Source organism: Gadus morhua, chromosome 15, assembly GCF_902167405.1.
Source record: "Gadus morhua chromosome 15, gadMor3.0, whole genome shotgun sequence".
Classification (NCBI taxonomy): domain Eukaryota; kingdom Metazoa; phylum Chordata; class Actinopteri; order Gadiformes; family Gadidae; genus Gadus; species Gadus morhua.
This window is the reverse complement of record NC_044062.1, coordinates 10,035,157-10,169,204: the sequence shown is the minus strand read 5'-3', so window position 1 is coordinate 10,169,204 and position 134,048 is coordinate 10,035,157. Positions and strand designations below refer to the sequence as shown.

At 49.8% G+C, this 134,048-nt stretch overlaps 12 protein-coding genes across 30 annotated transcripts in view; 7 read left to right on the top strand and 5 right to left on the bottom strand.

Moving 5' to 3' along the window:
* Window positions 1-1,970: 1,970 nt before the first annotated feature.
* pkdcca (protein kinase domain containing, cytoplasmic a) lies at window positions 1,971-8,609 on the top strand. The gene is made up of 7 exons (XM_030378713.1): window positions 1,971-2,859; window positions 5,433-5,555; window positions 6,032-6,309; window positions 6,549-6,628; window positions 6,972-7,076; window positions 7,583-7,756; window positions 7,999-8,609. Exons 1-7 carry the CDS (start codon window positions 2,107-2,109, stop codon window positions 8,082-8,084), a joined length of 1,599 nt encoding a protein of 532 aa, XP_030234573.1. The 5' UTR covers window positions 1,971-2,106; the 3' UTR covers window positions 8,085-8,609.
* Window positions 8,610-13,656: 5,047 nt separating this feature from the next.
* On the top strand, window positions 13,657-35,140 carry eml4 (EMAP like 4). Of its 2 annotated transcripts, XM_030378675.1 has the most exons (24): window positions 13,657-14,049; window positions 20,854-21,036; window positions 21,265-21,403; window positions 22,729-22,944; window positions 24,280-24,420; window positions 24,774-24,799; window positions 25,196-25,231; window positions 25,947-26,070; window positions 26,433-26,582; window positions 26,818-26,887; window positions 26,981-27,091; window positions 27,294-27,389; window positions 27,764-27,898; window positions 28,076-28,211; window positions 28,830-28,978; window positions 29,238-29,363; window positions 30,804-30,935; window positions 31,077-31,144; window positions 31,281-31,369; window positions 31,828-31,925; window positions 32,060-32,147; window positions 32,454-32,552; window positions 32,830-32,960; window positions 33,178-35,140. In XM_030378675.1, exons 1-24 carry the CDS (start codon window positions 14,025-14,027, stop codon window positions 33,604-33,606), a joined length of 2,997 nt encoding a protein of 998 aa, XP_030234535.1. In that variant the 5' UTR covers window positions 13,657-14,024; the 3' UTR covers window positions 33,607-35,140. The 2 variants fall into 2 exon arrangements, with proteins under 2 accessions (XP_030234535.1, XP_030234536.1); XM_030378676.1 differs by lacking the exon at window positions 22,729-22,944 and having other exon boundaries at window positions 13,658-14,049.
* Window positions 35,141-35,636: 496 nt separating this feature from the next.
* On the bottom strand, window positions 35,637-37,049 carry LOC115559734 (uncharacterized). The gene is made up of 3 exons (XM_075074224.1): window positions 36,911-37,049; window positions 36,155-36,253; window positions 35,637-36,022 (listed from the first exon to the last, which is right to left on the bottom strand). The coding sequence occupies exons 1-3, from the start codon at window positions 36,954-36,956 to the stop codon at window positions 35,937-35,939; spliced, it is 231 nt and encodes a 76-aa protein (XP_074930325.1). The 5' UTR covers window positions 36,957-37,049; the 3' UTR covers window positions 35,637-35,936.
* A 7,724-nt stretch (window positions 37,050-44,773) lies between these two features.
* Window positions 44,774-46,108, bottom strand: LOC115559733 (cytochrome c oxidase subunit 7A-related protein, mitochondrial). Its single transcript, XM_030378794.1, has 3 exons — window positions 45,827-46,108; window positions 45,370-45,504; window positions 44,774-45,224 (listed from the first exon to the last, which is right to left on the bottom strand). Exons 1-3 carry the CDS (start codon window positions 45,893-45,895, stop codon window positions 45,087-45,089), a joined length of 342 nt encoding a protein of 113 aa, XP_030234654.1. The 5' UTR covers window positions 45,896-46,108; the 3' UTR covers window positions 44,774-45,086.
* Window positions 46,109-46,489: 381 nt separating this feature from the next.
* Window positions 46,490-51,228, bottom strand: LOC115559691 (potassium voltage-gated channel subfamily G member 3-like). The gene is made up of 2 exons (XM_030378732.1): window positions 50,428-51,228; window positions 46,490-48,172 (listed from the first exon to the last, which is right to left on the bottom strand). The coding sequence occupies exons 1-2, from the start codon at window positions 51,051-51,053 to the stop codon at window positions 47,533-47,535; spliced, it is 1,266 nt and encodes a 421-aa protein (XP_030234592.1). The 5' UTR covers window positions 51,054-51,228; the 3' UTR covers window positions 46,490-47,532.
* A 1,785-nt stretch (window positions 51,229-53,013) lies between these two features.
* tspan14 (tetraspanin 14) lies at window positions 53,014-59,134 on the top strand. The gene is made up of 9 exons (XM_030378757.1): window positions 53,014-53,165; window positions 54,468-54,554; window positions 55,437-55,487; window positions 55,835-55,981; window positions 56,097-56,267; window positions 56,480-56,605; window positions 56,822-56,866; window positions 57,058-57,174; window positions 57,784-59,134. The coding sequence occupies exons 2-9, from the start codon at window positions 54,474-54,476 to the stop codon at window positions 57,850-57,852; spliced, it is 807 nt and encodes a 268-aa protein (XP_030234617.1). The 5' UTR covers window positions 53,014-53,165; window positions 54,468-54,473; the 3' UTR covers window positions 57,853-59,134.
* Window positions 59,135-59,390: 256 nt separating this feature from the next.
* On the top strand, window positions 59,391-64,290 carry thumpd2 (THUMP domain containing 2). 2 transcript variants are annotated; one of them, XM_030378705.1, is made up of 11 exons: window positions 59,391-59,806; window positions 60,301-60,439; window positions 60,662-61,224; window positions 61,367-61,444; window positions 61,568-61,620; window positions 61,742-61,829; window positions 62,719-62,790; window positions 62,884-62,998; window positions 63,172-63,292; window positions 63,447-63,707; window positions 64,130-64,290. In XM_030378705.1, exons 1-11 carry the CDS (start codon window positions 59,450-59,452, stop codon window positions 64,152-64,154), a joined length of 1,872 nt encoding a protein of 623 aa, XP_030234565.1. In that variant the 5' UTR covers window positions 59,391-59,449; the 3' UTR covers window positions 64,155-64,290. The 2 variants fall into 2 exon arrangements, with proteins under 2 accessions (XP_030234565.1, XP_030234564.1); XM_030378704.1 differs by having other exon boundaries at window positions 59,422-59,806; window positions 63,447-64,290.
* A 432-nt stretch (window positions 64,291-64,722) lies between these two features.
* On the top strand, window positions 64,723-94,767 carry LOC115559654 (mitogen-activated protein kinase kinase kinase kinase 3). Of its 14 annotated transcripts, XM_030378661.1 has the most exons (35): window positions 64,725-64,960; window positions 67,910-67,967; window positions 68,768-68,858; window positions 69,054-69,118; window positions 69,313-69,368; window positions 69,608-69,655; window positions 69,739-69,781; window positions 69,941-70,013; window positions 70,118-70,249; window positions 70,545-70,607; window positions 70,780-70,861; window positions 71,039-71,155; window positions 74,624-74,702; window positions 76,230-76,288; window positions 77,621-77,683; window positions 79,385-79,437; window positions 79,935-79,973; window positions 80,949-81,023; window positions 82,779-82,830; window positions 83,579-83,948; window positions 85,196-85,302; window positions 86,817-86,858; window positions 87,129-87,213; window positions 87,309-87,388; window positions 87,681-87,741; window positions 88,457-88,574; window positions 88,849-88,907; window positions 89,017-89,120; window positions 89,457-89,628; window positions 90,043-90,111; window positions 90,273-90,365; window positions 91,440-91,510; window positions 91,584-91,639; window positions 91,909-91,959; window positions 92,568-94,767. In XM_030378661.1, the coding sequence occupies exons 1-35, from the start codon at window positions 64,865-64,867 to the stop codon at window positions 92,653-92,655; spliced, it is 2,970 nt and encodes a 989-aa protein (XP_030234521.1). In that variant the 5' UTR covers window positions 64,725-64,864; the 3' UTR covers window positions 92,656-94,767. The 14 variants fall into 14 exon arrangements, with proteins under 14 accessions (XP_030234523.1, XP_030234522.1, XP_030234517.1 ...); XM_030378666.1 differs by lacking the exon at window positions 91,909-91,959 and having other exon boundaries at window positions 83,579-83,777; XM_030378664.1 differs by lacking the exon at window positions 91,909-91,959.
* Window positions 94,768-94,848: 81 nt separating this feature from the next.
* On the bottom strand, window positions 94,849-106,072 carry arhgef33 (Rho guanine nucleotide exchange factor (GEF) 33). 4 transcript variants are annotated; one of them, XM_030378688.1, is made up of 17 exons: window positions 105,891-106,072; window positions 103,788-103,861; window positions 102,421-102,585; window positions 101,982-102,085; window positions 101,606-101,739; window positions 100,956-101,036; window positions 99,832-99,958; window positions 99,263-99,395; window positions 98,411-98,515; window positions 98,045-98,131; window positions 97,693-97,805; window positions 97,270-97,332; window positions 96,867-97,060; window positions 96,362-96,780; window positions 95,758-95,946; window positions 95,533-95,675; window positions 94,849-95,299 (listed from the first exon to the last, which is right to left on the bottom strand). In XM_030378688.1, exons 1-17 carry the CDS (start codon window positions 105,988-105,990, stop codon window positions 95,209-95,211), a joined length of 2,322 nt encoding a protein of 773 aa, XP_030234548.1. In that variant the 5' UTR covers window positions 105,991-106,072; the 3' UTR covers window positions 94,849-95,208. The 4 variants fall into 4 exon arrangements, with proteins under 4 accessions (XP_030234548.1, XP_030234549.1, XP_030234550.1 ...); XM_030378689.1 differs by having other exon boundaries at window positions 94,849-95,296; XM_030378690.1 differs by having other exon boundaries at window positions 102,421-102,579.
* A 3,212-nt stretch (window positions 106,073-109,284) lies between these two features.
* On the top strand, window positions 109,285-118,014 carry slc17a5 (solute carrier family 17 member 5). Its single transcript, XM_030378722.1, has 11 exons — window positions 109,285-109,497; window positions 110,520-110,704; window positions 111,511-111,744; window positions 112,179-112,266; window positions 112,635-112,721; window positions 113,016-113,134; window positions 113,584-113,745; window positions 114,088-114,220; window positions 114,579-114,726; window positions 115,938-116,028; window positions 116,167-118,014. The coding sequence occupies exons 1-11, from the start codon at window positions 109,410-109,412 to the stop codon at window positions 116,302-116,304; spliced, it is 1,473 nt and encodes a 490-aa protein (XP_030234582.1). The 5' UTR covers window positions 109,285-109,409; the 3' UTR covers window positions 116,305-118,014.
* A 155-nt stretch (window positions 118,015-118,169) lies between these two features.
* LOC115559686 (elongation factor 1-alpha, somatic form) lies at window positions 118,170-125,114 on the top strand. Its single transcript, XM_030378724.1, has 8 exons — window positions 118,170-118,270; window positions 119,707-119,886; window positions 120,027-120,206; window positions 121,352-121,648; window positions 122,530-122,680; window positions 122,858-123,114; window positions 123,750-123,984; window positions 124,104-125,114. The coding sequence occupies exons 2-8, from the start codon at window positions 119,743-119,745 to the stop codon at window positions 124,226-124,228; spliced, it is 1,389 nt and encodes a 462-aa protein (XP_030234584.1). The 5' UTR covers window positions 118,170-118,270; window positions 119,707-119,742; the 3' UTR covers window positions 124,229-125,114.
* A 275-nt stretch (window positions 125,115-125,389) lies between these two features.
* The window catches only part of ddx43 (DEAD (Asp-Glu-Ala-Asp) box polypeptide 43), a 15,130-nt gene continuing 6,471 nt past the window's right edge, over window positions 125,390-134,048 (bottom strand). The window contains exons 7-16 of the mRNA XM_030378796.1: window positions 133,819-133,937; window positions 133,598-133,708; window positions 132,529-132,670; window positions 131,226-131,326; window positions 131,064-131,151; window positions 130,585-130,712; window positions 130,142-130,390; window positions 129,707-129,794; window positions 129,266-129,469; window positions 125,390-125,713 (exon numbers count right to left, since the gene is read on the bottom strand). Coding sequence (XP_030234656.1) covers window positions 129,275-129,469; window positions 129,707-129,794; window positions 130,142-130,390; window positions 130,585-130,712; window positions 131,064-131,151; window positions 131,226-131,326; window positions 132,529-132,670; window positions 133,598-133,708; window positions 133,819-133,937 — 1,221 coding nt within the window. The 3' untranslated portion in view covers window positions 125,390-125,713; window positions 129,266-129,274. The remainder of the gene's footprint in view (window positions 125,714-129,265; window positions 129,470-129,706; window positions 129,795-130,141; window positions 130,391-130,584; window positions 130,713-131,063; window positions 131,152-131,225; window positions 131,327-132,528; window positions 132,671-133,597; window positions 133,709-133,818; window positions 133,938-134,048) is intronic.

Below are 134,048 nucleotides of genomic sequence, written 5' to 3'. Positions count from 1 at the left end.
CACGGCCGCTAACACACACAAACACACACACACACACACATACACACACAGGGCCGTAGCACCAAATTCTGGGCCCTGTATACAAGAGGTACTGATGGGCCCCCCCCTCGAATTCCCCTACCAGCCCCGCGCGGATTTGTTTGTTCGGGGGGGGGGGGAACAATTGTTGAAGGGTGGGGGGGGGGGGGGGGGGGGGGGGGGGGGGAAGGAAGACTGTTGACGGGGTGGGGGGGGGGGTGGAGGAAGACTGTTGACGGGGTGGGGGGGGGTGGCTCATACCACTAGGGGGTGGTAGATAATTCGAAAGAAATAGTTTATTTTTTATTTTATTCCCATGGGCCCCCCTCTGCTTTGGGCCCCCCCCAAGCCTGTCCACTTTACACCCGCAGTCCGTCGGCCCTGCACACACACACGCACACACACACTCATTCACAGATGAAGGACAGAGGAGACATATTTATCCACAATATCACCCAATCAATTCAATACACAAACTAATAATAGTAATACTCTCTCTCTCTCTCTCGCGCTCAGTCTCTAGTCTCTCTCTCTCTCTCTCTCTTGCTCAGTCTCTCTCTCTTTTTATCTCATCTCTCTCTGTGGGTGGACGTGATGCTTATTGCAACTGGTCAAAGTGCATACACAGACACACAAAGGCACACACACACACTTCACAGTTTATAGTGTGTTAAAAGAAGAATCCCAGTTTTTTATTGTGTGTGTGTGGGTGTCTGTGGTTGATACATTCCTGTTGTTAAATTGACCTTTGTTTTTTGGAATCTCTGGAGAAAAAAAATAGGGAGAGAGGGAGAGAGAGAGAGAGAGAGAGAGAGAGAGAGAGAGAGAGAGAGAGAGAGAGAGAGAGAGAGAGAGAGAGAGAGAGAGAGAGAGAGAGAGAGAGAGAGAGAGAGAGAGAGAGAGAGACAAAGGCTCTCACTGGGGGTCATACATTCCTGCCGCTAATCCGTCAGCCAATTGTGATGCAGAGCGTCTTAATTAAGGGAGCCGTTTGAGGGGACGTCGGTCCGTTCTCCTTATCTTAGAGCAGAGGATTAGTCCTCCTCCCCACCGCAGCGGCTCTCCGGCGGGAAACTCAAAGAAGAACCAAAGTTACGCAGGATGATGTTCCCGAACACACACACACACACACACACACACACACACACAACACCCGTGACCCACCACACACACGCACACGCACACGAACACACACGATCACGCACGCTCACACTTGAATCACACACAAACATAAACACACACACACGCACGCAAACGCACCCCATGGCCTGCGGTCGGTAATGAGGGTCCGCGGGGGTCCGTCCAGCGGTAATCCGCTGAACGATGACGTCATAACGGCAGGTTCACGAGGACCGCCGGTCGGTCCGGAGGAGTCCGCCTCGCGCACCGGAGCCACCAACGCGGTCCGGTGGCTGTTCACCACTTTCCCTTTCCGGTTCTCCCATAACATCTGCTCGGGATCCGCAGCCCGGAGCGTAATGACGTAATGATGTAATGCCCTCAGCCCGCCCCGGGGCCGGAGACGACTGGTCCTTACCCCGGTTACCCCGCTTACCCCGGTTAACCATTACATTATCATATAATAACCAGTACATTATCATATAAACAGTATATTATTAACCAGTACATTATTAACCAGTACATTATCATACAACAAGTCCACAGGTGCACTCTGGGTAATGTGGTCCGAAGCTCTCTTTAACTCCGTGTCCTCGGGGTGGAAAGACGCCCACAGAACCGTCAGCTGTCACTCACCCTGCGTCACCGTGTGTGTGTGTGTGTGTGTGTGTGTGTGTGTGTGTGTGTGTGTGTGTGTGTGTGTGTGTGTGTGTGTGTGTGTGTGTGTGTGTGTGTGTGCGTGCGTGCGTGCGTGCATGTGCGCGCGCGCGCTTCTGTGGGATTGAGTGTGAGAGAGGGAGGGAGTGAGACAGGGAGGCGGGGGGGGGGGGGGGGGTAATGACTCGTGCTGCTCGAGCCTCGCCGTCTGCGGACCACAACCCGGCGAGCAGCCGTTAGTGGGGCATCGAACCCGCGCTCAGCATGAGGACGGCAGCACACGAGACTTGGACCGCGTCGTAGACGCGCTCCATGTTCCCGCTCGAGGAGCTGATGAAGAGGAGGAGGAGGCTCGTGGTGGTGGCGGGCTTGTGTCTCTCCTTCTTCCTCGCGACGTGGATGAGTCTCCTCCCCGCGCCCCCCGGGCTCGAGCCCCGGGCTGCTGGCGGGGGCACCGCCCGGTTCTACCGGGAGAAACACGCGCGCCCTGCCGGCGACATGGGAGACTCGCGCCTCCACGTCGGCGAGACTGCAGATCCGGCCGGTGAGCCCGGGACCCCCGTGGAACCCGCGGGGAGCCTCCGCGAGCTGGAGCTCCAGATCCGCGAGCGCTACGATGAAGTGTTACGGTACCGACGCCAACTCCAGGCGCGGCGGCCGGGGCACGCAGACCCTGGCCGTCCGCTCGAGAGGAGGAGGCTGATGGACTCAGAACCGGGAGACGGCGGGGACCCGGCCCGGGCCCAGGAAAGACCCACCGGTGGACCCAACGGGACCAGCGGGAGTCCCGGTTTGTCAAGCGGGGGTAACGCGCTTGGCTGCGGCAGCCTGGCCGCCGTGACTGACGTGCGGTACCTGGGCTCCGGCTACACCAAGGCGGTGCACCGGGCGGCTCTGAACCACAGCCTCTCCGTGGCGCTCAAATCGGTGGACCTCGCGGGACACGACATGGAGACCTGCGCGAGGCGCTACGGGGACACCGGGGCCTGCTACCGGCTTTCCTCCTTCAAGATCATCAAGGAGATGGTCCTGATGGAGACCCTGCAGCACCCCAACGTGCTCAAGGTACGAGACAGCGACTTAAACATCTAGTTCACTAATCTAATGTAACATCTAGTAGGCCTATCCAGATATAACATCTAACGTCGTCAAGGTACGAGACAGCGACCTCAACATCTAGTACACCATTATATTTAACATCTAGTACGTATCAGATATAGCATCTAATATATGTTACATCTAATATATACCCGGTATAACATCTTACGTCCTCAAAGTAGGAGACAGCGTCCCACAACATCGAATACACTAATATCGTTTGTACATCACTAACGTCTAAATTATATCACTAATACAACATCTAGTCCACTAATGTATACGATATATATAGACAACATCTAATAGGCCTACATCTAATATAATACTAATATAACATCTAATACAGTAATAAAACATCCAATATATAACATATAATACACTAATACAACATCTAATACACTAATATGACATCTAATATCATATATAGCATCTAGTACACTAATATACTAGATATAACAGGGCTTTGTTGCAGCATTTCATTTCATTGAGGAGGTCATTGGGTATCTAAGTGAATGATATATATTATATTCTATATGTCATATTATACATGTACAGAGGATATTCAATTTTGATACTCATAAATAGAAAGTCATCTTCAAATTGTCAAAGGATAAGAGAGCAATAATCTGTTCTGGATTAAATGAAGCCCTGAGGTTCTAGGATTTTAATCTCAGATTAAATCTGAACATTGTGACCATTTGACTGGTGTAAAATAACAGTATGAGTAAAAAATATTAATTTGGTCGAGGAGTCTGTACCTTTCTCCAGAGCTAGGAGTTTGTACCATTCTCTAGAGTTAGGATTATGTACCTTTCTCTAGAGCTAGGAGTCTGTTCCTTTCTCTAGAGCTAGGAGTCTGTACCTTTCTCTAGAGCTAGGAGTCTGGACCTTTCTCTAGAGCTAGGAGTTTGAACCATTCTCTAGAATTAGGATTATGTACCTTTCTCTAGAGCTAGGAGTCTGTACCTTTCAATAGAGCGAGTAGTCTGAACCTCTCTCTAGAGTTAGGAGTCAGTACCTTTCGCTATAGCTAGGAGTCTGTACCTTTCACTCGAGCTAGGAGTCTGTACCTTTCACTCAAGCTAGGAGTCTGTACCTTTCACCCGAGCTAGGAGTCTGTACCTTTCTCTAGAGTTGTCGGTACCTAGAGTTAGGAGACCTTTCTCTAGAGCAAGGAGTCTGTACCTTCCTCTAGAGTTAGGAGTCTGTACCTGAAGTGTGAATGTGTCAGTGTTTGTGAATGTTTGTGTATGTGTGTGTGTGTGTGTGTGTGTGTGTATGTCTGTGTGTATGTGTTTGTGTATCTGTGTTTGATAATGTTTGTGCCTGTGTATATGAGTGTGTCTATTTTTGTGTGTGTGTGTGTGTGTGTGTGTGTGTGTGTGTGTGTGTGTGTGTGTGTGTGTGTGTGTGTGTGTGTGTGTGTGTTCATGCAAATGTGTGTTTGTGTGTGTGTGTGTGTGTGTGTGTGTGTGTGTGTGTGTGTGTGTGTGTGTGTGTGTGTGTGTGTGTGTGTTTGTGTGTGTGTGTGTGTGTGTGTGTGTGTGTGTGTGTGTGTGTGTGTGTGTGTGTGTGTGTGTGTGTCTGTGTGTGTGTGTGTGTGTGTGTGTGTGTGTGTGTGCGCGTGTGTGTGTGTGTGCATGTGTGTGTGTTTGTGTGTGTCAAAGCCAGTCTAGCTGATAGTAATGAGGCAGGGATTAACTTTTTAACCTTTCACCAGAAACATTCTCAGACCTCTCTCTCTCTCTCCCTCTCCCTCTCCCTCTCCCTCTGTCTCTCTCTCTCTCTCTCCTCCTCTTCCTGTTCAGCTTCTGCTCTACATCACGTGTCAGTGGCCCCTCACACACACACACACGCACACGCAAACGCACACGCACACGCACACACACACGCACACACACACAAACTCACACAATATGGTGCCTCCCTCCCTGGTATCATAATGTATGTATGGATATCCATATGTACACTAGGGCTCAAATAGAGAGGGAGCGAGAAGGAAGGGGAGAGGGTGAGAGAAAGAGAGAGGGAGAGAGGCAGAGGGAGAGAGGGAGCGAGGGAGCGAGAAGGAAGGGAGGGAGAGAGGGAGAGAGAGGGGGGGGGAGACAGGGGGAGATGGAGAGAGATAAATGGAATGTGTTATTATGAAATGAGAACCAGGCTGGGATGTGTAATCCTTGTGCAGCAGACGGCAAACCTCCATGTTGAGATAACCCCAGACAGTCCTGATCCGTCTATCTGTTTTCCTGTCCGTCTGTCTGTTCTATCTGTCTGTCTGTCTGTCTGTCTGTCTGTCTGTCTGTCTGTCTGTCTGTCTGTCTGTCTGTCTGTCTGTCTGTCTGTCTGTCTGTCTGCCTGTAACTGAGCACTTGTCTACACTATATTTGATAAACACTAACTAAAGTTGTGTGTGTGTGTGTGTGTGTGTGTGTGTGTGTGTGTGTGTGTGTGTGTGTGTGTGTGTGTGTGTGTGTGTGTGTGTGTGTGTGTGTGTGTGTGTGTGTGTCTGTGCATGTGTCTGTGCGTGTGGTTGTGGTCAGCTGTATGGTTACTGTTACCAGGACAACGGTGGTATCCAGGAGACGGTGACGGCCATCACTGAGCTGGGCAGCCCTCTGGAGATGATCAGCCTGCTGCAGACGCCTTGGGAACAGAGGCTCAGGGTACACACACACACACACACACACACACATACACACACACACACACACACACACACACACACACATACACGCACACACAGGTACACGCACACGCAGGGACACACCACACGCAAACAGGTACACACAAACACACGCAGACACAAACACACAGGCACGCACACACACACACATGCATGGTCTCATGGTCAGGTTGCTGTTAAGACGCTAGTAGTTCAGTAGCTGTTCGTTGCTATGACGACAGAGGGAGTCTCCAGCCTCACTGGTCCTGATCCTTATCGCCATGGGGATGCGCTTCAATTACTGCCTCCCACTTCCTGTGATCCCCAGACCTCATCTGTGTTTGTGTGTGTGTGTGTGTGTTTGTGTGTGTGCGTGCGTGTGTGTGTCTCTGCGTGTGTTTGTGTGTGTGTGTGTGTGTGTGTGTGTGTGTGTGTGTGTGTGTGTGTGTGTGTGTGTGTGTGTGTGTGTGTGTGTAGATCTGTCTGAGTCTGGTCCGGCTGCTCTCCTTCCTGTCCCGCTCCCCTCTGGGCTCGCTGGCCCTGCTGGATTTCCGGCCGCGTCAGTTTGTCCTGGTGGGGGGGCAGCTGAAGGTGACGGACCTGGATGACGCCAGCCCCCTGGAGGCGGCCTGCAGCCCCCGCTCCGCCCCCCAAGCCTGCACCCTGCAGTTCCCTGCACGCAACTTCACCCTCCCCTGCAGCGGGGGGCGCTGTGAGGACATCAACGAGAAGAGGAACCTCTACAACGCCTACAGGTGGGACAGCTCCACCTGCACCTCCTTACAGCACCTAACACCACCCGTTAAGTTTGACGATTTCACCTACACCCCCCTACACCACCTGTAGAGGTGGGACAGCTCCACCTACACCACATGTGGAGTGGAGATTAGGACCAGTTTCAACCGATTTAGACCAGTTTCGACCAGTTTCGACCGGTTTGGACTGGTTTAGACCGTTTTGGACCGGTTTAGAGATGATCTGTGTCTGTTTGCAGGTTCTTCTTCACCTACCTGTTACCCCACAGTGCTCCCAGCGCCCTGCGCCCCCTGCTGGACAACATCGTCAACGCCACCGGTCAGTTCGCCAGCAGACAAGAAATCCCACTGTGTTCTCTCTCCGCTTTCTCTCTCTCTCTCTATCTGGTGGTTAATCAGTGATGGTATGTCAACAAGCAGGACACAACAAGCCAAGCTGTAAAGGCTGATGTTGCGGTCTTTTCCTTCCCCTCTCTCTCTCTCTCTCTCTCTCTCTCTCTCTCTCTCTCTCTCTCTCTCTCTCTCTCTCTTTCCCTCTCTCTCATGCATTCAGTTATATTAAAACAGGATCTGTAGAGTACCAAGGATATACTATATGTTGGATGTTATATCAGAGCAGTTGCTATGACTACGGTGGTTGATGGTACTGTGATGTTTCCTAGGAGATCTGCGCTGGGGCGTGGAGAAGACTCTGTCCAAGATGGAGGAGGTTCTCCATCTCTACCGTACAGGAAGCTACCTGCACAGCCTCAACCACAGCACCACAGGTAGCCACGCCCACAGAGCCAAAGGTAGCCACGCCCACAGAGCCACAGGTAGCCACGCCCACAGAGCCACAGGTAGCCACGCCCACAGAGCCACAGGTAGCCACGCCCACAAAGCCACAGGTAGCCACGCCCACAGAGCCACAGGTAGCCACGCCCACAGAGCCAAAGGTAGCCACGCCCACAGAGCCAAAGGTAGCCACGCCCACCGATAGCCACGCCGACAGTACCACAGGTAGCCACGCCCACAGAGCCACAGGTAGCCAAGCCCACAGAGCCACAGGTAGCCATGCCCACAGTACCACAGGTAGCCACGCCCACAGGTTGCCACCCCCACAGTACCACAGGAAGCCACACCCACAGGTAGCCCCGCCCAGGTGGCTGTACCTGTAGCGGCAAGCCTGTTGATGAGATATGATTCAGCAGCTGTTGTGTATGTATAACAGTTGGGTATCTAAGGCTGCTGTTTATTCCCCTCTGACTGGATTAACCTCCACCTCCTCCTCCAGGCTATAAGGAGGTGCTGGACTCCTCCATCCCGGGGCAGGAGGTGCGCTGCTGGCCGTCCTACCAGCAGGACGCCTGCCTGCTGGCCGTCTTTGATCTGGGGGAGGCACTGAGCCTGTGTGAAGACCACGCCCACTGCCACGCCCTCGTTTTCACGAACCAGACCACATGGACAGGTGCTGCCTCCACTGCAGACCTAGCACTATGCTAATATAGTGCTACGCTAACCTGGTGCTTCGGTAACCTGGTGCTATGCTAACCTAGCGCTATGCTAACACTGCGCAATGCTAACTAGGTGCTATGCTAACCTTGTCTATGGTAACCTGATGATGCATATTAGCTCTAATTAGTGCGGAAAAGTGGAAGATTATGTACCAATTTACAAGTTCTCTCTCTCTCTTTCCCTCCCTCCCTCCAGGCCACCAACTGGTGTATTTAAAGTCTGGTTGGTCTGGTCTGAGACGCGCCATTGGACAGCTAACCTTCATCCGATTGGCCAGCTGATCCAAACAAACATTCTGAGTGGATCGATTGATGGTCTGTGGGCGGGTCCCCGGCAAACCGCGAGACACCTGATTGGTGTGTAGGGAGTGGAGGAGGCGTGATTGGTCCAGGGTGGTTCTGCTGTTCCTCAGGGGCAGTGATCTCTGACCTCTATCAGGGTCAAAGGTCACCACGCCTCCAAAAACAAAACCGACCAAAGCAAATATTAGTGATGATTGTAATAATTATGACAATAAGAAAAAACCCTTTATATTGTAATGTGATGTAATGTGGTGGCATGTGATGTCATGTGACGCACTGACGCCCAGTGATTTCCTGTCATGTAACGTCACATGATGATCTCTTCCTCTACTTATGGCCCAGTGGAGCAGGCAGAGGGAAGTTGTGGGTGTGATTCTGATTTCCAATGGAAATGCCCGGTGCCTTCGAGCAAGTTCAGGGGGGGTGCTTTCAGTGAAAGTTGACCAGGTCTCAGGGTATTATGGGATGTCCTGGTTGGATAATAAAACACTACCTGCTGCTCTTTGTGGACTTCATGTGTTCATGTGTTCGTGTTCTGCTTATTGTCTACACTGATTTATTATTGGATGATAGTTATTCAACCATAATCGCCTCATTAGTACACACACACACACACACACACTCACTCCTTGTTCATTGAATTTAGTTTTGCTTCGCTAATCTTAAATAGCAGGAGAGAGGGAGAGTGAGGTGATATCTGACCCTACACCTCCCCCACATCTAACCCCTCAAATTAGCCCCCCACATACACCTTCCCTCTCACACTCATACACAAATACACACACTCATGCACAGCAGACACAAAATTGTGCACACACACACACACACAGGAGCAGGCTGGTCTAACTGCTAACACCTGGGCTACGCTAATCAGGGCTAGAATAATATGAAACAATGCTTACTCTGGTACTATGCTACCCCTGGAGCTAAGTTAACCCTGGTGCTATGCTAAACCTTGGGCTAAGCTAACCCCGGGGCTAATAGTGTGTTTCAGATGCCTCATACACCAGCCTTACGAGTTACTCTTGTGACGTAATTCCCTGTCTCGTAGCACTTATAGCGTTCCCGTTCGTCTTTGTGATTGTGTCATGTCATTGGCTAGTCATTGTTACTGTAAGCTACATTAGCCTCTTCAGCAAACCAGCTCGAAAACAAACAACACAACTTTACATTCTATTGCACGCACAGCATGACCGTGCAATGCATAAATTGAGGTAAAATACATTACATTAAAGTAGCAATGTAATCAAGTGTGTAAGAGCCTTTAAAATCAACATTAAATGACAATGTGGTACAAATACAAAGAAAATAAATCTCTTTAAGTGTGCGGCCATTTTTGTTGTCGAGTTGCCTCACTGAACTCGGTCTACTCTCAGAATTCCGAGTGCGGCCGACAAAAACATACCTAATCTAATTCCACACACATGCAACTCGTAAGGCTGATGGCCGAGGCATCTGGAACACACCATAAGCTAGCCCTGGGGCTAAGTTACACCTGGTGCTATGCTAACCCTGGGGCTAAGCTAACCCTGGGTTTACGCTAACCCTGGGGCTAAGCAAACACATAGGCTATGCCACCCCCGGGGCTAAGCTCACCTTGCCGCTTTCACACCAAAAAGAACCGAGAGCCAGTTCCGGGCTGGTGCTAGGGCCAGTTCCAAACTGGTTCCAGCCTTACCCCAGTTAAGAACCGGTTGGTTTCACACCGGCCAGAGCCAGCCATGGAGCCGGCGTGAGCAACGTCATGACGTCACTGCAAACGTCTCCGCTAGTGAGCTTGGACAGAAGCATACGGCCGACATCTTTCTTTATTCTGGGTGGAAATAGTAACATAGTTACGCCAAAAAATGCGTTTATGGAAACATTTTTAGCGAGAAATGGGCATTTTACTTTCATAATGTTCGCTCGGTGAATGTGAAGGATGTTTGGTTTGATAGTTATGACGAAGAGGGAACGCTCCGTTCACTTGCATGGACATGGACTCATCTAGCTGCGTTGGCGCGTTGACGCGTTGAACCACCACACAATGATCAAGCGTCAGGTTAGGCGCGCAGAAGAACCCTCGCGCCAGTTTCAAACACAACAACAACAATTTCGTCTTCGATTCAATCCGTGTATGGTTCGTTCTTTGAATATTCCGATTTAAAACAAAATCAGAAAAAAAAAGAACCATACACGGATTCACGTCCATTGTTTACTTCGGTGTTTTAAAAAATGCCGGTCTTCGTTGGTCTTCCTGTTTATGAAGGTACGGATAACTCCGCCCCCTGCCCCCGGCGTAAAAGCGGTTCTAGTTCTAGCCCAGCTCTAAAGTGGGGCCAGAGTTGAACCGGTTTTTAGGGGCCGGAGCCGGTTCTTTGGCGGTGTGAAACCAAAGCCCTGGCCCTAGCTCCGAACTGGCCCGGAACCGGCCCCGATTTTGCGGCGGTGTGAAAGGGGCACTAGAGGCTAAGCTAACCCTTGGGCTTAGCGAACCCTTGGCTAAGCTTACCCTTGGCTAAACCAGAGCCCGTCTACGGAAAGCCTTGGCACTCTCTTTTGAGCCCCATTGTATCGAACTTGGTTGCAGTTCCATTATAATTCCACTGGGGGTGATCGCGGGCGAGTGCAGATTGAATTGGGGTATATGGGGCTAGACGGCTAAATGTATCTCTTTCACCTGCTTGTCGTTGAAATATCGCAGATTTTATTTATAAATATTCTATATCTACAATAAAGTTCAATATAGATTATAGTTCAAAAGTCGAATGAATGAGTGCTTATGTCCTTTTGATTTCCTACAGTTTGGGCCGTTGTTGGCCGTACAAGCTAGCATTCTGCAAATGAATGCTGATTGGTCAGGGACGGACTTGTGACTGATAACTAGAGACCCCGGTTGTTGGCATCTGAAGCTAAAGCACCATCAGAAACGTTATCTTAAGGAGGAGTTTCCGTCAAAGTTAATTGTTATCTATTATATATTATGTATTTATATATTATGTGTGTGGAAGTGCCAAAGTTACTTGCCGTAAAGCAGGACCTCTGGCATTATGAAAATATGTGACGTCATCATCTTTTTGAACGGATTTTTAGAACAGATAAGTGAACTTAAAAAATCAATTTTCAGCTGAGTATTATCTTAGTCAAGTCTTTCTCAAAAAACTTTCAAATTACTTGACAAATAATTACAACCTGGAAAAGGGGAATTTGAGGGTGAAACCCAAACACCGGACTCCGCCAGATGGATTGATTCGCATTTGCTCAGCATATCCATCTGGGAACCTTCCGTTGCAGAACTTAGCTAAGCTAATGGTGCTATCCATTTGTATAGAACGGCGGTACGTTTTACTCCTATGGTGTAAGGCCCCATTTACACGAGGACGCTTGTGGGCAAAAACGACAAAATATTTGATCGGATGTGCCTTTTGTTTAGATGGTGACGGCGTTTTGGGGGCTTAAAAAGGCAAAAATCTGAAACCACCCTTCAGAGTGGAAAACTTGAATACGCTCCGCCGTAGCGTTTCCGTCTACACTGCCAAGACGCAAAACTCTGCTCAGATATGCTCAAGTTGCGTACGTGTTTACGTCAAATACATGCGCCAGTACAGGGAAATAAACAAACATGTTGGATTATTTCCATGAGCTGGACCGTCAAGCTGCTCTGGCAGCTCTAATAAACCTACAGGAGTCTTTCAACGAAATGTACAGGATATGTACAGATAGTATAACTGAACGGAGAAGGATCTGTAATTGTGTTTTGGTTTTTCGCGGCGCAGATAAGAGAAGAAGGAAAATTGTACGCATTGCGCTCAGACATGAGCGCAATGCGTACAATGTTCCCCGGTCGCGTCCTATGTTCCCCGGTCGGGGAACATAGGACCCTTTTTAAAAAAAAAAGGTTCTATGTTCCCCGTTTTTCCCAAAAAGGGTCCTATGTTCCCCTGTAGCAATACATACCAAGGAGCATAGGACCCTCTTTCTGAAAAAGGGTCCTATGCTCCCCACTGTTGCGGGGAACATAGGACCCTTATCTGGGAAAACGGTCCTATGTTCCCGGCAATCAATCAATCTGAAAAAGTAACAGACCGGGGAACATAGGACCCTTTTTTAGAAAAAGGGTCCTATGTTCCCCGGTCTGTTACTTTTTCAGATTGATTGATTGCGGGGAACATAGGACCGTTTTCCCAGATAAGGGTCCTTCTAAAAAAGGGTCCTATGTTCCCCGGTCACATACATATCGGGGAACATAGGACCCTTTTTTAAAAAGGGTCCTATGTTCCCCATGCAGTCTCATACAAAGAGGGAGACATAGGACCCGGGGAACATAGACACGCTCCCGGGCTAAGCTAGCAGAGTTTTGCTGTGGCTCTGTGAGGGGGCAGGCTGGGGGGGAGGTTGTGTGTTTTGAGGGAGGTCAGAGGTCGGGGGGGGGGGGGTCTGTCGGGGACCCGGCCCCTGTTGGGTTCTGTTTATTTTCTCGGAGAACCAGGGAACAGTCCGGCTCTGTTACCGTTGAGACTGCTCCAGAGTAAGAGAAAGACTTGATGACGAACGAGGTGTTTCTGAGTCCTGGCAGTATGTTGGGCTGAGGACATATGGAGGCAAAACTAGTTTGGTGTGTGTGTGTGTGTGTGTGTGTGTGTGTGTGTGTGTGTGTGTGTGTGTGTGTGTGTGTGTGTGTGTGTGTGTGTGTGTGTGTGTGTGTGTGTGTTGCCAGTCTTGGATGTGTGTTGGTTTTGCATTGCGTGTGTGTGTTTGTCTATATTTAAGCGTGTGTGTATCAACACGTGTTCAAGGTCGGCTGACGGCTCTCTGCCTCCCTCTGGTGGTGAACACCTGATGGTACGTCAACAGACCGCTGGATGGATCCGAGGTGGAGAGTCTCCTGCTCCCTAAACTCTGTAAAACTCTGGCCCAAAGCGCCTAGGCTTCCTGAGCCTCAATAACATTGGCCTGTTTGCCAAACCCTGACCCAGCAATACAGGTCTCCTCCAAGAGCTTCCTCCAAGAACCTCCTCCAGGAGCCTCCTCATGGCCCTGAACACCAGATCCTATGGAGGAACACCAGGCCCTCTGAAGGAACACCAGGCCCTCTGAAGGAACACCAGGCCCTATGGAGGAACACCAGGCCCTATGGAGGAACACCAGGCCCTATGGAGGAACACCAGGCCATCTGGAGGAACACCAGACCCTCTGAAGGAACCCCAGGCCCTGTGGAGGAACACCAGGCCCTGTGGAGGAACACCAGACCCTCTAGTCTAGAGGAACACCAGACCCTCTAGTCTAGAGGAACACCAGACCCTCTAGTCTAGAGGAACACCGGACCCTCTGGAGGAACACCAGACCCTCTGGAGGAACTACTGCAGTATACTGCCAGTGTGTTCCTCATGGGCCTGCTGCGGTATATTATAGTAGATATGGTGGTAGTATCCTGCAACAGCGCTATTGATGGTTCTAATGTATTATTCCAGATTAGTTTCCGCCCGACTGGACGCACGGTGGCGCTGCCTCCCCAGCGGCCTCCCAGAGGATGTCTCCCCGGCCTAGACGCTCTGCAGGCGGCAGGACTCGGCAGCCGGTCCGCTGGCGGGGGAAGCGCTCTCTGCCAAAGCAGGCGGAGTCGGAAACGCGAAAGCCAGAGAGTCGCCCTCCCCCAGACCGAAGGAAGGCATTGGTGTGCGAGTGTGTGGTAGTGGAGTCAAGCGAAAATAACGTGATCAACAGGCCCCCCCCGGGAGCCAGCAGCGTGTCTCGGACTGAGATTTCACCGCGACTGGCCGGTAAACACCGAGAGGTCGGGTCTCTGCGAGGAGCCGAGCTACCGTCCACCGTCTCCGCGTGAAGAGCCCGGGCCGAGGCCGACGGTCCGCCGAACCTCCGCGGATACCGATAAAGGAGATCCGCCAGAGAGCCGTCGTAGCCGGGGGGAATCTCTGACCGATGGACGGGCTCACCGGGAGTCTGGGTGAGTACGAGGGGTGAAGCGGGTCGGTACTGCAGCGGGATGGCGGGTTGTGTTTGTGGCGTACGGCGGTGGAATGCGTGCCATCCGCCGCGCCGCGACAGACACGTGTCACTGCTGTGTACATGCACGGGGAACCCCGCCGCTCTGTTGATCAGCCCGCAGCACTGACGCTACTGCGTCGGCTCTGCGTCAGTAGACTGGTCCGGTGAGACCCCTCCAGACCCCCAGGGCTAGTCCCCTCTAGACCCAAGGGGCTCGAACCCTACAGACCCGCAGGGCTGGACCGCAGCCTCGCGCCTGCAGCCTTGGGCTGCGAACAATGCAGGGAATTATGACGTTTTTCAAGTGCTCATGACGTCAGGCAGGTCTGTGATCCGGTTCTGGCAGACAAAGACCCAGGAAACGATTTATTCAGCGCGTCTGGTTGTGCGTGCGTGTGCGTGAGTTTGCGCGCCTGCTTGCTTGTGTGTGCGTGTCTGTGTGTATGTATGTCATTATAACACGTTGTAAATTGATGCGCGTGGAGATTCCTCCGTCATTTGACACAATAACTCCTCTATCTAGCGGCCTGGTGTAGTCACAGTCCAACAGACTCACTGGTCTGACAGACTCACTGGTCTCAGAGACTCACTTTTCTGAGACACTCAATTGTCTGATAGACTGACTGGTCTGAAGACTTACTGGCCATGCTCTCTGAAACATCTGATATACAGGAGATAATATGACAATATAGAATGCAAATCATGTCAAATGAAACCGAAGAGTGTGTGTGTGTGTGTGTGTGTGTGTGTGTGTGTGTGTGTGTGTGTGTGTGTGTGTGTGTGTGTGTGTGTGTGTGTGTGCGCGCGCGCGCAATGTGTGTGTGTGTAATCCAGATCAAGCTTAATCAGTTGGCACCCTCCCATAACCCTAATCTGTAATTATAATCCAATAATAATCTCTAATTCTAACCTCTCTCTCGCTCTCTCCTTACAATGCTCCTTGACCTCGAAGGAGGATCTGACAAGGATCTAGGCCGTGTCGCAGCCTAGCGTAGCTAGGCCAGATGTCATGTTGAACGTTGGTTTTACTGAACTGCCAAATAATGCATTGGTGCAAGGCATTGTGGCCCTTGGGACGGCACCGTCTCCATGGTAAAGGACGGTCCAGCCTCCTGGAGGAGAGGAAGAGCACTGAAGCACCTTCAGCATCAGTACAGCTCGGATCAAGATATCCATCTGGGTCAAGACCGACCTGAGTCTCTCTCTCTCTCGCTCTCGCTCTCGGCCTCGCTCTCGGCCTCGCTCTCTCTCATAATGAACAGGAATTCTAAGATTATATAATTAAATTTCTCGTAAACCAGACCACTGAATGTGATTGGTGGAAGGCTGATGATTCTAACCAATCGTGGTCCACCAGGAATATTATGCAGTGTTTTGATGAAGCTCCTCAGACCAATGCCATCGGCTTGGGGTCACCCATTTGATGTGCAGTCCACCAATCAGATATTCGAGGGCAGATGTTTTTATAATGGCTCTTGTAGGGTGTTTTACCACCAAAGACGCCCTACTGGGCGTGTTGACCCCCCCCCCTCCTCCCAGAGCAACCAATCACAGACACTCTGACTTTTAACTGTCAATAGACTAAAAATAGACTGGTCCGAAGCCAGGTGCCACACACTCATAAACATAAACATATACACATACACTCTGCAGGCTCATGATGTGTGTGGCCGCCAGAGGCGCCACTGTGTTGGAGCTAACGCAAGCTAATGCTAAGGCCTTACTGTAACATGGTCTCTAGTGTAGGATTATTATCAGAGCGACCTGAGGGATTTTATTGACTTGAAGTCAATAAAGTATCCCACGATGCATTGCAATATCGGCTGAGCATGCTGGCTATAAAAGGTGAAATCAAGCATCATGCTTCGAGATATCAGCTACATGGTGGACGTGTGTCAACACACACACACACACACACACACACACAACCACACACACCTGCCTCCTTTTTTTCTCTTCCTCATTTTGCAGACAGATGGACATTTGAGCAGAATATCTGAACGCTGCCTTTTGAACTGTAGTTAATGAGTGGTGAGGTGTCGTGCGTGCGTGCGGGTCTCTCTGATTGGCTGAGAGGTTTCTCTCCAGCTGTATACTGCAGGCTGGTAGGGTAGGGTCAGATCCCGTGCTGAACCAGGTCACCCCTGACCTCTGACCCCCACCGGCCCCTCAGATCTCTGTCTCCTTGATGCTCCTTTAGATTCAGGATCCGTGCAAAGGTTTTCGTTGATTGACAGCACTTTCTGCATGTTGATTCGTTGGTGGCATCTGTCACTCAACATAATCCAAACCATGTGGCATTCTATTGGTCAAATCCTGACTTTCCATCGCCAAGAACCAATAGAGAATGAGAGGGAGGGGTTAGGCTAGGCTAGGCTATCTGCTGCCAACTGGCTCATGACCCCTGACCTCTGATCACTGCTACATTGATCTGCTTGGGGAGGTTGGGGGGGGGGGGGTATTTTTAGCTGTCTGTCACCAACAAATCAGTAATGTGCTGTGGGCTGCATTCCCACACACACACACGGTAGTACTTTGGTACTATGTAAGTACTGAGGGACGACGGTAGTATTCTGTTAGTACTGTAGTATTATGTATATAGTACGTGGGTACTACCATGGTACAGTGTAGAGAGAGAGAGAGCGAGAGAGAGAACACACTGTGAATGTGCAACATAGTAAGTGACAGGCTGACACTTGTCTAAAACACACACACACACACACACACACACACACACACACACACACACACACACACACACACTATCCTATATTAACTGGCATGTAGACACATGCAACCGTTTCAAAGTAACATTTCTATACGTCTGTCTCCTGCAATGTAAACAATGATGCATTAATCATTAGCCTATCTTGTCTCTCTATCTCACACACACACACACACACACACACATAGACACACACACGCGTGCTGACATGGTTTTGATATGAATGGACTTGTATCTGTGAAGACCGTGTGTGTGTGTGTGTGGATTTATGGTGAGGCGTGCACGTACACACACACAGGTCTTCCTGTGTGTGTGTGTGTGTGTGTGTGTGAGATAGAGAGACAAGATAGGCTAATGATTAATGCATCAGGTCTTCCTGTGTGGAGCAATAAACCCAACGAGGAACAAAGCCTTCATCTGTCCTCCCCTGACCGCTCTTTGGCTCATCACTCACTCCTCCACCACTGTGTCACCCATAACTGTGTCACCCCTCACTGAGTCCCCCCTCACTGAGTCACTGTGTCACCCCTCACTGAGTCACCCCTCACTGTCACCCTTTCACTGTGTCACCCCTCACTGTGTCACCCCTCATTGAGTCACTGTGTCACCCCTCACTGTGTCACCCCTCATTGAGTCAATGTGTCACCCCTCATTGAGTCACTGTGTCACCCCTCATTCACCCCTGACTGTGTCGCCCTTCACTGAGTCACTGAGTCACCACTCATTCACTCATTCAACCATCAGTCTTTAGCCATCATGTTCCGAACCCCAGATGGGATTTAGTTCAGCTTTGTGTAAAAACCCTGAACTGAATCTGGTAGGACAGGAAGTCCATGTGCAGCACTTTGAATCCGTTTCCTGCAGAGTTGAAAGGAGGTGTGAAAAGGAAGCGCAGCTTGTAAACTTTATAGGTCGTCATTGACGGGAGCAACAGCAACCGCAGAAAAGACGCTCCTTCCAGCGCATCAACCAAAAGCCTGTCCTCCCTCTAAAACCTACTGACCTCAGCGGTCTGGAGGATGTCCTGCCTAAAGACTACTGAGAGTTGGGAGACAAGATGTAAAGATGTTATGATGAGACCAAGTCCACTCTCCTGCTGAATGAGCATCAGCCTGCTTTCCAGGTAACGATGGGCCTTCCCCTAAGCTGCTTGTCCATTAAGGGAGTGGAGGGTGTGGACGCCAGAAAAACAATAGAAAAACACCACTGCGGTGGAGAACACCAGCACTGGGCTATGGGGACACAGAACACCACCACTATGAGGACAGAACACCACCACTATGAGGACAGAACACCACCACTATGAGGACAGAACACCACCACTATGAGGACAGAACACCACCACTATGAGGACAGAACACCACCACTATGAGGACAGAACACCACCACTATGAGGACAGAACACCACCACTATGAGGACAGAACACCACCACTATGAGGACAGAACACCACCACTGGGCAACACATCACACTCTCTGGGAAAACATCACAGCTGAATAGGTTTGATGGATCACAACTATTTGGGAAATAATAAGCCATAATATATTGGCTGAACAATATTTAGAATTTATTTGTTTCCAATGATCTATACCTTTTTATATTATTGTGAATCTTTATTTGAAGAATACAATCCAACCTGCATGGGAAGAGGGGGAGGGAGAGAGGGAGAGAGAGAGAGAGGGGGGGGGGGGGGGGGGGTAGGAGAGGGAGAAAGACAGAGGGGGAGAGAGGGAGAGATAATTGGAACCAGATCTGGGTGGAATGTGGGGTGGCAACAATACTCACTCACACACGTAAATGCAAACTTAAATATGAGCCTGTATGGGCTGGTTGTACAGGCTGGTTGCAGGCTGGTTGTAGAGGCTGGTTGTAGTTTGGTTGTAGAGGCTGGTTGTACAGGCTGGTTGCAGGCTGGTTGTACAGGCTGGTTGTAGGCTGGCTGCAGGGTGGTTGTAGAGGCTGGTTGTACAGGCTGGTTGTAGAGGCTGGTTGTACAGGCTGGTTGTACAGGCTGGTTGTACAGGATGGTTGTAGTTTGGTTGTAGAGGCTGGTTGTACAGGCTGGTTGCAGGCTGATTGCTGCAGGTCCTCGCTTACCACAAACTGTCATGCGTGTGTGTGTGTGTGTGTGTGTGTGTGTGTGTGTGTGTGTGTGTGTGTGTGTGTGTGTGTGTGTGTGTGTGTGTGTGTGTGTGTGTGTGTGTGTGTGTGTATCTGCCCCAACTGGTCTTGTAGAAATCATTAGTAACTTCAAAGACTACTGGAGACACACCCGAGAGTCTATATATATATATATATATACATATAATCTGATGACATCTCCAGATGGGGTCCCGTGGCAAATAGAATAAAGTAACCTACACATTAATTTATATTTAGACATCTGCCAGAGGATTTTATAAAAATTGACTGTTGGCTTCATGCTGGCTATATGTAGCTTCATGCTATCTGTGTTTGGCTATGTTTTACCCTCATGCTAGCTGGGTCTGGCTATGTGTTAGCATTGTGCTAGCAGGGGTTGGCTTTGTGTTAGCTTTCTGCTAGCTGGGTCTGGCTATGTGTTAGCTTCGTGCTAGTTGGCTCTGATGGTGTGTAAGCTCCTTGCACGGTGGCATAACAACACAGGAAGTCAAAATGCTCACTTCCTGGTCATAAATTATTGAACTATTGGCTGAGATGGTGTGACCTAATTTCCTGTCTGTAGAACTTCTTATCGAAAACATTATTTTCCGTTTGTTTTACTTGGCAGCTCTGTGTGTGTGTGTGTGTGTGTGTGTGTGTGTGTGTGTGTGTGTGTGTGTGTGTGTGTGTGTGTGTGTGTGTGTGTGTGTGTGTGTGTGTGTGTGTGTGTGTGTGTGCGTGTGTGTGTGTGTTCTCTGTACTTGTCATATCTCACAGTGGTCTGTAACATTCCTCATTCCTCAGCTCACACACACACACACACACACACACACACACACACACACACACACACACACACACACACACACACACACACACACACACACCACTGCAGAAACAGTGTGTCGTCATAGATCATCATCATCGTTTCATCACATCATGGATCCTTGTGACATCATAAATCCTCCTTGCTTCATCATGACATCATACGTCCTGGTTGTGTCATTATGACATCCCCACTGATACTTTTATCTTAACTGTTGTTACTCCTACTATAGAGGAGTATCTGTTGTTACTCTTACTATATAGCAGGGGTCAGCAACCTTTTCAACATGCAGTGCCAGTTTGACATTTTAGCGTTAATGAGTGTGCCTTAAGCAACAATATATATTAAAAATTAAGCTGCATAATGACACAGCGACCAAAAGCATTTCCAGAAGACATGGATTTGTACTATTTCCATGTAGTCCACAATCATGCATCAATAAAAAAAAAAACATATTTGCAATGTGAGAAATGTAAAAAATTAGAATGTTGGAACCATCCACATCAATATCTTTAAGACATGTACAGATTTGCAAAACCATGTGAAGGCGATGCATACAGGCCACTTGCAACATTACTTTTTATATTTTCTTCTCTATTACTTATTATTATATTACTTCTCTATTACTTATTATTATTATTAATTGATCCCATTTCAGAACACTGCTTTCTGTAACTAATTTAAACATTTGCACTGGGAGGAATAGCCCAAAACAGAATAAAGTGCCAAAAAAAATCGCTAGTAATGATTATTCTGCCGCATTGTGCTGTGAAATCTTGTATTAATAATAATAATAAAAAAATATATAAATATTTTTTTGTTGTTGTTGTGTGGCAATGATTATGCTGCCCTGTGCCAGTGGTGGCACGCGTGCCGTTGCCGACCCCTGCTATATCTGTACTGCTACTACACTCTGAGGAGTATCTGGGGTGTCTTAGGAGGTGGTGTGGTGCCCGGAAGGATGCTGGTGCGAGGACGTACATACAGTAGTACTTATAGAACATACAGTAGTACTGCATCACCTGGCAGTGTGTTTTTGTGTCGGTCACAACGGTGACACCCCGGTGCTGACGCTGTGCCCCCTCCCCCAGACGACAGCATGTCGGGCCACAGCGCGTCGGACGTGACGGAGCGTCTGGCGGCGCTGGAGCTGCGCGTGCAGCAGCAGGAGGACGAGCTGATGGTGCTGAAGGCGGCGCTGGCCGACGTGCTGCGACGCCTGGCCGCCACCGAGGAGGCCAAGACCCCCGCCTCCGCCAAGAAACCGGGGAAAGGTGGGTGTGCCTCCCTGTGCTAACCTCCTGGTGCTAGCTAACCTCCCGGTGCTAACGCCACTGTGCTAGCCCCACTGTTTTAACCCCCTGGTGCTAACGCCACGGTGCTAACCTCCTGGTGCTAACGCCACGGTGCTAGCCCCTGTGGTCCCCTGTGATGCTACCCACTGAGGCTAGCCCCATGTGCTAACCCCACGTTGGTAACCCCCTGTGCCCCCCTTCCCCCAGGCGGGACCCCCCTGCGCGAGGCCTACTCCCTGTCCTCCATCTCCAACGGGGGGCCGGCAGGACGCCCCGCCCACCGGCCCCGGGACTCCTCCTCCGTATCCGTCACACGCAAGGACACACTGTCCTCCGCCGCCAAGAGGTACACACACACACACACACACACACACACACACACACACACACACACACACACACACACACACACACACACACACACACACACACACACACACACACACACACACACACTACATGGAGTTCTATATTATATGAAGATGCTACACGATTTTACCAGGATGTCCCCGGCCTTCCGGGTCATGGTCCTTTCCCAGGACCTCCTAGGACCTTCAGGACCCTCCCCTGGTCTCTCTGGTTCCTCTGGTGGTTCTTCTGGTGGTTCCTCTCTGGTTCCTCTGGTGGTTCCTATGGTGGTTCCTATGGTGGTTCCTCTGGTGGTACCTCTGGTGGTTCCTCTGGTTCCTCTGCTGGTTCCTCTGGTGGTTCCTCTGGTGGTTCCTCTGGTTCCTCTGGTGGTTCCTCTGGTGGTTCCTCTGGTGGTTCCTCCGGTGGTTTCTCCGGTGGTTCCTCTGGTGGTTCCTCTCTGGTTCCTCTGGTGGTTCCTCTGGTTCCTCTGGTGGTTCCTCTCTGGTTCCTCTGGTGGTTCCTCTGGTACCTCTGGTGGTTCCTCTCTGGTTCCTCTGGTGGTGCCTCTGGTGGTGCCTCTGGTGGTTCCTCTGGTGGTTCCTCTGGTGGTGCCTCTGGTGGTTCCTCTGGTGGTTCCTCTGGTGGTTCCTCTGGTTCCTCTGGTGGTTCCTCTGGTGGTTCCTGTCTCCAGACTCTGGATGTCGATCTGTGACCTCATATTAATCATGTTTCAGTCTTCAGACAGTGTTCTGGACCGGGCGCACGTTGTGTTGTGGATGTTGTGTTGTTGTTTGTGTTAAGTTGTTGTTGATGTTGATGTTGTGTTGTTGTTGTTGATGTTGTGACCCTTACACTCCTCTGATCGCAGCCATTTAGCTCTTAGCCACCTAGCTCCTAGCCACTTAGCTGTTAGCCACTTAGCTGTTAGCCACTTGGCTACTAGCCACATAGCTCCTAGCCACTTAGCTCTTAGCCCCTTAGCTCCTAGCCACTTAGCTCCTAACCACATAGCTCCTAGAAACTTAGCTCTTAGCCACTTAGCTCCTAACCACAAAGCTCCTAGCCATTTAGTACCTAGCCACATAACGCCTATCCGCTTCTAGCCAAATAGCCCATAGCCATGACGCTTGTAGCCATTAGCTCATAGCCACTTGAGGACACGTCTCCTCTTCCCCATGTCTCCTCCTCATCCCCTTGTCTCCTCCTCCCAATGTCTCCTCCTCTCGTCTCCTCATCCCCATGTCCCCTCCACCTCTAGTCTCCTCCTCCTCTAGTCTCCTGCTCCTCCTCATGCTAACACCTCTTGGTTCTCCTCCACAGCGGAGTTGAGGAGAGGAGGAAGGAGGCGGGCCGGCCCCAGATGGAGGGCATCCAGGAGAACCAGGAGGCCTCTCCCGCCGCTGCCTCCTCCTCCTCCGCCGCCTCCCCCGCCCCCTCCCCCTCCCCAAGCCACCCCTCCTCCCCCCACCCCCCCCAGATCCAGCGGGCCGCCGGCCAATCAGCGGACTCTATCAAAGGCCCCTCCCCCCTCAAAAGGTTTCACCTAGCATCACCTAGCATCGTCTCGACGCTAACTGATCTTCTCCTGCTACGCTGCAGCTAACATTGTCTCGACGCTAACTGTTCTTCTCCTGCAACGCTAAAGCTAGCATCGTCTTGACGCTAACAGTTTTTATCCTGCTAAGCTACAGCTAGCATCGTTTTGACGCTAACTGTTCTTCTCCTGCTACTCTACAGCTAGCTTCATCATGACGCTAACTGTTCTTCTCCTGCTACTCTACAGCTAGCCTTATTTACTGACCCTCTTCAGGCTCACAGGACTAACAACAAGCTACCTCCAACCATCACTACTAATGAACCGCTATCTCTCTCGCTCTCGCTCTCTCTCTGTCACTCACTCCCAACTGATGGTTAGATGTTCTGAGCTGAACGCTCTCTCTCTTGGCTCTCTCTCTCTTCCTGCTAAGCTAACTAGCAGCTAATTAGCGGTGTGATTACCAGCCCTGACCTCCTGGTTGCTCCTCTAATGTTCTCTCTCTCTAGCTAACGGCTGCTGCATGCTAACTGTTTCCCCTGTGAGACGTCCTCTCTGACTGTTAGCATGATTAGCTCTCTGCTAACACCTAGCGCTTGGTACACTTAGCGCTCTGCTTACTCCTAGTGCTAGTAACACCTAGCGCTAGCTACTCTACGCTCTCTGAGGGATGCTCTGGCGTCATGTGACACAAGTGAGAATATTTAAATGAAGAAAAAAAGATCTCTGTTTCGTCACTCTAGATAGTGACCTCACTCTAGATAGTGACCTCACTCTAGTGACCTCACTCTAGGTAGTGACCTCACTCTAGTGACCTCACTCTAGATAGTGACCTCACTCTAGAGGGTGACCTCACTCTAGAGGGTGACCTCACTCTAGATAGTGACCTCACTCTAGTGACCTCACTCTAGAGGATGACCTCACTCTAGATAGTGACCTCACTCTAGATGGTGACCTCACTCTAGAGGGTGACCTCACTCTAGAGGGTGACCTCACTCTAGTGACCTCACTCTAGGTAGTGACCTCACTCTAGTGACCTCACTCTAGATGGTGACCTCACTCTAGTGACCTCACTCTAGAGGATGACCTCACTCTAGATAGTGACCTCACTCTAGTGACCTCACTGTCCAATCCAATCTCACTAAGACGTGTCACCATGACAACCCAGGGCATCTTCCTCCTCTGCCTCTCCCACATCTCCCTACAGTATCTCTACTGCCCTACTTACTCTCTCTGTGTGTGTGTGTGTGTGTGTGTGTGTGTGTGTGTGTGTGTGTGTGTGTGTGTGTGTGTGTGTGTGTGTGTGTGTGTGTGTGTGTGTGTGTGTGTGTGTGCAGGGGTTCCAGTGCTAAGCGCTCCTCTGGGATGGAGCGCTCTCAGAGCAGCACCTGGGACGGGGGGGAGGAGGGGCGGAGCAAGCTGGTGAAGGCGGCCTCCACCTCCAGGCTGCTGGCCAAGGTGGTGAAGAACAGCGACAGGTACCGCACATGTTATACATACATGTTACACACATGTTACACACATGTTATACACACATGTTATACATACATGTTACACAGACATGTTTTATACACATGTTATACACACACATGTTACACACAAGCTATACGCACCCCTAATGCACATGTTACACACACATGTAATACACACGTTATGCACATGCGTAACATTACTAATACATATAAAACACATACGCATGTGACTCCTTTAGCACCTGCATATGATCCGAAACAAAATATCCCAACGGTGGTCATGTAATAATTATCTATAATAAATAGAATTAATATTGCAGAGTGAATAACTTTTTCTAACGTGATATCATTTCCCCCAGACACAAAGATCCTGTGGTGAACCAAGGTAACTATGTCCTTCCTCGTACCATCGTCTTCATTGTATGATGACTTAGAGTTAATCCAAACACCAGGTCAATGATCTGGTGTTTGTTCCTCTGGTGGTTCCTCTGAATGAATGAAGGGTTCGCCCTGTGTATATATGTCATAGACAGCAGTGTCGTTAGCATTAGTAACTATATGTCTGAGTGTCGTTAGCATTAGCATTAGTAACTATATGTCTGAGTGTCGTTAGCATTAGCATTAGTAACAATATGTCTGAGTTTCGTTAGCATTAGTAACTATATGTCGTTAGCATTAGCTACTGTATATATGTGTGTGCTGGTAGCAACAGCATTGAGAGCACATGAGCTCTTAGCTGCCGTATGTGTCAGTGAAACTGTCTCTGTCTGGATCCCTAAAGCTAAAATGTCCACGCGTGAGAAGAACAGCCAAGCAGGTGAGTGTGGCAGCAGCAGCAAGCTAACTCAAGCTAACTCAACAGCAAGTGGCAAATGCTTGATGCTAACATAACAGCAGGCTACCGGATTAGCAGCCTAGCAAGGCTGAGGCTACCGGACTATCGGCCTAGCAAGGCTAAGGCTACCGGACTAGCAGCCTATAGAGGCCAAGGCTTTTGAATGATTGCTTGAACTTCCCCACCTCTGGTTTCTTTAAACTTTCAAACCCGACCGCAACTTTTAACTTATACTTCGATCAGGCAAACCTTTTCATTCTATCTCTAAAAACTTTTCACTTTTCTCTTGCAGCCGTTGCAAGCTTACCGCTGTCCGAGCTTGAGCGCTAACCGAGCTAGGCTGCTATACAAGCTAACTGCTATCCAAGCTTCACCTCAGTTCAGGCATGAGAGACCAAATCTACCTTGAAACCGTTGATTTAAACCCAGCTTCATCTGAATGGCATCTTCCTTCTTCTGTTGGTTTGAAGCTATTTTTAACCCCTTGTGCTGCCTGCTGCCTGTCTGCCTGTCTGTCTGTCTGTCTGTCTGTCTGTCTGTCTGTCTGTCTGTCTGTCTCTCTGTCTTAACTCAATGAATCCATAGACATAGACCTCTCCTTCTAACTGTGTGTGTGTGTGTGTGTGTGTGTGTGTGTGTGTGTGTGTGTGTGTGTGTGTGTGTGTGTGTGTGTGTGTGTGTGTGTGTGTGTGTGCAGAGGGGAACCACATCAAAATGTTCATGCGCGGCCGGCCAATCACCATGTTCTTCCCGGCGGAGGTGGAGAACTACGACGACGTGAAGGCGGAGCTTCCCCCAGAGAGGCTGAGGCTGGAGTGGGTGTATCCTTACCTTAACTACCACCACTCACCCTTAACTAACCTCCACTTACCCTTAACTTACCTAAACGTACCCTTAACTAACCTCCACTTACCCTTAACTGACTTCAACTTACCCTTAACTTCCCTCCAGTAACCTTAACTAACCTCCACTTACCCTTAACTAACCTCCACTTACCCTTAACTGACCTCCAGTAACCCTTAACTGACCTCCACGTACCCTTAACTGACCTCCACTTAACACTTAGAGTAGTTTACATGGTTCTGAACACGGCCCCCTCGTCTGCCTTCTCTGGCTCCTCTCTGATTGGCCGGTCCAGAAGTGTTTCCTGTGTGGCAGGAAGTGGTTCCTTAGCACGGCTCAGGTACGGCTACCGGGGGCGGGACTGCCGGGCCAACGTGTGCCTGCTGCCCACCGGGGAGGTGGTGTACTTCATCGCTTCCGTGGTGGTGCTGTTCAACCATGAGGAGCGCACCCAGCGCCACTACCTGGGCCACACCGACTGTGTCAAGTGGTGAGCGGCTAACGCTAGTGGGGCTAGCGGCTAACGCTAACGGACTAGTGGCTAAAACTAGCGGGCTAGCACCCAGCTCACCCTGCCATGGATACACTAAACATAAAGTAGAATATCTAGAATAGATTCAATTAATAAAATCTCTCTCTCTCTCTCTCTCTCTCTCTCTCTCTCTCTCTCTCTCTCTCTCTCTCTCTCTCTCTCTCTCTCTCTCTCCCTCTCTCTCTCGCCCCAGTCTTGCCGTCCATCCAGATAAGATCCGTATCGCTACAGGACAGATCGCCGGCGTGGACAAGGATGGCCGCGTAAGCCCCGCCCCACCATCTCTGGAATTATTGATCAATGGGTCGTGGTTACATGGCCGTGATAACTGACGAGGTGTGTGTGTGTGTGTGCAGGCCGTGCAGCCCCACGTCCGTGTGTGGGACAGCGTCAGTCTGTCCACGCTACAGATCCTGGGTCTGGGGACCTTCGAGAGGGGGGTGGGCTCGCTAGCCTTCTCCAAGGCGGTGAGTATCCAGCGCTAACGGCTGGGCTAACGGCTGGGCTAACGCCTGGGCTAACGGCTGGGCTCTGCCAGTCACTTCCTTTGGGTCAAGGCTTGCTTCCTAAACTAGCTTAGCGTATAGCCAGTCATAGCCGTTAGCCCAGCACAGCCGCTCAAGGTTTGACTCTTTAGTATTCTAACTGTGTGGGTGTGTGTGTGCGCAGGACTCCGGCCACCACCTCAGTGTTATTGATGACTGTAACGACCACATGCTGACCGTCTGGGACTGGCAGAAGAAGAGCAAGGTCGCAGAGATCAAAGTAAATACACAATGAGACCGACTATTGGAAGCTGTTATCAACTGTTCTAAACTTCTATGAAATGTTATCAACTATTCTGAACTGTCATCAACTGTCATCAACTGTTATCAATTAACTGTCATCAATTGTTATCAGCTATCCCCTGAACTCTTATAAACATCTAGCGATTGGTCAGATAAATCTATATTTCTGCTATATTTCTGTATTGCTGTTTTAATATATTAGTCTTTTCTGATTGGCTCATATTGGTGCAATGATATCAGCTGGTCCCGTTGTCAACCAATCAGAGGCAATTGACCGCCCAGCCATTGAGTTTGTGACAGAACGTGTTTTGTGGTGAGGGGCGTGGCCTGACGGTGTGTTGTGATTGGCAGACGACCAATGAGGTGGTGCTGTGGGTGGAGTTCCACCCCACCGACCCCCACACGCTGGTCACCTGCGGGAAGTCCCACATCTTCTTCTGGCTGTGGGGGGGCAGCTCGCTCGCCCGCAAGCAGGGCATTTTCGGGGTGAGTCACATGACCGGGTCACATGACCGCATCACATGGCGCTACACCACGCTCACCTCTGGTTGGTTCTTGATTTAGATGTGACCCTCGTTTAAAAAAGCTGTTTTACAAATGTGAGTTATTTTCAATATGAGGCAAATTGAGATTGTATCTTTTTTTTTTAATCTTTTTTTTTAGAAGTACGACAAGCCTAAGTTCGTGCAGTGCCTGGCGTTCCTGAGCTCGGGGGACATCCTGACCGGAGACTCTGGGGGGATCCTGCTGGTCTGGACCCGCAGCGCTACCGAGCCGCCCTCAGGGAAGGGCCCCAAAGGTACCAGACCCCCCGTGTGTGTGTGTGGGGGGGGTGGACGGTGGACGGATGGTAATCAGTACGCATCTTCCCTCAGTGGAGAGGAGATGTCAGGAACAAAAACAATTAGTCTGCAGAGGTTCCTGCCATTTGGGCTCTTACCATGTCTCTGTCTCTCTCTCTGTCTATGTCTGTCTGTCTGTCTGTCTGTCTGTCTGTCTGTCTGTCTGTCGTGCGTTCCTGTATATATCTATTGAGTTGTAGTTTGCTGCCCCCTATTGGCTAAGTGAGGAACTATCACAACAAGACTCAGAAGTGAATGCTAGTTCACCCTTCAACATGTGTGTGTGTGTGTGTAGTGCTCATAGGGTCTGTTTACATTAAAGTGTGTGTAACGCTTGTTGCTAGGATACCACCATCAGCACCGCTCTGTGATGTCGTCTGCCTCCTGAACAATCACTCAATGATGACAGGAGCTTTCTGAGTGGGTCGACTCTGATCACCATTAAAGCTTGTATCTTGTGTGTGTGTGTGTGTGTGTGTGTGTGTGTGTGTGTGTGTGTGTGTGTGTGTGTGTGTGTGTGTGTGTGTGTGTGTGTGTGTGTGTGTGTGTGTGTGTGTGTGTGTGTGCGTGTGCAGCCTACCAGATTGTGCGTCAGGTCAAGGCCCACGAGGGCAGTGTGTTCACGTTGTGTCAGATGAGGAACGGCACCCTGCTGACCGGCGGTGGGAAGGACCGCAAGATCATCCTCTGGGACCACGACCTGCACCCCGAGAGGGAGATAGAGGTACACACGCAGGCACACACACACACACACAGGCTCACACAGGCTCACACGCACACACATTCAAACATGCAGACACACACACACACACATGCACACACACACACTCATGCAGACACACACGCACACACACACACACACACACACACACACTCATGCAGACACACACACACAGACACACACACATGAACACACCCAGGACCCCTCCCTCCGACCTGAGGGGGGTACCCTCCCCCGGTCCTCAATGTGTTGTGCGCCCCAGGTCCCGGAGCAGTACGGGACCATCCGGGCCGTGGCCGAGGGGCGCGGGGAGGAGTTCCTGGTCGGCACCTCCAGGAACTTCCTGCTGAGAGGAACCTTCAACGACGGCTTCCAGGTGGAGGTCCAGGTGAGAACCTTGACCCAGGACCTAGTGGGTACCCGGACCTAGGACCAGGTGGTTAACGAGGTCCTGCATGTGGACCAGGTGGTTAACGAGGTGCTGTGTGTGGACCAGGTGGTTAACGAGGTGCTGTGTGTGGACCAGGTGGTTAACGATGGGGTTAACGAGGTGGTGGGTGTGAACCAGGTGGTTAACAAGGTCCTGCTTGGGGACCAGGTGGTTAACCAGGTCTGCGTGTGGACCAGGTGGTTAACGACGTCCTGCTTGTGGACCAGGTGGATAACGAGGTGGTGAGTGTGGACCAGGTTGTTAACGGGGTGCTAGGTGTGGACCAGGTGGTTAACGAGGTGGTTAACGAGATGCTGTGCGTTGAACAGGTGGTTAACGAGGTAGTTAACGAGTTGCTAGGTGTGGTCCAGGTGTTTAACGAGGTAGTTAACGAGGGGGCTGGGTGTTGACCAGGTGGTTAAAGAGGTGCTTAACAAGGTGGTGTGTGTGGACCCAGGTGGTTAACGAGGTGGTGGGTTTGGACCAGGTGGTTAACGAGGTAGTTAACGAGTTGCCAGGTGTGGACCAGGTGTTAAACGAGTAGGGTTGAGCACGAAAATCGGTTCCAGTAGGGAACCGGTTCCGACGTAAACGGTTGCACGTAATTTATCTTTGTTGTATATTCATAAAAATCGAATAAGAATGCACATTTTCGGTGCCTCATAACGGTGACTGACTTTTTTTAACGCCCCCTTCCCCGCCCATATGGTGTTGCGGCGTCAACTTGTGTTAGTGCTGGGCGGTATACCAGGTCACACCGAATAACGGTGTGTATTTTCGTTACGATATGATTTTTTTATATACCGCCATACCGGGTAGAACGCTGCGCTGCGTGACACTCTTTCAGACGGGACCCTTTTCAATGTTGCCTAAACACGCATGGTACGACTGCGACCTGCGTTATGTAGCCTACTTAACATGACTTTGGCAGTAGCACAATGTTGCGCCATGCACGCAAGTGTACACACTAGCAGCATAGCTGCGTACCTGCCTGCTTTCAACGAGTAATTATTATTTGTAATTATTTGTATTTAAAAAATCAGTCACAGCACTCACAGCAGCAATTTAATGCCAACCGTAAATCTTGCATATCAAGTAGGCTAGCAAACACCTCTGCCATTCAACTCAGTGTCCGCTCACTTTCTGCTGTGAAACAGCAGAAAGTCAGACGTGTGTGCGGTTTAGTTTTTTTAAGTACCGGTTCGAGAACCGTTTTAGCACGATGTGCTACGTCTGGACCAGGTGGTTAACGAGGTGATTAACGAGGTGGTTAACGAGGTGCTGCGTGTGGACCAGGTGGTTAACGATGCGCTACGTGTGGACCAGGTGGTTAACGAGGTGGTTAACGAGGTGCTACGTGTGGACCATAGGATGAACAACGTGCTGTTTGTGTTTCAGGGCCACACAGACGAGCTGTGGGGGCTGGCCTCCCACCCCTTCAAGGACCTGTTCCTCACCTGTGCTCAGGACCGCCAGGTGTGCATGTGGAACTCGGCGGACCACTCCCTGGAGTGGACCCGCCTGGTGGAGGTGAGGCAGACCAAACGCTACACTCAAGCACTGCAAAGATTCGCAATTGAAAATCAGATTTCACGGTAACTATTGAGGGTTGAGTTACCGTGGGACCCATGATGAGGGGTGAGTTACCGTGGTACCCGTCCTTTGTTTCAGGAGCACGGCCACTGTGCAGACTTCCATCCCAGTGGCGCAGTCGTTGCCATAGGAACCCATTCTGGAAAGTAAGTAGTGCTCTAGAGCGGCCATCATGGCTCTGACCCTCATACAACCCTCACAGCCTTCGCCGCTGAGCCCCGGGCCAACGGTAGCCCCGGCTAGGACAGCCCAGGGCTTAATGACCCCCCTGTCTCCCCCCAGGTGGTACGTTCTGGACGCTGAGACCACCGACCTGGTGGCGATCCACACCGACGGCAACGAGCAGCTGTCCGTCATGCGCTACTCTGTAGGTGGGTGGAGCCAAAACGCTTAGTACTTCCTGTCTGGAGCGCCATGGCAACCAAGCCATGGTCAGACCATGTGGACCACGTGTGACCCCGGGTGACCCCCGGGTTACGCTGGGTGCCCCCCGTGTGACCCGGTGTAAACCCCGGGTGACTCCTTGCGACCCCGGGTTGGGGAGCAGGAGGCAGCAGGACTTCCTGTAGGATCAGCTGAGAGGCCGTCAGAGGGCCCGCAGGGGTCAGACCTGACGAGGGGGGTCAGACCTGACGAGGGGGGGGGGTCAGACCTAATGAGGGGGGGGTCAGACCTACCGAGGGGGGGGGCAGACCTAACAAAGGGGGGGGTCAGACCTAACGAGGGGGGGGTCAGACCTAACGAAGGGGGGGTCTTACCGCTCCGGGGTTCCATTGAAACTGACCACGCCGCCTTAAGGACTTCCTGTGTATGGCTCCGCCCCCTGTAGACGGAGCGCTGCTGGCCGTCGGTTCCCATGACAACTTCATTTACCTCTACAACGTGACGGACAAGGGCCGCAAGTACACCCGCTACGGGAAGTGCACTGTGAGTCTGTCTGCCTGTCTGTCACTGTGTGTGTGTGTGTGTGTGTGTGTGTGTGTGTGTGTGTGTGTGTGTGTGTGTGTGTGTGTGTGTGTGTGTGTGTGTGTTCATATCCCTGCCTGATTATCTGTTCTCAGGGACATTCCAGCTACATCACCCACCTTGACTGGTCTCCTGACAACAACTTCATCATGTCCAACTCCGGGGACTACGAGATCCTCTACTGTGAGTACCTAGAGCAAGGGGTCCTGCAGGCAGCTGGAGGGACACCTAGAGCCGGGTGTCCTGCAGGCAGCTGGAGGGACACCAAGAACCAGAGGTCCTGCAGACAGCTCGAGGGACACAATGTCAGATGTGTACTAGATTTGTTAGCCTGCTGGATGTGTAGCGTTCTAGATGTGTTAGCGTGTTAGATGTGTTGGCGTTCTAGAAGTGCTAGCGTGTTAGATGTGTAGAGTACTAGGTGTTTTAGCGTACTAGGTGTGTTAGCGTGCTAGGTATGTTAGCCTGCTAACTGTGTTTTCTCCATAGGGGACGTTCCTAACGGCTGTAAACTGATCAGGAACCGCTCCGAGTGCAAAGACATCGACTGGGCGACCTACACCTGCGTGCTCGGGTTCCACGTGTTCGGTGTGTGCGTGTGTGGGTGTGGGTTTGCGCATGTTTGTCTGAGTGTTTGGTGACATGGGTCAGTGTGGAACGTATTCTTGGGTTTGTGTGTTGTCCAAGCTCAAAAATATAATATCATTTCTAGGAGTGTGGTCTTACATGTTAATAATGACCTCCTGTTTAGGGGTGTGGCCTCCCATGTTAATAATGAGATACTGTGAGGGGTGTGGCCTCCCATGTTAGTAACGTCCTGTGAAGGGGTGTGGCCTCCCAATGTTAACAATAACATCCTCTTTAGGGGTGTGGCCGGAGGGATCTGATGGGACGGACATCAACGCTCTGATTCGCTCTCACAGCAGGAGGGTGATCGCCCTCGCTGACGACTTCTGTAAAGTTCACCTGTTCGCCTACCCCTGTTCCAGGGCAAAGGTAGACCTGTCTGTCTGTCTGTCTGTCTGTCTGTCTGTCTCTCTACTATTCAGATTCCTAGTGTGACTGTCTGTCTCTCTACTAGTGTGTCCCTCTGCCTGTTATTGATTGTTTTGTCTTTATAGATATACATATAGATAGATATAGATAGATAGATATATAAGATATAGTTGGCTGACGGGTTCATTTCCTGTTTCCTGTTTCCTGTTTCCTGCAGGCGCCCAGCCATAAGTACAGCGCCCACAGCAGTCATGTGACCAACGTGAGCTTCCTGCACGACGACCGCCACCTGGTGTCCACCGGCGGGAAGGACACCAGCGTCATGCAGTGGAGGCTGGTGGAGAAGAGCTCCTCCCTGGGGGAGGGGCCCCGCAGGGCCGACCCCGCCCCCCGCCCTCTCAGCCCCGCCCTCGTCCAGGAGCCCGAGGAAGAGGAGGAGGAGGAGCCCGCCGAAGAGGTCGTGGCCAATGGGATGAAGGAGAGCTTACCCGAAACCCCGCCCCACTCCGAGTCGACTCCGCCCCCCTCCGACAGCACAGCCAGTCCCAAGGACAGCCTGGACCCCAGTGAGGACACGCCCACTCCCAGTGAGGACACGCCCACTCCCAGCGATGAAGCCCTGCCCCCTTTCACACCACCCTCCTAGAGAGAGAGAGAGAGAGAGAGAGAGCGATAGAGAGAGAGAGACATAGAGGGTAGGGGGGAGAGAAATGGAGAAGGAAGAGTGAGAGAGAGAGAGAGAGACAGGGAATGAGAGAGAGAGAGAGGCCTGTTGGTCTCAGCGTTTATTATGCGTATTACGCCCCCCCCCCGCCCTCGCCACCAGGCCTCTGCCAGAATAGCCTCTGCTTCTTTTGTAAGCTGTCAGCATCTGGAGGTGTGTGTGGTGTGTGTGTGTGTGTGTGTGTGTGTGTGTGTGTGTGTGTGTCTGAAAACCCTTCCTTGTATCTCTGGTAAATGCATGTCTGTCTTTAAATGATCAGACACACTGACAGACGCACACATACATACATGCACACATACACATGTACACACGAACGTATACTCACACATACGCATTCAACAAATACAAATACACGAGTAACAGAGATACACCCTGGTTGCTTTGGGGGTGTCGGCAGGCAATGGTTTGGGCGGGGTTAGGAGATGTTAAGGTGCGGGGTTAGGAGATGTTTAAGGGCGGGGTTAGGAGATGTTAAGGTGCAGGGTTAGGAGATGTTAAGGGGCGGGGTTAGGAGATGTTAAGGGGCGGGGTTAGGAGTTGTTTAGGGGTGGGGTTAGGAGATGTTTAGGGGTGGGGTTAGGGTTTTCTTGGGGGTAGGACTGGGGTGTAGTTAGGGGTGGGGCTAAACAGTGATTAGGGGCGGGGTTAGGAGAGTGATGGGGCGGGGCTAGCGAACCAGAGCAATGCTGTGAGTTAATGAGTAGGACTCCGGGTGCTGACAGGAAGTGACATCACAGGGCGTAGAGGGGTGGTTCCTGGGGGAGGTCCGCCCCCGAGGGCAGCTGTTTATTTTCCTCCTTTGAGCCATATGTTTCTTTAGGTGTTATTGTTACTGTACTGTAGGTCAGTGAGTGGGGCGGGGCCAGCTCTCTCTCTCCACCCCCTGTCAGCGGTGTGTATATAATGGGTTTCCTCTTGTGTATATTTCTGCTGTCACTCGTCATGTGTCCGCTCCACCACTAGGGGGAGACTGTCGCTGCTCCTCATCCGTCAGCATCTGGTCACATGATGTGTTTTAGCCAATGGGGAGGGGTGGTTGTCCCTGCCACTCAGAGCTGTGTACCTATCCTGGATGTGGGATTGGAGAAGGGGGGGCTCCGTTCATAGTGTAGTATAATCTATCCATCTATATCTATCTCTCTGGCCATATTTCTACATGCCTATCTATCTTATGTCGTTATATTTCTAGCGCTCTACTTCTATCTAACGATCTCATTATACTTCTGTCTCATCGTCTCTGCTTTCTGACGTTTTGTTTTTTAATGGAAGGGTTTGAAGAGATCAGCTTCAAGACTCAAGTGAAACGGGGGAGGGGGGGGGGGGGAGGTTGCTGATAAGAGATTTAACTTGATCATGTGATGTGTTTTGAGCCAATCGTATCTCTCATGCATTCCTGTCAGAAGACAGAAACCGTACTGAAGATTTCAACCATAAGTAAATAAACATTTTAAACCAAGGCCCGTGTATTTCCCTTTGTTCCCTCGCTTCGCCTCCAAGACCTTGAGAGTCCTCCGCCACCTCCTCTCCTCTCCTCACCTCATATGTCCTCTCCTCTCCTCTCCTGGACAGGTGTGAGCGTGGTACTGCTGTTTTAAGGTTCAGCTACTGAGGTTAGAGGTCAGAGGTCGGGTCAGAGGAGAGCAGTAGCCTTACCTCTGCTCCTTCAGAGGGATTTGAAATGCGGAACGTTTAGCTTTTCAACTCTGATTTTTCTAATTATATTGTTTGTTAGACCCTCTATCATCTCAGTTCTAAGTGGTTGTAGTTGGAATGAGAGCTGACCCCAATGTTTGATCTGATTTCAGTCAAAGGGTTTGCAGACTGGTTGTGTTTGAGTTCAGACTGAATCAACAGACTCAACAGACCCTGAACCCTCGTGACCCGCTCAACGTCCGCTGTCTGATAGTGTTGACACAGTGTGTTGTTGTGTGCTTCAGAGTCGACGACATGGACACACTTTCATCAGTTTATTTCACTCGTATACATCAGAATAAAGGTTTGCTTGAATCTAGTAAGCTAAGCACTAATTAGCTGGGTGCTGGTTAGCTGAGCGCTAGTAAGCTCAGCTCTAGTCAGCTGAGCTCTAGTTAGCTGAGCTTCTTGTCCGATAAGATGAAGGCAGACAGAACAGACATCAGGTCCAGGTGAATTGAGGAGAAGGACCAGAAGAGCCGACCAGAGGAGCCGACCAGAAGAGCCGACCAGAGGAGCTGACCAGAGGAGCCGACCAGAGGAGCAGCCCTGCGATGCGTTCAGGCGTTGCAGAGGCTGGTGAAGCAGCACTTCCAGCCCTGACGCTCACACAGGTCCAGACGAGCACAGCCCTTCTCTCCGGTCACTGCACACACACACACACACACACACACACACACACACACACACACACACACACACATACACACACGCAGGTGTTGTCAGAGGCGGTGGAGGAGTTGATTGTTATTGGAGGTGGTGGAGGAGGTGTGCATACCCCGGGTGTAGCAGGCTTGCTGGGTTCTGCTGCTGCAGCTCAGGACCTGGTTCCGGACCATCAGGTGGTCTTCTCCATAGCACTGGATCGTGAAGTCAGCTGAGTAGCACATCAGTAACACTATGAACTACACACACAGAGCTGCACACATAGCGCTGCACACAACGACACAACTACACATGGAGCTACACACACAACTACAAGTGGTCGTAGAGCTACACACACAACTGCACACAAAGAGCTACACACACACAACTACAGACTTAGAGCTATCACACAACTGCACACAGAGCTACACACACAAATACAGACATAGAGCTATCACACAACTGCACACAGAGCTACACACACAACTACAGACATAGAGCTACACACTACTACACAACTACACATAGAGCTAGCACACAACTATACACAGAGCTACACACGACTCCACGCATAGAGCTTAAACACATAAATACACACACAACTACACAAATAGAGCTTCACACATCGAACTACGCACACAACTACACAAACAGACACACACATTTAAATACACGTACACAACGACAATTAATTCCATTAATGCAACTGCACACACATAAGCGCACAAGCTACACATACAACTACCCACATCACATAACTCCACACATATCTACTCACAAAGTGTGTGTGTGTGTGTGTGTGTGTGTGTGTGTGTGTGTGTGTGTGTGTGTGTGTGTGTGTGTGTGTGTGTGTGTGTGTGTGTGTGTGTGTGTGTGTGTGTGTGTGTACCCAGGCAGACCGGGAGCAGGAGCAGTAACAGCAGGTAGGCCTTCATGTTGGTTCAGAGGTGAATGAGACTTGAGAGCAGCAGCGGCATTTTATAGGCTGCTGTACACACACACACACACACACCCACACACACACACACCAACAAACAAACACACACACACACACATGCACAGACACACACACACACCCACAAACCGACATACACACATGCACAGACACACACACGCACCCACAAACCGACATACACACACACATACACACAGACACACATGCACAGACATACACACGCACACACACGCACGGAGAGAAATACACAGGCACACACAAACCCAGACACACACACACACACATGCACAGACAGAAACACACAGACACACACACTCCCAGACACACACACACACACATGCACAGACACACACACACACACACAAACGCACGGACAGAAACACGGACACACACACACACACACGCACAAACACACGCACACGCACACACAGGCACACAAACACACGCACACACTGTTGCACAACGTGTGTCCCAACCCGTACGTTGGGTGATGGGGCAGAAGTCATGGTCCTGAGCAGCAGATGCAGTGTTGCCGTGACGATGCGGTTTGTACAGGATATGGTTTGTACAGTGACAGCGCAGTGTTGCCGTGGCGAAGCAGCGATCCTCCTTCAAAGCGCACCGTCGTCAACGGTAATGTATAGAGCCTAGAGACATGTGACCTAATGCTGAGCTCATCACTGCTGTCCAAATGAGAGGAGGACCCAACACACACCGGATGAGGAACTTTACTGTCTTTATCAACAGTATCTCAAGAGTATCTCAAGAGTATCTCAATAGTATCAACAGTATCAATATAATCAATAGTATGTATCTCAATAGCATCAATAATATCAATAATATTAACAGTATCAATAGAATCAATAGTATCTCAATAGTGTCAATAGTAACTCAATAGTATCTCAATAGTATCGCAATATTATCAATAGTATCTCAATAGTCCTCATCCTCATCCTCATCGTCATCGTCATCGTCATCCGCTTATCCGGGGTCGGGTTGCGGGGGGAGCAGCTCAAGCAGGGGGCCCCAGACTTCCCTTTCCAATAGTATGTATCTCAATATCTCAATAGTATTCAATAGTATTTCAATAGTATCAATAGTATCTCAACAGTATCTTAAGAGTATCTGAATAGTATCTAATTCTCCTCCATATTGAAGGCAGGAGGTTGCTGTGCACTGAACACTGGAGGTGAGTTGGTGCTACGTGTGTCAGACCCAGGACAAGGACCAAGACTAGGACCAAGACCAGGACCTAGACCTGGACCAGGACCAGGCCCAGGACCAGGACCAGGACCAGGACCAGGATCAGAACCAGGACCTGGACCAGGCCCAGGACCTGGACCAGGCCCAGGACCTGGACCAGGCCCAGGACCAGGACCTGGACCAGGGCCAGGACCAAGGCCCAGGCAAAGGACCAGGACTGGACCAGGACCAGACCAGTGCCAGGACCAGGACCAGACCAGGATCAGACCAGGACCACCAGGCAGCTGGTAGAGGTTAGAAGGTCCTGAACAGAGGCTGCATTGTATTTGGTCTCTACTGCACCTCCTCGCCCAGGAGAGCGAGTTGTCATTATTGATCGCCCAGAGAGAGAGAGGACAGACAGAATGTTCTGGACAGAGTTAACCCTGGAGCGTGTTGACCAATCATTTACCGGTATTTCTGCTGAGTCAATGCGGCCAATGATTGGCTCGGAGGCAGACTGTGAACTTTCGTCTCGTTGTGACTTAGCAGAACGATCGGTCAGAGCTGGCCTTGAGGGGCTGCATTGTGGGTAAACTGGGCAGTTGGACGACAACAGCAGACAATGTGGTTCCTGCCTGGCCTGGTTGTCATGGTTCCCCTGCCGCCTCCACCCGCAGACCAGCAAAGGGCCGCACATTATGCTAAAGGTCTCTCTCTCTCTCTCTCTCTCTCTCTCTCTCTCTCTCTCTCTCTCTCTCTCTCTCTCTCTCTCTCTCTCTCCCTCGCTCTCTCTCTCGCTCTCTCTCTCTCTCTCTCTCTCGCTCTCTCTCTGTTTCTCTGTATTTTACCACTAGAGGGCCCTAGACCCCTCCTCTTCCTGTTGGTCTGTATGCTGGTCCGTTTCTATGCCGACCAGAGGCTCCATCCCAGTACTCCCGTCTCCTGGCCCAGTGTAGGGGGGCCTGGGTTACGTTAGCACACTGTCGGGGTGCAGAATTAAGGAATGTGTTTAGGATTTATTTCTCTCGCTATCTTAGTATGTTAGCATCCACGCGTCTGTATAAGGCCTACTGCCTGTCTCTCTGTCTCTGTGTCTCCCTGTCTAACCGATCACATGTCTGTCTCTCAGCCTCCCTCTCTAACTAATCCACCCATCTGTCTCTCTGTCTCCCTGTCTAACTGATACACCTGTCTGTCTCTCTGTCTCTCCGTCTCCCTCTCTAACTGATACACCCATCTGTCTCTCTGTCTCCCTGTCTAACTGTTACACCTGTCTGTCTCTCTGTCTCTCTGTCTCCCTGTCTAACTGATACACCTGTCTGTCTCTCTGTCTCTCTGTCTCCCTGTCTAACTGATACACCTGTCTGTCTCTCTGTCTCTCCGTCTCCCTCTCTAACTGATACACCCGTCTGTCTCTCTATCTCCCTCTCTAGCATGCTAACGTCTTAGCATCTCATGTGACATTACGGCCATCAGCTTGTCAGCGTTGTCACGGTAGCGGCTCCAGACCATAATTGAGGCCACGGCCTCTACAATAATAACAACGGCCAGCTGCTTCCATTAGGGCAATAGGACACCACCAGCTAGGAGGCATCCTAGCATCCTAGCTAGGAAACAGGATGCGTCCTAGCTGGTCATATCGATTGGCTTCCTAGCTAAGACGCGTCCTATATCCTCGCACCCTTTCATGATCGAATCCTCGTATCCTAGGGAGTAAGCCTGGTCAGAGAGATGGATGGATGATAGGTGATGGCTTATGGAAGGAAGGAGGATCCGGGTGTCACCTGCTCAGGGTGAATGGTCAGGGCTGGGGTGTTGACGGAGGTGTGACCTTACGCCTTCGCACCAGGAGGGTTTCCATGACAACACCCATCACCTTGTGCGGGGGTCTCAGCTTCCGGCTGCCTCCTCTTTCTCCTTTGGTTGAAGCCGGGCTAAGGCCTATAGCTCCGCCGCTAATGAGCTAGCCCGCTAATTAGCCAACCCACTGTAGACGGTAATCAGCAGCCTGGCTCCTGTCTGCTCTCGTCCGGTCATTAGCACGGAGACGGTAGTGCTAATGAGCCGGGCGGGGGGGGGGGAGGTGTCTCCTCCTCATCACTCTTTAGAGACATCAGAGACACTCATCCTCTTCTACCTTCAGCTATCAGCGACCTACAACCACCGCCTAAAGACACCTCCTCCTCCCTCCACCTGGGCCTACCTTCTACACCTGGTTAGCTACACCTGGTTAACTACACCTGGTTAACTATCTTCTCCTCCCCCCCCCCCTCCCCTGTCTCTGCCTCCTGTCTGTGTTGATGCAGACTTCTCTTCTCAGGCGCTGAACCCAAATACTGGAATGAGATTGATGTCATCTTGTGGTGTGTTTGTGTGTGTGTTTGTGTGTGTGTGTGTGTGTGTGTGTGTGTGTGTGTGTGTGTGTGTGTGTGTGTGTGTGTGTGTGTGTGTGTGTGTGTGTGTTTGTGTGTGTGTGTGTCCGTGTGTGTGTCCATGTGTGTCTTTCTGTGTGTGTTTGTTTGTGTGTGTGTGTGTGTGTGTGTGTGTGTGTGTGTGTGTGTGTGTGTGTGTGTGTGTGTGTGTGTGTGTGTGTGTGTGTGTGTGTGTGTGTGTGTGTGTCTCAGATTCAACACGTTTGGTTTCTCCTCTTCCAAAACGAGGAAGGGAGAGATGATGATGTCACAGGTTGAAAGAAAAAAAAATGTGTTGTTGAATAATTCAGATCTGATTAAATAATTCAGATAATGTGAATCAGCCTTTGATTGGTTCCGCTTTCAGTGCAGCATTGATTGTGATCCACTCTAAATCAGGGCACATCAGTAGAACAAAGATGCCTTACTTATTGAGAAGTAGATGATGATGATATTAATGACATGATATATAGTTATAGTCATAACCTTTAGTATAGTAAAACGTACAGATTGACTGGCCTCATCACCATGGAGGTGTGAGAGAGATCACTACTGGTCCTTCAGACAATGTCCTGGTGTCTGAACCAGGATGAAACCATGGCAACGGCCCCATCCCACCTGGTCCTGGTTCAGACCCCCTCCCCCAGACCCCCTTTTCTCTCTCTATCTCTCTCTCAATTAAATTGTATTAAATTTAAAAAAGCTTAATTGAGATGAGAAATAAACATTTGCATTGCCAAAGCAAGTGAATAATAAAGAAGTCAAAGTATAAAACGTGAAACACAAAATATGTATACCTGATATTATACTACGTACTCAATATCTAAAAAATAAAATGTGGGATATTATCAAAATTACAATTAGTATCTCCTTTAAACAGATAATTAAAGATACACCCGAAATAAACAGTATTTACAATATGGAAGAAGTGTGCAATAGTGCAATCATTGTGGAAAGAGTGAGTCTGGGGTTTGAGGTCCTTCTTTCATCACAACAGTTGAGCAATCTGGCTGCTGTGATCGCACATCGTTGTATTCTTGTATTCTCTCTCTCTCTCTCTCTCTCTCTCTCTCCCTCCTTAGTTTGTGTCGTGCTGTGTACTAGTTGTGTGTCCTAATGCATATTAATGATGGAATATATAATAGAGGCCTGATATTAAATATTTGATTGACAGGTGAGTGTCATGGCAAATGTGGGTTGCCAATGTGTTGGCCCCTCCTCCCTGTGTCTCTGCAAGATACAGGATGAGGAACGCCTCGCCTCATTAGTGCTGTGACCCCCAACCTGACCCTTAACATGACCCAGACCCAGACCTCCACCCAGACCCCCACCTGGACCTCCACCCAGACCTCCCCCTTGACTCCCCCAGACCCCCACCCAAACCTCCATTGGTTAGAGGATCTTGTCGTTAACTTTGAGTCGATAAAGTTTTGGTTTAGAAGCAGATGGCTGTGATGTTTACGCCCCGCCGTCCCAGGGGTCGGCTTCCTGTCAGGGAGGTGTCTGATTGGTCGATAGAGAGATGTCCTCATCCTGATTGGTCCCTGGGGGTGTTTACAACTGCTGCACTTCATCACCCTCTCTCTCTCTGAGGGAGGGGGGGGGGGGGGGGGGGGGGAGGGAGGATTTATAGTCTCAGGATAGACATGTTATGTTTGGATGAATAAACACAAGATATTTATTTAATAAATTAATATCAAACATAAAATTATCTTAAAGGCCACAGCTTGGCTGGTTCACAGCAGTCAGTAAGTCTGTCTCCCTGTCCCCGTTTCCTCTCTCTCTCTCTCTTTCTCTCTCTTTCGTGGAGTCAGCCCATAGAGGAGGAGGAGTAGTAGGAGGATGAAAAGCATTCAGCCAAACATAGCAGGAGCCACCATCCGCTCCTCTCCCTGTCTACCTCCAAACACATACGCACACACACACTCAGGCACACACACACAGAAACAGACACACACACAGACACACAGGTCATGGTTGTTATGACAATCAATAGATGATCTCAGAGCGGTTCTCTGCATGGTGACAGAATCAGGCTAGCTCTACGTTAGCTAAGCATAGCCTCCCTGACAGCCTCCTCACGAGCTCCCGTCGGCATCCGCGCTCAAACTCTCTGTGGGTGGAGGAGAGAGGTGGAGGAGGAGGGGGAGGGCGGGGGAGGAGAGAGGTGGAGGAGAGGGAGGTGGAGGAGAGGAGGAGAGAGGTGGAGGAGGAGAGGGAGGGCGGGGGAGGAGAGAGGTGGAGGAGAGGAGGAGGAGAGGGAGGTGGAGGAGAGGAGGAGAGAGGAGGAGGAGGAGAGGGAGGGAGGTGGAGGAGAGAGGTGGAGGAGAGGAGGAAGAGGGAGGTGGAGGAGGAGATAGAGGGAGGTGGAGGAGAGGAGCGGAGAGAGGAGGACCTTGGACTCTAGGAAGTGCTAAGTGAATGATCTACCAGCTCCTGCTGTAACCACAGCAACCACATCAATACAATGGTGTGTGTGTGTGTGTGTGTGTGTGTGTGTGTGTGTGTGTGTGTGTGTGTGTGTGTGTGTGTGTGTGTGTGTTTGTGTAATATGTCAGCTTATCCGTCTTGGCCCCGCAGGTGGATGCTTTAATAACATGGATTACTCTCGCCCCCACACACACACACACTCTACCCCTCTCTGGTTCTGTTTAGCCTCCCGTCAAGACACCTGGAGGCGGCTATGTGGGGAGTGATGCAAGTCTCCAGTACAGCACCACGCTGCCAACTCTACTAACCAGTATAACCACAATGCCCACCATACTAACCAGTATAACCACACTGCCCACTATACTAACCAATATAACCATTCTGCCCGCTATACTAACCAGTATAACCACACCACCCACTATACTAACCAGTATAACATTATGCTAACAATTACATTATACTAACCACTATAACAATACTTACTATTATACTAACCACTATAACAATACTTACTATACTAACCACTATTATCATATTAAGTGATACGATAATCAACACATGGATCAAAGAAGCTTTAATATATGTAAATTATGTATATTATATGCATATAGTATGTATATTATGTACAGACTCGCATGTCGTGATGACTTGATACTGGTCATCAGTATTGATTGATACAGGTCATCAGTATTGATTGATACAGGTCAGTATTGATTGATACAGGTCAGTATTGATAGATATTGGTAAGTATTGATAGATTGATACAGGTCAGTACTAATTTATACTGGTCAGTATGTTGTGAGTTATTTGGTTCTGATGATTGTCGGTCCATTCATTCGTTTTTTAAAAGGCGAACAGATGGTTTGCGTTACGTTCAATATGAGACTCCATCAGTCAGGAGTACTGATGGAGTCTCAGTCCTCTGGTCTGATGAGTCTCAGTCCCTCTGGTCTGATGGAGTCTCCTCTGGTCTGATGAGTCTCAGTCCCTCTGGTCTGATGAGTCTCAGTCCCTCTGGTCTGATGAGTCTCAGTCCTCTGGTCTGATGGAATCTCAGTCCCTCTGGTCTGATGGAGTCTCCTCTGGTCTGATGAGTCTCAGTCCCTCTGGTCTGATGAGTCTCAGTCCCTCTGGTCTGATGGAGTCTCCTCTGGTCTGATGAGTCTCAGTCCCTCTGGTCTGATGGAGTCTCCTCTGGTCTGATGGAGTCTCAGTCCCTCTGGTCTGATGAGTCTCAGTCCCTCTGGTCTGATGAGTCTCCGTCCCTCTGGTATGATGAGTCTCAGTCCCTCTGGTATAATGAGTCTCAGTCCCTCTGGTCTGATGGAGTCTCAGTCCCTCTGGTCTGATGGAGTCTCAGTCCCTCTGGTCTGATGAGTCTCAGTCCCTCTGGTCTGATGAGTCTCAGTCCCTCTGGTCTGATGAGTCTCAGTCCCTCTGGTCTGATGAGTCTCAGTCCCTCTGGTCTGATGAGTCTCAGTCCCTCTGGTCTGATGAGTCTCAGTCCCTCTGGTCTGATGGAGTCTCAGTCCCTCTGGTCTGATGGAGTCTCAGTCCCTCTGGTCTGATGAGTCTCAGTCCCTCTGGTATGATGAGTCTCAGTCCCTCTGGTATGATGAGTCTCAGTCCCTCTGGTCTGAGGTCTGCTTTCCCCTAGCAACACTCCATCTCACCAAGGAGGGATCCCTCCCCTCGCTCCTCCGTTGTCATGGTGACGAGGTGTCGGCCTCAACCTCAACCTCTGATTTGCATTTTAAGGAAGACAAAATAATTAATTTCACAAAATAAACTTTATTGTTCTCAGAGGAATGACAATGACTGTTGTAAAGGACGTACGAACATAGAACTCTGTTGGCAAATTAATCTTCTGGATCAGCGTAGCCAGCGGACACAGGACCGCTGAGGGGGTTCAGACCCCCGCCTCCCCCCGCCCTGACCCTGGACCAGCCCCCCCCCCCTGCAGGTTAGAATCAGCAGCGGAGACGGAGGACGACAACAAGCGAGTGAATAAATAGCAAGCGTTTCCGTGACGATGGTCAGTGCGTGAGGAGGTGAGGTAGCCGCCCTCGCTGTGAGTGGACAGGTCACTTCCTGGGCTGCGCGGCGATGTAGAGCGCCATGACGCAGTAGAGAGCCCCCCCGATGGTCAGACCCATGGTGGTCCGGTACAGCATCTTGTCCATCACCCCTCTCTTCAGGTGGACTGGGATGCCATCAGCCTTCTGCACACCGACACAGACACAGACGCACTTTAACAACCCTGTTGACCTCCCACCTTTAAGGGTTATGCCCTCAAACGATTAGTTAACACGGTTTTCATGGGAGCGGGATTCGTCCTGCTGTACCCGAGGGTCAGTGGTCAGGTACCTGGAACATTTTCTGCAGGGCGGGGACCCTGTTGGCGCCCAGGTACTCGGCTTGACTAGCCGCCTCGGAGACGAGCTTAGTCGGCGACGCGAAGATCAACGGCGACGGCTCGGCGGGCAGCCCGGGCTTCAGGCCCTGACGGCAGAGCAAACAATCATCACACGGTGATCACAATAACCGACGAGCTCCTCATGGCCTACGGTTCATCGGAGATCTGGGAGGGGGCTGATCGATGTGATTATTGTTTGCTCCATCTTAATAAGCCCTATCTGATCGATTCAGGTGGTCCTCCGTAGGACGCTAACTAGCCTGTAAGATCCAGAAGGTCACCATGGTGGAGGTGTTCCGTTCATCTAAGATAACTTTGTGTGATCACCTCAACCGAGCGGATTGCTGCTGGACGATCTGTTATCAGACCCAATGAATCTGATCGAAGGTCACCGGGTCGGCGGTTTACCTGCGGGACGTAGGCGGAGGTGGGGGCTCCGGTCAGCCGCTGCGTCACTCCGTTGAGGCGGTAGTACATGATTCAATGTTTTAATGTTTTAATGTTAGAGTTTGAGTTAGAAGGTGTAATCTATGGAGAAATAACAACCACTGCTCGTCCGCAGAGAGGAGGGGGTCCTTGCAACCCTTGCTGGCGGACCGGGACGACGTCACCAACCATAAAAGGGCCTCCTCATAGCTGTCCGCGTCTCGCCATGTTCAAAATAATACAGCAGAACAATTCTTTACCCGTAACAGAGTCAAACATGTTTATTAATACCAATACCAATACCAATGTTTTTCAACGATCTATGCAAAAAACAAGAGCAAAATTAAAGCATGTAATTTAGCCTACTTTTAAATTCAAAAACATATCCAAATAATATAAACTTTGCGTATTGCCGATAGCCTACATTATTCCAATTATAAATCTGGTTTCTGAGCAGTCTTAGGTTTTAAAGAAACATTGCTTTACATGCAAACAGCCCACAGAGAGCACAGTAAAGTCTTAAAGAATTAATATTTGCTTTATGAACATTCAAGGCCTCTACTTTTTGGAATGTATTCCACAGATTCACATATATTAAAAAATACGCACTTCAGTTCTGACAAGAGCGATGACATTATGACCATAACGAGTCAAGTATTGCTTTATTTATGCACGAGGTTCTAAAAACGGTGGATTCTGCAATATAATCATATAAACCTGAAGAAAACGTGTATAAAATAGAACAAATGTGGGTAATCTAGTCGAGTCTATAATTGAGTTGAAATGATTTAGTTAATTGCGTAATTTAGCAAGGGCAAATACAACTGCAGGCAATCGGTAGAAGATTTCAAACAATACAGTACGATACAAACAATACTATACAAACCATCAGAAACAACAATAGCAAAATGTCCAAACAATACATCACATATAAAACATCATAGAGAATATCCACCTCATAGCCTCCTGTTTTAAAACTGTTGTTTCAAGGGTGAGATCAGAGATGACAGGTTGGTCTTTCTTCAGCAGGTTTAATGTTGTGTTAATATACCGACGCCTCTGATGAGGGGAGGGGGGGGAGCACCATGGGTCTGCTGCTCGGACTGAAAACCCTGATCCATGTTCTACCAGAACGTCTCGTCTGGTTCTACCAGAACATCTCGTCTCTCCTGGTTCTACCAGAACGTCTCGTCTGGTTCTACCAGAACATCTCGTCTCTCCTGGTTCTACCAGAACATCTCGTCTCTCCTGGTTTATAGTCTTAAGAAGCAGGTTCTCCAGGTTCTTCAGATTAGTCAGTCCCCAGCCTCCCTCCACCCCTGGCCCCCTGGGTTGGGGCCTGGGGCTGTCCCATGGGTATGACCCGTGACATCACTCCCGCTGAAGCTGCGTCTTCTCCTCCTGAAACTACGCACGGTTGAGTCCCCGTCCAGCGAGGCCAGTGCCCCCGGCGGTGATGAAGCACCATGCAGCGACTCGTTTGCTCACAAAGCTGCCATTTTGTCAGCGTGAACACGGCAATGCCGATGTGGTTGTAAGTAGCCCATGTCTCCCCCCTCATGCCAATGTCTCCCCTCTGGAGCACATGTCTCCCCCCGGAGCACATGTCTCCCCCAAAAGCCCATGTCTCCCCCCCCCCGCTCCTGAGGGTCCGCCCCCCTCAGGTCCTGAGGCCCCGCCCCTCCCGGTCAGGCTCCGCCCTCATGGGCCAGGCTCCGCCCACAGCGGGCGTGGCGGACCTTGAGCTCCTGGTAGCACTGGACGAAGCTGTGGTAGATGAAGGTGATGGGCAGGGCCAGCAGCACGATGCCGCTCACCACGCACAAGCCCCCAAGCACACGGCCCGCCACCGAGACCGGGTACATGTCGCCATAGCCCACCGTCGTCATGGAGATGATCACCCACCAGGAGGCGGCGGGGATGCTGGCGAAGGCCGGGTTTCCCCGGTCCAGCCCGTGCTCCAGCAGCTGGGCCAGGGCGCTGAAGATCGCCATGGCGACGCAGACGAAGATCAGCAGCATCACCATCTCGCGGTAGCATCGCCGCAGCGTGAGCCCCAGCGTCTGCAGCCCCAGGAAGTGGCGGGCCAGCTTGATGAGCCAGAACACCCTCATGATGCGCAGCACTCGCAACGTCACGCCGGCCCGCTGCAGCTGGGAGTCCGCCCCCGTCAGCGACGTCACGGCGACCGACACGTAGTAGGGCGTGACGGACAGCAGGTCAATCAGGTTCAGTGGCCGCCGGGCAAACTCACACTTGTCCTGGGAGACGACGAAGCGGATGATGACCTCGGCGGTGAACCAACCGATGCACACCGCCTCCATCACCCTGCAGACAGCCAATCACAGTTAGGCTCAATACACAGCCAATCAAAGTGAGGCTCCACACACAGCCAATCACAGTGAGGCTCCGTACACAGACAGTCAATGCAGTGTGATGTAAAGCTTTACATATTGTATTGCAATGGTTTACAAATTGTTTTGTATGATTTACATATTGTAATGCTTTACGTAATGTAATATAATGCTTTACATAATGTAATATAATGCTTTACATAATGTATTGTTATGCTTTATATTGCAATGTGTTACATATATACTTGACATAATGTATTGCATTAAATATTGTAATTTAAGGCTTTACATAATGTTATTCATTAAATATTGTAATTTAAGCATTTATATAATGTATTGTAAGGGTTTACGTTATGTAATGCTTTACATATTGTAATGTAATGCTTTAGATAATGAAATGTAATAATTTCCATAATGTAATGCTCTCCATAATGTAATGATTTACATCTTATAATTGAATGCTATACATAATGTAATGTAAGGCTTTACATATTGTAATTGAATGCTTTACACAATGTTATGTAATGCCTTACATAATGTAATGCTTTACATATTGTAATGTAATATCTTACATAATTGAATGCTTTACTCTTTTTTTACCAAATATAATACTCGACATGATGTGATGCTTTAGATAATGTAATTTAATGCTTTACATAATGTAATAATTTACATATTGTAATGTAATGCTTTACATATTTTAATACTTTACATAATGTAATGGTCTTAGTGGCGCCGGAATGATTTCAGTGATGGGGGGGGGGGGGGGGGGGGGGGGGGGGGGGGCAAATGAGTGTGCATGTGTCGAACAGCGCGTGACACCTCATCAGCCTATGATGGGGGTGTCCGTATCCCGGGCCTAATTAATAGCAAACATGTGCACCTGTGGGCATTCCAAGAGGGAATTCCCTGACGTAAGTGCCGGTGGTTCCAGCTGTGAGAAAGTTTTGTCGGGCGTAGCGTACCGACACAAATATATAATGCCAGTTCTTTCAGTCAATTAGTTTGCGCAAACTAAAGGGGGGTTGGACTGGAGTTAAGTGAAAGAGATCAACCTATTCTGTTATTGATGCTTGTGATTTTCTCAGTCCATAGGCTACTAAAACCTAAAAAAATAATCAGATGATTAGGCAAGCTGCTCCTCAAAATATAGGATAAAGGGTAGAATTTATGCACTTTATACATCTTGAAATCTCCTATCTGAGCTGACAGCTGAAGCTGCGGTTGGTCGGAGTCTCCAACACGTTTTTTAATTGAATTACCTCTAGTCTGAATTATTATGAATTACTCTATAATAAAAGTAACTTGTTACCAGGGAAAGTAACTATTTAAAAAAAAAAAAAAAAAGAGAAAGTTGCTATATGTCAAGGAATTTGGATTTTTCTGAGCAGTTTTCACTCGGCCTTAATGTGTTAAATGGTTGAACTGCCCATTCAAGGCCCTGCTATAAATGCCAACTCTCATCAGATTGCGCCGGACTCGCCATTTCTGCTGCTTAATCGAATCTGTGTGATGTGTGCGTGTGTGTGGCGCGCGTGTCCTGGCTTGTGTGTAAAAACACTGGCTCCGATTGGCTACCATGAAACATGACTGCCATAGCCAATCATAATCGCTTATATTTCTTTACCCACCCGGTCTACTCACTAGCAGTTTGTGTTTGGAGCCAGGGATACGTTGGGATTACGCAGTTTATTCAATCAATTCATAGTAACGCACCGCATTTAACGTACAGTAACGGTAACGGCGTTGTAACGACGGAAACAGTACTTAGTTAGATTACTCCGTTACTGAAAAAAGAACTGCGTTAGGTAACGCCGTTATTTTTTTATTACAAACACTTGACTAGTGTCACAAATTACTATTGAATTCTTTAGTTCATCTTATGAGTCAAGTTATGGTCCTATGTGCTCTGAAGGTTTCTACTAGTCTGTGGCCGAATTATTGCTTTCTGTGTTGCTTCTTTTCTGTGTTGAGCTTGATTGTTTTGTAGGGGGCGAAATAAGTGTACCTAAATAAAGTAACCTTCAACCAAAAGATAAATCCTATGAACTCATATCAAAAACCGACCGATTCACACGTGAAGCTGGCACTATTGAGGGTTATGTTAGATAGATAGATAAAATGATCTGGCTCCATTCCAGTTCTCAGTGAGTGATTCTGTTGGACCTGAATCCAAACAACACCGTAAAGTACGGTAACTAACAGGACCGTGAGTCTCGCGCGTCGGACCTGTTCTCCCCCACCACCTTGCCCTCCTCTGTGCGCCAGTCCGGGAGCGTGCTCGCGCAGAGCATCACCATGGAGACCAAGACGAACAGCATGGAAACCGAGGCGAGGACCTGGGCCGCGAGAGACGAGGTAGGCTCCTCGAAGGTCCTCCTCGTGCTCTCCAGCCACCGAGCGAGTCGGGAGGCGGGCTCGGTGGCTGGAGAGCACGAGGGCCCTCCTGGGAGCCCCTGTGGCCCCCGGAGGTCCCCCTCCTCCGGGAGGGCGGTGAAGGTGTCCGTCAGGCGGTCGTCCAGCCGCCGCTGGCAGCAGGGCTCCAGGTCGGGGGTCTCGAGCCCCCAGTAGCGCATCTCGTGGTAGAAGGACAGCTCGCACATCTGCGGCGCGAAACGCAGAGCGCCGCGGCGCACGTACAGCAGGATGAAGCCGAATGCCTCCGCGTGCCGGTCGAAGAAGAACTCGTTAGTCTCGCGGTCGTAGTCGTCGCACACCTCGAGCACCTCGCGCTCCGACGCGCACCTGTGCAGGCGGCTCACGCGGCTCAGCGGGAAGTCCCGGATCACGTCCCCGGAGAAGACGTACCGCGCGCCGCCGACGTTCAGGACGCACACTGTCTTCCCGAACTTCATCCTGGTGCGTGATGATGTCCCCGTGCTTGTGGGGCTCGTCACTTCTCTGTCCCCGTGCTCGTGGCGCGTGTCACTCCTCTGTACGGTTAGAACTTGGAGTCGGTCTGAACTTCCCCGCAACAGCCTCTGCGTCCGCACGTAGTGAAGACTGGCGGAGCGGCCGTAGCGCGCTGAGTGTAGGAGACCGGAGCGTGACGTCAGCGCTACGTCATCCGGGAAGGAGAAAACCGCAGGTGTGTCCTCTTTAGCTTCCGCGTAAAACAGATCACCTGTGATCACTGAAGACCAGATCTGAGTAACTAGACGAGACTAGACTGAATACACTCACTACACTTACTCACTATCTAGATAGATTAGAGGAAGGCGTGATACATGATGTGTAGCTCTGGTCTCAGCTCAACCTGCAGAGAGTTAATCATCATTCCCTAGTTCCTCGGATTGTTCTCTAGGTGTTCCAGCTTGTTTACGGTTCATTCCAGTGAACTGAAGCGGTGTGGCGCTCTGCCATCCCTCTTCTGTCCATCCCAGAGAAAAACGAACCCCCTTCTTCTCTGATGAATGTATAGATATACACAGGATATATATGCTATACTGTATACATACAGTAAATCTATACACAGTATATATAGGCTACGGTATATAATGCAGGATGTACATTTACAGTATATATGCCATACTGTGTATATATACAGTATATATATACAGTATATATATATTTATTGTGTATATATATAAATAATCAAACACTCTCATTCTCTGGTTCTTTGTTTTTACAAGATAGTGTTAATTGCATGATACAATTCGACAAGAAATTCAATGAAATTCATTCAAACTGTGAAGAAACCATGATACTATTATATATTGAATTATTGTTCTTGACTTGTACAACTTCTGATCTGATTACAAAGGCAAAGACTTTTTAAACAGCCGGTCTTCATGAACTCACAACCAAAGTGTCATTATCCTCTAGCTTAGCTTAGCATCAGTCCTGTTAAAACCACTCCTCTGAATTATTATATCCACAAGAGGAGCCTGTCTGCATCAACAAGTGTTTCATAAATCAGTTCTGTAGCCTTCAGATTCAGACAGAGGATACTCCCTAACCCAGTCGGCTGGAGTAGACGCCTGTATGAGGGGTTTTCTACTGACTGGGTGTTTCCTAAAGGGTTATCTAGTGTTTAAAAAAGGCTGGATATAGAGCTATCTATTATAAGGGATATTAAAGGAGGCATATTATGGTGTTTTCCCAACAAGTAAAAATAGTATTTGAGTTCCAGAAAACATGTGTTGAAGCTGTTTGCTGGATATAGCTTCTAGGAAAAAACAATCTCGCCTAATCCCCTCTGTTTCAGTCACTTCAGAATGCGCTGTTTCTGGTGTCTGTAGCTTTAATGCAAATGAGCTGCTGCCCATTGACCAATGAGTTGTCAGACTGAACCACAGCATGAAGTAGAAGGGATTGTTGCCGTTTGCGGACTCCTGGAGCTCTATATTTATATAATATAATATAATAATAATAATATTATATATGGGTATTTATATAATATTATATCTAATATCACGGCCAAAAGCTAGGTGCGCCTCGAATGATATTATGAATCATAAAGACTGCGTCTGACGTCTCTGGTACTTCCACAACAAGTAAAGACTCGTAGTGGGGGATATATCGGCCATGGTTGAGAAGAATTGGGGGAAAGGAACTTTGGCCTTGACTCTCTGAAGTCCATGAACCGCGACATCGTTTGTAACTGTAGGCGGGGTACTTTCAGAAATGCCTATCTCGCTCAAAAAATCCTGTACGGACTGTTTTCAAAGTTTGTATGCGTGTTGGAGCACCAGAAACCCAAAACAACACCCCAAATCCCAGGAAAAGTGTTGTTTTCATAATATGTCCCCTTTAAACCTGGGGCTGCAGTTCCCCCTCCAGCCCCTCGGTGACGGTACTGTAGCGGCGCTGTTTACTACACAACTACTTGATTGGGAGAAGAAGAGGAGGAAGAGGGGGAGATAAGAGGAGGAGGAGGAGGAGGGGAAGAGAGTAACAAGTTTAAAGTTGACAGAAAAGGATTAACTCTCGATTCTCCTGGCCTGAGACGGAAGGGCGATACGGAGGTTTGTGTTTCACTTCTCACTTCAACCTTACAGTCCTTGGCGGGTTAGCTGTTAGCTGTTTAGCTGTTAGCGGTGTGGCTTTAAACCTTTTGGGTTGTTAGCATCGAAGCTAACGAAGTGGCGTCACTTCAAACTTTACTTTCCGACCAGTTTCTCCACTTGGTTCACCTCTCGTTGTATTCCGGTCGGTGTTTCTACGGCTCGTTCGTTTGGTCCCTAAACTGTTCTGGTGACAGACGGGAGGTCGAGCTGAGTGCTGATCTTTAGATGTTTACATCTTATTGTGGCTCGGTGTTTGGAGCAGGAGACAGCCGTCAAAGACCAGCTCCTCAAAAAACATCTCCTCATCTCTCTGCTCCTCTGAGCTCCTCATCTCTCTGCTCCTTATCTCTGAGCTCCTCATCTCAACTCCTCAGAGACCAGCTCCTTATTTCTCTGCTCCTCATCTGGGGGGGTTGATAGTGTAGTGAGTGGGCGGACTATGTTCAGTGTGCGTTTAATTGCGCGTCTGTTTATTCTGCATTGATACTTATTACACCGTCCCTATAATCTCGAGGTGACCCCCTCCCATGAGATGTGACAGAGTTCCAGGTCCTTCCGCTGCCTCCACGGTGGGCGTTCGGCCTCTGGGACTCCTCACTCATCACAGCCCTCCGTTGTGATGAGTGAGGAGTCGCGTCCCGCTGTCGTCCATTCTCCGTCTGCAGTCGTGATGTTGATGTTTATTGTGGTATCCGATGATGGTGTTGCCATGGAAGTGGTGTCATTGCCAGGGGGGTGGGTGGTTCTTGCCCGAGTGGTGCTGTGGTGATGGGATCATGTGCCACTGTCCATGTTGTATAGCGGTAACATTGGTCCAGTGATATGTGTTCATGTGTTCACTGCTCCAGTGAGATGCTGTGTTCATGTGTTCACGGTTTCACACGAGTGATGTTCATGTGTTCACTGCTCCAGTGATCTGAAGGTGTTCATGTGTTCACTGCTGATCTTGGTGGTAGTAGCAAATATTCACATGTGGGATGTGGGTGGAAATGCAGAGTTGTCTTTGTCAGTTGGAAGTTGTGATGCAAACTTGTTTTATAATCGTTTTTTTCACTGTTCAGCGAACACATGAACAGTGATGTTCATGTGTTCACTGCTCCAGGGATATGAAGGCGTTCATATGTTCACTGCTCCAGTGACGTTCATATGTTCACTGCTCCAGTGACGTTCATATGTTCACTGCTCCAGTAACGTTCATATGTTCACTGCTCCAGTGACGTTCATATGTTCACGGCTCTAGTGATGTTCATGTGTCCATAGGCCACAATGCATTACTACCGCTATGAGAGTGCAGAGGTCAGCTGCTGCTTCAAGTACCTCATGTTCAGCTACAACATCATCTTCTGGGTGAGTACTAGTACTACATACCTCCTCACGTACTACATACCACCTCAAATACTACATCCTAACGCTGGGTGCCAGTACTATTAGTAGTTCTAGTACTATACCACCTCAAATACTACATCCAACCGCTGAGTGCCAGTACTATTAGTAGTTCTAGTACTACATACCACCTCAAGTACTACATCCTACCGCTGAGTGCCAGTACTATTAGTAGTTCTAGTACTACATATTACCGCAGAGGACCAGCAGTATGCGTACTAGTGTGGGAGTGTGTATCTCCGGGCAGCCCCTGAGTCCGGGAAGAGATTCCTAAAGCCCGTTCTTAAGCCAATATTCAGAGATGTTGTGAAATGCTGTGGATGTTATTGTGAAAGCGTTCTGCATTATTTTGAAAGCGTTCTGCGTTATTATGAAAGAACTTCCTGAGTTCAGGAACTCAGATTTACCCGGCCTCAGGCCCCACCCAGGTCCTCTGAAGGTCAGCTGCTAGGTGGGATTCCCTCCTCAACCTCCTCTGACGTCTGACCTCCCGGGCTGAACACAGAGCCAGCCATCTGCTGCAGCTCACTTCCTCATTCGGTTGCGCTTACAGGAAATGATAAGAGTCTGTTTGTCGCTCACTTCCTTTGACGCAATGGCAACTCCCTGTCAGACCGTGTGGAGTTAGTTGAGCGTTAGGCGTCACAGTGGCTGGGCCCAAATAACAGTAAAAATAAAAGGCCCGAAATAGAAGAAATGTATAAATCATGTAGAAATTAAGAGAGTGAGAGAAGGAATGGGTGTGGTGTACCCTCAGCTGAGGGGACTACATGCCCATGTCATGACCGCGCCCACACCCTGACCCCGCCCATGCCTGACCCTGCCCACGTCCTGTTTGTGTTTCAGCTGGCCGGCGCCGCCTTCATCGCCATCGGATTCTGGGCCTGGAGCGAGAAGGTAAAGATCGGCTGCTCCTCACACCACATCTCCTCCTCACATGACCTCCTCCTCCTCACATGACCTCCGCCTCTTCCTCCTGAAACTGGAGGTCTGTGAGGTCATGAGGATGAGGTGACTACGGAGGAACTGTTTGGTACCTCTCTGTCTCTAGATGACGGCCATCCGTGTGGTCCTGTAGTCAAGGCGGTGTGGTTCATTATAATAATCCCCGTCTCCATGGCGACACTGAGCTCAGGGCTCAGACTTAAACTGTATAAAAGGAGTGTATGTGTGTAGAACCTCCTCTGTCTCAGCGGTACCCCTACCCTAACGCCCCCCCCCCCCCCCCCCCCCCCCCCCCCCAGGGCGTGCTGCTGGACCTCACCCAGGTGACCCGGATGCACGGGCTGGACCCGGTGTGGATGGTGCTGGTGGTGGGGGCCATCACCTTCATCCTGGGCTTCGCCGGCTGCGTGGGCGCGCTCCGGGAGAACATCTGCCTGCTCAAGTTTGTACGTCCGCTCCCTCTGACGGTGGTGACGGTGTTGTGTTGTGTGGTGACAGTGTGGGGTTTTGAGCATGTTGACGGTGTGCTGTACTGACGGTGTCCTGGCGGTGTGCTCTCAGTTCTCAGGGCTGATCGGGTTCATCTTCTTCCTGGAGCTGACGGCGGCCGTGCTGGTGGTGGTGTTCCAGGGCCAGGTCCGCGACTGGATCAACGACTTCTTCCTGAACAACATCAAGGCGTATCGCGACGACATCGACCTGCAGAACCTCATCGACTCCCTGCAGAGGCTGGTAGGGCGGGTTGAGGGGGGGCGGGGCTGCCTGGGGGCGGGGCTGACAGGGGGTGGGGCTGTTAGTATGTAGCCGTAGTGACGGCCCTGTGAGTATGTAGCCGTAGTAACGGCCCTGTGAGTATGTAGCCATAGTAACGGCCCTGTGAGTATGTAGCCGTAGTAACGGCCCTGTGAGTATGTAGCCGTAGTAACGGCCCTGCGGTCCTCCAGAACCAATGCTGCGGGGCCCAGGAGCCCAACGACTGGGACCGCAATGTCTACTTCAGCTGCAACGGGACGCACCGCAGCCGGGAGAAGTGTGGGGTCCCCTTCTCCTGCTGCAGGAAGGACCCCGCGGTGAGACACACTGTCTGTCTGTCTCTGTCTCTCTTATCTTTGTGTTGTCTGTCTCTCTGTCTGTGTCTTTATCTGTGTCTTTGTTTCTGTGTCTGTGTCTTTTACTGTCCGTCTGTGTGATGTCTGTCTGTCTGTGTGATGTCTGTGTCTGCGTGATGTCTGTCCCTCCTTTCTATATGAGTTAGTTCCTGGTTAACCGTTTGTCGCCCCCTGCAGGACACAGTGATCAACACGCAGTGTGGCTACGACGTCAGATTAAAGGTGAGGCTCCCTTTAGTTCTATCTATGAAATATGGACATAAGAGCTCTGCTGTTAATGCTTTTAATGTGTGTGTGTGTGTGTGTGTGTGTGTGTGTGTGTGTGTGTGTGTGTGTGTGTGTGTGTGTGTGTGTGTGTGTGTGTGTGTGTGTGTGTGTGTGTGTGTGTGTGTGTGTGTGTGTGTGTGTGTCAGTCTCAGGACGACTGGATGGATATCTACACCAAGGGCTGCATCCCAGCTTTGGAGGACTGGTTGCCAGGCAACATGTACACAGTGGCCATCGTCTTCATCGTCATCTCCCTGCTACAGGTAAGAGTTTAACCACTAGTTAACCAGCTGAGAAACTAGTTAACCTAAACTAACCACTGTATTAACAGTAGTAGCTAATTCTAACCCAGTTGTAAAGTTAATAATAGTTGGTTACTGGTACTCGTAAGATGATGCAGTAGTGGGGCTTAGTTACTGGTAACCAGTAGCTGATTCAATACTGGGGGTGAGTTAATGGTAACCAGTAGCTGATTCAGTAGTGGGGGTTAGTAAGTGGTAACCAGTAGCTGATGCAGTAGTGGGGGTTAGTAAGTGGTAACCAGTAGCTGATGCAGTAGTGGGGGTTAGTTAGTGGTAACCAGTAGCTGATGCAGTAGTGGGGGTTAGTTAGTGGTAACCAGTAGCTGATGCAGTAGTGGGGCTTAGTTAATGGTAACCAGTAGCTGATTCAGTAGTGGTGGTTAGTAAGTGGTAACCAGTAGCTGATGCAGTAGTGGGGGTTAGTTAGTGGTAACCAGTAGCTGATGCAGTAGTGGGGGTTAGTTAGTGGTAACCAGTAGCTGATGCAGTAGTGAGGGTTAGTTAGTGGTAACCAGTAGCTGATGAAGTAGTGGGGGTTAGTTAGTGGTTAACTGCGGGTTGTGTCTCCAGATGGTGGGGATCTACCTAGCGCGGACGCTGATCGCCGAAATTGAGAAGGTCAAGTTCAACTTCCACTGATGCGGCGGCTAGGGGGGGAGCAGAGCCAGACGGGCCTTCTGGTTCCTCTGGAGAACCTCCCCATGCCTTCTGAGGTTCCCCTCCATGGCTCCCCATGCCTTCTGGTTCCTCTGGAGAACCTCCCCATGCCTTCTGGTTCCTCTGGAGAACCTCCCCATGCCTTCTGATGTTCTCCTCCATGGCTTCAGGCCTTAGAACACACCTCCCTCCCTAGGGTAGTGCCCTGTCCCCCTCTCAGACCAGGTTCCTCTGTAGGGTGGTCCCCTGTCCCAGACTAGGTTCCCCTGGAGATGATCCTCTAGAGGAGCTGGCCTCGGGCCGCGTGGTGGAGCAGCGCAGCTGACCCACTGATCAGGAGAACAGAAACCCATCCTCGTTACATTAAGCTGCTGGGATTCAAAGAGCCACAAATGGGACCCCAGCGCCATCTCTGGTGAAACCACGTTTTACAAGCAGCTGTCTGTGATCTGCTCAGAGTGGAGCCAATCACAAACAGCTTGAGTAACTTGTAGCGCTGTCCAACCGATTAGGGCCTGTCATACAACCGAAGCCATGGCAACCAACTGTCGAATCAGCATTCAGGCATCCCTTAACATACAGAACTGCCTCAGGTCCAAACCATTCCTAAGAAAAGTTAATTTGCTCTACTTCCGACAGACAAATCATTTTTTTACGTTAATGTCTAATCAATATTTGGCTACATGATTGTTAGAATTTAATTGCGCTCTATCGTTTTGTAAATAAAGATTGAAAGTTTTGACACTGGGATGCTGGTTGCTGAGAAACCAGCTGCTTATCTTTACGCCAGGCGCATATTATTGTGTTCATGTTTTTTTAAATTATATTTCATCTTCTCTGTCCCAGTGCGTCCTTGAGAAGACGATTGTAGCCTGAGATCAAAGCCTTCGTTGCTCTGATCCTGTTGAGAGAACTTCCAAATAAACACTTCTCATGTGAAGCTTTGCACAAATTCAGCCTCTCACATCCTGGTGGACGAGATGGACGCCTTAACCCCCTCACATCCGCAATTCTGTTTACATACTCTGAACAGATCAGAACATTCACACTTTCAAATTCTAACTAATATTCACCACTGCCAATAAATACTCAATGTTTAGTTGATTTCATGAAGGCAACATTGTCCCATTATTAAAAGGGATTTTTTTTTGTAAATATGTTTTTTGAAAACATTTTTTAAATTGTATGCTTGAATTGTCTGCTTTGTTGAATGGTCGTTTTTTTTACACACTGATATACAATAAAGCCTAAAATACATCCTTGACTGAATCTCACACATAGTGTTCATTCGTTTGGACTCGTCCCTGAACCATGTGATGGTGGGTGAGGGTTCGAGCCCCCTTGAGGAGCTCTAATGTTGATCGTTTATTAATTATGCACCAGTTTAGAGCTTCTCAATAATTTTGTATCCATGTACCGCTTAGATACTCGGGACTAAATGTAGATTTAGTACTTATAAAGTTATTTTCCGGAGTTTTGAAGAATGAGCCGTACTTTATGAGAGTTATTACATTATTGCATATGTGTAAACATCTGTCCATTGGTACATGATCACATCGGAAATGTTTAAGTTGCGATAATGTCAATTGCAATTGTGTTGATTCATCCGATTGCGGGGTTAATGAAAACCGAATATCCAGCGAATATCGAACCTTTAGCTAACTTTTACCCGCTGTTGAAGCTCTACTTCCGCTTCCGGTGTAAACAGTCGAAGGTCCGGCGCGGCATGGCGGGATCTGAACCATTACAACCATTAGGACTGAGCAGAGATCTGAAGGGTTCTAAATCATTAGGACCGTGCAGAGACCTTATGGGTTCTGAACCATTAGGACCGAGCAGAGGTCTGACGGAGGAGCGGAGGTTCTTCTGCACGGCGGGCGGCGGGCTGGAGGAGGTTCTGGTCCGGGAGCTGAGGACCCGACTGGGGGCTGAAGAGGTGAGCTCTCCTCGGTCCACGGGGTGTTGGAACCATCAGTCTGTTGGTCGCTCCCCCATACACCTGCTAGAACGGCAGTACTGTCCCTGGCTCTGTGTAATGGGACTATATTCATAATATACTATACTCATGCTATATCCATCATAACTAAGTTGACGTTCCTGATGCCATTCTACCGCGTACTTGTACTGTAGGAAACCCTGGTATTATTTGGGCTAAACATGTAATGTACATGGCCAGTATATATATTAGAAGGCAGGGGACCGATATTACTATTATAAACAATGATTGAACAGTTGAAAGCTCATACATGTTGTACTTGTTTTCTGTACCTCTTAACGACCTGGGCACAGGGCATTGGTTTTATCTGCGAAAGGACAGCGTGGGGATAGAGTATGAGGGTATGCCAACATTAGGGTGTTCTTCTGACCCCACGAGGGTCGGGGTTTGGCGGTCAGTGTGGACCCTAACCCCGAACCCCGGGCTGTATTCAGGTATGTCACGTCTCCGGTAAAGTCCTGTTCCGGACCTCCGCGGGGATGGACGCGCTGCGGCGGCTGAAGTCTGCAGAGAGGCTGTTCCTGTTGGTGTCACGAGACGGCCCGGTCGCCCTGCCGGCCCACACCTGCCCAGGTAGCGCACACAGCTCTGCTTCCATTCATCGCTCCCCTCTGATTATTAGTGTCTGGTGTTATTCTCTGTGTCTGTCTCTGTCTGTCTGTTGACCTCTCCTAATGTCCGCCTGCCTGTCTGCCTGTCTGCCTGCCTGTCTGTCTGTCTGTCTGTCTATCTGTCTGTCTGTCTGTCTGTCTGTCTGTCTGTCTGCCTGTCTGTCTGTCTGTTTGTCTGTCCTAGTTAAGGCGGCTTCCCTCCTCCAGTCCAGGCTGCTGGGTGATGGGCGTCAGTGGGGCGATGCTGCGCTGACCTGGAGCCGCCTGCAGGGGGAGACAGAGCGCCGTGGCTCAGACGGCCTGCAAGGGGCGACAGAGCGCCGTGGCTCAGACGGCCTGCAGGGGGAGATAGAGCGCCTTGGCTCAGACGGCCTGCAGGGGGAGATAGAGCGTTGTGACTCAGACGTTCTGCGGGGAGCCGGACCCCAGAGGAAGACAGGTGGCAGGGAGGAGGAGAGAGGGAGGAGAACACAGCAGGGAGAGGAGGGGAGTGCAGATGGAAGAAGGAGCGAGAGACAAGCGGAGGGGGAGGAGGAGGAGGAAAGCAGTGATGGAGTGAATGCAGAACATAAGCGTGGAGAGAAGAGAAAGAAAGGTGGCGGAAGAGAGGTTGGAGGAGGAGGAGAGGAAGACAGAAAGATAATGAGACAGAAGGAGCATCTCTCTTCCCCCTTCCCTTCAGAGGCGCTCTCCTTCAGGGTCAACTGTAAGCTCTCAGGACCCCTGAGTCGCTCTCTCAACTCCCAGGTACGCAGCTCAAACACCAGTCTGTCTGTCTGCCGGTCGGGTCCAGCGATGCTCCCGGCGAGAGACGGACAGAAGGCTATGATAAACATTACTGTCTTGTCGCCGTGGTGACTGCGTGAGTCTGTTGTGTTCTGCGCTGCAGGAGGCGAGCCGTGTGATTGGCTCAGGGCTGAGCAGACTGCTGGGCTGGAGGGTGGAGCTGAGGAGCCCCCAGCTGGAGGTAAACAACCCTACCCACCTTTCGACCCCGGCCCCCGGGGTCACATGACCAACCCCGCGTCACATGACCCCCGGGTCACGTGACTCCTGTCCCCATGGTAACCCCCCGCCCACCCCCCTGCAGGTGAGCGTGTACCTGAGTGGGGACCACAGCATCCTCGGGATTCCCCTCACCAGGTCAGGAATGTCCCCTCTGACCCCTGACCTCAGCAGGGTCAAAGGTCACACCAGAGTCTGTGTTTGTGTGTGTGTTTGACCGCTGGTATCTTAACATTTTGTGTGTGTGTGTGTGTGTCAGACTGCCCCTAGCCAGCAGGAGCTACATGAGGACCACAGGGCTCCGGTCCACCGTGGCCTGGACCCTCGGCTCGCTGGCCGGCATACAGGTGGGTAAGGTGTTGTGTAGGGCCCGATCGATATTGATTTTTGAGTGCCGATGCCGATTATTTTCAGAGAAAAATTACGATTACGATTTAATCGGCCGATAAAAAAAAAAAAAAAAAAAAAAAAGCATATAAAACGTAGTTTTTGATACCTTAAATATACTTTAAACACTTTTGACGAATATGTGAATTGAATGCAGAACCTTTGAGTGTTTTAGAATACATTTACAGTCAAAAATGAGTGTGATGTAAAATAAATAACTAACTCCCAATGTGCTGCGCTCGTGAGCAGTGACTAACACGTGCGTGCTGAGCAGTATGGTTTCACCGTTAGAGTCTACAGTATAACAAATTAACATGGCCTGGGACCTAAAGAAAAACAGGCACAACATGCTCAAACAACGCGCCTTGTGTACATTGGTGAGGTGAGTGCGCAGCTGCCTGAGCGAGCGTGCTTTCATGTTGTACGGTAAAATTCAATCTCCTCTTTTTTACTCCAGCTAAAGTTGTTAGTTAGCAAGGCGAGTAGGAGCGCAATCTGCAGGATACTAAGCGCAATAACATTTATAAAAAAAAACAAAAAACGGTTGTAATCGGCGTCTTTTTGGCCGATGCCGATTATTTTCAAAAAGGCTATAATCGGCCGATTAAATCGGCAGGCCGATAAATCGGTCGGGCCCTAGTGTTGTGTGTAACATATCGTGTGTTACATGTTGTGTATTGTGTGTATCAGTCAGGCTGGTGTGTATAAAGTGTGAATCAGCCAGGCTGGTGTGTGTTACATGCTGTGAATTGTGTGATACATGTTGTGTATTGTGTGTATCAGCCAAGCTGTTGTGTATAACATCATGTTTTGCGTTGTGTGTAACATGTTGTGTATTGTGTGTATCAGCCAGGCTGGTGTGTGCTGGACCCGATGTGCGGCGTAGGAACCATATTACTGGAGGCTGCACAGGATCACAAGGTCAGGACTACATTACCCAGAATGCCTGTTGATGAAGTTATACATGGTCCTTGTCAACCCCGTTCTAAAGCCCACCAATGGACCCTCTTACAGGATGTCCATTTCCTGGGTGTGGACATTGATGACGGACAGTTGCAGAGGGCCAATGAGAATGTAGCGTTTGCTGACCTGAGGGAGAGGATTCACCTGATGAAGGCCTCCTGCTCTGGTACCCACCCACCTCCATCACCCTCTTCCTCACACACCTTTTGTCGTTGTCTGTTGTGTGTTTCAGGCTTCCCTGTGTGTGTGTGTGTGTGTGTGTGTGTGTGTGTGTGTGTGTGTGTGTGTGTGTGTGTGTGTGTGTGTGTGTGTGTGTGTGTACGTGTTTGTGTTTTCCAGGCCTCCCTGTGTGTAGCAGCAGTGTGGACGCGGTGGTGTGCGACTTACCGTTCGGCAGAAAGTTCAACACAAAGACCAACATGGCCGACAGTCTGCTCTGCATCGTCTCAGAGATGGAGAGGTGTGTGTGTGTGTGTTTTTTTCAAGGGAATGTTAAGTTAAGTTATCTTTTATTTATCCCTTTTTCGGGATTCGAACTGGCCACCCTCCGGCTATCATTCCAACTCCTTAACCAGTATGCCCTTGTGTGTGTGTGCGTGTGTGTGTGGTTCCAGGGTTCTGCGTCCTGGTGGTTCTCTTGTTCTCCTCCTCAGCCCTCCGATGTCCTGTCAGCTGAAGAAGCTCCAGCCTGGGCCGCGCCCCGGGACTCAGCTCCCCCAGGCCCCCGGGACCCAGGCCCCCGAGACCCAGGCCCCCGGGACTCAGCCCCCCCAGGACCCCCAGGACCCCGGGCTCCAGGCTGGGCCTCTCTCCAGCCTCCGGCTCCAGGCGACCCACAGACTGAGCCTGGGCGCCATAGACGGACTGGTCCACTCCTACGTTAAGAGGGGGGCGCTATAGACGGACTGGTCCACTCCTACGTTAAGAGGGGGGCGCTATAGACGGACTGGTCCACTCCGACGTTATGAGGGGGGGCACTATAGACGGACTGGTCCACTCCTACGTTAAGAGGGGGGCCACTATAGACGGACTGGTCCACTCCTACGTTAAGAGGGGGGCGCTATAGACGGACTAGTCCACTCCTACGTTACGAGGGGGGCGCTATAGACGGACTGGTCCACTCCTACGTTAAGAGGGGGGGGGGGGGGGCGCGCTATAGACGGACTGGTCCACTCCTACGTTAAGAGGGGGCGCTATAGACGGACTGGTCCACTCCTACGTTAAAGGGGGGCCCCTATAAACAGACTGATCCACTCCTACGTTAAGAGGGGTCCCCTATAGACGGACTGGTCCACTCCTACGTTAAGAGGGGGGCGCTATAGACGGACTGATCCACTTCTACGTTAAGGTGGAGCCTGACCCACAAGCGCTCCACAGACAACCAACAATGTTATCAAGTATTTTTTATCAAATGTATTTTTATAATGGTTTTAATAAAATTATCAATAAAATTGTGAATTTGCGTAAGTTATTACTGCAATACGATTAAAAAATATGGAGAAGAATTCCTCTTCCTTTCCTTCAGTCCTTTCTTCAGTTGTCATCTGATGAAATAACCTCTGATGGTCTGGACCATGGTCTGGACCACGTAGTAGCATAGTAGCATAGCATCTTCTAGACAGCTTTGTGATGTCAAAGATCAGAACTGCAGTCGCTCCAGTGATTCATTCACCGGAGTGAAATTGGCATGACAGACATTGTCAAAGCAAATTACATAATCAATACAAACGAATAACTGGAACATAGCGAAGGATGATGTGATCATTTGTTTATGATTACTATCATTAGTCATTTATATATTATTAGATAATACTATTTAGATTGTATTTTTATGTGATGTTGTTATTGCCTCAGTGGGAAGTCGACGGAGAATGTACGCCAGCATTTGTGCGCCTGCGCAGAGCTTGGGCCGCCATGTTGGAGCTGGATGACGCGGTGAGCTTCGTATGTTTCTAAACACTCGTCTTCACGCCGTCTCCTCCGTGCTGGAGTCCGTCTGAAACGAGCGGAGCCCCGAACGGTGGAGCCCACGATGAACGCCAGCGGGGACCTGTCGCGGCGGAACCCGCAGGAGGACTTCGAGCTGATCCAGAGGATCGGCAGCGGGACCTACGGCGATGTGTACAAGGTACCTAGCTCCGAGGCTAGCAGCTAGCACCCCGTCTCACCCCCACAACACGGCGGACAGACAGGCACTCAATCATAACACAGCACACAGACAGGAACACAGCAGACAGACAGGATCTCATTCCAACAGCAGAAAGACAGACAGGCACTCACCCCATAACACAGCACACAGACAGGAATTCACCCCCACAGCAGACAGACAGACACTCACTGAGACGGTGGATGTGTAGATCAGTAGAGAAGGTTCGAATCCTCTGCTTCCAGTGGTTTTAGACAGTTCAGACCGGACTGGTGGTGTTCTACTAGAGGCACACACACACACACACACACACACACACACACACACACACACACACACACACACACACACACACACACACACACACACACACACACACACACACACACAGCCAGATGACAGCTCAGCGGGGTGTCTCTGGTCTCGTACGGTGGGGTTAGTTAAATGGTCTCGTTATGTTAAGTTGTTAAAAACTAACAGGCCGCCCTTTGAAGGTGGGTTTGATGGGAGCTCTGCTGGAGGCTTGGGGGTTATTGGATGGACATGATGGTGTCGGGGTGAGGCTCTCTGGTTTGCGTGCTAAACTAAGAGACAGGTGGACCTTCTGCCCTCCGTGTCCATCAGACCACACCTCCTCCTCTCTCTTGTTCTGTGAACAGAATGCGTGTTGCATGTTTCAGTCAGTTTGAGTCAGACACAGGTTTGCTCTAGGATATTGAAGTGTAAAATAATACATTATCCAGTAGGAGTTGACAACACAGATTAGTGTAGAGAAACAGCCGGTGAACTGATCAAACTAACCCACCTAGTACAGTAGACCTACTAACACACCTAGTACAGTAGAACTATTAACACATCTAGTACAGTAGGACCACTAACCCAGGGGACTGTAGGATAGTAGGACTACTAACATCTAGTACAGTAGGACTTCTAACACATCTAGTGCAGTAGGACCACTTACCCACTTAGTAAAGTAGGACTACTGACATCTAGTACAGTAGGACTTCTAACACATCTAGTAAAGTAGGACTACAAACACATCTAGTACAGTAGGACTGCTTACGTCTAGTACAGTAGGCCTACCAACCCACCTAGTACAGTTGGACTACTAACACATCTATCACAGTTGGACTACTAACACATCTAGAACAGTAGGACTACCAACCTACCTAGCACAGTAGGGCTTATAACCCACATAGTACAGTAGGACTAGGACTACTAACATCTAGTACAGTAGGACTACTAATATCTAGTACAGTAGGACTACTAACATCTAGTAAGGTAGGACTAATGGCATCTAGTACAGTAGGACTACTAACCCACCTAGTACAGTAGGACTACTAGTAACCAACAAACTAAAGTAGGACTACTAACACATCTAGTACAGAAGGAATACTAACCCCAACAATGCTAGTAGTACATACATACAGTACCATCCAAATGCCTTTTATGCTAGTGCCATCCTAGTGCCTGTATGCTAGTACCATCCTAGGACCTTTATGCTAGTACCATCCCTGTATGCTATCACCACCCTAGGCCTGTATGCCAATACCATCCTAGGGCCTGTATGCCAGTACCATCCTAGGGCCTGTATGCTAGTACCAGCCTAGGGCCTGTATACTAGTACCATCCTCATGCCTGTATGCTAGTAGTACCATCCTAGTCCCTGTATGCTAGTGCGATCCTAGTGCCTGTATGCTAGTACCATCCTAGGCCTGTATGATAGTACCATCCATGCTTGTATGCTAGTAGTACCATCCTAGTGCCTTTATGCTAGTACCATCCTAGTGCCTGTATGCTAGTAGTACCATCCTAGTGCTTGTATGTTAATACAACCTGATGTGCTGTATCAGGCCATGACTGACCTTGCTCAGCCTAGCACGGCAATTCAATTGCTAGCTTCACTTTATTGAGCACTGAACCGTGTTCCGGCAATCCTCTTCTATCGGGATGCGGACCCTCCGTCCACCTAGTGGGGAGGCAGGGCTGGACTTTAAGTCACAGGGGATTAGGAGACAGGGAGGGCGGGACATTCTGTTCCATGGGTTTAGAGGAGAGAGAGAGGGTGGGACTTGCAGTTTCGATGGGTCTAGAGGAGAGAGGGCGGGACTTACAGTTCGATGGGTCTAGAGGTGGGAGGGCGGGACTTTCAGTTCCATGGGTCTAGAGGACAGAGGACGGGACTTTCGGTTCCATGGGTCTAGAGGAAAGAGAGAGAGGGCGTTACTCTCTGTTCCATGGGTTTAGAGTAGAGAGAGAGGGTGGGACGTTCGCTTCCATGGGTTTTAGAGGAGAGAGAGAGGGAGGGACTTCTAATGGAGGGATCTGTTTCCGCTCCGTGTTTCAGGTATTGCATATGTCATGTTCTCAATCTACTCACTCCGGGAGTGCTCCCTAAGACAGAAGACCGGCACAGGCCTGTCTGTCCCTGCCTGTCTGTCTGTCTTCAGTCAACTGAGCCCTACAGCAGCATGTCTGTCCGACTGCCTGTCTCCGTGCAGGCTGCTTTAGTTACTGTGTGGCTGGTTCCTCTTAACCAGTATTACTGGTCTCTCCCTGCAGGTCCTAGAGGGTTGGGGACACGTGTTCTGTCACGCCTGCTAACTAGCAAGCTAACTAGCAAGCTTATTAGCAGGCTATGCATGTAGCCCCGCCCCTGAGCACATAGCCCCGCCCCTGAGCATGTAGCCCCGCCCCTGAGCTGCACGGTGGATGCTCCTCATGTATAATTTCTCCTCCTACAGCTCTATAAATAACATGAAGAGTTCTGCAGCCTCTCTAGGAAGACTAGAGGAGCTGACACACACAATGTGCACAATATGTAAACTAACTGTGTGTGTGTGTGTGTGTGTGTGTGTGTGTGTGTGTGTGTGTGTGTGTGTGTGTGTGTGTGTGTGTGTGTGTGTGTGTGTGTGTGTGTGTTCGTTCAAGGCTCGTAACGTCAACACAGGGGAGCTGGCTGCCATCAAGGTCATCAAGCTGGAACCTGGTGAGGACCTCCTCCATCACCCCCCCTCTCCTCCATCACCTCCTCTCTCAACTCTACACCTCCATCAGCTCCTCTCTCCTCTACACCTCCCATCACCTCCTCTCTCTCCTCTACACCTGCTCTCTCTCCTCCACCACCTCCTCTCTCCTCCACCACCTCCTCTCTCCTCTACACCTCCTTTGTTGATATTTGAATGAATGAATGAATGAATACTTTATTGTCTTTGAGGGGGCAGGGAAATTATTACCAGTTACATCCCGTCCATGAAACATTAAACACAGTGTGGGGAGACAGGACGGAGAGGCTGTTGGGGCGCATGCGCGACCTCATTAGATAAGAAAAGGTAAACAAGAGGGTAAACGAAAAAAAAAAAAAAGTTAATTCCCAAACTATGCTCCTCTAAAAAACACCTCAGCACATAAGCAACATATCAAAAACATCACAAACACATGTGGGAGGGGGGAAGTGTCCCAGCTCAGACACCGGGGGGAGGACGCGGCCAGGGGGAGGACGCGGCCAGGGGGAGGACGCGGCCAGGGGGAGGACGCGGCCAGCGGGCGCGTCGCATCACTCGCGGCATACTGTACTGTAACGAGGGACGGAGAGGGGGAGGGAGTATTTGTTTTTGTGTAAACAAAGGTGTGTTCTTAAGTTACAATACGTGTGTGTGTGTGTGTGTGTGTGTGTGTGTGTGTGTGTGTGTGTGTGTGTGTGTGTGTGTGTGTGTGTGTGTGTGTGTGTGTGTGTGTGTGTGTGTGTGTGTGTGTGTTGTATATATTATAATGTGTGTGTGTGTGTAGGGGAGGACTTTGCGGTGGTCCAGCAGGAGATCATCATGATGAAGGATTGTAAACACTCCAACATCGTGGCATACTTCGGCAGCTACCTGCGGTGAGGGCAGTGTGTGTTCATGTGTGTTTTTATTAGTGTGTCTTCATGTGTGGTTGTATTAGTGTGTCTTCATGTGTGTTTTTATTAGTGTGTCTATATGTGTGGTTGTATGAGTGTGTTCATGTGTGGTTGTATTAGTGTGTCTTCATGTTCATGTGTATTGAACGATTATTAATGACTGGATGTGTATTTCAGGAGAGATAAGTTATGGATCAGTATGGAGTACTGTGGAGGAGGATCGCTACAGGACATCTATCATGGTAGGTTCTCCTTCTCTCCTGTCCTCTCTACGGTTTTATGGTACAGCTTCTGTAAAGTGTTAAAGGGTTACCTTGTGTTCTTTATATGTGTCTGTATTTAATATAATATTAAAAGGTGTCTGAAAGGATGTATGTTTATAGAGTATATTTTACATAATGTGGTATCTGAAGGTATCCCTGTTGTGTTTCCCTAGTAACGGGACCTCTCTCGGAGTCCCAGATCGCCTACATGTCCCGAGAGACCCTGCAAGTAAGACAGAACCACACCCAGCACACACTAATAATCAGTGACAGACAGACAGACAGACAGACAGACAGACAGACAGACAGACAGACAGACAGACAGACAGACAGACAGACAGACAGACAGACAGACAGACAGACAGACAGACAGACAGACAGACAGACAGACAGACAGACAGACAGACAGACAGACAGACAGACAATGGATGGCACTTCTTCATGTCTTTCTCTCTCTCTCTCTCTCAGGGTCTTTATTATTTACACAACAAAGGCAAAATGCACCGAGACATAAAGGTAAGTTGGAGTCCGAGGCGTGAACCTTTATGATGCATTAAACTCTGATTCTGGGGATAATGCTTTACCTGTGTCTTCGTCAGGGAGCCAACATCTTACTAACGGACAACGGATACGTCAAATTAGGTAAGGCTCTCTCTCGCTCTCGCTCCTCTCACTCGCTCTCTCGCTCTTTTATACTGGTTATGAGATTTCACAAAAAACTGATCTTTCACTGCCCCTCTCCCTCCTCCCCTCCTCTCCTCTCTCCTCTCTCCCCCCCTCACCCCTCCTCTCTCTCCTCAGCCGACTTCGGGGTCTCTGCACAGATCACAGCTACTCTGGCCAAGAGGAAGTCCTTCATTGGAACGCCCTACTGGTGAGTCGTGTGTGTTTGTGTGTTTGTACCTTGTGTGTGTCTCATGGTGTGTGTGTGTGTGTGTGTGTGTGTGTGTCTGACCTGTATTGCCCCCCCCCCCGCAGGATGGCCCCCGAGGTGGCGGCGGTAGAGAGGAAGGGGGGCTACAACCAGCTGTGTGACATCTGGGCGGTGGGCATCACGGCCATAGAGCTTGCCGAGCTGCAGCCCCCCATGTTCGACCTGCACCCAATGAGGTACACACACACACACACACACACACACACACACACACACACACACACACACACACACACACACACACACACACAGACACACAGACACACACACACAGAGACACACACAGAGACACACACAGACACGTGACTATATGCACGTACGTTTGTAGGGGATGTAACGCTCTCTACCTGCTGGTCTCTCCCTGCTGGTCTCTCCCTGCTGGACTCTCTCTGTCGGTCTCTCCCTGTGTCTCTGCCTGTTGGTCTCTCTACCTGCTGCTCTCTCTCTACCTGCTGGTCTCTCTCTCTGTAGGGCTCTCTTCCTGATGACCAAGAGTAACTTCCAGCCACCCAAGCTCAAAGACAAGGTGAAGTGGTAAGGCTCCTCGTCCAATCATGTCCCAGTATGACCTATTCTATATATGGTAGTTTCACCATACAGACTTATGTTCATATATTGAAGTAGCATTAACTTAATGTACCAACACCAGATCTACAGTGATGACGAATCTCTCTCTCACTCTCTCTCTCTCTCGCTCTATCTCTAGGACTAATAATTTCCACCAGTTTGTTAAACTCTCGCTGACTAAGAATACGAAGAAGAGACCGACGGCTGAGAAGCTCCTGCAGGTGACATTAGATATTAATATTTCATATTTTAATCTGTATGTCATGAGGATATGATGGGGCACCATCAGACTCTTAAAGTAATGATGTGATTGGCTGTGTCCTGTCACTCTCCTCTGATTGGCTGTGTCCTGTGTCTCCCCTCTGATTGGCTGTGTGTCCGGTGGCTTGGCCGTCCAGCACCCCTTTGTGTCCCAGCCCCTGAGTCGAACCCTGGCCGTGGACCTGCTGGACCGCGCCTCCAACCCCGACCACAGCGCCTTCCCCGACCTGGAGGACGAGGACCCCGAGCCCGAGGTCAGCCCCGTCGCCATGGGAGGGGGGGCAAGAGGACCGGGGGTCAGATGGGGCGGGACCGATAGTCTGAGGGGGCGGGGCTGGGGGGACTAGAGGGGCGGGGCTATGGGGACCGAGGGTGCGTGGCCATGGGGACCTGGGGGGGCGTGGCCATGGGGACCTGGGGGCTGGAGAGAAGGAGGTTGTTTAGATCATCTATTGAACACTTTAGCGTTGTTTTGTTTTCTGTGAGATGGATTGAATAATAACTCTGTTTATGAAGTCATTCAATATTGACGTTAGTCTTCTCTCTCTTATTCTCTTCTTCATCCTCTTCCTCCTCCTCTCTGTCCTTCATCACCCTGTCCTCGTCTTCCTCCTCTGCTCTGGAACTGGTAGCAACAGTCTCATGACGGGGCTGATCAGTCTCATGACGACTGATCAGTCTCATGACGGGCTGAGCAGTCTCATGACCGGGCTGAGCAGTCTCATGACGGGGCTGAGCAGTCTCATGACGACTGATCAGTCTCATGACGGGCTGATCAGTCTCATGACGGGGCTGAGCAGTCTCATGACGGGGCTGAGCAGTCTCATGACGGGCTGAGCAGTCTCATGACGGGCTGAGCAGTCTCATGACGGGGCTGAGCAGTCTCATGACGGGGCTGAGCAGTCTCATGACGGGGCTGAGCAGTCTCATGACGGGGCTGAGCAGTCTCATGACGGGGCTGAGCAGTCTCATGACGGGGCTGAGCAGTCTCATGACGGGGCTGAGCAGTCTCATGACGGGGCTGAGCAGTCTCATGACGGGGCTGAGCAGTCTCATGACGGGCTGAGCAGTCTCATGACGGGCTGAGCAGTCTCATAGTCTTAGTCTCGGGGTTAAACAGTCCTCTGGTCACATGGTGTTCTCCTAAGGTATCATATATCCTATAGGGTTGAACAATCCTCTGGTCACATGGTGTGTTCCACTTTAGAGGCCAGTGTTACCTAGGGTCAATAAAGCCTCCAGACTAAACACCGGGGGAAGAAGTGGAGCATCATGGGATATGAAGTCACATCCCTCAGCCTCCATTCTCCAGCGGGGTGTCCTGTAAATATTAGAGTTAATGCTAGGGATAGGGACTCATGGAGAGACCAGTAGAGCCTGTTGGGTCTCACGGAGAGACCATTGGAGCCTTTTGGAACTCACTGAGAGACCAGTGGTGGCCGCTGGGACTCATGGAGGGACAAGTAGAGTCGGTGGCAGCAGGAGACATGAGCCGAACCCGGGGGTGGTCAGGGGGTTGTCATGGAAACCTGTTCCCTTTTTCTATCGTTTTATTTCTGTTTCACCTTCCTTCCCTTCCTCTGTCTCATCACCCCTCCATCCTGCTCCCCTCTCTCACTCTCACTTCATCCTTCTACTTGTCTCCCCCCCTCCCGCTCAGTTTAAGTATAGAGGTCATTTTTTACCCATAAGCCCCAGGGCCCGCCGTGCCCCCTGCTTCGTGGCGCACTACAAGGTACTGAGTGTGACCCCCCGCTCCAGGGACCCCCCTCACTAACGAGTGGAGTTGTTAATTGGTGAATGGGTTAATTGGTTGGTGTGTGAGCGTTAGGGATGCTGTGGCCTGCTCATCTGTCGTTATTACTGTACTTCCTGCTGCATGGAGTGCGGTGAGGACTTTGGCAGGTTGGTTAGTTTGCTAGGTTTACGTTAGTAACTTATGACTAACTTCTCATGCATGGTTTGCGTTTGCTGTGTTTTCAGATCTCAGATAGAAGTCCTTCAAAATACTCCTCTGTATGCTAAACCTAGTGTTAGCCTCTGTATTCTAAACCTAGCGTTAGTCTCTGTTTGCTGAACCTAGTGTTAGTCTCTGTTTGCTAAACCTAGCGTTAGCCTCTGTATGCTAAACCTAGCTTTAGCCTCTGTGTGCTAAACCAAGCATTAGCCTCTGTGTGCTAAACCAAGCGTTTGCCTCTGTGTGCTAAACCAAGTGTGAGCCTCTGTGTGCTAAACCTAGCGTTAGCCTCTGTGTGCTAAACCTACCGTTAGCTTCTATATGTTAAACCTAGCATTAGCCTCTGTGTGCTAAACCTGGCGATAGCTTCTGTGTGCTAAATCAAGGATTAGCTTCTGTTTACCATACCAAGTATAGTGGTCCTGGGTCCTTAAGAAGTCCTAAATACAACTTTCGGTTTTCAAGGCCTAAAAAAGTCTGTAATAAGGGGCAGAGCGAGTGAAAAGTCTCTCCATCTGGTGTATTTTTTTTAACGCAATTTTCTACGTGACCAGGGTACATTTGGGGTTAGCATGTGTTGTTTGCGGCTGTCATCTGGATTCCGTAGATCCAGAACCAGAAGGCTACTGGAGAAGGTGTGGTGGTGACAGAGTGAGAGTTACGCAGGTAGTCCTCGCGGCGGTTCGGTTCGTTGCGATTCAACCGCCAAAAGTTGGGCAGGGCCCCCGAAATAAGCGTGCTGAGCAGCTCCTATCTCCACCCTTGGGGTACCAAGCAGTCTGAATGGGTGCCGATAAAGGTGGCGCTACACACGCCGTCCGTTGATTGGCCGACAGAATCGTCACCTCTTTGCGACAGGGGGATAAAAACCAACAAACACAGTACCCGCAAGGTATTTCTGGACAACGGCGAAAGCTTAGTTAATTGAAGAAATGTCTAGCAAAAGTTTGCCTTGGACGAATGCTTACGAAGCTATCGCCCTCCGGCTTAAGCCCCGCCCTCGCATCAGGGGAGTGTCGGCGGTGGAAAACGGCGGGGGGCGGCTCGGACCCGCCCCGCCCCGCTCGGTGGAAACTAGGTATTAGTGAAATTATGGGGAAATGTCTGTTGAGCGACAAGTGGTTGGAGGATGGTAAAGATAAAGGGTTGCTTGAAGAAATCTGGCAGCATTAAGGAGACCACATGTGATCTCTGCAAAAATTATACAGTTGGGGACAAACGGCCCTAGATTCCCACACAAAAAATAGAGAAACACAAGCGCTTCAATGCGGATCAGTCGGGTAGTTTACCGATTCAAATGTTTACAACACCGTCACCCAGTGCTCTGCCGAGTACGCCTGCTACTAGTTGGCCTGCAGAGGAAGTGCTATGAACCGTTATTAGTGGTCTTGCTGGTCAGGGGTTCAATTCCCAGTGCTGCTCAATGGACATAGTGCTGTTCCAGTGACCCAGGTTAGGGGTTTGAATCCCTGTGAGGCTCTGTAGATTTAAGAACTACAGAACCCTTACTCTGCTAGTAAGGGTTCTGATGTCATGGTGCGTTGCATTGCTGTGATTGGTTGTTCTGCTGTGTCATCATTGTTTCAACTGTCCTTCGGTCCTTGAATGGTCTGACTTGTTTCTGTCTAACTGAGTGTGTGTCTGTCTGTCTAACTGAGTGTGTGTCTGTCTGTCTAACTGAGTGCGTGTCTGTCTGTCTAACTGAGTGCGTGTCTGTCTGTCTAACTGAGTGTGTGTCTGTCTAACTGAGTATGTGTGTCTCCAGTCTCCAGTGTCCGTCCCGCACCGCATCCGCTCCACCAGCAGGGGCACTAGAGAGGAGAAGACGCTGTCAGAGATCAACTGTAAGTGATGCAACACAACTACACAATATAACACAATTACACAATATAACACAACTACACAATACGCAGTAACACGGTACACAATGTAACACGCTACACAATGTAACACGCTACACAATACAACAAGCTACACAATACAACAAGCTACACAATATAACACCCTACATAATATATAGGGCTGCCAAACTTTAGTCGATGAGAAGAGTCTCAGTTTACCAAGTTTCATTGGTCGGTTAGTCGCAGAAAAAAATACAAATTAAATCATACTAATTAGGGATCGACCGATATATCGGTCGGCCGATATTATCGGCCGATATTCGCGTTTTTTACGTGTATCGGTATCGGCCGATACGCGGCCGATTTTCGCCGATTTTTTTTTTTTTTTTTTTTTTTTTTTTTTTTTAACTTGTTCTACCTCACCTGTTTTTACTATTTGTTAAATATAGTTTTTTATATTGAAGTTCAATAAATGTTCCTTTTTTTTAATTGAGACTCGTAACATTTGTTATCAGTGTCATTTTTATGATTGAGGGAGCAAAAAAAAAAAAAAAAAAAAAAAAAAAAAAAAAAGTAGTATCGGCTCTAAATATCGGTATCGCCGTATCGGCGTATCGGCTAAGGCTGATGAAAAAATATCGGTATCGTATCGGCCCTAAAAAATCCGTATCGGTCGATCCCTAATACTAATTATGATATGTATGTTCTATCGGGGTAACACCCTTCACCTTGACCGGCAGTGGGTCTGCTTATAGGTCGGAATATAGTCGGAATATGGTCGGAATGAAGCGGCTGCCGATTATTGACAGGCTGGGTACTTTATTCTTAGTTTCACTAACTTTACAGTACACGTTGGTACAGACGCAACCGGACTCGTTCATTACTCAAAACTGACACGCTATCGCTCGCTCTCCTCACTTGTCCACTCACACACTGCAATTCCCACGCACACACATACGCTACTTTCGACATTATTGACAACAGTTAGCTGAACATTATCGGGTCCCGGCCTTCCGCTCCCTGTTTTCTCAGGTCAAAACAGAAATCAACTACATTTGTCCCAGTGTTTGTTAGATGTGGAATGAAGCAAAAAAGACGCTCTCCTTCTCCGGTAACAGCAGTTGATGCGGATGTTGTGGTTGCAACGGAATATATGATGCATCGCTGCAGCAACATTTAAGATGATTGTGATAAGTAAATACATAACACATTTCTCAGCCCTGGAACTCAAACCATTTTCTGATACCCCCAAAAAAATTATATATATATTATAAACATGCGACAACTATTCGACTAATGGCTTGTACTAACGACTACTAGTCGACTAGCAAAATCTTTGGTCAAGGGCAGCCCTAATAATATATAATAGCTGCAAATTACAACGCGCTAAACAATGTAACACGCTGAACAATGTTCCAGCGCCGTGGTTTGGGTAAACTTTTACCCAAAACACACGGCAACACAACTTAATCTTCTTCCCCCTCTCTCTCTCTCTATCTGTCTCTCTCTCTGTCTGTGTCTCTCGCCCAGTTGGTCAGGTGAAGTTTGATCCTCCGTTGAGGAAGGAGACTGAGCCGCACCACGAAGCGGTGAGTGTCCCCGTGTGTGTCCTCGTGTGTGTGTGTGTGTGTGTGTGTGTGTCTGTGTGCAGAGGGTAGTAACACACCTAACCAGATGCCGGTTAACCAGACCCTGGTAACCTTGCAACCAGACCCTGGTTAACCAGACACTGGGTAACCAGACCCTGGTTAATCAGACCCTGGGTAACCAGACCCTGGTTAACCAGACCCTGGGTAACCAGAGCTTGGTTAACCAGAACCCTGGGTAACCAGAACCCGGTTAACCAGACCCCTACTCATTCAGTATTCTCCTGGGTTGCTCGGTGGGTCGCGGGGCTTCACACTAACCAGGTGACTCCTTCGGTTCCATGGAAACTGTACTCTACCTGGACATGGATTACTGTGGTAACCGTTGTTGTTAAGCTACAGTCCCGGTAAACAGCGTTACCGTCAACAAACCGTTTCAGAGTTGATGACCATGGAAGGAGTGAATGAGAGAGTTGATCTGCATGACCACCGCCTCTCTCCTTTCGCTCTCTCTCTCTCTCTCCCTCTGTCTCTCTCTGTCACCCTCTCTCTGTCTCTCTCTCTCTTTCTCTGTGTCTCTCTCTGTCTCTCTCCGTCTCTCTGTCTCTCTGTCTCTCTGTCTCTCTGTCTCTCTCTGTCTCTCTCTCTCTTTCTCTCTCTCTCTCTCTGTCTCTCTGTCTCTCTGTCTCTCTCTGTCTCTCTCTCTGTCTCTATGTGTGTGTCTCTCTCTCTCTCTCTCTCTCTCTCTCTCTGTCTCTGTCTCTCTGTCTCTCTGTCTCTCTGTCTCTCTGTTCAGCGTTATGTCTCATCAGTTCCTCTGAATCATCTTCCCTCAAATCCTCCATATCTAGTGGAAATATTTATATTATTATTATTATAGTTAATATATTATTTATAGGCTGCTGTACAGATAGCTAGCTATAAATCTGTCCATTCTGTTGATCTAGCTATCAGATAGCGGTCATCTTCTCTCCTCATCACCTTGTCTAGAGCTTTCAACCCATCCTCACTAGCAGGCAGAGGTTGGGTCATAGTAAGGAGGGGTTGCCAGGTGGTTGCTAGCTGTTAGCCGAAAGCAGGTGGGCAGTTAGCTGCTAACTCTGATTGTCTTATTTGGGATCAGTGGGCTAGGAGCAGGTGGGTGTAAGCAGGAAGCTGATATCTGGGAGCAGTTTAGCTGTGAGGGTAGATGCTATCTGTTGGCAAGTATCTGCTTGCTGGTGGAAGGAAGCTGCTATCTGTCCGCAGGTGTCTGCTACCTGTTAGCTGTTAGCTGCTAGCAGTTAGCGGCGAGCTGTACTAACTTGTTGTCTCTTGTTCTGTCCTACTGACCAGCAAGCCTCAGAGCCTTATCTGGACTGTTTTGAGGAGCTCTACTATACTGCAAGACCTAACCTGGTACTACTCTACCTCTCTCTACCTCTCTCTCTCTGTCCGTGAGTCTGTCAGTCGGCTGTCTCTCCTGTCTCTACTTCACCTGCTCCTTCTTCTTCTGTTTTGTCTCATTTTTCTTTCTCCTCTCTATGACTCTTTATCATTCTCTCCTTCTGGGTCCACCTCACCCCTTCATGGTCCCCTCACCCTCAGGCTGTTCATCCCTTCATGGTCCCCTCACCCCTTCATCTTCACCTCATCCTCAGGCTGTTCACCCCTTCATGGTCATCCTCAGGCTGTTCATCCCTTCATGGTCACCCTCAGGCTGTTCACATCTTCACGGTCCCATCCCCCTCATGCTGTTCACCCCTTCATTTTTCACCACACGTCTTTAGTGTTTTGTTGGTTTCCCTACTCAGTTAAGCCTCTCACTTGGGGATGACCGGTTTGGACTGGTTTAAACTGGTAAAGTGTGATTATCATTGGCTATGTTTGCTAAGAAACTGCTAACCAGCGGTAATGTCGAGTTGAAACTGCTTATGACTCATTACATCTGGTTATGATGAGCTAACATGGTTTAGGTCCAGTTAGAAGTGATTATGACACCGTAAGACTGCTTTAAACTAGTAACGGTTCTAACTCCTTTTGACTGGTTTCAACCTGTTCAGACCACCTTAAACTGGTTATGACAACTTTAGGCTGGTTTAAATTAAAGTCATTAAGAGTGGAGGAGCTGATTACCACTGGTTCCAACTGGTTAGGACTGGTACGTTGGTCTGTGGTCATTGATGACTGCTGGCTCACATACTGGAATGGTTCTCCTACTACTGGTAGTGTAGCTGTGTTAGCACACTGCTACACAACGCGACCCACTACACAGTTCTCCTGTCCCTCATCACTTGGTATTTACTTCATCCTCCCTCTACAAGCTACACAACCTATTAACGAAGCGACCGCACAACCTCACAACCTGACAAACACACAACCTTTGTCAGGTGGTGAGGAAACCATTGGCTACTTATGATGGGACTATTGAGAATACTATCTCTTCTATGTCACTGGGTTGGACAGTCCTACTGACACTATCTCTTCTATGTCACTGGGTTGGATAGTACTACTGACACTATCTCTTCTATGTCACTGGGTTGGATAGTACTACTGACACTATCTCTTCTATGTCACTGGGTTGGACGTTATTACTATCTCTTCTATGTCACTGGGTTGGATTGTACTACTAATACTATCTCCTCTATGTGACTGGTTTGGATAGGACTACTGATACTATCTCTTCTATGTCACTGGGTTGGATTGTACTACTATCTCTTCTATGTAACTGGGTTAGATGATAGTGATGATTCTCCTCCTACTCTCTGCATCATTCCTCTGCATCTCGCTGTCTTAACATCTGAACCAAACCTCACTGTCTGTGTGTTGCCTGTGTGTGTGTGTGTGTGTGTGTATGTTATGTGAGCGTTTGCATGTGTGTTTTGTGCTATCTCTCCCAGACGGTATTGTGTGTAGCTGGCTGGCTCTGTGTTAGTTTGTTGTCACACAGGCGCTCATTGTTGTTGAACATTAGTAATTAAATAAGTTATTAAACATAATTATCTATCAATACTTATAAACATAACTTATTCAATGTTACTTATTTGAAAATCTGTTTCTAAAGTGCGATTCTATTCTAAAATGAGAGTTTTAGTAAAAAGTGTGTTTTTATCTCCTCAGGACCTGAGGTCAGAGTACGGCCACGAGTCGCCAAGTCTGCTCAGCGGGAACAAGTCAGTCTCTTTCTCCCTCCATCTCTATGTGTACCATCTATTACTATCGCTATCTCTATAACTTCCATCTCTATTATTATCTAGCTCTATTTCTACCATCTCCATCTATATTACTATCTATCTCTATCTCTACCATCTCCATCACTATCTATCTCTACCATATCCATTACCAACTATATCTCTACCATCTCCCTTACTTTCTCTCTACCATCTCATCTATATTTCTATCTCTAGCTCTACCATCTCTATCTCTCCATTCATATCTCTATTTCTCTCTACAATCTTCATATATATTTCTATCTCTATCTCCACCATCTCCATCTATATTATTCTCTCTATCTCTATCATCTCCATCTATATTACTATCTCTATCTCCATCTCCGTCTCCATCTCTATTTCTATCACTTAACTAGTTAATCACCATCTCTATCACTTGGTTATGACCCAATGACTTGGTTACTGACCTCTCTTCACCTGTCTCTCTCTCCCTCAACCAGGAGCCTTCTGAAGTCTGTTGAGGAGGAGCTACAGCATAGGTGAGTCAGCCCCGCCCACTCCCTGATGCTCTAACGACCAATCATCAGCAAATCATGATAGCGGCAGCTTATAACCAGCCAATCACGCGTGATTAACATGCTGCTTCTTCTTCTACTGCTGCTGCTGGCGATGCTTTGCTGCTGCATGGCACATACACACACACACACACACACACACACACACACACACACACACACACACACACACACACACACACGTGCATGAGGGCTCTGTTTCTACGTAGCATCTCCTCCTCAGTGAATCCTAATCAATGATTTAATTTGTGATTTATAAAGTGTGATTTCAACTTGTAGGTATAATTCTAGATTTCAGGGCCAGGGTGATTATCTCCTCCGCCCTACGATGGGTCTGGGTGTCCCAGATGGGTGTCCAATATTTAGAAAGCAGCCAGGGGTGAATCTCTTAAAACCAGGAGTGATATTTTAAACATAAGGAGTGATATTATAAACATGGAGTGATATTGTAAAATGTATGAGTGATATTATAAACACTAGCAGGGGTATTGTATACACTAGGCATGATATTATAAAAAACTAGGAGGGATATTATAAAAAACTAGGCGTGATATTGTAAACACTAGGCGGGATATTATAAACACTAGGCGTGATATTATAAACACTAGGCGTGATATTATAAACACTAGGGGTGATATGGAGGCTCGGTTTGAAGTCCAGTATAGTGTCTGGAGGGAGAGAAAATGATTCTGGCTTTACTGAGTTCTTCCTCCTCCCTCTTTCCTCCTCATTCCTCCCTCTCCTCCTATGCCCTCTCTCCTTCCTCCTTCCTACCTCCATCCCTCCCTCTTCCCTCTCCATCTCTCCCATCTCCTCCTCCCTCCTATCTCTCCCTCCTCCCTTTGTCAACCTCCTCCCTCTCTCTCCCTCTATCTCTCCCTCCTCCCTTTCTCTCTCCCCCCTCCGTCCTGCTGTCTCTCCCTCCCGTCCCTCCCCCAGGGGTCACATGGCACACTTAGGGGATGATGATGATGAGGATGATGATGGTGCTGATGATGATGAAACTCACACCCAGTAAGTCCCTCCCAAGTCTCAAAAAGAATCCCCCGCCCGCCTCCCCCCATCTCCCCTCCTTCTCCCCCCTCCTGCTCCCCCCCCTGGAACCCCGTTTCCAGGGGGGGGAGCAGGAGGAGGCGCAGGAGGAAGATGATGCCCCTCACAGTTTCATCCACACATCTCCATGCAGAAGACACCATCGCACCTCATGCATCGTGTGCGTGTTTGTGTGTGTGTGTGTGTGTGTGTGTGTGTGTGCGTGTGTATTTCTGGGTGTGTGTGTCGACTCGCTGTGCGAATGCTATCCTTGATGCTAACAGGGAAGTGCCAGTAGCCAACCGCAGGGACAGAAGCTGATGATGTCACTGGGGGTCTGGCTACTGCTGCACCCTCTGGAGAAACAGATAGGTAGATGGACAGGTGGCAGACAGACGGAAAGGTAGAGAGAGGAAGACGTAGATGCGAGTGACAGACTGATAGAGGGGGAGACAGACGGGTAGAGAGAGAGACAGTCTGGTAGAGAGAGGTTAACAAACACAGTGAGAGACAGGCTTAAGCCCAACACACACCGGCGTCAAAGCAGCGCGTCAAAAAGCACGGCCCCATTATTTCGGAAGCACTAGGCCACACCGGCGCCGGCTAGACGCGCGCCAGCGCTCGTAGGCGCACCGTCCCGCTGTCCCTCACGCCAGTGTCCTATTCTCTAGCGTCGCCGCCCTTGAACATTTTTAAAGCTGTTTGGTACATCCCGGCGTGATACACGGTCCTGTGCATACGGAGATTGTGGATGCACTAGATGACTGATTCCACAATGCGAAAAGAATGAGCAATGACAGTAAATAAAGTGTGTAAAGTGACTAAACCTTAAACATAGTGCCCGACAGTACATAAAGTAACTATTAATTAATGTGACTATCATTGTAAGCACAAACAGAGGATCATGGGCATCCGGGCCATATATGTTGTCATAAAACAACTGGTATAACGTTTATGGTAGCCTATACGACTATGTTTGTTGATCAGCTGCTTTCAAAACATAATCACAACGGTGCTGCAGCGCTGCTTCCTATTGGTGCTAGGGGCGGAACTTAACGCGCGTAAACTGCGCAATGCGGCGCCGGTGTGTAGCCTGCTTTAGAGACGGGTAGAGAGACAGCAGACCAAGAGAGACAGACAGGTAGACAGGAACCTGATATCTGTATCTCCACTCTGTGCGTGTGTTTGTGTCTGGTTGTGGGTGTGTGTGCTGATGCTTCTAGCTTGTGTGTGCTTCTAGGACCAGAGCAACCCACTGGTCTCAATGGGATAAGGAACCAGTAACACAGCTGGTGTTAATGGTTCCATTGTTATTAACATCTTGAATACAGGATTATTTATGGGCTTTGTCTTCCGGCTTCTGTAGGCTTCACTTTGATTGGCTGCCCATGCTACTTCCATTGGTCCTTTTGTGTGTCAGTCATCCTTCTGACGCCCGTATAAGGGCTTCCACACCCACTGGCCGGTCTCCAGGGATGAGGTCACAGCATGTTGACAGGAAGTGGTGAACAGAGAGCCGTCTGTCCTCCTGACCAGTGTGTGTGGACGCCTGGACTCTGGGCCGTCTGGGGGATCAACTAACCCTCATGTGTTAGTTACTACCATGTGATTAACTGCTAGATTACATCCATCCAATCAAGAGAGCCCAAACATACAGTGGTCTCATCTCCTTTAAACAGTCAAAGCATCCCAGCCTGTCCGTCAACTGTGAAACGCCTCCCTCTTCTCTTCTTTCAGCAAATCAAGCACCATCATGAGGCCCAAGGTCCCGCCCCCACTGCCTCCCAAGGTAGGAACAGCCAATGAGGCACCGCCTGACCTGGTCTGTTGGTTTAGATCAGAGGGCAGCACCAGAGCCCCCTCTGGTCACCTGCTGTCACTGCAGCCCAAGCCTGTGATTGACTGACGACACCGGGCATGTATGAGCATGTTGGGGTCGAGTTAGACTCCCAGAAGGGGGGGGGGGGGGTTTGTTGAGAAGTTAGGTGTTTACAGTGACTAACTAGTGAGAAGTTAGGTGCTTACAGTGACTAACTAGTGAGTAGTTAGGTGTTAACAGTGACTACCTAGTGAGTAATTAGGTGTTTACAGAGACTAACTAGTGAATAGGATGATGTTACAGTGACTAACTAGGGAGTAGTTAGGTGTTTACAGTGACTCACTAGTGAGTAGTAAGGTGTTTACAGTGACTCACTAGTGAGTAGTTAGGTGTTTACAGTGACTCACTAGTGAGTAGTTAGGTGTTTACAGTGACTCAGTAGTAAGGTGTTTACAGTGACTCACTAGTGAGTAGTTAGGTGTTTACAGTGACTCAGTAGTAAGGTGTTTACAGTGACTCACTAGTGAGTAGTTAGGTGTTTACAGTGACTCAGTAGTAAGGTGTTTACAGTGACTCACTAGTGAGTAGTTAGGTGTTTACAGTGACACAGTAGTAAGGTGTTTACAGTGACTCACTAGTGAGTAGTTAGGTGTTTACAGTGACTAACCAGTGAGTGTTGGGTGAGGTCTGCTGGTAACAGAGCTCCTCTGATCCTCAGCCCAAGTCCGTCTCCCAGCCGCCACCACAGCCGCTGCAGAAGCTCGACGACAGCCAATCACACAGCGAGGACGACAGCGGAGGGGGCGGCACCATCAAGCGCTGTCCAATCCCGCTGAGCTCCAGCCCGGCCAAGCCATCCAACGTCCCCCCGCGGCCCCCGCCCCCCCGGCTGCCCCCCCACCGCCGCAGTAGCCTAGGTAACGACAGCGCGGAGGGCGTGGCCGGCGACCTCAGCGCCCCGGGGGATGATGGGAGTTTTAGACATTTCTGGGAGTGGCTCCACGCCCCTCATACTGAGGAGGAGCTGGAAGAGGCCTGGGAGGTGCTGCAGGAGGTGAAGGAGGTGCAGGAGGAGGAGAAGGACGAGAGTAAGAGCAGCTGATTGGTAGTTTAGACCCCCAGATCCCTGTCGTCTCTTCCATAGTCCCATTAACCCCAGCCTCTGATTGGTCCACCTCTTTCCTCAGTCCCGCCCATCTGTTCATGTTGTCTGGTTTATGTTTATGTTCATATCTTCACATCAACGTTTAGCAGCCTGGGGCACCGGGTGTCTGCACACAGAGGACCTGTTAGCACGCTAGTTAGCTCTGTAACGTCCAATCCGGGGATTTCGGCCGTATCATTGGTCGCCTGAGCTGGTCAGGGTGGGGCATAGCGGTTGGAGGGGAGTGGTCCTCCACGATAAACACTGAAGCTAGCTGCAGTGTATCAGAGTGGACACTGTCTGTTTGTCCGACCTGGTAGCTTAGCTTATGGATGTTCTTGTAGCATAGCTTGTAGCTGAGATTGTGGCATAGCTTGTAGCTGAGCTTGTGGCATAGCTTGTAGCTGAGCTGGTAGCTTATCTTGGCAATGACCTTATGACCTTAGCGATATCAGGCTGATCCTCAATGAGATGCCAGTGGGGCCCAACACGGGCAGTAGTTATGTAGAAACGAATAGCAGTGGACTCATCACACAGCTATCCTCAGCCTACCTGTCTGCTTCACTAAGCTAAATGTCGACCCCCTACCTGCACATTAATGACCTGTCTACTGTCTATCCCCTACCAGCACATGAATGACCTTTCTCTGTACTGTCTAACCCCTTCCTGCACATTAATGACCTGTCTCTCTACTGTCTAACCCCTACCTGCTCCTTAATGACCTGTCTCTCTACTGTCTAACCCCTACCTGCTCCTTAATGACCTGTCTCTCTACTGTCCAACCCCCTACCTGCTCCTTAATGACCTGTCTCTCTACTGTCTAACCCCTACCAGCTCCTTAGTGACCTGTCTGTACTGTCTAACCCCTACCTGCTCCTTAATGACATGTCTGTAATGTCTATCCCCTACCAGCACATGATTGACCTTTCTCTGTACTGTCTAACCCCTTCCTGCACATTAATGACCTGTCTCTGTACTGTCTAACCCCTACCTGCTCCTTAATGACCTGTCTCTGTACTGTCTAACCCCTACCTGCTCCTTAATGACCTGTCTCTGTACTGTCTAGCCCCTACCTGCTCCTTAATGACCTGTCTGTACTGTCTAACCCCTACCTGCTCCATAATTACCTGTCTGTACTGTCTAGCCCCTACCTGTTCCTTAATGACCTGTCTCTGTTCTGAACCCCCCCAGGTAACGCTCTGAGCTCCTCCCAAAACGGAGAGAGAGAGGGTCCGTCGGAGAGACAGTCCACCATGCCCCCCAGCGTACCGGCCCGCAAGGACAAGAAGGACACCCCGGTACGACCCACACAACACCCCCTGGTCCAGTTCTAGACCCAGACCACCACCTGGTCCAGGTCCAGACCCAGACCACCACCTGGTCCAGGTCCAGACCCAGACCACCACCTGGTCCAGGTCTAAACCCAGACCACCACCTGGTCCAGGTCTAGACCCAGACCACCACCTGGTCCAGGTCTAGACCCAGACCACACCCCCCACCACCTGGTCCAGGTCTAGACCCAGACCACACCCCCCACCACCTGGTCCAGGTCTAGACCCAGACCACCACCTGGTCCAGGTCTAGACGCAGACCTAAACCGCAGTAGTCCAGTGCTGTGTTCCAATACCCATACTATCCGTACTATATCCATACTATCCGTACTATATCCATACTATCCCTACTCACTAGCCTTAGGTAGAGAACGTAGGGCCAATATAGATCGGGCAAAAATAAGTGCACTGAAAGGACCCGGATGCTGTACTCAAAACGGTCAAATCGCGAAGTGTCCATCGGTCCGATGGACACTTTTCGTACTCAACGGCAGCCATCTTAGCTACGTAGCGGAATAGGGCGGAGCCAAAGTCGGCGCATTTTCCACATAGCCTTCTACATTAATAGTCATTTTGTAGTTTTTATAGCTTTTATAGCTTTTTATAGTTGCTAGGCGTAAAGAGTTCACCGTTCAAAGCAGGATGTTTATTGCGGGGGAGGAGGCACGGGGACAGTCGTGAAGTAGTTTCCAGTTAGTGCACCACGGAGTACTCGATATGGAACAACACTAGGTGCGTTTCCATCCCCCTAATTTAATGCTAACTTTGAAGTATCGAATCAGTAAACGGTGATGGAAACACCAAAATTCGCGTCAAAATCCTCTAATTCGCAAAAAAGTTTATCCGCTCGCCCGAGGTGGTTTTTGAGAAATGCGAAACAGAGTAAATTCGCAAAATGGGAGATGGAAACACATTTTTCGAATCAGCTGTGACGTAGCGAACTTTGAACACACAGGACTGACAGTCTTTCCGATTTCCACATAACGACCGGCCATAGCAACCCTGCCGACATCAACATGTAACGTCATCACCCTATTCCGCTCCAACCACTTGATGGAAACGCACCTAATTCAAATTACTTTTTTGCAAACTTTCTAAAGATTCGCATCAAATTTGAGATGGAAACGCACCTACTGACATCTGAGAATAAGCGCACTTAGTGAGTGCGGATAGTGTACTACGTTTAAGTGTACTCATGGGAGTATGGATAGTGGAACACGGCACAGGTCTGCTGAACCAGCACTAGTCCCATTCTGGTGAACCAACTCAGACCTCGGCCCAGGTTTTATAGAATCATTGTTATATAGTGGCTTGACCTGAGCCAATCGGTTGCTCCGAGCTGACTCGTGAGATTCTCACAAACACAGAAAGTGGGCGGGGCTATGGGAGGTGACCCACCAATCACAGTGAACCCTCACTGTGCGACGGAAGGAGCTCATGGTGGTAGTGAGTGAACCTTATTGAACGTGTTTTGGTTTCAGAAGCCGATCAGCAACGGCCTCCCTCCAACCCCCAAAGTTCATGTAAGTCCATTATTATTAACCTATATCCTATATTAGTTATGATAGGTTAACCTATATTAACCTATCATAACTTATTAATAACATGTTATGATCACTATCTGCCCTCTAGGAATATCAGGATCTCTAGACTGCTAGCCTTACTTTGTGTGTGTGTGTGTGTGTGTGTGTGTGTGTGTGTGTGTGTGTGTGTGTGTGTGTGTGTGTGTGTGTGTGTGTGTGTGTGTGTGTGTGTGTGTGTGTGTGTGTGTGTGTGTGTGTGTCCGTCCTCAGATGGGGGCGTGTTTCTCTAAGGTGTTTAACGGCTGTCCTCTGAAGATCCACTGTGCAACTTCCTGGATCAACCCTGACACTAGAGGTAGCTAATCAGACGCTCCCTGAGCTCTCTGGGCCGACGTCATTCGTTCATATGTCCCTGGTCCCCGATAGAACGTTATTTTGTGTGTTTTACAGACCAGTATTTGATATTCGGGGCGGAGGAGGGCATCTACACCCTCAACCTCAACGAGCTGCATGAAACATCCATGGAGCAGGTATGCTACGTTAGCCACAGCGCTAGCAAATCATCATACTCTATAGAGAAGCTATGCTACGATAGCTGCCACCCTGAGACATCATTATGTTCGCTGCTACGCTCACATAACAACAACTGCCATTAGCCTGAATACAGAGATGGTGGTCACGTGGAGATGGTGGTCACCATGGTGACGTGGTGGGAGGAGTCGATGGTCACCATGGTGACGTGGTGGGAGGAGTCGGGGGTCACCATGTTGACGTGGTGGGAGGAGTCGGGGTCACCATGGTAACGTGGTGTTGTTGTCTCAGTTGTTCCCCAGGAGATGTACGTGGCTCTACGTCATGAACAGCAGCCTGCTCTCCATCTCTGGTAAGACTGTCTAGTGCTACATGCTAACCCTCTGTCTAGCGCTACATGCTAACACTCTTTCTAGCCCTACATGCTAACCCTCCGTGTCTAGCGCTACATGCTAACCCTCTGTGTCTAGCACTACATGCTAACCCTCTGTGTCTAGCGCTACAAGCTAACCCTCTGTGTCTAGCGCTACATGCTAACCCTCTGTGTCTAGCGCTACATGCTAACCCTCTGTGTCTAGCGCTACATGCTAACCCTCTGTGTCTAGCGCTACATGCTAACCCTCTGTGTATAGCGCTACAAGCTAACCCTCTGTGTTTAGCGCTACATGCTAACCCTCTGTGTCTAGCGCTACATGCCAACCCTCTGTGTCTAGCGCTACATGCTAACCCTCTGTGTCTAGCGCTACATGCTAACCCTCTGTGTATAGCGCTACATGCTAACCCTCTGTGTCTAGCGCTACATTCTAACCCTCTGTGTCTAGCGCTACATGCTAACCCTCTGTGTCTAGCGCTACATGGTAACCCTATGTGTCTAGCGCTACATGGTAACCCTCTGTGTATAGCGCTACATGCTAACCCTCTGTGTCTAGCGCTACATGGTAACCCTCTGTGTCTAGCGCTACATGCTAACCCTCTACATGCTTACCCTCTGTGTCTAGCACTACATGCTAACCCTCTGTGTCTAGCTATACATGCTAACCCTGTACATGCTAACCCTGTGTCTCCAGGGAAGGCGTCCCAGCTGTACTCCCACAGCCTACCCGGTCTCTTCGACCACGCCCGCCACATGCAGAAGCTCCCAGTGGCCATCCCTACGCACAGGCTGCCCGACAAGATGATCCCCAGGTGACTGCAGCACAGCTAACCTGCCACCCTAGGCTATGAGTAGCAGTGCTATGCTACGCTACACAGCCCTGCTCCACTAGGCTATCTCATGCTGCACATAGCACAGCTAAACTAGGCTATGCCATATGCTAGGCATAGCACTGCTAAGCTACACATAGCCCTGCTACACAAGGCTATGCATAGCCACATGCCATGCTATACTGTACGTAACACTGCTACCCTAGGCTAGGATTCATTGTTAACCTTTTTTCTCTATCCACGGTGTGTTGAACAGGAAGTTTGCGGTGACCAATAAGATTCCAGACACTAAAGGCTGCCAGAAGTGCTGCGTGGGTGAGTGGGCGGCTCTCACCCTGTAGACAGTATACATACTGTAGATATGCTATATTCATTCTTTATTTACTATATCCTCTACTGTGTGTGCGTGTGCGTGTCTCTGTAGTGCGTAACCCCTACACCGGCCATAAGTACCTGTGCGGGGCGTTCCAGTCCAGCATCGTTCTGTTCGAGTGGGTCGACTCCATGCAGAAGTTCATGCTGATCAAGGTTCAAATTATTATTATTATTATTATTATTATTATTATTATTATTATTATTATTATTATTATTATCATTAATGCGTAGTGAATAAGGTAATCATAATGATCATGTGTTCATATAAGGTAATCTTTAGGATCATGTGTTCATAATAAGGTAATCATGATAATGTGAAGATAATAATGTAAGAAGGATTATAATATCATTGAAATGTTAATGTAATGATAATAATGTAATAATAACTAACATATTTATAGTAATAATGGTTATAACATCATTTGACTGATAATGTAATAGTACTAATAGTAAAGGCCTTCAAAGTAAAAGCCCCCTGTACCGCCCCAGAACATGGACTTCCCCCTGCCCTGCCCCCTGGAGGTGTTCGACATGCTGGTGGTCCCGGAGCACACCTACCCCCTGGTCTGTGTGGCCGTCAGCAAGGGCACCGAGGTGGGCCAGGTGGTCCGCTTCGGAACCGTCAACCCCAACGCCACCGCCTCCTGGTTCACAGAGTCCGGTGAGACCCCTGGACCTGGGGGCCCGCCCGGCCTTCTCATTACCATGGCAACAAAGGGAGCAGGTTTACCCTCTTGGCCGTCAGCGTCATCCTGAACGTGGAACTAAACCTTCTCTCTCCCCCTCCTCTCCATCTCCTACTCCCCTCCGCTCCCTCTCCTCCCCCTCTCCTCCTCCCCCCTACTCCCCCTCTCCTCCTTCCCCCCCCTCTCCTCCTTCCCCCCCCTCTCCTCCCCCCCCCCCCTCTCCCCTTACTCCCCCTCTCCCCCCCCCTCTCCCTCTCCTACTCCCCCTCTCCTACTCCCCCTCTCCTCCCCCCCCCCCCCTCTCCCTCTCCTCCCCCCCCCCCCCCTCCTCCCCCTCCTCCCCCTCTCCTCCTCCCCCCCCCCCCTCTCCCTCTACTCCCCCTCGGCAGACACGCCCCAGTCCTGCGTAATCCACGTCACGCAGCTGGAGAGAGACACCATCCTAGTCTGCCTGGACCGTAAGAGAGAGAGAGACACACACACACACTGTACACCCTGCTGCTACAGGTACACACAAACACACACACTTCTTGTGCTTGGTATGTTGTTTAATAATCTCTCTCTCTCTCTCTGTCTCTGTCTCTGTCTCTCTCTCTCTCTCTCTCTCTCTCTCTCTCAGGCTGTATTAAGATCGTGAATCTTCAAGGGAGGCTGAAGTCCAGCAGGAAGCTCTCAGCAGAGCTCACCTTCAACTTCCAGATCGAAGCCATAGGTACGAAAACTACAACCAACCTACACCTACCACCATCCTAAACAACCAACACCAGTGTGTTTACAGGACAGTGTGTTGACTCCTGTTTTGTCCTCTGTGTGTTTACTCTCTGTTGTTTCCTCAGTGTGTTTACATGAGTGTGTTTACAGGACTGTGTGTTTACTCTCTGTTGTGTCCTCAGTGTGTTTACAGGACAGTGTGTTTACTCTCTGTTGTTTCCTCAGTGTGTTTACAGGACTGTGTGTTTACTCTTTGTTGTTTCCTCAGTGTGTATACAGGACAGTGTGTTTACTCTCTGTTGTGTCCTCAGTGTGTTTACAGGACTGTGTGTTTACTCTCTGTTGTTTCCTCAGTGTGTTTACTCTCTGTTGTTTCCTCAGTGTGTTTACAGTACAGTGTGTTTACAGGACTGTGTGTTTACTCTCTGTTAGAGATGTCCGATATTATCGGCCCACCGATATTATCGGCCAGATATTAGCATAAAAATGTAATATCGCTATCGGATTTTTTTTGAAAAAAAAAAAAAAAAACATGGCACTTTTCCCTTAAATTAAGTTGAAGTATTTTTCTTATTTTGCACAGACAATATTAACATTTGGAAAGCCTTGTTGCATTAAAGAATGCATCCAGTGGGGCATCACAATAACATTAAGCATGTTGTGTTAATTCCACAACAGGAGATATGTAATGTTACCTAAATTAGGTTTGAGGAAAAATAACCCAAATATCGACATCGGTATCGGCTGATATCGGAATCGAAAATTTAGGGTTGGACAATATCGCATATCGGATATCGGCAAAAAAGCCAATATCGGACATCCCTACTCTCTGTTGTTTCCTCAGTGTGTTTAAAGGACAGTGTGTTTACTCTTTGTTGTTTCCTCAGTGTGTTTACAGGACAGTGTGTTTACTCTCTGTTGTGTCCTCAGTGTGTTTACAGGACAGTGTGTTTACAGGACTGTGTGTTTACTCTCTGTTGTTTCCTCAGTGTGTTTACAGGACAGTGTGTTTACTCTCTGTTGTGTCCTCAGTGTGTTTACAGGACAGTGTGTTTACTCTCTGTTGTGTCGTCAGTGTGTTTACAGGACAGTGTGCTGGCCTTCTGGAGACACGGCATGCAGGGGCGGAGCTTCAAGACCAATGAGGTACCGGCGGCGGCCTGTAGGGGGCGGGGCATTGCTCAGCTTATCGTTGCTACACTGACTGTGTTCTCCTCAGATCACCCAGGAGATCTCTGACAGCACGCGCATCTTCAGACTGTTGGGCTCAGACAGGTGAGAGCCCCCCTCCACACTTTACATACACACACTACCACACTATACACACACTACCACACGTACACGCTACCATACACACATACTACAGCACATGCCCACTATCCACACACACTACTATCCACAGTATCACACACTATACACAAACACTACCACATATTCTCTCTCGCTCTCGCTCTCTTTCTCTCTCTCTCTCATTTATATATATATATATATATATATATCCGTATACACCCTCATAACGGCGGTTTGTGTGTGATGGTTTGAAGAAGCCTGGAATGGCGCAACCCAGAGCCGGGGGAGCACAGCGCACGGGCCAGGTACCCCCTCTACCCTCTCTGTACCCCCGGTACCCTCTCTGTTCCCGGTTCCGGTTCCCTCTCTGTTCCCTCTCTGTTCCCGGTTCCGGTTCCCTCTCTGTTCTTGGTTCCGGTTCCCTCTCTGTTCCCTCCCTGTTCCCGGTTCCGGTTCCCTCCCTGTTCCCGGTTCCGGTTCCCCCCCTGTTCCCGGTTCCGGTTCCCTCCCTGTTCCCGGTTCTGGTTCCCTCTCTGTTCCCTCTCTGTTCCCGGTTCCAGTTCCCTCTCTGTTCCCTCTCTGTTCCCGGTTCCTTTTCTTTTCCCTCTCTGTTCCCTCTCTGTTCCCTCTCTGGTCCCTCTCTGGTCCCTCTCTGTTCCCCCTCTGTTCCCCCTCTGTTCCCCCTCTGTTCCCTCTCTGGTCCCCCTCTGTTCCCCCTCTGTTCCCCCTCTGTTCCCCCTCTGTTCCCCCTCTGTTCCCCCTCTGTTCCCTCTCTGTTCCCGGTTCCCTCTCCTCTGAACAAGCTCTCTGACGGTGTTGAAGGTCTGTCCTCTGAGTGTCGGTGGTGGAGGCTGGGGGGCAGCACTGGGATGTAAACCTGTGTGTGTGTGTGTGTGTGTGTGTGTGTGTGTAGGGTGGTGGTGTTGGAGAGCCGGCCGACAGACAACCCCACGGCCCACAGCAATCTCTACATCCTTGCCGGCCACGAGAACAGCTACTGACGCACACACACACTAACACACTCACAGACAAACACTCTCTCACACACACACACACAACCCCCCCGGGGGCCTGAGAAGCAGCTGGCGGCGTGAACGGACGGTCCGAGGCAGGATGAACTCAGTCCACCCTCCTGCAAGGCATCCTGGGAAATCATCCTCTGCTTTACGACCCTGCAAAGCATCCTGGGAAACCAAGTCCACCATCAAAGCTATTTCTGCTACGGCTACCGCTAGCGCTGCTACGGCTAATACAATTACTGCTACTGCTTGCGCTCCACAGACGTTCCCTGCTCCTCTTTCATTCCTCCCCCGCTCCACCGGTGGGTCCCTCGGAGCCTCCTGCTAGCCGCCGCGCCGCGCTAACCCGACCTATTTAATGGATGTGAATAGATACCAGATAAGGAACACTAAGTAACTCTGGAGATAGTCGCCTTCTCTCCAGCGCTGACAGACAGACAGACAGGTAGGCTGACAGGCAGACAGGTAGGCTGACAGGCAGGTAGGCTGACAGGCAGACAGGTAGGCTGACAGGCAGACAGGCTGACAGACAGACAGGCTGACAGACAGACAGACCGACCGGGGGGGCCATCACTTCCGGATTCAGGCAGAGCTTCTCTTTGCCATGGTAACGGGTAGGCTGTGATGCGATGCTCAAGATCCTGATGCAACGTGATGACATCATACAGGAAGTGATGTTGTGCAGCTCATGGTCTGGCTGGGCCAACAGGAAGTAAGCACTGATTGGTCATCTTCACTTTGCATGCGTCACTGTTGTCAATCCATATGTGGGCATTGTTACCTCCTGGTTTGCGTCATGGCGGCCGACAGAGGATGTGTGTGTGTGTATATGTGTGTGTGTGTGTGTGTGTGTGTGTGTGATTGTGTGTGTGGGGGTATTTATGTGAATCATCATGAGCAACACTTTTATTTTTTAATCACCATTTTAATACTTCGCCTCGCGTCAGATTTTATGTTTTTTTAAGACATTGGAACGATTGCTGGTCACACGTAAAGTGGTGAGGAGCAAATGTTGTCTATATAATATATGAAGAGGTGTGTATGCACAGGATGCTGTGTGTGTGTGTGTGTGTGTGTGTGTGTGTGTGTGTGGACGAGGAAGGTGTGTGTCTGCCCTTGGCCTGCTGGGGGCGCCCCTGAGAGGTGGAACACCAGACCTCTGTCCCTAGAAGGACGTTGGGTCGAGGACCAACACTCCGCACTACTGAGGTGGAGGACGTAGTGATTCACTGTCAGCGTGGGGTCGTGTGTAAACCCACCCCCCCACTGTCAGTGTGGGATCATGTTTAACACCCCCTTCCCCCCCCCCCCCCCCCCCCCCCCCCCCTCTGTCACCGTGGGGTTGTGGTTTAACACCCCCTCTGTCTGATACCCGATCACACAAACTCCCGTCACTAGACGTCCTTTCTTTGCTGGAGGTGTGACCTGGACTAAATGGTCTCTACATCTCTGACCTGTCAACCAGTAGTAGTAGCTGGTTAACCAGATAACTAGTCATCTGACCCACATGGCTTATTAGCTGGTTAGCCAGGTAACTAGTCATCGGACCCACATGGCTCGTTAACCAGGAACTAGCCATTTGACCTCCAAGGCTTGTTTAGTGCTAAACGTTAAACAGCTAACTAACCATGTGGGTCACATCGCTAGTGCCTCGTTAACCAATTAATGAGCCAAATGGGTCACATGGCTTATTAACAGATAATGAGCTAGACAAAGTGCTCATTCTGCCTTGCTTAATCCCAGAGCCTGCGTCTGTTAATACTACAGTACAGACCGCAGTACAACCGCAGTACAGACCACAGCACTACTCAGCTCTATCCTCAAAACACTATCCAATGTTTTTATGATGTCATAACTCTCCGATGTTTTCGTGTCATAACACTCTCCCGATCTTTTCATGATGTCATAACACTCTTCCGGTGTTCTAATGACGTCATAACGCTCTCCCGATGTATTAATGTTGCGATGCACACATTCTAATCTGTACATAGTGTAAAATAAAATCTGTTGGTTTTACATATTGTATAATTGCCTATATTTTGTTTGGGACATGTAACCGACGGCAACGCTAACACATTAAAGAGGAAACTAAGACTAAGTCTCGTCCTTCTTACTCAGACGACCTTCCTGTTAACTCAACGTCATTGTTTACTCTGCATATAAAACAGTCTTTGGTACAGAAGTCATCATTTATTGTGAATAGGCAAAGAAAGGTTTTCCCTGCAACAATAAGCATAAATATTGAATAAGTATACTTGATGTTGTATTTAGCATTCGTTCAGAGTTGAAGCGCTCTCTGGATTCTGACCTCAGTCTGCTATTTACAATTGGAAATGATCGGAGCAGAGAGACAGTCCGATTAAAAGCATATGATATTCAAAAAGAGTTGAACGCAGAGTGATTGTAGTCGCAGTAACGTGTTCCACTGGCTAACCACCATGGGTCGGTATAAACAGACCATTGATAGCATAGAAAAGTGGAGTTAACAGGATTGTGGTACAGGAAATAAAACATTGTGTGTGTGTGTGTGTGTGTTCACACTGCAGTACCCCGGACCGCCTCCGGGGGTCCCGGTCTCTGGTCCTGATCGCTGGTTTCACTCTTCTCCTTCTTTTCCTCCGCACTTCTAGAGAGACAGACAGGCAGTTAGGTAGACAAACATGCAGGCAGACAGACCGATTGGCAGACCGACAGAGAAACAGACAGACAGGCAGGCAGACCGACATGCCTGTCATTCATTTCATGGTATTTATGGCATGAATACATGAGGATCTTGTGTTTATATCATGATATTGATATGAATACATGAGGATCATGTGTTCATATCATGGTATTGATGAACACATGAGGATCTCCTACCTCTTCTTGAAGAGCCTCTTGAAGGAGCTTCTGAAGCCTCCTTTCTCCTGCTTCCTTCCCCGCTCACTCAGAGGGGTGTGGCTTATCTCCTCAGCCCCGCCTCTCCACCGGGGCTCCTCCCCCCACGCCTGGGCCGCGGGGTCCTGGGGGTCAGGGGTCAGACTGTCTGGGGGTCTTGGCCGTGGAGATGTATGATACTAGACGATGTAATTGGTGTATATGTACCTGGGGGATGCTGATGTGTAGTTCGGGCTCCAGGGAGTGGGGGCTGCTCCCCAGGTGGACCGGGCCCCTGCGTGTTGGGGTGGGACACCCCTTGCTGCTGCCCTGTCTCTCCAGCGCCCTCCGGTGGCCGTGGTCGGGACCGGCGTCCACACAGCTCACCGTGCTGTCCAGCTGCAGGCCGTTCAGAGACTGACGGAGACACCGTTATCACACCGCTATCACACCGTTATCACACCGCTATCACACCGTTATCACACCGCTATCACAACGCTATCACACCGTTATCACACCACTATCACGCTATCACACCACTATCACAACGCTATCACACCACTATCACAACGCTATCACACCGCTATCACACCGTTATCACACCACTATCACAACGCTATCACACCACTATCACACCGCTATCACACCACTATCAAACCACTATCACACCGCTATCACAACGCTATCACACCGCTATCACAACGCTATCACACCGTTATCACACCGCTATCACACCGCTATCACAACGCTACCACTCCACTACCACACCACTACCACACCACTATCACTCCACTATCACTCGCCTCCCCAGAGCATCCTATCCTGGCCTCACCTTGCTCTTCCTCTGGCCGGCCTGCAGGGGGCGCTGGGGGCTGTGCCGCCTCAGGACGGCCTCGTCTGGGGACACGCAGCCCCGGGGAGAGGCCCTGGGGCGGCTCCCCCCGTAGGCCTCACGGGGCGTGGGCACGTTGGCCGCCAGCGCCCGGCGGGGGGCCGAGGAGGTGCGGGGACACCTGACGAAGGCGATGTCGATGGAGGAGGAGGAGGAGGAGCCGGAGGAGCAGCGGTCCAACAGCGAGCCGTCGTGCAGCGAGTCGCCGTCCCCCCCGCAGACCCCGCCCCCCTCGGGGGGGTCCCCGGGCAGAAGGAACTCCCCCAGGGCCTGGGCCAGCGCAGAGCCCGCCGCCCCCGGTTGGGGGTCCGGGCGGGGCTTACATGGCCCGCCGTGGCTCTCCGGGATGCTGCGTAACCCTGGAGACGGTTGCTGGCGTTAGATGGGGCGGGGTGGGCGGACTCTGATGGGGTCTCGTGGGGGGGGGGGGGGGGGGGGTACGGACCTGTGGGCTTGGCCGTCCGGGGTTCCGGGTCCGGGCTGAAGTAGGGCAAGGGGCCGCAGCGGTCCCGGGGGTACCGGTCCGGGTCCCGGCCCCAGTCCTGGTAGTCCTGGTAGTCCTGGTAGGGGGTCCTGGTCCGGGACTGGATCTGCTCCAGAAGCCTCTGCTTACTGCGCTTCACCTGGGTCACATGGTCTCTAGAGAAGGGGAGGGGGGAGAGAGGGAGGGAGGGAGGAGAGAAGGAAAGAATTTACTTTTACGGTTTAATGGCAATAATTGCTAGGCGCTAAAGGTTATTATTATAGTGGGAGGAGCTAGGCGCTACAGGTTAGCATCATAGTGGGAGGAGCTAGGCGCTACAGATTAGCATCAAAGTGGGAGGAGCTAGGTGCTACAGGTTACCCACATCATTGAGCTGCTCAGGGGACTCAGGGAGCCACACTCAGTGAACATATGCTTCATGGAGGACCTAAAGGAGGACACAGAGAACATGTAAGGAGGGGTTCAACAGTACAGGTTCAGGTCATTAAGGTGCAGGTAGGGGTTAGACAGTACAGAGACAGGTCATGGAGGAGGTAGGGGTTAGACAGTACAGAGACAGGTCATGGAGGAGGTAGGGGTTAGACAGTACAGAGACAGGTCATGGAGCAGGTAGGGGTTAGACAGTACAGAGACAGGTCATGGAGGAGGTAGGGGTTAGACAGTACAGAGACAGGTCATGGAGGAGGTAGGGGTTAGACAGTACAGAGACAGGTCATGGAGCAGGTAGGGGTTAGACAGTACAGAGACAGGTCATGGAGCAGGTAGGGGTTAGACAGTTCAGTGAGACCTGTTGGCCCCCAGCAGGTCCTGGTTCTGCGCGGTGAAGGACCTGAACTGCTGGATGGAGACGAGGAGCAGGAAGTAGTCTGGGTGGTCCACCTCCGTCTGCCTCAGCAGAGCCTAGACACACACACACACACACACACACACACACACACACACACACACACACACACACACACACACACATAGAGATAAATAAACACTATATGTTTGTGTGTATGTGTGTGCATACCTGTAGCAGCAGTTTGTGTGTGTGTGTGTGTGTGTGTGTGTGTAATTCTAGCAGCATGGAGTACTGTGTGTGTGTGTGTGTGTGTGTGTGTACTGTGCATATGTGTGTGTGTGTGCGTGTGTACCTGTAGTAGCAGGGTGTATTGGGGAATCCTCTGCACCGGTTGGATGAGCAGCGACTGGAGTGATGGCCGCGACTCGTCTCCCTCACACTGACCAATCACAGCCCGGGGAGGACGGCAAATCACAGCCCGGGGAAGGACGGCCAATCACAGCCAGGGGGAGGAGGGCCAATCACAGCCAAGGGGGACGGCCAATCACAGCCCGGGGGAGAATGGCCAATCACAGCCAGGGGCAGGAGGGCCAATCAGAGGAGACCAGGAGGGACGCAAGCTTGTTAACATTAATAACGGTAAAGACGGTCTGACCCACCCTGGAGGTCAAAGGTGGACCTGTTGCTCCCAGGTCATGTGACAGGTCATGTGACGTACCTCCAGCAGCGCGGCGGTGTGAGCGCTGGCGGTCAGCAGGCCGACCAGCGCCAGGCAGTCCGGGAGCTCCTTCAGGTAGGACAGGTAGAGGTCCAGGAAGTCACTCTGGGGTCACAGGTCACACAGGTCATAACGCTGATCCTCTCCCCTGATTGGCTGAGGAGTAGGAGCCCTCTAGCTCCTCCATGGTGATGAACATGTTGTCATCACATGTTGTCATCGCATGTTATATCACATGTTATATACCATTCCTGCAACATGTTATCAACACATTTTGCATCACATTTTGTCATCACATCTCTCCGACGCTCCCTCTCCGCCCTGTGTTTACAGATCACCATGGTTACAGATCCCCATGTTTACACAGGGTTCCCGCGGATCCTTAAAAAGTCTTAAATTCATACATTGAAAAATAAGGCCTTAAATAGCATTAAAAAGTCTTAAATCCATCTTTCAAAAGTCTTAAAAATGTTTACACATGGTAAGTAGGATTTTATGATTGTAATTAGTCTCAAATCTAAAAACGAATAGTTAACATTTTTTATATATGTATAAAATAGCAGTAATGTTGCGCAATCACGAGAGCGGAACCAACAAAACATTTGTTTTGTGGCCGTGACTCAGATGCACGTCGTTCAGGTGCGCAAGAGGTCTTTTTTGTTTCTGTCCAAAAAGCCTACTGATAGTGGAAATATGTTCAAATACATTTTTCCACTAGTGTTTATTGTGTCGTTGGTGTTCAATTTCCTTTCAAGTGGCATTAAAAAAGTCTTAAAAAGTCTTAAATGTAACTTTCATTAAGCTGTAGGAACCATGTTACAGATCACCGTGGTTACATATCACCATGGTTACCTCTTTGCTGGTGAGCTTCATGAACACGTCCCCCATGATGCCCTGCCACTGGCTCTTCAGCACCCTCTCCTGGAGCGTGTGGAGGAGGTGGAGGTGCTGCTGGATCAGGAACCGCAGGGAGCTGGGGAACACACTGGGGGAGAGAGGGGGAGACGGAGAGGGGGGGAGGGAGGGGGAGAGGGGGGGGGGGGAGAGAGGGGGGGAGGGGGGAGAGAGAGAGGGGGAGACGGAGAGGGGGGGAGGGGGGAGAGAGGGGGGGAGGGGGGAGAGAGAGAGGGGGAGACGGAGAGGGAGAGAGGGGGGGAGGGAGGGGGAGGGGGGGAGGGAGAGGTAGAGGTAGAGGGGGGAGAGAGAGGAGGGGGAGAAAGAGGGATAGGGGGGAGAGGGGGAGAGGGAGAGAGGGGAGAGGGAGGGAGAGGAGAGAGAGGGGGGATGAGTGAGAGAGAGGGGGGAGGGGGCAGGATAGAGAGAGACAGGGTAGAGGAGAGAGAGGGATCAGGCAGGCTGAAGGAAGGTGCGCCGTGCGTGCGTGCGTGTGTACGTGCGCAGTGTTTTCGCGCGCGGCTCACCGCTGGTCCTTGGGGCCCGGGGCCTCGGAGCCGTTGAAGGAGATGTTGGCCTTCAGCAGGAGGCTGAGGTACGAGACGTAGACGCGCTCCGACTCCAGCAGCTCCAGAGACGCACGCTGCCTGCTGTCTGCAACACACAGTAGACACAGTGATACACACACAGTACACACATAGCACACACACAGTACACACAGTGATACACACACAGTACACACAGTGATACACACACAGTACACACAGTGATACACACACAGTACACACAGTGATACACACACAGTACACACAGTGATACACACACAGTACACACAGTGATACACACACAGTACACACAGTGATACACACACAGTACACACAGTGATACACACACAGTACACACAGTGATACACACACAGTACACACAGTGATACACACACAGTACACACAGTGATACACACACAGTGCACACAGTGATACACACACAGTACACACAGTGATACACACATAGTACACACATAGCACACACACAGTACACACAGTGATACACACATAGTACACACATAGCACACACACAGTACACACAGTGATACACACACAGTACACACATAGCACACACACAGTACACACAAACAGTACAGTACACACATAGCACACACACAGTACACACAGTGATACACACACAGTACACACATAGCACACACATAGTACACACAATTATACACACACATAGCACACACATAGTACACACAATTATACTCACACACGCACACAATACACAGACGGTACACACACTAAACACAGCACACACCGAGTACACGCAATAAGAAACACACAGTACACACATCAGGGGAGGTAGTGCTAGTACTCTTACTGATACTGGTATGGGGTAGTACTGGTATGAGGTAGCAGTGGTTTGAGGTAGTACTTGTACTGGTATGAGGTAGTACTGGCACTGGTATGAGGTAGCATTGGTACTGGTATGAGAGTACTGGTATGAGGTAACATGGTCCTGGCAGGAGGTAGTACTCGTACTGGTATGAGGAAGCATTTGTACAGGTATGATGTAGTACTGGTATGAGGTAGTACTTGTACTGGTATGAGGTAGTACTGGTACTGGTATGAGGTAGGCTAGGCACTGGTTCTCTTACTGGTGTCGTGGCCTGGTGGCTCCGCCTCCTCTCTGCCGTTCCTCTCTCTCCTCGCTCTCTGGAAGCCGGCCTCTGCACCCGCTATTATACATAACATACTACTGTTATACACACATAAACTACTGTAATACACACATATACTACTGTAATACACATATACTACTGTAATACACATATATACTACTGTAATACACATATATACTACTGTAATACACATATACTACTGTAATACACATATATACTACTGTAAAACATATATACTACTGTAATACACATATACTACTGTAATACACATATATATATTACTGTAATACAAATATATAGAGATCTCAATCATGGGAAATTAGTCTTCTCCTCACACTAAATCCCGCCAAAAATTGTCACTGTCATTGTTCATGTTTGTAGCGTTCACATATAGTATATACTAAGACAAAAATTTACCTCAGGCTCAGTGAATAGGGGGGAATAGCCCCCTCGACCTTCTGTCTCCGGGGCTATTCCCCACTATTCACTTCACCTTCGGCTAATAATTTTTCAATATTGTAAATAAGATATATATGAAATCCATAATATGTATATATGATATCTATAATATATATATGTATATTATATCTATAGCATAGATCCATATACTCAGCAGGTGGACTGACTCTGAGTGGCAGCCGTGCTTCTGTTGCTGTGATTTGTCAAACTGGAGAAGTAGTGTTGGATGACGTTGAGCTCTGATTGGCTGGTCAAACTGCTATGTCCCTCCCCCAACAGCAGGTCTCCCTTAGAGCTCTTCCTGTTGCAGAGCCAATCACAGACCAGGATACAAAAAATATCTCACGTGATTAATCACACATTCACTCATACTGTGTGTGTACATGCTTGTTTGCGTGCGTGCGTGCGTGCGTGCGTGCGTGTGTGTGTGTGGACCTCTGGGGGGTGAGGTGTGTGTGTGTGTGTGTGTGTGTGTGTGTGTGTGTGTGTGTGTGTGTGTGTGTGAGTGTGTGTGAGATTTTGTTTGTGTGTGTGTGTGAGGACCTCTTGGGGGCCAGGTGTGTGTGGAGCAGCTCCATCTTCCTCTGCACCTCCCTCTGACTGCAGGAGACTTCCCTCACCTGGAGCACAGCACCACCTAGCTCCTCCTAGACACGCACGCACGCACGCACACACGCACGCACGCACGCATGCACGCACGCACGCACGCACACACACACACACACACACACACACACACACACACACACACACACACACACACACACACACTCACAGACATAAACACAGACGCACACACAGACACACACACAGACATTTGTGTATTTATATTTGTATAAAATTATGTACTTGTGTATATATAAGCACCTAGTAGGAGCTAGGAGATAAAGACACATGTATAGTATATATATTATGTTTATAATGTATATAGTGTATGTACTGTATATATATAACTATGCATAATGTAAATGTTTGTCTTTACCTTGAAGGCGCTCACGGTGGTCTTCAGGTCACTCATCTCCTGCTGGACGTCCAGGAGGTCCGCCCGCAGCCCCTCCTCCTGGCTCTGGGTCCTCTGGCGCAGCTCAGACAGCTCCACCAGGGCACAGTGGAGCCCCTCGCGCAGCTGCACCACCAGGCCCTGCAGCTGCGCCGTGGGGACAGTCGGTCACTAATGACCACGGTGTGACCGGGACACGCCCTTCAGATAACCAGAGAGGACGCCCACACACTCACAAAGCTGTGTGTGTGTCTCTCTCCTTCTCTCTCTCCCTCTCTCTCGCTCTCTCTCTGTCATGTGAAAGCCATCAGGCAAAGTTTCTCTTCTCATAACTGAATCAAAGGTCTGTCCTTTCTGCTTGAACTAGGACCTCACTAGTCCACACATTGAGATGACCTATATCAGTGTAGTCTCTCTCTCTCTCTCTCTCTCTCTCTCTCTCTCTCTCTCTCTCTCTCTCTCTCTCTCTCTCTCTCTCTCTCTCTCTCTCTCTCTCTCTCTCTCTCTCTCTCTCTCTCTCTCTCTCTCTCTCTCTCTCTCTCTCTCTCTCTCTCTCCAGACAGTAAGACAGTTTTTATTTTTGTAAGTTTGTGTAAAGTTGTCTCGGGCCATGTCTCTCTTGAATAACTGGTTTTATCTAAATGAAACCTCACTTGTTAAATAAAGATACGCATACAAATTTATGTGTATATATATACAGGGTGCGATTTGTTTGGAGGGACGGGAGGTAAAATTTAGGGGTTGATTAAATGTTTAATGTATTTTTAGTTTGCATTTAAAATGAATGTTCAACTGTTTGAAATGTAGGCTAATAGGGCATACCATTAACTTAAAGAATTAGGGCTGTTGAAACATCCCCCCCCTCTGTTTTTTTGACAAATCTCACTCTGTATATATATATATATATATATATATATATATATATATATATATATCTGAGGTGGTAAATTAAATATATTATATAATAAACCTTAGGAATTTAAAACACAGCTGTGATCTTTGTGGACACTATTCCCTTTACTGGCAGGATCACATGTCACTGATCACAAATACCAATATGAAGAAAAGAAGCTTCTTCTCCATGTCTTTAACTTATATCACTGTCTAACCCCTACCTGCTCCCTTGATGAACTGTCTCTGTACTGTCCAACCCCTACCTGGTCCTTAATAACCTGTCTCTATGCTGTCTAACCCCTAACTGGTCCTCAATGACCTGTATCTGTACTGTGTAACCCCTACCTGCTCCTTATTGACCTGTCTCAGTACTGTCTAACCCCTACCTCCTCCTTAGTGAACCGTCTCAGTTCTGTTTAACCCCCACCTGCTGTCTGTAGCCACTGTATGGTTACCTGAATGATCTCTAACCTGGAGTCCTCCTCCTCTTCCTCCTCATCCTCCTCTTCCTCCTCTTCCTCCTGGTCATCTAGAGAACAGGAGAGATAAACACACACACACACACACACACACACACACACACACACACACACACACACACACACACACACACACACACACACACACACACACACACACGTTGTAGTTATAAGGTAAGTTAGTTCAACATTATTACGTGTTAAACCAGGGGACTAGTTAAACCAGGGTATGGGTTAAACCATTTGACAGGTTAAGCCAGGGGAGAGGAGCTGGTTAAACCATATGACTGGTTAAACCATGTTACTGGTTAAACCATGTGAAGCATTAAACCATGCTACTGGTTAAACCATGTGAGGCGTTAAACCATGTTAGTTGTTAAACCAGGGGACAGGTTAAACCATGTGACTGGTTAAACCATGTTAGTGGTTAAACCAGGGGACTGGTTAAACCATGTTAGTGGTTAAACCAGGGGAGAGGAGCCGGTTAAACCAGGGGGGGGGGGGGGCCGACTGCAGCTTGTCCTCCTCAACCAGACAGTTGGCCGTTGTCCGCAGGGAGGGGCCAGAGGTCGCCGTGTGACATCATCAGATCTCATCGCAAATGTCAGCCAGTCATATTTTAACATTTATCTTTTATGGACAACCACAGCAGGCGTACGTCCAGAGGAAGAACACAACTCCCCAAAACTCGCCAGTATCCCTTTAAAACCATGTGAGTGATGTCCTCCCTATCTGCTACCAGTAAATACTTGATATCTAGGATACATCTGGCTCTTTAGGGTTAGACCATCCATCCCTGCTGCCTCGTGGAGACCCCCGTATCAGAGCTCAGAGTAAAGACCCCGACACACAGTAGAGACGTAACTGCTCTCTCCATCCCTCCGGAGATCACAGCCTGAGGACAGAACCACGCATCAGATACAGACGGCATCAGGAGCGTGTGATCTTGTGATGTTTACAGATGAGCTGTAGAACAGTGACCAGCTGTAGACCAGTGAACAGCTGTAGACCAGGGACCAGGTGTAGACCAGTGACCAGCTGTAGAACAGTGACCAGGTGTAGACCAGTGACCAGCTGTAGAACAGTGACCAGCTTTAGACCAGCTGTAGACCAGAGACCAGCTGTAGACCAGTGACCAGCTGTAGACCAGCTGTAGACCAGCTGTAGACCAGCTGTAGACCAGTGACCAGTTGTAGACCAGCTGTAGACCAGCGGTAGGCCGGTGACCAGCTGAAGACCAGCTGTAGACCAGCTGTAGACCAGCTGTAGACCAGCTGTAGACCAGCTGTAGACCAGCTGTAGACCCCGTCCTGGGTCCCCTCCCCATCAGTCTGTTAAGTCGTTACCACGGCGCCGTGGGGCCATTACCACCACCTCACATCAGGTGACTGAGCTGGAGGGGTACTCCCCTCCACCTCCCTCCTCCTTCTCCTTCCTCCTCTTCCTCCTCCTCCTCCTCCTCCTCCTCCTCCTCCTCATCTACCTTCCTCCTCCTTCCTCCTCCTCCACCTTCCTTCTCCCCTTCCTCCTCTACCTCCTCCTTCCTCCTCCTCTAAGCCCCAGCACCAACAGTTTGATATGGAGGTGGATTTGTTTTAGAGGAGGAAGTCGAAAAGACGTTGTTAGTGTAAATGTTTAGTGGATAGAGATATGAGAGCTGAAGAGGCTCCTAAATGCTTAATTTAGAGGCTTCAAGGAGAGACTACAGTTGGAGGCTTCAGTTAGAGGCTTCAGTAAGAGGCTTCAGTAAGAGGCTTCAGTAAGAGGCTTCAGTAAGAGGCTTCATTAAGAGGCTTCAGTAAGAGGCTTCATTAAGAGGGTTCAGTAAGAGGGTTCAGTCAGAGCCTTCAGTAAGAGGCTTCAGTAAGAGGCTTCAGTAAGAGGCTTCAGTAAGAGGCTTCAGTAAGAGGCTTCATTAAGAGGGTTCAGTAAGAGGCTTCATTATGAGGGTTCAGTCAGAGGCTTCAGTCAGAGGCTAGGTTAGAGGCCCAGACGGTCCTGGATCAACAGCCTATAACAGACTCAACGACTAACAGGAGTTTGATTCTAAAGACGTTGCGGTACAGAGATGTGTCTTACCTGGTTCTTCTGTTCGGCCTTCCACCCTCTCCTCCACCCTGGTCTCCTCTGTATCCTCCACCCTGGTCTCTTCCGTGTACTCCACCATGTTCCCCTCCATTACTCGCTCCACTCACCTCCTCTTCTACCCTTTATCCTCTCTTTCTCTGACCAGATCAGAGCGTCTCTCTCTCTCTCTCTCTCTCTCTTGAACACACACACACACACACACACACACACACACACACACACACACACACACACACACACACACACACACACACACACACACACACACACACACACACACACACACACACACACACACACACACACACACACAGACTATCTGATGTTCAGCATCTCTCTTCCTCTCATGTGAGCCCTGTGATTCCATGTCTGCACATAAAGACGCCTTGTCTTCAGAGAGAGAGAGAGAGAGAGAGAGAGAGAGAGAGAGAGAGAGAGAGAGAGAGAGAGAGAGAGAGGGGGGGGGAGAGAGAGAAATAAAGAAAGAAAGAGAGGGAGAGAGAAAGAGAGAGAGAGCAATAATGAGAGAAGAGGCAAAGATCTTGTGAATGAATTTGACAGAAACAATGAGACGCCCACCATTAACTTTAGAAAAAACTACATCCAACATGTGCAACATGTAGGGCACAACATACGACATATAAAACACAACATATTAAGAACTTACAACATTTACATACAACATTTACAGACCACATGGCACTGTTTATTTTGTCAGTGTGCGTGCATACCTGTGTGTGTGTGTGTGTGTGTGTGTGTGTGTGTGTGTGTGTGTGTGTGTGTGTGTGTGTGTGTGTGTGTGTGTGTGTGTGTGTGTGTGTGTGTGTGTGTGTGTGTGTGTCTGTGGGTGTGTGTATGTCATTGTGATCTTCTGAAGATAACATAATTGTCCTTTATCATGTGATTGAACTGCAAGAGGGAGAGAGCGAGAGCGAGCGAGAGAGAGAGAGAGAGAGAGGGAGAGGGAGAGGGAGAGAGAGAGAGAGAGAGAGAGAGAGAGAGAGAGAGAGAGAGAGAGAGAGAGAGAGAGAGAGAGAGAGAGAGAGAGGTAAAGTTAGCTATACTCCCTGTGGTTCTATAAAGTACCTAATGGGTGTCTGGTGAACATGACTATCTGTTCCCCTGTGCTCTTAGTTCAGGGCAGCGGTTAATTTCTCACTAATCTCTGCGACCCCAGCTTAATCTGCTTCCACACGATCTGCTGTACCCGATCAATTTGCCGGTGATATTGATCGGCTATACAGATTTAGGAGTGAATAGGAGTCTTCTCTATTCACACTAGAGTAGTTTCCTAACCAGTGATTATGAGTAGTTTCTATTAACAGGAGTGACTAGGAGTAGTTTCTATTAACACAACTGTAGAATATTGGTGTATTTTAGTGTCTCTCTTTTGTTCTGTTGCGTATTTTAGGAACACAAGCTGTATTTCCCTCACTTAACCAATAGGGGGTAGGACCAAACATATAAGCCGTAAATACTACACATAGCCACAAGGGAAAGCAGGACGTTACTGAAGGCTGCAATAGATACTTTAGCCACAGAGGGCAGCATCACAGACCAGGCGAGGAAAACCGAGGATTACGTCACACCGGTTCCTCTCCAAGTCTTCCGGTCCTCGCTGAGTCCATAAGAAGCTCATCTGGCCATGAAAACGAGAGAACTCTCCCGGCAGCGATTAGACATACGTGGGTTTGTGGCTAGGATCAGCTAGGAGAACACTCTCGCACGTGCTTAGAACACATCTTCAATCTCTCTTTACTTCAGGGCATCAGTTTACCATACCGAAAATACTTTATACAAATAAAGTCTCTTTAAAGCTATTCCTTTGGATTCGAATACTTTCCCTGAAGAACTACGTAATAGTTCACATTTCTAGTCTAAGAACAGGCCAGGGCCTCCCATACTGATACAAGGTGTTATCCCCAACATTCTGCCATTGTTATGTTGAACCGGTTGAACCGACCTGGTCCTCTGGGACATAGCTAGGGCCAGATACCTTATCAAGTCTGAGAGTGCGTCTGTCTACGTGTTATTCATGTATCCCATTTTTGTATAATACTCGCCCCAACCCTTTGGTTCAACGAGAAGAGGGTTCGACAGCCAAGGAACAAGTCATCAAACTGCTCCACAACCGGGTCCACTAAAGATTATTCAACCTAAATCTGTATCTCGCTGTATTCCTGGAAAATAAACCATCTATTCAACCCTCTAATCCAACCTGTCAAGCTGCTTTGATTTCGACTTCAAGAATTACTACGACTGAAAATACACAACGCAGAGTCTGTCCGAACAGTTTAGAAATAAGCTGAAATCTAACACCACTGATTAGGGTTAGTTTCTAATAACACCAGTGACTAGGAGTAGTTTATATTAACCCCAGTGACTAGGAGTAGTTCCTATTCACACCAGTGATTAGGAGTAGTTTCTATTCACACCAGTGACTAGGAGTAGTTTCTATTAACCCCAGTGACTAGGAGTAGTTCCTATTCACACCAGTGATTAGGAGTAGTTTCTATTCACACCAGTGACTAGGAGTAGTTCCTATTCACACCAGTGATTAGGAGTAGTTTCTATTCACACCAGTGACTAGGAGTAGTTTCTATTCACACCAGTGAATAGGAGTAGTTTGCGCTTCAGTTTTTATACAGGACGTCTAGGGGTTAATATGGATGACCCTGGGCCGTGACCCAGGGCCCTGACCCTGACCCCGGGCCGTGACCCCGGGCTGTGTCCCCGGGCAGTGACCCCGGGCTCCGACCCTGGAACCGGTATTAAGAACAGAGGCCATGTATAAGAACTCTGAATGAGAAACTTTCGAGAAGCTACAAGAAGATGACTATTATTGGAGCTTCAAAGGTGACATATTATATTACCAGGTGTGTGATTAGCACTTACAAGCCGTTTTATAAAGCTATGTCTTCTGACATCCCTAGTGGGCGTGTCCACCTAGATGTGTGCTGGATAGATCAGTACCAACCTACCCAGTGGACTGAACCAAACGTTGCTGATCTAGCCAGCACAAATCTAGGTAGACACGCCCACTAGTGATGTCAGAAGACGCAGATTTTCAAAACGGCTTGTAACTTTTAATCACACTCACACCTGGTTGTAATCCTTTAAATAAGATATCACGGTATTCGTAAATCTCATTAAAAATAAATCTAAATTATATAATTATTTTGTTGTTGTTGTTGTTGTTGTTATTATTATTGTTATTATTATTATTATTATTATTATTATTATTATTATTATTATTATTATTATTATTATTATTATTATTATTATTAACATCATTAATATAATCCTATTATTATTACAGCGGTATAACGCGTTATTCATCCTGGCGCTGACGCGGCTCTCTGAACAAAACAGGATGCTACTTCCGGCCCGGTCACGTGCCATCTTGGTTTGTTGTCATTGTGCTGACTGGTCGATAGACAGCCACTCCGTCCCGCCAGCCTCCCGCCATGCCCCGCACAGCCTCTGCCTGACCGACATACTGACCGAGCGATGTCCCGGGACGGGTCCGACAGCGAGGAGGAGGAGGAGCGCGAGGCGCTGCTCCAGACCCGCGAGAGGGGCGCGAGGACCCCGCGAGGTGAGCGGAGCACGGAGCGGCTCTTCATATCGCTCTATCGATATGAACTGTATGATCATCACAATGTCAGCTGTGAACACGGAATAGTCCGTGTTTACTCGGCTCTTTCCACTTCTACCTCTACGATTATATCATTATGCATTCATAACCTGTGCACTTCCAATATGTAGCGGTGAGTTCAGGATTTAAACAGGAGATCACCAGGTTAAAGTGTATGTTTATGAGAAGAGAAGCGTCATGCTCTGAACTCTGTACTGAGGTTGTTGAGGCGGTCACGGGATGCTGCAGGGAGTCAGGTAGGTATGATCTTCCCCACCTTAGAGTCCCCACTGCTCCGCTATCACGGTACAGCTCCACTATCACGACACAGTTCCATTATCACAACACAGCACCACTATCACGATACAGCACAGCTCCACTATCATGATACAACTCAACTATCACGATTCAGCTCCACTATCACGTCACAGCTCCACTATCACGTCACAGCTCCACTATCACGTCACAGCTCCACTATCACGATACAGCTCCAATATCACGATTCAACACAGGTAACAACACAGGTGAGCACACAGGTAGTGTGTGTGTGCTCACCTGAGAGAGAGGAACAGAGAGGAACAGGACCATGTCTACCATTCCCCTGGTGTCTGACTGTGGGCCTCATGCTTTGGGTTAGGCTTGTGTTCAGCTTCTCCTTGCAGAACCGGTATGAGTATGAATCATGAGCTGTCCCCATGTGTAAGGTTGTGATCCACAGTGGGGCGGGGGTGACCACACCCTGTCTGCTCCGTCACTCTGTTAGGGCTAGCTCTAGCTTTAGGGCTAGCTTTAGGGCTAGCGCTGTAGGGCTATCTCTAGGGTTAGGGCTAGAGCTGAGGTTATGGGGAGCTCTAGATTTAGGGCTAGCTCTGTTGTTGCGGCTAGCTCTAGGGCTAGGTCTAGCTTTAGGGCTATCTCTGGCTTTGGGGCTAGCTCTGGTGTGGGGTTTCAGAGGGTCATTGATAAGCCTCCTGCTCCCTCAGCGCCGGCGTGCTGCTCGGCGCGCTACGGCCTGGCGCTGGTCTCCTGCTATGGCTTCTTCGTGGTGTACTCCCTGCGGGTCAACCTCAGCGTGGCCATGGTGGACATGATCAACGCCACCGAGCCAGCCAATCACAGCGCCTCCGTTTGCCCGTCCAGCCAGACCGTGGCCGGACGCAACCACACGGTACGTCAGGAGGGGCATAGCTACCGTCATAGCAACCGTCATAACAACTACTGTCGAAACAACTACTGTCATAATTACCATCATAACTACCATCATAACAACTACCGTCATAGCAACTACCATCATAACTACCATCATAACAACTACCGTCATAACAAATACCATCACAACTACCGTCCTAAAAACTACCGTCCTAACAACTACCGTCATAACAACCGTCATAACAACTACTGTCATAACAACTATCGTTATACAACTAGCGTCCTAACAACTACCGTCATAACAACTACCATTATAACAACTACCATCATAACTGCCATAACAATTAAGTTACAACTACCATCATAACAACTACCTTCATAACAACTATCGTTATACAACTACCGTCCTAACAACTACCGTCCTAACCACTACCATTATAACCACTACCATCATAACTACCATAACAATTAAGTTACAACTACCGTCATAACTATCGTTATACAACTACCATCCTAACAACTACTGTCCTAACAACTACCTTCATAACAACTACCGTCATAACTACCATCCTAACAACTACCGTCATAACAACTACCATCACAACAACTACCGTCCTAACAACTACCTTCATAACAACTACTGTCATAACTACCATCATAACAACTAGCGTTATAACAACTACCGTCATAACAAATACTATCATAACTATCATAACAACTACCGTCATAACTACTGTCATAACTACCGTAACAACTACCGTTGTAGCAATTACCGTCCTAACAACTACCGTCATAACTTCCGTCATAACTGTGCTTGCCCCTCAGGCCCGTGTGTACGACTGGGACTCGGAGACCCAGGGCTGGATCCTGGGCTCCTTCTTCTACGGGTACATCCTGACCCAGGTCCCCGGGGGGTACCTGGCCAGCCGCTACGGGGCCAAGTGGCTGATGGGGCTGGGCATCCTGAGCACCGTGATCTTCACCCTGCTGACCCCCCTTGCCGCCGACCTGGGTGCCGGCTACCTGATCGCCGTCCGCGTGCTGGAGGGCATCGGAGAGGTGGGGGCTGCTCAGTAATCAATAATATAGGACAACTGTGATATAGTACTGTGATATAGTACTGAGACACGCAGTAGTACTGTGATATAATACTGTGATATAGCAGTGAGACATGCAGTAGTACTGTGATATACTACTGTGAAATAGTACTGAGACATGCAGTAGTACTATGATATAGCACTGTGATATAGTACTGAGACATGCAGTAGTACTGTGATATAGTACTGAGACATGCATCATTACTGTGATATAGTACTGAGACATGCATCATTACTGTGATATAGCACTGGGATATAGTACTGAGACATGCAGTAGTACTGTAATGTGTGTGTGTGTGTGTGTGTGTGTGTGTGTGTGTGTGTGTGTGTGTGTGTGTGTGTGTGTGTGTGTGTGTGTGTGTGTGTGTGTGTGTGTGTGTGTGTGTGTGTGTGTAGGGGGTTACCTATCCTTCTATGTATGCCATGTGGGCCGCTTGGGCCCCCCCCCTTGAGAGGAGCAGACTGCTGACCATCTCCTTTACTGGTAACACACACACACACACACACACACACACACACACACACACACACACACACACACACACACACACACACACACACACACACACACACACACACACACACACACACACACACACACACACACACACACACACACATTCCTCTTGGTTCCTCATGGTTCCCCTTGGTTCCTCTTGGTTCCTCATGGTTCCCCTTGGTTCCTCATGTTTCTTCATGGTTCTTCTTGGTTCCTCATGTTTCTTCATGGTTCTTCTTGGTTCCTCATGTTTCTTCATGGTTCTTCTTGGTTCCTCATGTTTCTTCATGGTTCTCCTTGGTTCCTCATGTTTCTTCTTGGTTCCTCATGTTTCTTCTCGGTTCTGTTGGCAGGAGCTCAGCTGGGGACGGTCATCGCTCTCCCGCTGTCTGGAGAGATCTGCTACTACCTGGACTGGACCTGGATCTTCTACATCTTCGGTATGCCAAACACAGCATAGAACCACAGCATAGAACCACAGCATTGAACCACAGCATAGAACCACAGCATAGAACCACAACAGATAACCACAGTAGAGAACCACAGTAGAGACCCACAGCATAGAACCACCGTAGAGACCCACAGCATAGAACCACCGTAGAGAACCGTGGGTCTAAGAGAGGAGGGCTGGAGCTAGGTCTGACCTCTGGCAGCGCGGTGGGTATGGTGGCTAACCCTGTGTGTGTGTGCCTGTGTGTGTGTGTGTGTGTGTGTGTGTGTGTGTGTGTGTGTAGGCATGGTGGGGTTGGTTTGGTTCGTCCTGTGGTCTCTGCTGGTCTTCAACAGTCCGGACCGCCACCCCAGGATCTCTGACAGAGAGAGGACCTACATCTGCAGCTCGCTGGAGAACGAGGTACGGCTTTCTCCCTCTCTCTCTCTCTCTCTCTCCCTCCTGGTCCTGACGGCCTCTGGTCCTGACAGTCTCTGGTCCTGACGTTCTCTGGTCCTGACGGTCTTGACGGTCTCTGGTCCTGACGGTCCTGGCGGTCTCTGGTCCTGACGGTCCTGACGGTCTCCGGTCCTGACGGTCTCTGGTCCTGACGGTCTCTGGTCCTGACGGCCTCTGGTCCTGATGGTCCTGCTGGTCTCTGGTCCTGACGGTCTCTGGTCCTGATGGTCCTGCTGGTCTCTGGTCCTGACGGTCTCTGGTCCTGATGGTCCTGCTGGTCTCTGGTCCTGACAGTCTCTGGTCCTGATGGTCTCTGGTCCTGATGGTCCTGATGGTCTCTGGTCCTGATGGTCTCTGGTCCTGATGGTCTCTGGTCCTGATGGTCTCTGGTCCTGATGGTCTCTGGTCCTCAGGTGTCCCGGGAGCTGGGTCCGGTCCCGTGGGGGTCCATCCTGACCTGCAGACCGCTCTGGGCCATCGTGGTCGCCCACTTCTCCTACAACTGGACCTTCTACACGCTGCTCACCCTGCTGCCCACCTACATGAAGAACGTCCTAGGCTTCAGCATCCAGCAGGTCAGCCCCCCTCCCCTGGTCCACCTGGTCCCCCCTGGTCCACCTGCTCTCCCCTGGTCCACCTGCCCTCCCCTGGTCCACCTGCTCTCCCCTGGTCCACCTGCTCTCCCCTGGTCCACCTGCCCTCCCCTAGTCCACCTGCCCTCCCCTGCTCCACCTGCCCTCCCCTGGTCCACCTGCTCTCCCCTGGTCCACCTGGTCTACCTGGTCCACCTGGTCTACCTGGTCGGAGTTGAAGGATAAGGAGTTCATGTGGGGTCATGGGGGGGGTCATGTGACGGTCATTTGGGGGTCATGGGGGGGTCATGGAGTCATGTGGTCATGGTGTCATGTGACCTGCAGAACGGCGTGCTCTCGGCGCTGCCCTACCTGGGCTCCGGGCTGCTGGCGGTGGGGGGGGGGCAGCTGGCCGACTACCTGAGGGACGCACGCCAGTACCGCACCGTGGTGGTCCGCAAGGCCTTCTCCCTCGTCGGTGAGACCACCCACCCTCACACTCACCCACCCACTCACCCTCACACCCACCCACTCATTCACTCAATCATCCACTCACGTAGCTGACCCTTGGCCTGTTATTAAAACACCCATATGTCTGAACAATTATTAATACACTATTAATACAACTAACAATAATAGCATTATGATAATAGGATTATTATAATATTCTTATGTATGTATGACTGGATTCCCGATATATCGACATAATATAGTAATATTATCAATAATATTATTCTGATCATCTCAATAACAACCTCCAGTATTAATGCAGTATTAATAATCTATTATTATATCATTATTGATAACAGGTATGGTTCTCTTATATCTCTGATCAGGCATGGTGGGGCCGGCCGTGTTCTTGGTTGCCGCCGGCTACACGGGCTGTAACCCCCTTTTGGCCGTGGTCTTCCTCACCATCTCGTCCTCCCTGGGGGGGCTTTCAGCCTCGGGCTTCAACATCAACCACCTGGACATCGCCCCCTCGTAGGACACGTCCCCACAGCCTCTAACACACAGCCTCTAACACACAGCCTCTAACACACAGCCTCTAACCAACAAACAGCCTCTAACACACAGCCTCTAACACACAGCCTCTAACCAACACACAGCCTCTAACCAACACACAGCCTCTAACACACAGCCTCTAACACACAGCCTCTAACCAACACACAGCCTCTAACCAACACACAGCCTCTAACACACAGCCTCTAACCAACACACAGCCTCTAACCAACACACAGCCTCTAACACACAGCCTCTAACCAACACACAGCCTCTAACACACAGCCTCTAACACACAGCCTCTAACACACAGCCTCTAACACACAGCCTCTAGCCAGCATGTACGATACAGGAAATGAGGGCAGGGTAATGTCCTATAACAAGTCCTCAATCCTTTCCCTGACCTAGATTCACATGCAGTAGTAGTACCAGTAGCAGAAGTTGTGTACCAGTAGTACGAGTAGTAGTAGTACCAGTATGTGTACCAGTAGTAAAAGCAGTATGTGTACCAGTAGTACCAGTAGTAGTAGTAGCAGTATACCAGTAGCAGTATGTCAACCAGTCGTAGTACCAGTATACCAGTAGCAGTACCAGTATACCAGTAGCAGTATGTGTACCAGTGGTACCAGGAGCAGTACCAGTATACCAGTAGCAGTCTGTGCAACAGTAGTATCAGTACCAGTACCAGTATACCAGTAGCAGTATGTGTACCATTAATAGCAGCAGTATGTGTACCAGTAGCTGTAGAATTATGTGTACCAGTAGTACTAGCAGTCTGGGTACCAGTAGCACCAGTCGTACCAGTAGCTATAGAGGTATGTGTACCAGTACCAGTATACCAGGAGCAGTATACCAGTAGCAGTATGTGTACCAGTAGAAGTACCAGTATACCAGTAGCAGTGGTGTGTACCAGTAGTAGCACCAGTATACCAGTAGCAGTATGTGTACCAGTAGTAGTAGTACCAGTATACCAGTAGCAGTATGTGTACCAGTAGTAGTACCAGTATACCAGTAGCAGTGGTGTGTACCAGTAGTAGTACCAGTATACCAGTAGCAGTATGTGTACCAGTAGTAGTAGTACCAGTATACCAGTAGCAGTATGTGTACCAGTAGTAGTACCAGTATACCAGTAGCAGTGGTTTGTACCAGTAGTAGTACCAGTATACCAGTAGCACTGGTGTGTTTCTCCTCAGGTACGCGGGCATCCTGCTGGGCATCACCAACACCTTCGGCACCATCCCAGGCATGGTGGGCCCCGTGGTCGCCCGGGCCCTCACCAAGAACGTAAGACACACACACACACACACACACACACACACGCACACACGCACACACACACACACACACACACACACGCACACGCACACGCACACGCACTCACGCACACGCACTCACGCACTCACGCCAATGCTCTGGTTTCAGAACACCATGGAGGAGTGGCAGCTGGTGTTCTACATCTCCGCCGGCGTCAATCTCCTGGGAGCCGCCTTCTACACTGTGTTTGGCCGAGGGACGGTCCAACCCTGGGCCGTCCCCAAGCCCCGCCCTCTGCAGGATTGACCAATGGCAGCCCGGGTTCCTGCGTGCTGCTTTACCACCGCTGGTGGCTCGGTGCTCAGGATTAGCCCAGATGGCTTAGGAGTTAATTTAGTAACTAGTTAACTCAGCGAGGTGTAGCAGCGCTTTACACACTCACTTTTAAAGGGAACATTGGTAATCTTAAATCGAATCGTAGTCCAACAGATGTTATTTTAGAGCTCAAAGCTGATTGGGTATGACCCCGGCCAATGGGCTGGTCTCGATGTGAACCTCTAGCTGCTAATCGGCACTCGGAGGAGTACGCCTTACACAGAAGCCTTTTATTCTCTCTCTCTCTTGCGCGCTCTCGCGCGCTCTCGCGCTCTCTCTCTCTCTCTCTCTCTCTCTCTCTCTCTCTCTCTCTCTCTCTCTCTCTCTCTCTCTCTCTCTCTCTCTCTCTCTCTCTCTCTCTGTGGCACTTAGTGATTGGTTCTTCCCTCGCCGCTCTCTATGCAAATAAACACGCCCATAATTTCCCTTTTGCAAAACCAAAGGCGGGCCAGCAGGGGGGGGGGGGGGGGGGGCAACACTGTGACCACTGGGGCGGCAGCACTTTGACCACTGGGGGGGCCGCACTGTGGACCCTGAAGAAGAGTCCAAACTAGTCACTCGAGTCAATCCCTTCGAGTTGTTCCGTACACCTGGGAGACCGCCAACACGTAGTGCCCGGTAAAGGGCTTTTTATGGTTCCAAGTTCCCGCAACGCTATGATCACGCAGACGCTTCGACGCAGTCGTGAACGTTTGTGATTCTACGTCGGGTTTTAGTAAGCGGACCAATCACAGCCCTTGCTGCTGCGTCGCCTCAACGGAAGGTTACGTAAGGGGTCCGTAACCCCCTTTCGTTGCGGGAACGTGGAACCATAAAAAGCCCTTAAGACCAGGCCTCTCTCTCTCTCTCTCTCTCTCTCTCTCTCTCTCTCTCTCTCTCTCTCTCTCTCTCTCTCTCTCTCTCTCTGTCTCTGTCTCTGTCTCTGTCTCTGTCTCTCTCGGAATTTTCAACAGTTAAAGGGACTCGAGCCTCGTTCATATGAATGTGAGGCTAAATATTGTATACAGATGCTGCAGATATTGTATCGTAATGAATCTATTAAGATGTTTTTATTAATTACTTAAAATGTTTTTATAAATTACTTTTACCTGTTTTTATTAATTACTTAAAATGTTTTTATAAATTTATTTTACATGTTTTTATCAATTACTTTAATGCATGAACTCGATTTTCTGAGAGGGAAACGAAGAGGACCAAAATTCACCGCACACCTCTTGCGCGTCTTTCTTTTCGTAGGATGGTATGGGTAAGTACCGCCTTTTTCGCCTCTGATTGGTTAGAAGGGTTCCCCTTTAGATCGTGTTTCGATTAGTCCTAGCTGTTTGGGGGAGTTAAGGTTAAGGGTGAGGGTTAACCCTCACCCCAACCCTAACCAATCGGAGGAGAGCCCTTCCAACCAATCAGAGGCGAAAAAGGCGATACTTACCCGTACCATCCTACGAGAAAAAGATTCGCAAGTGTGTTCATCATTTACATTAATTAATTTGCATATCAGGAGAATAAGGGAGTTGATTCATCACGCGTTAATGTTTAAAGTTCGCACAACCTTTTCCTTATCGTTTAGTTACTGAACAAGAGACGCGTTCTGAGATCTGTTTTGTATTCTATTGTTTTCTTAATAAACCAAATGATGTCTTAAAACTCCGTGTCCCGTTATCATGAACTTATTATGAGGCTAGTGTCATAAAGCGCCTACAACGGGGCATCCTGTCGGTCCGCGGGGCGCCTGTCAGCTGGCCTACTGGATCCACCCTACGGGACCTGATCCGGAGTGATCTGGACCAGGTCCTCACCTGCACCCGCCGCGCGCCCTGCGCGTGATGCTGGAGACGCGTCGCGGCCGCGCGCACATTACGCAACCGGCGGGCGAACGGATCAGCGCTAGGACGACCGACAGGTAAACACTCTGATGTTACAAACAGGACCGCAGTCATTATTTTGGATTAATTACTAAGCTGTCAAATCAAAAAATATATTCTTTAAGGATTTGAATCGAGTACTTTATAGTCCGCTGCGTCACGAGTGGACCTCTATTAAAGAGCGCATTACGCGTCTGAGTGGAGATGATAATATGGCGCCGAAAGCTGAGCCCGTCCGTCAACTCAGCTTTAGCCCCGTTCACCGAGACGGTCCGACGGCGTCTAGACTGCCCGGTCCCGGAGCCGTCGGGTCCCGGTCGGTCTTCATCAACAGGCTCGTGTTGCCGGTGGATGGAGTTACAAACAGCCTCCGCCGGCCGCCGTCCCGCGCTTTGCATAAAGCCAGAGACATTTGTTTACCTGCGTCTCTAAACTCCTAATCATCAGCTCAGACCGTGGGGGTTAGTGAGTTTGACTCGGTAGGTCTGGATCAGACGCGGGGGGGTTAGTGAGTCTGACCCGTTAGGTCTGGATCAGACGGGTCTGTTTCCTCCATAATGAGGAGTACGGGTCAGCTGCCTGTCCCATTGGCCCAGGAGACACTGCATGTCTGCCCCGTCTGGCCCCGTGTCCGATCAGAGGCCAGGCTTGCTGAAGTTAGGGTTAGGTGCTGAAGCTAGAGTTAGGTGCTGAAAATAGGATTAGGTGATGTAGCTGGTTTTAGGGTCAGGTCCAGGGTTAGGTGATGTAGCTCGTGTTAGGGTCAGGTCCAGGGTTAGGTGATGTAGTCAGGGTCAGGGTCCGGTCCAGGGTTAGGTGATGTAGTCAGGGTCAGGGTCAGGTCCAGGGTGAGGTGAAGTAGCTGGTGTTAGGGTCAAGCGGTTAAACACGTGGACTCCCGCTGGCACCGTTGGCATGGCTGTAATCAGCCAGAGGCTGATCTGAAGGGAGGCTGATCCACGGAGAGGTTACCATAGCGCGTTACGCGTCGCTGCAGGGAGTCTGGCCCGGTCGTCATGACGCTGGTCTCTTGAGGGGGGAGACAGCAGCAGGCTCACTCCTGCTCTGGTGGTGTGTTGTTGAGTTCTGGGTCTGTGTGGTTCTTTAGGGGTCAGGGGTCATCTTGCTAACCCCTAGCTGCTCATTAATAAGAATGATGAAGCAGGCTGGGTCCTACAGGTCTGTTGAGGACAGAGGTCATCTTTAAACTGTTGACATCGCGTGCTGTTTCAGGGTTAGGTGATGTTGAACGCTCCCTATCTTCAGCCATTGTGGATTTGGACGAGGCCCTGTCCCATGGTTTTGTTGACCAATGTCAGGCGGCGATGTATTGGGGGCGTGTGGGGAGGGTCTGCCTCGCTGGGGGAGGAGCCTGCCTCGCTGGGGGAGGAGCATGCACAGCGAGTGGAGAGGAGACCAGTACAGCGCTGCCATTGGCTAGCGGTCCCCTCATTGTGTCTGTGTTCTTCGGCAGGCCAACGTTCAGCTCAGAGGTCAGAGGTCTGCGGCCATGGGGAAGGAGAAGCAGCACATCAACATCGTGGTGATCGGTCACGTGGACTCTGGGAAGTCCACCACCACCGGCCACCTGATCTACAAGTGTGGCGGCATCGACAAGAGGACCATCGAGAAGTTTGAGAAGGAGGCTGCCGAGGTCAGTCGCCATGGAGACCGTGGACACCCCTTAGCCCCCCGTCTCCTGCTAAAGCTCTGTGTCTGCTTCTACTGTTGAAGATGACTATTTATTTTAGTTAACCGTTAGTTGATTGGTCGACCGTGCCCTCTGACCTCCAGATGGGGAAGGGCTCCTTTAAGTACGCCTGGGTGCTGGACAAGCTGAAGGCGGAGCGGGAGCGCGGGATCACCATCGACATCTCCCTGTGGAAGTTTGAGACGGGGCGCTACTACGTCACCATCATCGACGCCCCCGGACACCGCGACTTTATCAAGAACATGATCACCGGCACCTCCCAGGTGACCCCACCTCTACTAACATACCACCTCTATACCACCAACACACCCTCTCTACACCACCTCTACATCACCTCCACACCGCCAACACCCCATCTTTACGCCACTGAGTCAACTGATTATTTATAGACTTGTAGTTATTAAGGTATTCATGAATATTTGCCATTAAGACCTCATGGCCCACAGCAAACATCAACCCCATCGTGATGTTGGTTGGTTTATGCTCGCTATTTTTTGAATACTAATTAGATCACTTTTGAAGAATACGTCTCAACCTTAAAATAAGTAAAGCCTTAAGTTTTACTTCCCATACAATACAAGAGACATAATACATTTATAAAATCCAATCTACTTTCCACCACACGCTAATGCCAGAGCTTAAGCTAGCATGAGCTAGTATGAGCTAGCATGGGGAGCTACAGCCACTAACATTCCTTGTGGCTAGGTGGACTGCGCCGTGCTGAGAGTTAGTATGGGGAGCTACAGCGGCTAATGTTATGTGTCGCTAGGCGGACTGCGAAGGGCTGAGAGCTAGCATGGTGAGCTACAGCTGCTAACATTCTGTGTCGCTAGGCGGACTGCGCAGTGCTGAGAGCTAGCATGGGGAGCTACAGCCGCTAACACTCTGTGTCGCTAGGCGTACTGCGCAGTGCTGTTAGCTAGCATGGGGAGCTACAGAGGCTAATGCTCCGTGTGGATAGGCTGACTGCGCAGTGCTGAGAGCTAGCATAGGGCACTACAGAGGCTAATGCTCTGTGTGGCTCGGCGGACTGCGCAGTGCTGAGAGCTAGCATAGGGAGCTACAGAGGCTAATGCTCCGTGTGGCTAGGCGGACTGCACAGTGCTGAGAGCTAGCATGGGGAGCTACAGAGGCTAATGCTCTGGGTGGCTAGGTGGACTGCGCAGTGCTGAGAGCTAGCATGGGGAGCTAGAGTGGGTAACGCTCAATGTGGCTATGCGGACTGCGCAGTGCTGAGAGCTAGCATGGGGAGCTACAGAGGCTAATGCTCTGTGTTGCTAGGTGGACTGCGCAGTGCTGAGAGCTAGCATGGGGAGCTACAGTGGGTAACGCTCCTTGTGTCTATGTGAACTGCGCCATTCTGAGAGCTAGCATGGGGAGCTACAGCGCTAATGCTCCGTGTTGCTAGGCGGACTGCGCCGTGCTGATCGTGGCGGCCGGGGTCGGGGAGTTCGAAGCGGGGATCTCAAAGAACGGGCAGACCCGGGAGCACGCGCTGCTGGCCTACACCCTGGGGGTCAAGCAGCTCATCGTGGGCGTCAACAAGATGGACTCCACGGAGCCGCCCTACAGCCAGAGGAGGTATGAGGAGATCGTCAAGGAGGTGAGCACCTACATCAAGAAGATCGGCTACAACCCCGATGCCGTGCCCTTCGTCCCGATCTCCGGCTGGAACGGGGACAACATGCTGGAGGCCAGCCCCAACGTGAGCCAATCACACGCCTTCACACTCAGTACCGGCCAATCACACGCTTTCACGCTCGGTACCGACCAATCACACACCTTCACGCTCAGTTCTGGCCAATCACACGCCTTCACGGACAGTACACACCAACCACACGCTTTCACTGACCAATCGCACGCCTTCACGCTCAGTACCGACCAATCACACACTAGGGGTGGGAAAAATAATCGATTCTTCGATGCATCGCGATTCTTTCTAGAAGGATTCCATCTCGAAGCAGATAAATTAATAATCTGAACTTGCCTTCTGCAACATACTGTTCGCAAGAAAGGGCGTAATTTTTTTATTATTTCATTTATCTTTATTGTGTATTGGCTAATCTGATTTGTCTTGACATGATTGCAATTCAGCCTAGGCATATAGCATTCACGCAAATTCACAGCTAGACACGCAAACTCCTTTTAATTGACTAAGAGCAGCTTTTTCTTTAATGACAATATAAAAAAAAAAAAAAGTTCTCTTTTATATACTTCAATATTGGGTTATAATGCAAGCTGCATTGATTATTGCATTGTTCATAATAAGTCATATTTGTGACAAAAGCTTTTTCTCTAATAAAGGGTTAGGGGGGGATGGGAGTTGGGGGGGGGGGGGGTGCAGAGTCCAGGTGAACTCCTGAGCCAAGTGAGTCTTTAACCCGCTCAGACACGTTGGCTGGGAGGGAACACTGAGGGACTGGAGTGGGCAGCAGCTGTGGTGGGGCTGTAGTGGGGCAGAAGGTGGAGCTGTAGAGGGGCAGAAGGTGGGGCAGAAGGTGGAGCTGTAGTGGGGCAGAAGGTGGGGCTGTAGTGGGGCAGCAGGTGTAGTTGGAGCAGCAGGTGAGTCTTGCGGCGTCCCTGCAGATGACGTGGTTCAAGGGCTGGAAGATTGTCCGTAAGGAGGGCTCCGCCTCAGGGACCACCCTGCTGGAGGCGCTGGACTCCATCCAGAGCCCCAGCCGGCCCACCGACAAGGCCCTTCGGCTGCCGCTGCAGGACGTCTACAAGATCGGAGGTGAGGACCCCAGGGGGATTCAAACCGGCGCGCTGTACCGTGTGTTGCTCAGGGGCTCCGTCGCCTTTGTCTTTTAGAGATCCCACACACGTGGGGTTGACGTAATACCAGGCGTCCCCACTAGGCGGCAGCATCCCTTCCCCGGTGGAGTGGTGATGTCACTTCCTTGTCTCGCAGGGATCGGCACGGTGCCGGTGGGCCGGGTGGAGACGGGCGTGCTGAAGCCGGGCATGGTGGTGACCTTCGCCCCGGTCAACGTGACCACGGAGGTGAAGAGCGTGGAGATGCACCACGAGGCCCTGGCCGAGGCGCTGCCCGGGGACAACGTGGGCTTCAACATCAAGAACGTCTCCGTCAAGGACATCCGCCGCGGGAACGTGGCGGGGGACAGCAAGAACGACCCGCCGCAGGAGGCCGCCCTCTTCACCGCGCAGGTTAGCCTAGCTACCAGCTAGCCTAGCCACCAGCTGTTCCTCAGGTACCTGCTAACAGCTAGCCTAGCTACCAGCTGTTCCTCAGGTATGTGCTAGCCTAGCCTAGCAACCAGCTGTTCCTCAGGTACTTGCTAACAGCTAGCTTAGCCGCCAGCTGTTCCTCAGGTACCGCCTAACAGCTCGCATAGCTATAAGCTGTTTCTCAGGTACATGCTAACAGCAATCTATCTACAATCTGTTCCTCAGGTAGGTGTTTACAGCTAGCCTAGCCGCCAGCTGTTCCTCAGGTATCTGCTAACAGCTAGCCTAAATAACAGCTGTTCCCCAGATAGGTGCTTAACAGCTAGTCCATCTACAAGCTGTTCCTCAGGTACCTGCTAGCAACTAGCTACAAGCTGTTCCTCAGGTAAGCGTAAGGTACCAGGTAGATGTTACAACCAGCTGTTTCTCCGGGTAAATATCAGAGCATGGCTTGTTTAGAACATATATATAGTATATATAATAATATATTATAGGGTAATGGTTCAAATGCAGGTTACGTTAGCTATCACTGGTTCCTGCTCCAGTGGTCCAGGGGGGTCTGGGCCAGTGGTTCCTGCTCCACTGGTTCAGTGGTTTCTGCTCCGTGTCTCCAGGTGATCATCCTGAACCACCCGGGGCAGATCAGCGCGGGCTACGCCCCGGTGCTGGACTGCCACACCGCGCACATCGCCTGCAAGTTCAGCGAGCTCAAGGAGAAGATCGACCGCCGCTCGGGGAAGAAGCTGGAGGACAACCCCAAGGCCCTGAAGTCCGGGGACGCCGCCATCGTGGACATGATCCCCGGGAAGCCCATGTGTGTGGAGAGCTTCTCCCAGTATCCCCCGCTGGGTGAGTGGCCTCTCCCAATACCCCCGGCTGGTTGAGTGGCCTCTCCCAGTACCCCCCCGCTGGGGGAGCGGTTCTTCTGTGACGGTGGTGTTTGGTTCCTGACGGCGGTTGTGTTGCAGGGCGCTTCGCGGTGCGCGACATGCGGCAGACGGTGGCGGTGGGCGTGATCAAGGCGGTGGAGAAGAAGAGCAGCAGCACTGGGAAGGTCACCAAGTCGGCCCAGAAGGCCCAGAAGAACAAGTGACCCCCGTGCCCGGGTCCACTGGGGCACGACCTCTGCCTCCGCCACCCCCATCCTATCCTACACCCCCCTACACCAACCCATCCTCCACCCTTATCTCAACCCTCCTGACCGCCACCCCATCCTCCGTCACCTCAACTCCCGCCTCCTCTTCCCTAACCTTCGCAACCCGACCCCAACCAACAAGTCAACCTCCCGCTTCCCCCACCCAACCACTCCTCCACCCATCCCCTCCCCACCATGGGCTGCTTCAACTCCACCCTCAGAGACTGCTTAATGATGCAGCGCAAAAGCAACAGGAGCAAAGAACTCAATCCTCCTCCCTCAAAGCCCTCCAACACCACCCCAGGACCCTCCAACCCCAAAGGACCCCCCCCCTCCCCAAACATCCCCTAGGACCCTCCAACCCCCAGTCGGTGTGTGGTTAGACCATCGTAGCCTCCCTTGTTCTAGCTCCTTGATGGACATTATACGACCTTGTGTTTTAGCTCCTTGACGGTTAACAATCTGTAGACTTCCGCGTCGCATCGCCACTCTAATGTTAGCAAGATGCTACTAACTCCGTTGGCAAGATGTTGCTAACGGTGCTAGCTCTCGCTGTAGCGCATCATGCCGTCTGTAAGTTATATTTATGTTGTTATGTATTAGTGTAGTTTGTTTGAATTTGCCGGGAATTCCTGGTATGTAGATACCTATCAGAACTTCCAAGCTTTAAATCTTGCGTGTTAATGATTAAAAAAAAATAAGGTCCTGAAGGAGTCCTAATAAATGGTTGGTTCACTAAGGTCAATCAATTGTAAGCTTGATGTACTGAAAGTTAATTAGCATAAGCTAACGCACCTTATCTAGACAGCACAAGCCACTGGGCAAATAAAGATGTTACAACCAATCCTGTGCCTCTTACTTTGACCCGACAGGACATAGTCTGTAAGGTGGAGCAGATTGAAACTCACTCAAACGACCCTCTTCACACACTAACCCCAACCTCCTCTCAATCAATGAGCCTCCCTCATGTTACAGGCTGGTGGACATGATCAATGGACTGGTGTCCCAACTGCCTTGGGTTACTCTACTAGATACTCAGTCAAACTGAAGATACCACTGAGGTGATCCAGACGCTGCAAATGAGCCTCTGAGACCTGAGCGAACAAAGGGTTGGAGTCGTTTTACATGTTTTAAACAATTTAATCAAAATGCACACAACAGTCGTCTGAACAACGGCACCTCGAGCAAAAAACCTCGAGTACACTCTTTGGAAATCAACCATTTGGAACCTCAATACAAACATGTGGGTTGTCCTGGGGCCCTAACTACAGGGATCTTCCTCCTGGGGTCACACTCCAGCGACCATAGGGTCAGGGGCCGTCCTCCTGGAGCCCTACTCCCGGGGCCCTCCTTCTGCGGCCCTCAGTGCCCATCATCCAGGTGTGCTGGTGTTCACACAAAGAAGGTGAATCTCATATTGTAGAACAGACCCCCATCATAGACCTGCAGCAATACAATGATCAGTGTGGTCAACATGAGCATGATTATAAAGGGTGATGAAGGGTTAATTGAAGAGGTCAACAGCTTGATTCTTATTATTAGTTTAATCTAAGTAATCAACCCACACCTGGTGGCATGTCATGGGATCTTTAATAGAAGCATTGTGACATTGGTTTAACGGACAGATTTCCTTCATATAAGTCTGTAAAGACTGGACGGTGGAAGATATTTCACACCATGAGATACATATTCAACAAGTCACAAGATGTATTCCAGGTATCATGACATCGTGGGGCACTGAGGATTATACATGGAGGTCAACCCGTCTAATGGAGATCTATCGGGTCCCAATGAGCCATCGCTTAGGAAGGGACTCTTCAGTGTTTCCCACAGACCAGGTAGCAATGTGTGGCGCCGGTGGGGGAACGGAGTGTCCCGGTGCCGAGTCGGTCATCGGGGTGTATGCCGATGTACGAGTGTGACCAGCGGGCGGCGTTCAAAACACACACTATCTGAAGCTGCCATGTTAAATAAACACCTGTATGCTAATCTATAGTCACCTGCTGAGACAATTTTAAAGCTACAAGAAGCATTTGAAATTATTCAGCTCAATCTTAATTAATTAAAGTAAGAAAAGTAAAGTAAGTTTTTAGTTGTCTTTAACAGATAACAACTAAAAACATTTTTACCAGAACCCTGACTGGTTTCATTCCCTGCCCCAACTCCATACATTATAGGCAGGCCAGTATAATTAGTTTGCTCATACACATGCCTGGACTTCATGTTGGCGGAAGACCCTGAATTTTACTAAAGCTGGGAGGTATTTATTTCAAATACTGAACTCAAGACCTACCTCAACCAATATCAACCCGTTATATTTAACTTTTTTGGTAAAACTAAATAGTATAATGTAACCAGGGCTCTAAATTAACACGGCTGGCATTAATAAAACGTACTAGCCAATTTGGCCGGTGATGCATGAGGCAATCAAGTCAGTCAGAGCCGCTCTACTGTCCTCGCTCCCTAGCAGTACTGACTTCATTTCCCATGAACAGTAGGGGTGTGCCAATATCGATACTGCGACATATCGCGATATTTCGTCTTGCGGGACGTTATCGATATGCTGACGCCAAATATCGATATTTTAAGGTCCCATGACATGAAAATCTCACTTTATGAGGTTTTCTAACATAAATATGGGTTCCACTAGCCTGCCTATGGTCCCCCAATTGCTAAAACTTGCGTTTGGTGTAAAACGAGCACTAGCTGTTCTGCTCGCCTTTGAAAAAACAGAGGCTCAAGTGCGCTGATTTGGAATGTCTGTATTCTTGACGTCATCAGGAATCTCAGCTCCTCCCCTTACTCTGCCTGGCCCGCCCAGAGACGTTGGCCCGCCAATGAGACTCGACCGTGCGAGCGCCACATGTGTGTGTGTTTGTGTGAATACACACACTGTAACGCAAGTGTTTCTTGTCGGTTCTTTGACGCGTCTTGTATTTCCACAACGAGACTGTTGTGGGGGTTATGTTATCTCAGCCATGGTTGAGAAGGAATTGGGAGAAAGGAACTTTGGTTTGACTCGCTGAAGTACATGAACTGCGTCATGCCGCCGGTTGCCGCGAGGCACCATCGCCCGGCAGCGGGCAGCCGGCAGCAGGCAGCGCGCGGTTCAGTCGACTTCAGGTTGATGTGAAAGTGGAAGAACCAGAGACGTCGCAGAACCCGACAAAGTCGTTTGTGATTCATTATATCGTCTGGAGGCGCACACCGCTTTTGGCCGTGATAATATGTATTAAATGATATAGATATCTATGTATTATATGATATTATTTAGATATAGAGCTCCAGGACTGTATCGCAAGTGTTGTACACTCTCTTGTTATTTGGATAACCGTTCTGTCGGACTCTCGTCTCTGGTATTTCTACAACGAGACTCGTATTGGGGGTTATCTCAGCCAAGGTTGAGAATGAATTGGGGGGAAGGAACTTTGGCTTTGACTCCCTCAAGAACATGAACCACGACATGGAGGAGAAAGGGATTGTTGGCGGCGAATGTCTCCAGCTTGAGACCCGCTTAGGGACCACCGCCGGAGGCGGAGGTGCCTAAGCGCTGCCCGGGAACAATCCCTTTCTCCTCCTTGTCGTGGTTCAGTCTACTTCACATTGATGAGGACGTTGAAGAACCAGGAACGTCGGAGAACCCAACGCGGTCGTTTGAGATTCATAATATCGGCTCACACATCTTTTGGCAGTTATAATATATATTATATGATATAGATATCTATGTAGGCTATATGATAATATTTTGATATAGAGCTCCAGGACTCCCGTGTGTTCTAGAATATTTACAGAACACGGCTAAAGGCTGTGTGCGCCTCGCCATTGCGATACATCCACCGTAAACAGAGCGAATGAAACTAAGCAATGAAATGTTTTCTGCATTTATGTTGTTTTCTAATTTTCTGTTACTTTGCATAAAATGTTTTTGTAATAAATTCTGAATTTCTTCAGTGACACAGATATCGTGATGTATCGTGGGTGAAATTTCTTGCAATATATCGAGCATTGGTGGTTGCAAGAATAAAGTACCCAGCCTGTCAAGAATCGGTGGCCGCTTCATTCCATCATATTCCGACCTATAAGCAGACTCACTGTCGGTCAAAGTGAAGGGTCATGCCCCCGAGAGAGCATCGGCCCTGGAGGGAACGTATCACCTGTGCTCCTCGGTCTGGGAGCCGACAGCAGGAAAGATGTAACTAACCATCTCGTAGTTGGAGGCGGAGCGCAAGAGAGTATACGCACACATTTCTTTCATGTCCCTTTACGGGTTCCGTATTAAATAAAGTATATTATTAAGAATTTTTTGGTATTTATTTGAGATACATTATGGTTTTTATTAATCGAGCAACAGAAAAATAGATAATCGTCCAATTAGTCATTAGATTAGTCGACTAATCGATAAAATAATCGCCCGATTAATCGTTTAATAAATAATCGTTTACCCCCAGCCTTACTATGCATTAACATTGTAATACTTTGTTTTAAAAGCATATGACTCAGGGATGTGGGTCGGGAAGCAAGTTGGGTACATTATTTAAATAATTAATACTTGCGGTCCGAGTTTCGGTTGGGTTGGTTGAAAACGTCCAGCAATCGCAGGTCGTTTATAAGTGTACCCGCGCACCACTGGTATGTATGTGCGCGCTTGTTTGTGTGTCAGTGTGTGTGTGTGTGTGTGTGCGCGCGCGCGTTTGTGAACGAGAATGACAGGGAGATAGAGTGCTATGTGGAGATGAATGAACGGAACGATATTTATATTTCAAAACTTGATTCTTTGGCGCTGCACCCCACATTGGTCTAATTGTGGGAAACAATGGACTGAATCCATCAGATAACCCTCCGTCCGAAATTATATGAAATGTGTCCGAGATGAAACAATCCACTTTTACGGTGGGCTGTGACATAAACATGTATCTTGGGTCATCCACTCAGACCAGCTAAAGACAAGACTTTAAGACAAGACTTCAATGTGTGTGTGCGTGTGAGTGCGTTTACATGAGGTCCTCAGAAAGCCCAGCGGTCCTCGTCTCTACGGCCCCTCCCTCCTCCTCGACCACCTCCTCCTCCTCGACCACCTCCTCCTCCTCCTCCTCGACCACCTCCTCCTCCCGCTCCTCCTCCTCTGGGCCCGCTGAGCTCGCGGTCTCTCTTGTGTTTCTCATATCTCTGCGCCATCATCACCAGCTCCTCAGGGACCTCCTGCAGGGAGACAGCATGGAGCACAAGAGGCTGGTGCATGAGGCTGGTGCACGAGGCTGGTGCACGAGGCTGGTGCACGTTGGACATATCCACCCTAACTCCAGATAAGTTGTCTTGTTGGGAAATGCAATATCCACCCCAAGCATTAGAGTTCTCCTGGAGCTTTCTGGGACTGTACAGCTTGTAGCTTGTGTAGCTTGTAGCGTGTGTAGCATGTGTAGCATGTGGCGTGTGCACCTGTCCTGCCCGCTCCAGGATGGTGATGAGCTCGCCGGCGTTCCTCCAGTCCTCTCGGGTCACCAGCGTCACGGCGAAGCCAGACCGCCTGCAACGGCCCCCGGTCAGCAGGCAGCAGAGTGCTCAGGGTTAGCATGGAGGGCGTTAGCGTGTCCAGTGGTTGCGTTTCAAGGGTTAGCTGGATATGTGTTAGCATCTGTCAGTGCGTGGCGTTTTAGCTTGTGGCGTGTCCAGTGTCAGCGTGTCCAGTGTTCGCGTGTGACGTGTCCAGTGTTAGCGTGTCCAGTTTAAGCTTGTGACGTGTCCAGTGTTAGCGTTTGACAGTGACTGACCCTGTCCGGTGTTAGCGTGTCAGCTTGTGACGTGTCCAGTGTTAGCGTGTCCAGTGTTAGCGTATTAGCTGGTGACCAGTGTTGGCGTGTGGCGGTGACTGACCCTGCGCGCCCGGTGCGGCCCACGCGGTGGACGTACTCCTCGATGTTGCGCGGGAAGTCGTAGTTGAAGATGTGCGTGATGTCGATGACGTCCAGGCCGCGCGAGGCCAGGTCGGTGGCCACCAGGATGCGCACGCGGCTATCCTTAAAGTCCCGCAGCGCCTCCTCACGGTCGCACTGCTCCCGGTCGCCGTGGAGACTCTGGACGGCCAGACCCCGCAGACACAGGTCGCTGGAGAGGTCATCCGCCCTAAGGGACACACACACACACACACACACACACACACACACACACACACACACACACACACACACACACACACACACACACACACACACACACACACACACACACACACACACACACACACACACACACACACACTGAGGATGGCCTGGTTCTTAGCAAGCAATAATACATGGTCATTAGTGTCTTTGGCTCACATGATTTTCTTTCCGACGAAGATGAGGACCTTGTCGTTGGGCTCCATGTTTCTGATGAAGTCGAAGACGTAAGCCTTCTTGTCCTCCTCCGTCACGAACAGAACCGACTGGTGCACTGAGGTCACCGCCTGGGGACAACCAGCCGCTACAGACTATCATGCTACTGGCAACACAACCGGCTGCTTACAACTAGCGTGCTACTAGCAACACAACCTGCTGCTACCGACTAGCATGCAGGAGCAACACTAGCTGCTTCTCAAAACTAGCATCCTGATGCTAGAAACTAGCATGCTACTGTCATGCTTTTAGCAACCTTCTACTAGAAGCTAGCATGCTACTAGCAACCAGAAATACAACAAGCTAATAACAACCAGCCTGCTTTTAGCAACTAGCATGCTATTAGCATCCAGACACCCAACCTGCCGCTATAGATAAGCTTCATAACGTGCTTCTAGCCAAGGGCAGGTAGAGGAGCTCACCGCCAGGTCCAGCGTGCCCACGTACACCATCATGGGGTTCTTCAGGTACGACTTGGCGAGCCGCCGCACCCCGGGGGGCCAGGTTGCGCTGGGTGGGGGGGGGGACAGCGTTAGTCACGTAGCGGCTCCCCTCATCACAGTGTGAGGGCGGGTACAGCTCACCTGGTCATCACCGTCTGGCGGTCCGGACGGACGTCCAGCAGGATCTTCAGGATCTGAGGCTCGAAGCCCATGTCCAGCATCCGGTCCGCCTCGTCCAGGACCTTCAGAGTAAAAGCCCAGAGTCAGACGGCTCACACGACACAGTGCTGGCACAAAGGTGACACGCGAGCCCAGAGTCAGACCAGAGCAGCCAGACATAGCCGCCCCGACCGACAGCCGAGAACTGCTCCTTGACACCTCTCATCGAATCTAGACTCATAACATAGATGACCCGCTTTAGATTTAAACCGGTGACTCATAGTGAGCATACCTGAATAGTGAGAGTGGCCACGAAAAAACAATCCTAGGCACTAAAAAGGTGGATTATCAGGTCCTGCTTGGGGTCGGTTCCCCTTGCTGAGTACATCCTGACCCCCTGCTGGCCGCTCAGTCCCACATTCATGGGGAGAACACCGTTCAGCCGGAGCGTCCAAATGCATCTACTGTTGGCCATTTCTATCTGATCCTCTTCCTCTTCACTCAACCACTAGCGTACGGTCAGAGCCTTCACTCACCATTACGGATATTTTCAAGCCAAGAATCCCCCGCCGATATGATGCAGTCTTAAGTTTGCAGTTCTTTTGCCATCTTGTTTTTAAGACTCGATAAATCGATTGACGAATAGAGCTCGCGTATACAGCCCTACATCCGTCAAGAACCCACTCACAATCAATCGACTCAACGAGTCGAAAACAAGATGGCGTCGACGGGTAAACTACTGAAGGTGTTATGGGTGCATAAAATGTAATTTTCAATAAACCATCTGTACTTTCAAAGTTATCAATGCCTCGTTTTATTTGTCAAGACCCTCATTATACTACCGAGAAGTGTCGGGCTACCTCTAGCCTTGTATTTGGTTTAAAAAAGCAATTTCTTTTTTACCATAAGATGCCCTTAGCATCATGCATAGCATTTTGGTAGAATCGTCTAAAAACAGCCAACGTTGTATAGGCGTTTTTTTGCTCCCCAGCGAACGTTAGAACTCGTTATCATACTAAACATATCCCAGATCCATTTGTCACCGATTTCCTCTTTAAGGGGACATTTATCCAACCCCACCCTGAAAGATATCCTGGCGCCTGTTGGTTCTTATAGGAACCTCAGCCGCCGCATGAGTTGGATCACCGTCCCGTTAGGAACCCCGCGGTCCTCCGATGGCCTGCAGGCTGTAGACCCCACCTACACATCGCTCTCATCGGCCTGGTCTACGGGGCTAGGACCCCCGGCTGTAGAGCCCCGGCTCCAGACCCCGCCCACATCTCACCACGTAGGTGATGGATTTGAGGTCGATGAGCTCGTTCATCTGCAGGTCGTTGAGCCGTCCGGGCGTGGCTATCACGATGTCCACGCCGGCCTGCACCTTCTTGATCTGGGCCCTCCGGTCCCCGCCCCCGTAGATACACACGCTGACAGACGGACGGAAGGACACTCTTCAGAGGGCGGATACTGTTTATGGTTCAATTTAATGCAATGTGTTTGGTACTTTATTAGGGGTGTGACGAGATCTCGTGCCACGACATCTCGCGAGATTAAACTTGACGATATTACCCGTCGCGTTAAAAATCTGTCTCGCGAGATTTCTGAGCTATCCAAACTTCTATTTGTGGCCTGTAGGGGCAGTAATGCGCCTTTGATACGTCTAGCCTGCCAGAACCTTACGAAGGAGAAGGAAAAGAAGAAGAGGAGGAGAAGGAGGGGAAGCAGGGGAAGCAGCCATAGGCAGCCAGAATGACGTCGGAAAATACCCCCGCCACTTTTAAATGATTTGCTTGGCAGCATTTTGGGTACCCGGCGGAAATTCTGAATGGCAGTAGAGTGACTGATAAGACACGGACAATACCAAGTTGTCAGTGACATACTTGGTCAGACTCTGTTTGCACTATTTGCACTCTGTATTGATGGAGTAGAACTTTGATTTGGTTTTGCACATAATATTGTTTGCACTTGAAAAAAAAGATAATTATTTAATTTAATTTATTTTACTTCAACTATTATAAATTTTAGTTTTAGTTTCAATTTCATGAACGTTAAGAGTTCTAATAAAACATTTCAAAATGCATGTGCAACTCGGTTAAATAAAAGTCTGTTGCTCCAGTCATATATTTTGTCATTGTAGTTTTTTTTAAAATCTCGTCTCGATCTCGTGAACCGAATATCGTGTCTCGTCTCGTGAGCCGAGTGTATTGTCACACCCCTATACTTTATACACCTTCAGCTTTAGGGATCTGACTGACGAGAGGAGCCATGCTGTGTGTGACCCCAGCTCTGTGTGACCCACGCCCGGGGTGACCCCAGCCTAGGGTGACCCCAGCCCGCGGTGACCCCAGATGTACCTCTTGAAGCCCTTGTAGCTGTATTTGCTGCATTCGGACTCTATCTGCAGAGCCAGCTCTCTGGTGGGGCTCAGCACCAGCATCGCCGGACCCACACGGTCCGCCCTGGAGCTGAGGAGACAGCACACAGCTAGAGGACACAGGACACCGGAACGGTAGTCAGGTAGAGGACAGGTGTCCAGAGACAGGTAGAGGACTGTGAGACAAGTGGTGAAACTTACACAGGCTGTCCGTCCATGTGGATGAAGCCGGGCAGCAGGTAGGCTAGGGTCTTCCCTGTACCAGTCTGGGCGATCCCAATCAGGTCCTCACCACTTAACAGGACTGGCCATGCCTGAGACTGCACACACATACAAGTTCGGGGCGGGTCCTTCCTGTCCAGGGTGGGCTAGAGCTATCTGAATGGGGGTGGGGTTCGGGGTGTGCCTTATCTGTAGGGGGCGGGGTTAGC

Excerpts from the sequence above, each read along its gene's own strand:
- pkdcca (XM_030378713.1), top strand. The coding sequence starts at position 2,107 with ATGTTCCCGCTCGAGGAGCTGATGAAGAGGAGGAGGAGGCTCGTGGTG. Across the intron at positions 2,860-5,432 it reads AGCACCCCAACGTGCTCAAG|CTGTATGGTTACTGTTACCA; the intron begins GTACGAGACAGC and ends GGTTGTGGTCAG. Across the intron at positions 6,629-6,971 it reads CAACATCGTCAACGCCACCG|GAGATCTGCGCTGGGGCGTG; the intron begins GTCAGTTCGCCA and ends GATGTTTCCTAG.
- eml4 (XM_030378675.1), top strand. The coding sequence starts at position 14,025 with ATGGACGGGCTCACCGGGAGTCTGG. Across the intron at positions 26,071-26,432 it reads AGGCTGAGGCTGGAGTGGGT|GTACGGCTACCGGGGGCGGG; the intron begins GTATCCTTACCT and ends AGCACGGCTCAG. Across the intron at positions 31,926-32,059 it reads CCCGCTACGGGAAGTGCACT|GGACATTCCAGCTACATCAC; the intron begins GTGAGTCTGTCT and ends ATCTGTTCTCAG.
- LOC115559734 (XM_075074224.1), bottom strand. The coding sequence starts at position 36,956 with ATGAAGGCCTACCTGCTGTTACTGCTCCTGCTCCCGGTCTGCCTGG. Across the intron at positions 36,254-36,910 it reads CCTGCTCCCGGTCTGCCTGG|CTGACTTCACGATCCAGTGC; the intron begins GTACACACACAC and ends TGTGCTACTCAG. Across the intron at positions 36,023-36,154 it reads GCAAGCCTGCTACACCCGGG|TGACCGGAGAGAAGGGCTGT; the intron begins GTATGCACACCT and ends GTGTGTGTGCAG.
- LOC115559733 (XM_030378794.1), bottom strand. The coding sequence starts at position 45,895 with ATGTACTACCGCCTCAACGGAGTGACGCAGCGGCTGACCGGAGCCCCC. Across the intron at positions 45,505-45,826 it reads CCTCCGCCTACGTCCCGCAG|GGCCTGAAGCCCGGGCTGCC; the intron begins GTAAACCGCCGA and ends CTCTGCCGTCAG. Across the intron at positions 45,225-45,369 it reads CCCTGCAGAAAATGTTCCAG|AAGGCTGATGGCATCCCAGT; the intron begins GTACCTGACCAC and ends GTCGGTGTGCAG.
- LOC115559691 (XM_030378732.1), bottom strand. The coding sequence starts at position 51,053 with ATGAAGTTCGGGAAGACAGTGTGCGTCCTGAACGTCGGCGGCGCGCGG. Across the intron at positions 48,173-50,427 it reads AAGGTGGTGGGGGAGAACAG|GGTGATGGAGGCGGTGTGCA; the intron begins GTCCGACGCGCG and ends GGCTGTCTGCAG.
- tspan14 (XM_030378757.1), top strand. The coding sequence starts at position 54,474 with ATGCATTACTACCGCTATGAGAGTGCAGAGGTCAGCTGCTGCTTCAAG. Across the intron at positions 56,606-56,821 it reads GCTGCAGGAAGGACCCCGCG|GACACAGTGATCAACACGCA; the intron begins GTGAGACACACT and ends CGCCCCCTGCAG. Across the intron at positions 57,175-57,783 it reads TCGTCATCTCCCTGCTACAG|ATGGTGGGGATCTACCTAGC; the intron begins GTAAGAGTTTAA and ends TTGTGTCTCCAG.
- thumpd2 (XM_030378705.1), top strand. The coding sequence starts at position 59,450 with ATGTCAATTGCAATTGTGTTGATTCATCCGATTGCGGGGTTAATGAAA. Across the intron at positions 61,225-61,366 it reads GTCGCTCTCTCAACTCCCAG|GAGGCGAGCCGTGTGATTGG; the intron begins GTACGCAGCTCA and ends TCTGCGCTGCAG. Across the intron at positions 63,293-63,446 it reads ATCGTCTCAGAGATGGAGAG|GGTTCTGCGTCCTGGTGGTT; the intron begins GTGTGTGTGTGT and ends GTGTGGTTCCAG.
- LOC115559654 (XM_030378656.1), top strand. The coding sequence starts at position 64,865 with ATGAACGCCAGCGGGGACCTGTCGCGGCGGAACCCGCAGGAGGACTTC. Across the intron at positions 83,949-85,195 it reads GGAGGAGGAGAAGGACGAGA|GTAACGCTCTGAGCTCCTCC; the intron begins GTAAGAGCAGCT and ends GAACCCCCCCAG. Across the intron at positions 90,112-90,272 it reads CATCCTAGTCTGCCTGGACC|GCTGTATTAAGATCGTGAAT; the intron begins GTAAGAGAGAGA and ends TCTCTCTCTCAG.
- arhgef33 (XM_030378688.1), bottom strand. The coding sequence starts at position 105,990 with ATGGAGGGGAACATGGTGGAGTACACGGAAGAGACCAGGGTGGAGGAT. Across the intron at positions 101,740-101,981 it reads ACACACCTGGCCCCCAAGAG|GAAGAGCTCTAAGGGAGACC; the intron begins GTCCTCACACAC and ends GCTCTGCAACAG. Across the intron at positions 101,037-101,605 it reads AAGCACGGCTGCCACTCAGA|CGGGTGCAGAGGCCGGCTTC; the intron begins GTCAGTCCACCT and ends TATGTATAATAG.
- slc17a5 (XM_030378722.1), top strand. The coding sequence starts at position 109,410 with ATGTCCCGGGACGGGTCCGACAGCGAGGAGGAGGAGGAGCGCGAGGCG. Across the intron at positions 112,267-112,634 it reads GCTGACCATCTCCTTTACTG|GAGCTCAGCTGGGGACGGTC; the intron begins GTAACACACACA and ends TTCTGTTGGCAG. Across the intron at positions 112,722-113,015 it reads CTGGATCTTCTACATCTTCG|GCATGGTGGGGTTGGTTTGG; the intron begins GTATGCCAAACA and ends GTGTGTGTGTAG.
- LOC115559686 (XM_030378724.1), top strand. The coding sequence starts at position 119,743 with ATGGGGAAGGAGAAGCAGCACATCAACATCGTGGTGATCGGTCACGTG. Across the intron at positions 120,207-121,351 it reads TGATCACCGGCACCTCCCAG|GCGGACTGCGCCGTGCTGAT; the intron begins GTGACCCCACCT and ends CCGTGTTGCTAG. Across the intron at positions 122,681-122,857 it reads GGACGTCTACAAGATCGGAG|GGATCGGCACGGTGCCGGTG; the intron begins GTGAGGACCCCA and ends CTTGTCTCGCAG.